This window comes from Cinclus cinclus, chromosome 1, assembly GCF_963662255.1.
Source record: "Cinclus cinclus chromosome 1, bCinCin1.1, whole genome shotgun sequence".
In the NCBI taxonomy this organism is placed as follows: Eukaryota; Metazoa; Chordata; class Aves; order Passeriformes; family Cinclidae; genus Cinclus; species Cinclus cinclus.
The window spans coordinates 27164740-27308918 of NC_085046.1; the positions used below are offsets into that span (position 1 = coordinate 27164740).

General features: G+C 40.0%; 2 protein-coding genes across 3 annotated transcripts; both read left to right on the forward strand.

Annotated features, from left to right (window-relative positions):
• Positions 1–7220: 7220 nt before the first annotated feature.
• SCIN (scinderin) lies at positions 7221–54272 on the forward strand. The gene is made up of 16 exons (XM_062495291.1): positions 7221–7419; positions 11078–11232; positions 12729–12890; positions 25268–25417; positions 40556–40648; positions 42401–42533; positions 44261–44349; positions 44549–44764; positions 45861–45982; positions 46168–46258; positions 48691–48861; positions 49356–49533; positions 50003–50124; positions 51781–51858; positions 53138–53198; positions 54139–54272. Exons 1-16 carry the CDS (start codon positions 7221–7223, stop codon positions 54270–54272), a joined length of 2154 nt encoding a protein of 717 aa, XP_062351275.1.
• A 16510-nt stretch (positions 54273–70782) lies between these two features.
• ARL4A (ADP ribosylation factor like GTPase 4A) lies at positions 70783–74061 on the forward strand. Of its 2 annotated transcripts, none has more exons than XM_062508102.1 (2): positions 70783–70912; positions 71520–74061. In XM_062508102.1, the coding sequence occupies exon 2, from the start codon at positions 71586–71588 to the stop codon at positions 72186–72188; it is 603 nt and encodes a 200-aa protein (XP_062364086.1). In that variant the 5' UTR covers positions 70783–70912; positions 71520–71585; the 3' UTR covers positions 72189–74061. The 2 variants fall into 2 exon arrangements, with proteins under 2 accessions (XP_062364086.1, XP_062364078.1); XM_062508094.1 differs by lacking the exon at positions 70783–70912 and adding an exon at positions 71069–71289.
• The last annotated feature ends 70118 nt before the right edge of the window (positions 74062–144179 follow it).

Genomic DNA, 144179 nt, shown 5'->3' on the forward strand with positions numbered 1-144179 from the left:
AATTACATTTAAAATAGATCTTTCTGTAGACCTCTTGAGCAATATCAAGGTTCCATCTTGAACGTGGGCTACCAAGAGATAATTATTTTAGAAGCTGCCTTCAGCAGGATTGCTAATGTCAGCAGCTTTTTGGCAAACTAGTATACTTTCGATACCTCAGAGAAAAGGAAGAAGTTAATTTTATAAATCTGGTGCCCCTAATGTAGAAACAGATGTATGGATGCCTTTGCTCTTCAGAGAACTTTGCTTTCAGGTCTGTTAAATTCAATGGGCTGACCTCCAATAAGTGTCGTTCATCTTAGAAACTACTCATTTAATTGGGGAAGGCTGATCAAGGAAGCTTTGCTGCCCTATTGAAACTGAAGCAGTGCTGAAACTATTAACTCTAAAATGCTGTGACAGGAATTTTGTTAGTAATCTTAGTGTTGTGTTGGCAACTTGGCTAATACATAAATGCTGACATAGAGTAACAAAGTTCATAATTCTCAAATGTGTTATTCTTGGAGAGTTTAAACCCACTTTCACTAATGAAAGTACAACAATACTCTTGTGCTTAAAAAAAATAAATGTGAGGCATAAGCACTTTCCTATATTAGCTTGGTAAGAACTAGATATTTTGAACAGTCCAGAAAATGTTTATTTTTTACAATCTGGTGTACTAAATCAATTTTTTTTTTCCCCACAAAGTCAGAAAAGAGAAAGTCTTCCTCTCTTCCTCCCCTTCTTTTCTGCTTCAGATATTTTAGTGACTTAGGTAAGTGTTCATGGTCAGTGAATTAAAAAGTGATGCAAATTTTTAGGAGTTATTTCAAATCTTATGTGAATGTCAATGAATGTTTTTAAAAAAAATAGTTTCAATATGTGGTTTCCAAATCCAGAATAAGTTTATGTGTGAGATTTGATGAAAATGAGGAGCTATTCTGTATTTAGAAGACAGCCATACCATTGCAGTGAACCATGTTATTCTGAAAATTTTAAAATGCTTAAAGAAGCTTAAATCAAATTTTTATTCATGGTTAAATAATTTTACAACTGTCTTGCCTGGAATAGAGAATCTGGCCTAGTCCATGAATATCTATCCCTGAAGTCAGCTACAATAAATCAGCTTATTCCTTCTGTGAGAATTCAGAGGGACTAGTTGCTAAATGGGGATAAAAGATGCATGTGCTGTGAGTACTCTGCTTTTCACACCCAGCACCTTTAAATGCATAAAGGCATTGACGTAGTCTTCATGCAAGAGAAAAAGCTATCTCAGAATAACTTTATATCAAAACACACCTGCAATTAGAAACTTATTTAAAATATCCCTTCCTGAGAATCTTATTTTAACATTGCACAATGATTGTCCCTTTTTATATTTATTTCAGTAACCCTCTCAGACAAGTTAGTATCAAGGAAATAATGAGGGAAACATCTACTCTTTAAGAATGCAATGAAATAAATTAAACTGAAATCTTCCATCAGTTTAGGTAGCTACCAGCAATTTTGCTTACTACCACTTTCCTATAGATTAGATTGTTACTCCTTCCCTCTTTGTGAGTAGACATCTGGAAGAGCCACTGTTCTAATACAGATGGAGAAGATTGCTTTCCCTGGGTTCTTGGCACTCTCCATACTGCCATATCCAATATTTCAGGCACTCCTCCAACAGTTATAAGGACCTCTTGTTGGAGAGTTTGACCTTAGTAGATGTTGTTATATTTAATAAATGGGTCCAGAAGATGTCTGTGCTGTTTTCAATTTGTTCCTGAATTCTTGTTTCTTAGTAAAACTCTCTTCCTTTTCTCTCTTCCTCAGTTTTACTTAGATACTTTTAACTTTAATTACTGCACCGATGGTAAATGGAATTTTGGCTGTTTTCTTGTCCCTCTTTTCCAAATATTCAAAAATAACTTAAGCCGTCATCAAAACCTGTAGCTGCAATATAGAAATAAGAAGCTCACATTATCACTTCTTAGGACACAAAATATCATTAGGAAATTATGGTCAGACCAAATTTACAGTATTTTTAAATTCAAAATGGTAAATCATACTCTTTAACAATTACAGAATATCAGTCTATGCAGACAAATTCTGTAACTACCTTATAGTTACCTTCTTTAGCCTTACCTTAGTATTGCCTTCTTTAGCCTATGTATTTGAACTTTTCTAAATAATTAAATACATAAATAAAGAAATCAGGGTTTAATTCCCATCCATCTTTGCAACATTTTTTCACAAAGCAGTGTGCACCTGAGTCCCAGCAATACTGTGGAAATTGATAATGGTGGGTGAAAGAGGTTTCGTAGCAATAATCAAAGGTATCAATTGATATAAAATAGTCTTGTTTTAATTAAACTTTTTGACTACTACCTTCTGGTCAGTACTTCTGAATATTTTTCAATAAAGAATGGTCTTTCCATTTTTCTAGTTTATATAAACATACACTAACCCACTAAAATTTGAACTTTTTGAAAAGGGATGGATATTTCCCCCATGAATCTTGAGACCACTATATCTAAATATAACAAAGCAAACTTATGGATCAGTGGGATGGTCTTGGTGAAACTTACTGAGCCACATAGAGAACAGCATGATTTATTCCTTTGGTAGACCATAGGAGCATGTAATGTGGACAGGATGATTAATCATTGATGGGAAACATGGCAACATTTCTCTATCTAGATAGTCAAGATGGGTATAATGATGAGCCTGAGAATATATTTTCCTAAATCTTATCTAATCTTATGATTATCACATGAAATGCCATGTCACCAGAACATAAAGGAGAGACCTTCTGTCATTTGGAAGATAAGTGATTTTTGAAGGAGTACTTCAATTCCCTCCTTCTGATTTCTTGAAATATAATATGTAATTCTATAAGGAATGTTATGGCCTGAGATGAATATAAAACCAGAATTTCTTGATTAAACATTTATGCTGCTCATTGAACATTTCAAGGGAAAAACATAAGAAAAATTCAGGAAGCTATAACATACTTCATAATTAACACTTCATTTCTCCCTATCCCAATGTCAAAAATGTTTACCTAGATTCTCTTACTGAAGCCAACACTCAGATAGTTTTCTCTACATCCCCTACTTAGTCCCATTGCTGAAGGAGAACTTGGAGAATCAGAGCTTCTCAGCTTCTGGGCACGTGGTGCCTTTGCCTGCACAGATGAGAGTGGTGGGGACCACTGAAGAATCCCTCATGGCCTGTCCAGGCAGCACAAGGACCACCACAGGGAGTGACAGCACTCACTAAGCAGGTAGGAGCCAGCCAGTTGCCAAGTGGTGCACACGGTATAGCAGTGATCCTACCATCTCTATGCCTTAGACACCTGCCTCAAAGCTACACACTAAGGCCCTTTATTTACTCTGGGCTTGAAGGATTTAAGCCAGATTCCTATCTTGAAGAGAAAGGAGGACTTCATACCTTTATGCCAGGTTTTTGATACCTCTCATCTGGCAGCCTCATAACTCAGACCTTGCCAATTCAGAGGAAAGTTAGGTTTCAGTCTTTCTTCAGCATATTATCTCCAGTTGAAGCTGAGTTACCACACAGGATGGAAGAATAATGAGAAAATGGAGAGAATTAGCAAGTAGTAACAAAATGCCACAGCTTGTTTTGATAACTTGGCTTTTAAAGGTGTACCATCAAATTCTGCTTCAGCTCTTACATTATCAGTAATCATTATTCTTTAGATGAATATTGAAATAAGAATTTACCTCAGATCTTGGAACTGACACTTATTTAGGCTAAATCTGAAATAATTACTGACTTGTAACTCAGCAACAGAATAGATGAGAACAGAGGTTGACTTCTGTGACTGGGCAGGATTGTGCTTTTGACACACATACTCTGCATACAGCAAACTTTGTCATGTGAAACTAGAGGCAAAACTAAACATATGTAACCCCCTTGTTTAGGTAGGGTTATAGAGGTCAGGAGGGCATTTGCCAATTGTGGTGAAGAAGGAACAAGCTTTGTAGGAGGAAACACATGAGACATTTCAAAGTATTCTCTCCCCTTTTATTCCTTTACATTCCCTCCATTGTTAGCTCCTGGAACTCTAAGTCAGGCTTTGTAGAAGAACTTAAACCTTAGACTTTGTATAAACTGAAAGTTACTTCTGCTGTTGGGACTTAACTTCTGGGAACCTTTTTAGGTTCCTTGTGTCTGTCACCTGGAAACAACACCTTGTATTTTTGTGAACCTTTCCCCTGACTGGGACAAAAATCAGAACTCAGGACATTGCATTTTGGTGTTCTAGTGTATGGACACATGCTCTGCATGTATGCAGTATGTGACAACAGTACTTTGAGGGAAAAAGATCCCTTACTTAATATAACAAAATACTTAGGAAATAAGTATTAAAAATTAAATGGCAAAGTTTTTTATACATCCTTTTTTTTGAATCATACCATAGCTTTAAATTCAATACATTTGAATCTGCTTTTTCAAGGACTAGGTGAGGGGTACAAACATCTTCTAATGCTTCTGTGTGATCTATCAGGACCTGGGACAAAGACAGGCATTTAAAGCTGGCCATACCTCAAGCAGTGCAGCTGAGCAGGCAGAAAGCTGCATCTTTAGCCCATAACTGTGTTCCTGGGCTGTGACAGCAGCCAACTGCTGCATCTGGCCAAGGAAAAAATGTGATGCCAAATTATTTCTCCTTGCTACCACAAAGCTGTGGTAAAAACAGTGCAAGGCCTTTGCCATCCTTCTGAGAAAGCCACAGTTTATCAGCAAGATATAATCTTTAGTAAATTAAAAAAAATAATCTATGAAATCTTAAAGTAGTCCAAAATTCCATTACAGTGCAGTTTCTAATGAGTGTGGTAATTACTATTTGACCAAGGACTTCTGAGTCACAAAACCAATGTTATTTTTAGTCCTCTTCAATGACTATGTCAAAGGACATGCAAAAGCACATAAAAAGTAATTATAAATATTCTTTCTGAATGTGCAACTTTTAAGGTAATCCAAAACTTCTCCAAAATTTAACTTTTGATTAACCATGTTAGAAAGTTCTTGATTATTTAAAAATCTATGAAAATCTATCATGTTAACAATGTTAATTCTTACTTTTGCTACAAAAAAAGGATGGATCAAGACAGAAGATGGTACAATTTTCCTTAGAAGTGAGATTGCAAAAGCAAGATTTGCAGACAGTCAAAAATTAAATTAAATTGAAGAGTACAAACAAGTATCCTGGCACTTAGGATACAAATTTCAATCCAAGTTTTTCTCTGCCAGCAGCCAGTAAGTGATTACATAATCCTAGTAAGACAAACTCAGGCATGAGAAAATTCTGCTGTCAGTACTAACATCCTTTGTGTTTGAGTAGTGCCACAGACACTGAGACAAAACAATTAAACTATTATTGGGACTTTAACCTTTGTCCATTGGTGTGTGATACTGAGAATGGTCAATGCTAATCAAACAGCATGCACTTCATGCCAGCAAGAGCATACTTAGAGCAGTATTTGGTCTGTAGATTTAAAATTTAAAGCTGTAATAAGGAGATATAAATTTAACCAATCTATTCTGTGCATTCTGTGCACAAACAATTTTATCTTTGCAAGACAAGTAAAACATGTAGGAGACATGAAGCTGTGTAACACTGGGCTGGTTTGAGCTCCTATGTGGGCAAAACAGCACAATTTCAAAGTGAGTTCATCTGGACAACTTCAGAAGAAATAATAAACCCATACAATTATAGAGTATGTGGTAAGTTATACCCTCACTGAAGCAAACAACAATGCAAAAAGGCATGCAATTTTGCTCAGTGTAATTAAGGGAGTAAAAGTGAACAGAAGAACAATTGGCATAAATGTGGGGACAATTTTGAGAAATCACTTTTGAATATTTCAAAATATTTCTGATACCATATTGAAACTGGAGCTGCTGGAATTTTTTGGCTACCTCTGTCTGGCAAACTGATGACAGGGTGCCCACAAAACTGGGAGATGACAGTGGATGGATACACACAGTATAAGGTCATCTTCTGCCTCAATACAGTATAAAGATAAGACAGGAAGATAGTTACACAAATAGTTACACAGATATCTTAATTGTGGTGTGTTTTTTTAACTTTTTTTTTTAAACCAGAAAAGATGCTGTCAAGCTGCTTTGTTGCTTTGAGCAGGGCCTCTCCCACTTGCTGAGGGAGCCTTGATTTGCCTGTGGGTGGATACTTGCACTCTTGTATTAACTCGACAAAGCAACCCAGTGGGGAAATTAGGAGCTTCAAAACTCATCCAAGTGGATAAGATGAAGAAGCTAAACAAAATCCCATCTGAAATGTATCTTTTGATATACTGACAGCTTGCTCTGCATCTGCTTGTATTGTACCCAGACTGATCTGCCTATCAATATTAGATGGAAAACAGCGGTGATTTGCTATAGTTTTAGCTATAGTGATTTGCTATAATTTTCATATTGCAGTGGAAACTGCAATTGTCATGTTGATGTACCAGACATTTATAAAGGAGACAGACAAGTAGGAAGTAGGTTTAAAACCTTTTGGGCTGCTGCACAATTTTGGCAAAACACCAGCAGACCTCTTGAAAGTTTTCTGAGAACGGGAAATTTATAAAAATTCTGGGCTTCATCTGGAATCCCAAATGAAAGATTTCTCCTCCTCCTTCCCCCCAGAAAGATTCCCATCGGTATTGAACAAAAGAAATGAGATTAGTGGGTGAATGAGAGCTGTGCTGTGCCATTCCAGCCGGGGGTGAAAAAGCACTCCACCGCAAGTGCGAACTGTAGAATAGAAACTCTTTCTGTGATGGTATGAGCTGTTCATACAAAGCAGATGTGGTAATTATAGAAGCAAGCTGCACAATGCTACAACATGCGCAGACACTGGATTGGCCCACTTGTACTTTTCTTTCTTGTCTTTTCTGGGTTTTTCTCCTATTATTTTAGAACAGACAAACGTTTGCAGCGAGAGTGGCTGATTTTTTTATAACACCCCTGCTACGGCGCTGGGCACAGAAGCAAAAGGGATTCCGGGCGAGTTTGTTCTACGGGCGCGTTAGAAAGGAATAACGAAAGGACAGCTCATGCGGCCCCGGGCGCCGCTGGAAGGGCCGGGACAGGAGCATCGCTGCGCTCCGCTCGGCTCCGCTCGGCTCCGCTCGGCTCCGCTCCGCCCAGGGCCGGCCCCGCCGCGCCCCGCCCGCCCCGCGCTATAAGCGGGCGGCTCCGCTGCTCCTCCACTTCCAGCCATGGCTCCCGAGCCGCCCTCGCCGGCGTTCGCCGAGGCCGGGCAGCAGAGCGGGCTGCAGGTGTGGCGCGTCGAGCGGCTGGAGCTGGTGCCGGTGCCCCCGAGCCTCCACGGCGACTTCTTCGTTGGGGACGCGTACCTGGTGCTGCGCACGGAGCGCCGCGGGGACAGCGTCGCCTACCGCCTGCACTACTGGCTCGGTAGGAGCGAGGGGGAGCCCGCAGAGCCCACCCTGCTGCTGCTCGACGCCTCGCCGGGCTCCAGGGCATCGGGGCCGGGGTTTTCCCCGCCTTTCTCAGTAAAGCTGTGGGTGCGAGGCTTCCAGAAGAGGTGCTCGAGGTGGACGTAGGAGTGGGGCTGCCGCCAGGGATCAGGGTGGTGCCGAGCGTCATCCCTTCCGATGCTGAGGGACTAAGTGGTGGGGCAGTGGGGTACGGCAGAAAGGTGGCGTTTGCTCGCTTTGTGGTGTTTGTTTGAAAAAAAAAGTGCTGAAGTGTTAAAGTCAAATCTTGGCTGCACCCGACAGAGGTTCTGGAGTGAAATCCTGCCTTCGCTCCCATGAAATGTTTTCTTGCCTTTGTTTCCATGTGGATGAAAATGTCCTCTTGGCCGTCTCCCTGTCGTGTTGTTGCCCTGGTTAGTGTCTGGGTATGTCTTTTCCAGCTACATTAATTTTGCTTTCTGATGGTACAGAGATCGCATTCGAAGACACCGGGTTTTCTTTAAAACCTCCTTAATATCAGTCTGAGAGCCTACTGGAAACTGGTCTTTTGCCTTGTACCTTGACTAGCCCACCTCATATCAGAGCTGATGCCTGGCATAAGATTGTGTTTTATATGGCTTCCTGATCCCCTGGAGGTTTCATGTGACTTCCCCGTCTGGCCGGAGTCATCCTGCCGCCGTGTTTGCTGTTCAGCTGCTTGAAACTCACTACTTTTTTTCTGGTTTCACCAACAAGTTTGCGTTTGTAGGCAATCATCTCCGTGAATGCACATAAAGATAGGTGTATAAACATTACCGTGCTTGAGTAGCTGCAGTTCTCGTTGTACTTTTGCATACATTGAAAAATAATTGCAGATAAGGCTGGGATTGTTTCTGCATAAATGTTTGAGTGTTGGATTTTCCATGTCTTTGGAGTTTTCTAGCTGGCAAGCACGATGGTGTCTGTCTCTGGTAAAAGTATAATCACAGATGGCAGTGTGAATGAATTTCTGGCAGAGACTTTTCTATCAGCAGTGCTGCTAATTAGTAGCAGGGTTTGGCTGTGTAGACCTTTGTTAATGAAGCTGGAACGACTCGTGTCTTAGCGAAGGTCTAGTAGACACATCACAGGGAGTGAGGTAAAGACTGTTTGCAGCCCTTGGGAAGGGATGGTAGAACAGTGACTGACAGTTGCAGCAATTAAAACCTCGTTGCTGGTGGCTGAAGAGCTTTAGTTGTATGCCTCGATGCACCTGTTGTGCTGACAGGGCGCTATCTAGATTGTCTAAATGGCTTCAGGTGATCTGGGCACCCACTGTTGTTGCGCAGTGGGGAGGCTCACTGCCGGTAAATCTTTTCCTGCTTGCAAGATAATTCAGCAGCGGGGTGGAAAAACAGCAAACACTGCTGCACACTTAATAGCAACAGGAGACCAGGACTGCAGGCAAGGAGTATTGGGGGGGGAGGGGGGCACTCGCACTCAGGGCAAGAACCACAGAATCATTTTGGTAGTTTTAACTGATACACGTGGCTGCTATGTACACCACACTTTTCCCTTGTAAGAAAGACTGCCTAACCTGTGGGCCAGGAAGGTCCCAATAGGTCTTGCTGAAGACTTCCCATAAGTGCCTCTGAACAGCTGCAGCAGTCACTATCACTCAGACTTAGAAAGAAAGAATTCTTGTTGTGGGGGAACCATTGCAGACTTTGGTCTTTGGTACTTGCAAGGGCCTTGCCATTTGGTAATGCAGTCCTACTTCTGCTTGTCATCTGTGGTATGTTATGGTGGCTGTGAGTGTGAAGGGATTCTGACCAGCCAAAAAAGACCCCCAACATCAGATTTTCCTGTTATATAGTGGCAAAGGTCTCTCTAATTTCTTGTTCAGGCACATGCAAGGGATTAAAAGAAAATCTAGATGATGGAAGTGTAGTCTGTGACCTCAGTGTACTGACAGTCTTCAGCTGTGACTGGCATCCTATGGGTAAAGTGACTCCACAGTTGTTCTGCCATGCTGAAACTTCCTATGGGAAAGCTGCTGTTTTACTATGTATCTCACATAGACTGATGCTGAGGTTGGATAATTTCTGAGCAAGCCAACCTGTGTGTCATCAACATTGTTGGCATGGCCAAGCAATCAGTGTGGGTCTGTTTTGCTGCAGCTGTATCCATTTTTAACCTTGCTCAGACATCCTGACTCAGTTGTCTCTACTGGCACTAGCGGGATGCCTTAGTAGCTGTACTAATCCTATGGGAGCTGTCTGGACTTGAAACTATCATTAATGGAAACACCATGCACTGTGCCAGTATGAAACTACTTGTGCAAGTGAGATTGGCTATACCCCACTTAGTATCTTTAATAAAATCATGCATGGTGTTCTTAAACTATTTTTTAACCCTTGTCCCCAGCGATGAAGCCACAAGATCTGTCCAGGGTCTGTTTGCTAAAAACTTGCTCTTTTTCCTTTATGCTCTGGCTTATGTATAGCTGTTTGTGCCTCAGACTGTAAGGTAAATCTGATTTTCACACTTAAGCTTGGACTGATGCTCACTTGATTTTTTTTTTTTTAATGGAGTTTCACTGAGTATTTTATTGCATAACAGCTGTGAGACCAGGTCTGATAGTAGCTCTTATCTCTGACTCTCTTCAAAAACCATTTTTTTTAACTTTGAACCCTGCTATGTAATTGCAAATAATAATTTAGAAGGATCTAGCCTTAAAGTATATGATTACCCCTCTTTAGAAAAAGAAACAAAACACCCCTAAAATCTTCAAAACTTTACCACCAACTTTAAGGTGGTACCTAATTCTGAGAAAGCATACTGGAACATAGCAAGTTCTATCATGGAGTGATTGGGAACCAAATGGAAGAGCTTACCTTTCCTTTTTCTTCTATAGTTACTGAGAAACCTGTTTATTTAGACTTGATTCTATTTGTGCTTTTCTTGAAACAATTAAAACTGCTGAAAATGTTCATAAAAATGTGTGGGCACACATTAAAATCTTTGATTTAATATACAACGTGTTTTCAGCATGTACAGGCATCAGCACAGTAGGTCAATAGGCCATTTGCCACAGTCTTGGGAATAGGCTCATCTCTATAAGGTATGAAACAAAGTGTGACCTCATGAAGCAAATATCTGAGCCCCAAAGATACTTTTCTTTCTCCCAGCTGTACCAGGCAAAATATCTTGCTGGCATTTTAGTGTCAAGAGGACTGCTTTTAAATTATTTTGGCTTTATGGCTTGGTGAGTTTTCTTAGAATAGATGTATGTTTTACCATCCAGACAGTCCTTTCACATGACTTTTTTTCTTTATTTGAACTTGAGCTAAAAGTCCAAAAATCCTTACAGCTAACACTTGCCATGCTCAATTAAGCTCAGTTAAATTATTCTTTTGTTCGAAGAATCGAAGAGAAGATGAACTTCACTATTTTTCCATCTTTTTTCCTTATGAATGCAGTTTGACAAGCAATCAAGAAATGGTTTGAAGATCATGTTATTTAATGGTGAACAAGGTTGTGATTCAATGCTTTGGTTCCACATAAACATGGGTTATACAGCCTGCTGAAGGCAGTGCCCAATTGTTGAAGAAAAAATTTCTCTAACAATTCAAAATTATATTAATGCTTTATTGACATATTTGCTCTTATTTCAGGGAAAGAGTGCACCCAGGATGAAAGCACAGCTGCAGCTATCTTTGCTGTTCAGATGGATGACTATTTAGGAGGGAAGCCTGTGCAGAGTAGAGAAATTCAAGGCTATGAGTCAACTGAGTTTGTGGGTTACTTCAAAGGAGGAATTAAATACAAGGTAAAGAGTCTGTTGAAATACATTTTGAAATTGTATGTAACATTTTTCCCTACATAAAAATCAAATGTTTTTCTTTGTAAATAGAGATTTTTAAAATAGTTTATTAATGCTTTGTGGGTTTAGATCTGACCTATGCATCTTGAACTGTAGGAGTCCCAGTGCTTGTACAGAAAGCAGCAGCTTGTTTGTCAGTGCCTCTTCTGATATGTGAAAATATCCCAATTTCTTTTTCCCCAAAATAAAGCTGTCCTGAAATTTCATACTTGTGTGTCTGAGAGTTCACAGTAGAGACTCTCTGTGTCTGGGAGGTGTTAAATCTCACAGAAGTAATTTTTTTTTCAGACCAAGTATTTTTGTTCAAATGCAGAGCCCTGTGTGCTCAAGTGGTTAGAAACATGAGTAGAGTGGGGAAAAAAACAGAACTAAAAGTTATGCTTTTGCAATCCTACTGCAGTTTTTTTTCTGAAGTAGATAAAACAATCTCCTTTTTTTTTTTTGAAAAATTTTAGCTTTTGGAAAGGTGTGGTGTCAGTGTCCTTGTGTCACTTCCAGCAGCAGAATTGCTGAAAAGTAACTTTTTTTTTTTTTTGGCAACATCTGTGGGTTTTTTTAACAGTAAAGTGATGTATCTCCTGAGAATATCTCCATAGTAGAAGCTCTGACAGCCATGACTCATTCTGCCTTTTTTTCCTCCATTATGAAGGTTTGTAACTTCTCTGTGTCTACACAACCAAGCTTTTAACACTGCATAGGTGGGGTTGGCAGTGATATACCCAAACTTTTACGTTTTAATTTTTTTTTTTTTGGTGATTTCAAGAGCCACTCTCTGTTCAAACACAAGGGCTAGGTCTCCTGGAGGAGTGGAGAATACTGCCTCACAGAGGCAGACATCCAAGCCAGTTTACAAGATTATGCCTATATTTACACTCACAAACTGTAAATCAACAGTTTGCTCTCACTTGGCCTAGTTTGGTTCTCTTTACCAGGTTGACTCCTATCCCAGTTGATTCTGAAATATTTTCAGCTTTAATAAAATTATAGAGCTGCTGTGGAATTATCCATCCATCTACATGTAACCAGGGACTAAAACCACCTGGACCTCTGAGATTCAAGTTTGGAAAACTTCAAATGGAGCTGCATGTTTCTCTCCTTTTCCTCAGTCCTTGACTTTTGTCCTAACAATTATGTTCAGTATTTTCATCCTCTGAAGGAGGCTGGAGAGTGCTGTAAATTCTGTGCTTTTACTTTCACTGTTTATTTGAAAACCCTTTGAAGGAGGGTGACTTCTGCTCCCTTGGCTAAAGTCCACACCTGAGAGTTCAGCAGCAGTGGTGTCTATGTTCAGCACTCTTGAATGCTACATTACTTTGGCTTGCTTCTCATTGCATAAACCAATTTTTTTCCACTGCAAGCTCCTCATCTGTAGCCAAAAACAAAAGTAACTTTGCAGAAATGAAGCTGAAATAAAGCTGGCTGCTTTGTTTTGCTTTATTCAGGCAGGTGGTGTTGCCTCTGGATTTAATCATGTTGTTACTAATGATCTGAGTGCTCAGAGGCTCCTGCATATCAAGGGCCGGAGAGTTGTAAGAGCCACAGAAGTCCCCCTGGCTTGGACCAGCTTCAACAAAGGAGACTGTTTCATTATTGACCTCGGAAATGTAAGTATTTTCTAGAGCAAAAACACTGAAAAGTAAGAGCTACATCCCTTCCAGGGTTTGAGTCATCTCCTAAAATGCAAAACTGATTTTGTCACTTGTGAACCAGCAGAAAGAAATAGCTGTAGAAAATTAATGTCACAGCACTTGGAAGGTTTCAAACTGTCTTAAATGTTTCCTGAGATGTGCACAGATTATCCCTCAAGAAACAGTTCTCTTTCCCATTTAAGGCATTGGGCTTTTTCCCTGCTGGTTTGAACAGCTTAAGCAGTTCACTGTAAGTCCATTCCAAGTTTGGCACCCTCTACCAGATGAATGGGATCAGTGCTAGTGTTCAGAGCAGAACACAGATTCAACCATTCTCTTAAGAGCATTTCTTCAGTCATCAAACTTTGATAGTGACAGTTGACCCTAAAGAAATAGCTGCAAAAGTGATTATAAAACTACTTGAATAATTCAAGATATCATTTGAGAAGCAATTCTGTGCTTCAAGACTTTCTGCTCTGAACAAGTAGAGTCAGGACAGAACAATATCAGCACAGACTATAATTCTGCTACTTCATGTGGCTTAAAATGTAGTGCTGTCACCTCAGAATACATGCTAAGACTTTCTGATACTAAGAGTAGGAGCTAGGATGTAGTCTGCACTAATTAGATGCTAGTTACCAATTTGAAATTATTCCCACGTCTGAAACGCTCACATGTATAAAATGGAAAGCATTTGAAAGGAAATAGTTTATCTGCAGTTGATTTTGACTGTAGTGTTTCACAAGTAAGTGGTCGGCTGCATCAAGATATCAGAGTCAACTGACTTATTGTAAAATGGGCTCTTCTGAATTCACGGTGTGTATTTGGCTTTTTTCTCTGAAAGAGTCCCCTAGCATGAGAGTTGAAGGTAATCAATATAGCTACTTGATACCAATATGTCTTTGATTTTTTTTTTTTTTTTATGTTTCACAGCCTTCAGATTGAACACCAAATAGTGTTTTTTTAGTATTATCCTATTCCTCTTATGTCAGTGTTGTTTAATCGTCTGGAGCAGCCTGGTCGTCAATATCCAAAGTAATCTCTCAATGTCACTTTGCATAGAAGACCCAAATTATCTATTCCTTTCCAGAGTTAACCCATGGGAGGTGGAAAGTTTGGAATTAAACATTGCTGGAAAATGCTGCTTTTGTATTAAGGCTGTAACTGGGCTTTAGTTTTCTGGAGTTCACCTCCCATGGACACGCTGTGGAACTGGTTGTACTCCATGAATTCAACTTATTCTGACCCTTACTGTGCTGCAGTTACCCTGACTACCTTGAGTAGTTACTCAGGCCACGCTGCAGGCTTGGCAATGACACTGATGAAAGGCACCATGGTTGTATTGCAGTATTACATGTATAGATTGGGGCCCATCCCTTTTGGTGAGAGTGCTGTCACTAAGCAATTTACATGTAGTATGGCTTTGGAGTCCTTACCTGATACTGAATGTACATTGGGAGATTTTTTTTTTAGTGTAATGTCACTGGTTTCTGAGTCACTGTTTGACGAGACAAACATCAAGCAGCAATGCCACATTGTGCCTTTGCAGGAAGATTAGATGTGAACAATAGCTAGATTCCATTTTTTTCTCTTTGCCATTCTATAGGAAATGTTAGTCAAATCACACGACTAAAACAGTTCTTGGTCTTGTCATGTCAGTTGTGTCAGAGAGATGGGTTTTTTTGGACATACTGACAAGGAGAAAAGTGTTTTAGCATCTAGATATTCATAGTCACAGGTTATTGCATAAACCAGAGCAGGCTTATGAGAGGTGAAAATGTGTGACATAGTTCAGGATGAAGATGCACAAGTCCAGTGAAGTACCTCTAAATAAATGGGTGTGATAGAAAATGCAATGTCACAGGAGAAACCTTGCTCAAATTTATAGGAAGTGTATTTTAAACTGAAATATGAAATAACTATACTTCAGATTGAAATTTTCCATGACTAGAGGCCCATGCTTTGAGTCTTTACAGGTGCTCTTCATTGAATTTAAGGTTCCTTTGAAAAAAAAGTATTTTGGCTAAAGTAGATTCCTTTTCTTAACAATTGAAATAAAATAACTCTTAAATAGGGTTGTTTTTGAGTCTTGGTATTTATTGTAGACCACTGCAGACTCATAGTCTAAGAATAATGAACGGTAGTTGCATAAAATAATGAGTTAATAGTCAGTACTTGTAATATCGAATTATTGTAGTGTGTCAAGTAAGATGAATTTCCAGGATTTGCTTTCCCCAGTCTCTTAGCTAACCAGAAGGATGGTCTCTATGGGACTGAAGAATTGCTTGTGCTGTCAATTTCCTGTTATATTTTATCAAGCCACTTAGTAATATAATAAAAATCATTTCAGTTTTCCTATTGAGCTCAATAACTGCAGTATTTTAAAGTCATGATTTGAACAGATAAGGGGAAGTTATGAAAGATAATAATGAATAGGAACAAAATCATTACTTATCACTAGGATTTCCTTTACAGGATAATGCTTTAAGAAAAAAAGTGTGTGAGGGCATTTCAAGCTAGGTTCACATATTTATAGTTCAAATTCTGATGCTTATCTCATACCTATATCATAAAATAGTTTTGGTTGGAAGGGAACTTTAAAGGTCATCTAGATTAATTCTTCCTGCAATAAGCAGGGACATCATCAACAAGCTGAGGTTGCTCTGAGCTCTGTTCAGCCTGACCTTGAATGAAAGTTATTCTGTCTTGATCAAGCCTTCTAAGTTACTGAAGTCAAAACTTGGCTGGAAATAAGATCAAAAAATAGTGTTGTAGCTGCCTGTGTCCTATCTTAAAAGTGGTTGGGATCCCATGGAGACATGTACCATGTGCACAGCCCACACAGCAGCTTGGCTAATTTGTTACTAAACTGCATTGACAGCACTTCAAATACCCTGCCCAGGTCTCATCTTGCTTCTTTTGAACTCTCTTGGCTGGAAAATAGCTGCAGAAGGCAGAGAGAGAGCACCTGTGCTATGAGGGGAGTTACCTGTGGAAATGTGTGAAGACCTTTCAGTCAAGCAGTCTTGTGTAACACCATGAACTGAGAGCTGTGTCTGTACTGATTTTCCAGGAGAGTGCTGGGATCAGTCAGACCCTGATTTACGTTGGGGTGTTTTTTTCTACATGGAATTTCCACGGCACCTCTTGGATGAGCCTGGGAATCTCTCTGTAAGGGAGCCTTTGGGCAGGGAAGACAAGTGCAGGGCAGTGCTGAGAAGGCCTGGAGTGGAGCACACCTTGGTGTGCTCGGTGCATCTTGTCCAGGTGTAGCTCTGCTCAAGGCCTTCCAGGAGCTGCTATTTTCTGCCACACAATCACAGAGTATGCTAAGTTGGAAAGGACCCACAAGGACTGTAAAGTCACACTCTTAGCCCTACACAGGACAGCCCCAAGAATCATACTGTGTCCCTGAGAGCACTGTCCAAATTCTTCTTAGTTCTGTCAGGCTTAGTGCTGTGGCAGTGTCCTTGAGGAGCCCATTCCAGTGCCCAACCACCATCTGGGCAAAGAATCTTTTTCTCATATCCAGCCTAAACTCCTCTGATACAACTTCAGGCCATTGCCTTGGGTGCAGTCACTACTGAGAAGAGATCAGTGCCTGCCCCTCCTCTTCCTCTCACTAGGAAGCTGTACCTGTAGTGAGGTCTCCCCTCGGTCTCCTCCAGGCAGAGCAGACCAAGTGACCTCAGCCACTCCTCACACAGCTTTCCCTCAAGGCCTTTCTAATCCTGTCCTGAGCTATTGCTGGTATCCCACTTGAGAAGCACCAGGATGGGTTTCACAGTTTTTGGTGGCCTTGCTCTATGCTTCCCCTTTATGTCCAGATGCAGCTCCCTCTGTTTCACCCCATCCTCCAACCACCTCCCCTTAGACACAATCCTTTGACTTCCTTCATCACCAAGACAATTCTCAAAACAGCAAGGAGCAGGAGGACATGGAAAATGATCACAGAAAGCAAGGGAAAAGATGAATCACTGTGCCATTTTGTGAGTAACATACAGTTTTCAAGGCTATTTTAGTATGTATCTAGATGTATCTGTAAATATACTGTATAAGTGTATATTTCTGAGAAGATGTGCTAAAGACTTTCCTATCTTTTGTGAATTTTTCTGCTTTAAAGTGGGGAGGGAACTTGTCAGTATTGTAAAATTAATCCTGTGTATATTGGTGTATGCTGGTTATTTATGAAATAGGAATGTTGAGACGTGTCAATAATTTGGGTAGTTATCAAAACATGGAGCAGAAATAATGGGAGTAACAATTAAATAAAGCAAATTAATTGATCATCTGATTTCCCAACTCAGTTTGGGAAGCCCTGCTGTATGAATGTTGTCTGAAGTTGTATCCTTAGTGACCAGCAAAAATATTCTTGGTGCCTGTGTTTGGCTAGAGCTTTATAAAATGTAAGACTTGACTGTGTGGGATTAATCTCTTGATGGGAGACAGCAGCAATGCTGTGGGCTAGGTGACTGCAAAGGGCAGGCAGGTGGAGAGCTGTGCATTGCTCAGCCTTCTTGAAGAAATTGAGGCAGTTGTTAAAGTAAGGGGATGAAGGGTGATGCTACCACTGAGGTTTGAGCTTGGGCTTGGAAAGTTTTGTCAGTACAATGGAAGTTCTGCAGGTGGAACATCACCCTTCTCCCAAAGGAGTGCAGATGGGTGAGGTGATAACTGTAGCTCAAGCTAAATGAAGATTGAAGGTAAACTGTACTCAGTTGTCCATTCTTCCTGTTCCTGTAGTGGTGCTTATAAACTGATCTGTAGACAGCCAAGCGGTTGCTGGTTTGAAATGTAAGAGCCTGCAGTAGTCTTAGAAACAACTTGTGCTGTGAAGCATTCAGTGTAGGTATTTCTCAAGGGCTTCATAAATCCAAATGAAAATTATGAAGTAAGAACCCAAAAGTATGGGATTGAACAGAGTTGGTAAAATTGTGTATCTGTGTGTTCCTACTAGAACACCTGACATAATAAGCATGTCAGAAGAAGAAAAATTGCTGCTTTGCAACAAAGATACTAGAAGTAGTACATCAGGCAAAAAGGCTGGCTTTTTATGACAGCTGCTTTTCATAACAGCTGTTAACTTAGTGTAGATGACATGTTTACAAAAAGAGAAGTAACTTCTGCTTTTTAAAGATGAAGATAACAGATACTTGCTTTATGATTATGACCACAGGGTATGATTCAGCATCACATTGCAGCCTTAAGCACAGTTGTCTTGGTGGCTTCTGTAATCTTCTTCCCTCACTATTTCTTTTAGGTGGCTTTGCTTGTCTTCCACTGGATAAAGCAGTTCCCATTAGGTATAGCAATTACTTTAATAAAGTCACTGTTAAGGTATAAACAGGGCTGGAAGAGCAGTTCTTGCATCTTGCAGTTGATCACTGTACATTTCTAGTTGCTTTCCTTGACTAACAACTGACTCATGTCCTTTTTCCATTCACATGTTCCTCCTACAACTAACCTCTTCCTCAGTTTCCCCCAGCTGAGAGTTAAACTATTGCTCATGCTGTAGCAGGGAGCTGCCAAACAAGTAGCTGAGCTTGAAGAACTAAAGTACTTAGGTTCTTTATTAACTTATTAAAAGCATTAAAATGTTGTTCTGTCTAGACAATGTGTATCTTGGTAAGCAAGCATCTCAATTTTTCTGTGATTCTGTGAACCAGTTACTCCAGCAGTGTGAATGCCAGCATTCTGGAAGTTGCTATATCAAAGTCATCAGATGGAAGAAAAAAAAAAGTCCTTTTGCAACCCCCCCCCCCCCCCCCACTTCAGTTAAAGTATTCAGAATATAGATTTTTATTCATGCTCTAGGGACTGGAAAGTTTCCCCTCACTCTCACTTGTACACAGAAAAGTATCTGAACCAGAGATCATTATTTAAGCTTCAGGTGGACTGGACACACATGTATCCACAAGGATTCAGTTAAGTTGTTTTTCTTCCTGATGTAATTGGAAATCCAGATGTTTTGCTGCTTGAGCTGCTGTTGTTTAGAATTAAGATTGTCCTGGTATTTACCCTTTTATCCACCTTAGTATAGCAAGAGCTATTCCAAGTGCATACTAGCAAAACAGGTGTAAGAGGAAAAATGAATGTACTAAATGCATGACTCTGCTATATCTGGCTTATTTTTAGTCCAAAAATTGAGTCAAATGACACACTCCAAAGAGTGGTTACAAAGACACTGTTGTAATTTTACTAGGGCCAGGCTCATGGTGGCCTCAGAGGTATTCTGGCTGAGTGAATTTGGAGTTTGTTTTGGATTATCAGAACTCCACAACTTTCAATGGTTCACTGTATTGCAGTTTCAAAAAATGTAAAAAAGGTAGATTTGATGGATATGGGAAATAAGAGGGGTTTTTTCCTTGCCTGTATCAAGAATTCAAAAGTCAAGAAAGGAAAAAAATTGAATAATTTAGGGAGAGAAATGCCTTCAGAGGTCTGTATTAATCTGGTTGAATCCTGACATTCTTCTTAATACATACATGTTGTTAGTTCCTTAAAAAAACCCTGGATGCCAGTGAACTCACAAAAAAGCACTGCATTCTAGTTGTTTTTGTTCAGTTCAGTAATTTTCCCTACAGTGTGGACTTTTTCTTGATTTACATTTTTCTGTACTTAAAAAAAAAAAAAAAACAAATGTAAAAGGCACTCCACACTCTTGCTTTGGGGGGTCTCTGTTTTATTTCCAAAAACTTGGTGTTTGAAATACAAATACCAGTGTAATGTATCACTGTTTTACAAATACTTAGAATTAAAGGCATTAGAAGTATTTCTGTTGTTTGCAGTTCATATATAGACTTCTTTCCAAATTTATTTCTATTTTGTATTGGCATTTCTTCTTTAAACATACTAAGTGTAATTACAGGACTAGCCTTTCAGTGAGCTATAGGGAAGTTGTGCCTTATCACAGCAGCTGTTCTCTAATGGCTGTGAAGAGTCTCAGCTGAGTGCTTGCCCATTATTTCAATAGTAGCATGATAAGATGTGTATAAAGCTTTGCCAATATTCATGTATGCTCCATCTGCTTCTAGAATTGCTAGGCTTTTTCTGCTTTTCTACTGTCCAGTGGTGAGTACTAGTAGGGCTGGCTATTTTGGGGACCCCTACATCACAGCTCTCTTCCTCCTGACCCACCAGTCCTTACAAATCTCATCAGCCTTTCTTCTACCTGCTGTGAAAACACCACAGTGACCTTCTGGGATGTGCTATTTGCATCTGAGCAGCAGCAGCTAAAGCAAAGGGAAGAGAACAATTAATTATAACTTTGAAAATATTACTTTCTTGCTTTTTCACCTGTTTAGTCAGAGTTGCGGGGGTTCAGAGAATGTACTATGGTGTTTCACAGGAATGGGCAGATTTAGCTGAGGAGTTTTCTCATGTTGAGTCCCTCTGTATTAGAGCTGTACCTCTGCTGCAACAAATGTTGAGGTTTAGAGGAACGGAAGACAACATCCTGACTGACATTGAGTAAGGTTAAGCTGCATCATGACAGCATGGAAAGGTCCATACTACAGATTTTAGCTGTCTCTCAGCTAAGAGTGATATAGAGTGATTTTTATTTGTTTTTTTGAGATGCTTTTACATTGAGAGTGTGTTCTGGAGTATATATGGGCAAAGGTGGACAGGTTTAAGGTGTATCAGGACCTCCAGACAATGAATAGAGGTATACCAGCTGGTGATGCTTGGCTTAAATTCTTTCCTTAATGAAAGTTTAAAGTTTATTTCAACATTTTAGGTTTAATGAGACGTAAACATTTCACTGTTATTTTCTACCTAAATTGAAGTTTCACCAAAAATATTGTTTCAAATTATAGTTTTGGAACCCATTTAATTTGTTTTGCTTTTTAATATCTCTTCATGTAAGAGAATGCAAATCAATAATTACAGTAGAGGCCTGGCAGTTAGTAGATATTTCAACAGACATATAGGTTTGACACACTAGCATTTTTAGGGCATGTTTAACTAGAGAAAAACAACTTCATGGATTTAAGCTTCTTGGCTTTTCTTGTCATTGTCCTGGTTAAGATCCACAGAAATGACCACAAAAGATCCAGAAAAGAGTATGTTTTCATTTGCCTCCAGACTAGAGAGGCTGCCAGTTGAATACAGAGGTGGCTCTGTGTTGGAATGGAAAAAATTGGTTTTTTATGTCACTTCTGAAATAAGTGATTTTTTTTGTTGTTGTTGTTGGTTTTTTCCTTCTCTTGCTCTGGGTGACACTTGGGGCTGAAGCAGGAAGCAGGAGGTGTATTTTCACAGTCCCCCTCCATACAGGGAAAAGTGCCAAGGTGCTCTTGCTCAGGGTTGCACATGAGCCATGCATAATCATACTGATGCACAACTTCTGTGTGGAAGGTGCACGCTGGGTCATTTTTAATGTGCTGTAGAAATCTCATGTGACTTGCACAAGGTCACCCTGTAGGCCAGAAGCTAAAATGAGTAAGAGCAGTGAATTCTGACACTCTATGGGTGGAAGACCAAACTATGTCCCCAAAATGTGCAGTTGAGGGGAGAGCTCATTCTAATCGCAGTTGAGGGGAGAGCTCATTCTAATCACAGTGCACATGGCACAGACCCAGCCTGCCTTCCCAACCTCACTCAGGAGCTCTAGGGTGGTCACTGTTATTCAAGATAACATTTTTCATTATAATTTTATTTATTATAATGTTTTCTCTCCCTCTGCTGTTAATTGTCCCACCATGATCCGATAACTGTATTGCTATCAACAGACATTAATATAGGGTGGCTGTCTCAGTGTTCTGTTTAAGAGTGCAAACTTCTGAAAATAAACTGGGCTTGGCACAGGAATTACTGATGAATGAAGCTCTTGTTTTGAGGATAGTGAACACTTGAAGTCTGTTTTCATTTTAATGGAAACATTTTTTGTCAACCTGCCAAATCCAAATAAAGTTAGCAAAACAAACCTAAAAATAGTGGAGGTGTAGTACAGTGAGGAAATTGTGAAAGTAGTGAGTGAGCTAAAGCTAAATATCATATTTTGCCCATAATGGAGCGTTTTATCTGTATAAAAACTAAATGCATGAATAATAAAATATGAGCTAAAAGCCCAATGATTTATTGGATATGGTTAGATAACTAATTGCCTGTATTTCAGGTAAATCCAGAACTAAATGTGGCTTTAACTTCTAAAACTCTTTTTCTGATTTTAAACTGTTAAAAAACCCGAGTCTGCCTAGAGGTTGAAATGGGCAAGTTATATCAGGAAGGCAGATTTGTAGATATTCAGCCTCTCTACTGTGAGGCCTCAAAATTAGATAAATTGAAAATGAGATTATTTTATTTCAGAAGAGAAAACTACTTAAAACCAACTCCTGAAAGCTTCTAGGATTGGATGTTTAAGATATTTTAGTGATCACAGTAAAGGCATTACAATATTATATACTTTGGGACGTTTTCATGACTTGTCGCTGCTTACATCCTTCCATTTGATTATACAATACATGAAGTTTAACTTTCAGGCTTTTAATAAAAAATATTGTCTTTATTCTTTAGTGCTAAAAAGAAGCAGATTCTTATTTTTCTAGCTTTTAAAATCAGTATTTTTCAAATAACCATATAAGATGGAGCTTGTGAATCTCCAGATCAGACACTGCTTGTTGGTTCAGATGGTAGTTTATGCAATAGAAGAAAATCTGGGTCTTGGACCCCATAAGGAAAATAATGAAACTTGCAAATTTAAAAATATGAAATCCATTACTGTAGATTTTTAAAGGTCCTTCTCCTTCCTCAGGCTTATTTGAAGCTAGAGCCTGTGGACTATAGGGGAGGGCTCAGTTGAGTCACTTAATGACTGAAGGCAGACAGGGAGAATAAACTGTGAATGTGGAGTAACTTGGGTGCAGTTGGGCCTTTAGGAGATGCTAAGAAAAGAAAATATGAATTTATTGTCCAAGAAGTAAAGGTCTTTGTAATTTGCAGTGGCAGTTTAAGTCTCACAATATCCTTTGTGGTCAGTACAGCAAAAATATTCATTTTATACATGTAATTACTTGTTTGAGGTTCCATCACCACTTACCAAAAAAGCAAGAGAAGGCCAATGTGTAAAACTGATGCTCTGATTCTAAGTTGTCTGGATGAAAAATTTCCACCACAATCTGCCACATCAACACCAAGATAAGGCAGAAGCTGCCTTACCCCTTTTCCTAGTTCTGTTATATGACTTCTTGCTCTTCCTTATTGCTTCTACAGACAATGGGAAATAAAAAAATTCCTGTTTATTGCTGTAGTATCTCTTATGACTCCTGTTTTCTCACATAATTGCAAATAAGCTCAATTAGGATGTAGGCCAGGATGCTAAGGAATGGCATTGTGGAAAGTCTCCATGAATTTGGTAGAAAGGGCTGAAGCAGTGCCTGGCAATAACAAATGTATTTAAAAATCTGCTCAGATTGGAACATTTTACTTTGTGTACACTTTCAGTTCTTTAGAAAGTTATTCCCTAAGTATGAACAGACATTTTGTTTTCCTGGGGAAATGTAGAAAGTCAGATTTAAGATAAGGTTCAGACCTGACACCAGCTATGTCTCCAGATTCTGGATACTTGGTAAATGGACAGTATTTAAATCAGAACTTAGAAGCAATTTTTTTATATAAGCCTACAGTCAAGTTATTAAAGGCAAGCCGAAAACCTCACAGCTTTAATTGCCTAACACCTGTAAGTTGAAAGGGATATAGTTCTGTGAATCTGCAGTGTAGTCCTGGCCAAAACCTTCAAAAACATTGTCTTTGAAGAGATGCTTTTGAAAGGGGGAGGGAGTTTGGAAGGGAGCAGTGAGATCACTGAGATCTCACTGTGGGGGATTTTTGTGTCCAAACTGGTGAAAAATAACTGTTGGAAGTTACTAGCACTGTTTTGTGTGCAGATGCCATGAATGTTAGCTGTCTTCTAAAAATATGTGTCTGCTAGTACTGAGAAACTGTGCTTCATCCTTCACTTGTCTCAAACCACCCTTTCAAGTACTGTTAAACACCAACAGTGGTCAGCAGCAATAACTTGATTTTTTTCTTTTATGAAACAGATTTCCATCTCAAATCTAAATTTTATACAGTTGTATATACAACATAAAACTAAGCCCAAATAATTTATTCAGTGAGGGCTCTGATTAAAATTTGCATTTCAGATGAACACAAACAAGTTAAACCTTTTTAAAGCTGAAAATGACTGTGTACCTTTGTTGCTGTACTATTTGAGCTATTTGACAGAATCATGTGAAGAATCAAATTACCTTCTTCCAGGAGAAGGTGGGGGGAAGCAACCAGTCAAGATTAGTAGTTTCCTTGAACTGGCTCCTTCCAGCCCAGCCTCTAGCATCCCTTTAGATTATATTATTAGTCATAACTTTGTTAGTTACTTTGTACCTTTTGTTTGTAATTTTAATTAAGACTGAAATCTAAATTCTTTATTCTAAAATGCTTCAAATACATGATAAATAAAAATTTTAATGGGAGTTACCATTATTTGCCAAATATGTTGCCAAAACTGGGGGTCCTTGTTCTGTGTTACTAAATCAGGTGATCTGTCTTAGGCTGGTTCTAGTATCTTCCTTTCCTTAGAGGTGCCCTGGGAACATGCTGTGTTCTGCAGGTCAGCAAATAAAAACTGGATTGAAAGGTCTAACTGTAGTTTAGTAACACATACAACCAGGTTCTTCCCTGAGATTTTGAAATTTGTTTCTTGACACAGGTGAGTACCAGCACTGCTGAAGCACCATAGAAGAGGAGCTGACATGTATAAAATGTGCAGTAGCAAATTTAGGATTTTCTGGTTCTTTAATAAGCTGAAGTTCTATATGTAATTGGGATAAAACTCAGTCAAGCTAAAACTCTGAATATTCAGGGCTCAAGTGATCTCATATGTGGAAGCAAAATTATATTATGTGAATATCCTGCATATTACAGCATCACAGAATGAAATAGGCTGGAAACAACCTCTGAGATCACCAAGTCCAACCTTTGACTGAAGACTGCCTTGTCAACCAGACCACAGCACTGAGTGCCACATCCAGTCTTTTCTTAAACGTCTCCAGGGATGTGACTCTACCACCTCCCTGGGCAGCCCATTCCAATGTTTATTCACCCTTTCCATGGAGAAATTTTTCCTAATATCCAACTTAAATCTCTCCTGATGCAGTTTGAGACTATGGCATAGATACTGCAAATATCTATGTGATTGAGCAGCTCTCTTCTAGAAAGTACTTCTGAAAGATACAGACTCACTGATATTCTGGTGGTTTAGATCCAGTAGGAGGATAATTATTAATAAAATTAATTTCATAATTTTACTATGCTGAATCCTATTGCTAATGTGTGTGTTCTTTTCATTATTTCAGGAAATCTACCAGTGGTGTGGCTCATCATGCAATAAATACGAGCGGCTGAAGGCTACACAGGTTGCTATTGGCATTCGGGACAATGAACGAAATGGAAGGTCTAAATTAATTACTGTGGAAGAAGGGAGTGAGCCAGAACGCCTCGTAGAGGTATTGTAATGTGCAAACTTGTTGCTGACATAGCTGTGAATAACAAGTTTTTTGCACCTCAGGAGCTAAATCAGGTTAGGTTGAAGCTAGGAAGACAGATAAAGGATGTAATAGGCCAGTTTATATCTTTTCCTTCCTTCCTTATCCAGGCAGTGTTAATTGGGCATTGCAGTCTGAGATAATTAATCATCTGAGAATACTTTTACAAGAACAAATATTTGCTGTTTTGAGTTATCTGTACAGTGTCTGAATTAACAGCATGGCTCACACCAAAGCACACTATCAGCTCTGTGTGGGGAAAGAGCATCCATCTGGGACAGCCCCAAACAAGGAAAGACATAGAATTACTGTGTGTAAAAAGTAAAAGAATGTAGCAAATTGCATATTGCACACCACTTTGCATATTTCTGCTTCTATTTCAAGATCATAAGCACCTAGCCTCTGGTAACCCTAGTGAGCCCCTACCTCATATGTTTAGAAAGGTTAGCCATTTATTTAAAATCCCAGATTTCAGATATAACTGAGCTGATCAAAGTAGAGTAGGAAAAAGTTCCCAATTTATGTATTCACATACTAATAAAAGCATTGGTGCTTGGCATTTGTGTCCTAAATTAAGCTTCATCCATTCATTCTCTAAAAAGAAGGAAGAGGGAGCAGGGTCACAAAGCAGTCCTTCAATAAAGTGGAATATGTACAGCTAGAATATTGCCCTGTACTCCAGATTAAATTCAGGAAGTAAAGCTAATGGTGCATGCAGGAGTGCAATTATTTTTTGTGGTGCTTTCATTCAGTGTGGTCATATGTGGCATAACTAATTACTGCCTGAGCAGCAAAATGGGTTCTGAGGCACCAGCCTGTGGCCATGCTGGCTGTGGGGACCCCTTTGGGTGGACTGTCCATATGCTGGTAAAGGCCTTTTTTCCTGTGGCTGCCAGTACAGATCTGTCTGTGTTCAGAAGTAGGGGAGGTGGTACCCAGTGTACCAGAGATTTTTGATGAGGGGAAAAAACCCAAGCAAACAGTCCTCTATCTGGATTTTTACTTCCTTGTACAGACTTTCCAAACTGGCTGTGATGTGGCACATATTTTACATGTATAACTCTCTTGAAAAGAGCACAGATTGACATTTAGAGAGCAACCTCCTGTTCATGTTTTGAATCACAGCATGGGGTTGCATCCTGCTGTGGCTGGGTGGCACTGAGACCCTGCTCCTGGCTATCCTGGGGTTACCACTGGAGGCTCTGAACAGAGCTTCTGATGCACTCATGTGACCTGGGAGCACTGAGCAGAGCAGCTCCCTTTGCTCCTCTTACCTGGTTACAGTGCAGGTGCAGATAAGTTGGACTTAAGTGCTGCCCCAGCGAGGACATGGGCCAGCTGCAGGCTGCCTCCCTGCCATCCCCCTCCATGGGCTCTGAGGGGAAGGGATATGGGATAGGCTGTCCTTGCCCCTGCATGTCTTTGCCAGATTTTTATTTTTGTGCAACTGTTGTTTTGTAGCAACCTTGACACATGATTAAGAGCAGGAAAACACCAAGGTCTAATTTTGATCCTGTAGTGCATTGTTATTGTATCAGAAAATAAAGGTTTTCTTCACTTGCGCAGCAGTGTATGAAGAAGTTTCTGCTTTTCCTTTGGGATTCTGCATATAGAGGGAACAGAAATGGGTAGTTCAATGCAATTAAATTAATTGCTTTTATTGCTGCTGCTGTCATGAGCCCAGTTTGAGTGAGTGTGTCTGCAGTCAGGGTTTATCTCCTAATCTGCATTGTGCTAGCCTTGCTTTTGTAAGTGCTACTTCCATAACAGGGTCTGCACCTCATAATAGGGAGGTCTGTGGCTCTCCCATGGCTCTCTCTGAAATGTGCTACTAATAAGTCAGGAGGGTAGTTAAAGTCACAAACATATAAAATTTATTAATCCTTATTCCTGCTCAAATTGTATCCAGTTCCTGATACTCTTCGTTTGGATTTCTCCTTGCTTCCACAAAGCTAACTGCTGTTGAGCTAACATTGTTTGTTTCTTCCCTCCACATCAGGAAGGGTGGATTTTTGGCACCTCCAGCTTTCTTAGAAAAAGGTTGATTCATTTTCTAGGGAGAAGAATTACATACTTTAAATGTTCAGTTTGTCATCTAGTATGCCACTGAAATCAGAAAGAGATTTCCTAAAATTAATCTTCTCTCACAAATGTCAGGAATTATTCCCCTTCCTGTGAGCTAGAAATTCACTTCCATATCAGTGGCCAAACTGGCTCATGCAGTGCCAGTAGAAGCTTCAGGCAGGGCTGACATACCCAGCATGAGTACCAGCAGAAAGAGCCAACACTGATCTTACTCCTGCTCCATAAGCACAGAGTTGTGACTCCCTGCTAGAAAAGCAAGACTTCTGTGCCTTCACTCCATCAACAGAGGCAAGACAAAGGCTGGCTGTACTAACCCTGCCACACTTCTGTCCTGCTGTAGGATTAGCAGGGGCAGCAGTGCTGTGACAAGGTGTGTTTCCCAGCCAGCCCACTGTCCTGCTGGGAGCTGTGGTGCTGTGGGTGAGGTGAACTTGTCTGATAAGGGCAGCTACCTGCTCCCATCTACCATTTTTAGCAATGGGAACAGGCTGCCCTGCTTGAATTTGCCCGTGGGAGAGAACTGTCTGGAGCTGCTGTAGGACTGGATGAATTGCTGTGGCAGACCAGCAAGATACAGCTCACTGGCCCTGGGAAAGGAGAATTTCTAGAAGGTAGGTGTGTCAGTAGTTTTGACAGCAACAAGCCCTTTTTCATCTGCCACCACAGGCCACTTGGGAACACGCAGTGACCATCCTGTGCTTGCTGGAAACACAACATGTCTGGAAAGCTCAGACTTGCAGCACAGAACTTCTCTTAAGATGCTTCAGGGATAACTAGAACTCTTGACTGGGAAGACAAGGCAGAAGCTTTCTGTGCAAGAACATCAAAGATATTTATATGTCTGGCTTCACCTCCATGATTGTGCTTTAGGCGAGGTAGTGACTGGCAGGTTTAAAGAAACAGTACTGTATAGGGTTGCTACCTTGAAAAATTAAAGGAGAAACAGACCAGCTTGGACAAACTGCTGCTGTTGCTGTGACTGGTGACCAGTCTCAACAGAACATTAAAAAAATCACCAGATGCCAACTCTGCTCTGATTTTCGCATGTGAACAGCTGAATAGTTACGTATTCTCCTTAATCTTATACTTGAAAGTTTGAATTGTGTTACAGGATTTTTTTTTTTAATCTTCTTGGGACTAATCCAAAAACAGATCTTAGCAATGCTTGACTCAGTTTGATAGCTGCAGAGTGACCATGTTAGAATTAGTTACCTACACTTATTTATTTATTTATTTTAAGATTGAAGACTAAATATATTATTTCAAAGATAACCTGAGACCAAAATCCTCTAGCATCTGTTGCTAGCCCTGTCTGCCCCCTTGGGCCTGCTGTGCTGACACTGCTACTCATTCTTCTCACTGCTTGCAGTGGTAAGGTGAGATGTCACAGCACTGCTTTTAGCTGCCCAAGGGATCACTGAGGACTGAGAGCAGCCAAAGTAGTAGGCAGCCATGCTCAGGAGAGGCAATTTTCTACTCTAGTTGGAATCTCTTTTCTAGTTTTGAAGAGAGGACAAAATTGGAGAAACTCTATTTTTAAAAGTTTCTCATAATCTTGTTATTTAATATTGTGGAGTAATGGCAAACATGGAAACAAGGAATCAGAAATTACTCTATTTGTGAAGATTTCTAGTCAGCCAGCAAGCTGAACATGCTTGCAGTAATGGAGGAAACATAGAAGTATGCAGTTCTGAGTCACTCAAGGGACAAAGCATCCAATTCTCCATTCATTGTGCAGCAATTCCTTGATCTGGTCTCATAATCCTAGAGATGAAGTAGAGGGGAGGAGAAAGTCTTAGTATATTTGTTTTCCTCTATTTATGTAATTTAAAATATTAGACATCCTAAAATATGTTTATATTGGTAGGACTTTCTGTCTACACAGACTCATCTCCCTGTGATACATTTCAAGTATGTTGGGCAGCTGTCAGTCTGTAGGGTATGAGAGCCAATGAAAAGGTAGGATAGACTGAGTTTTACCTAAACTAAGTATTTAGCCTGTGTCTGCCCCCTCTACTTAATAATGTCATCTTAATCATGTTCAGCTAACACTTTTCAAGATGCTTGTTTTCTCTGAGCCTGTCTGATTCGTAGAACTGCTTTATTGTTCCCCCACAAATTACTCCCTTAAAACTGCAGCTCTTGGTAATATATGATTGCTGTGGATTTTACTGCTGAGACTTTTTGTTGTGGTTTTGTAAAGATTTTTGATTTTCACGACTGAAAAAAAAATGAAACCTGAGACATGTGACAGCTGAGATCCAAAACCACAAGAAAATTAATCATCTTATTAGTATGCATCTTTGGAATCACTCCTCAGCCTTTCAACACAAAGCTCCACCACTCTTATTTGCTCAGCATTTGCAGTTGTCACGTGTCTGTTTTTGTGAGCTTTCCAGAGCCCTTACAACAGGTGGGTCCAAACCTCTCATAAAAGACTTGTGTAAAGATTCAGCTAGCTAAATATAGAGCAACAGGGGGACCTTCTTCCTCCTTGCTGATAAAGCAGCCTTTCTCTTCCCTGCTTTTTCTTTAAAGCCCCTAAAGCAATGCTTAATCATGAGAATTCCTGAGTGCCATTGTATTCAGTGATGATTGTTTTTGCCTGTGGTGTGAGTAAATACTACCCGTGAATGGTCTGATCACATTACAGCCAGTCACACCTTTCTATCTTTGTAGCGCTAAAGGGATGGGCAGCACTACACGGTGCTAACTGAGCCCTGTGGATAAAATCCCTAGAGCACAGACAATAAAGAGATTCCATTGCAAATGCAAGTTACAGAGGATCTAGACTCTAGAGACTCAAATAAAGCAAACATGTTGAAAACATGAAGCTCCAGTAATCCTTAAAATTAATTAGGTAGATGTCTGCCCGTATGGATAGAAGAGCAGGATCACTCCTTCCTTTCTTATTAAATTCAAGCCCTTAAAAATTGTTTTCTTACAAACCAAGGACAGCATGGAGCACAGTGAGATAGCTGGGAAAAAGTGAGGCTTGCTGTGACATTATAAGTGGGTGTGAGAGTGCAAGGACATGCTGCTTTGAAGGAGCTGTGCAGGTTCCTGCAGTTCCTGGCCCTGTCACATGGATCATTACATAAGGCTGGAGGAGCAGCGCGTGCCCCACTGGAGAAGGTACCAGTTTGGTACCTGCTCCTTCCCAGAGCCAGCAAGAGCAGGACCTGTCATCACAACTCAGCAAAAGCAAAAACTGCTCTTGCTACTCTTTGCATTTCTTCTTATTCCCTTGCTTTTGGTTGTATTATGAACTCAGGTTGTGCTAGGGGGAGGTTTGTTTGTTTTGTATACAGAGGAGTGGAGGAGCAGTGGGAGTGAGGGTGATGCAAGAGGAGGAAGAGGGGTAACTTCTTAGAATAATATTCTATTATTTTTGTGGACTACAAACTCCAGGCATTTTTTAGGGATTAAACAATTGTATAATCGTGAAGCTTGTACACAGTTGTACTTAAATGGTACATGTTCATGAGCTGTGAATTGCATGTAACTGTCAGGGTCCAGCCTGACCTGTTCATGACCAAAAAAAAAACGCCAATATGAAAAGTAATGAAGTCTGTCTATGGCTTTGGAAATATGGAAACCAAAGTAATGTATTTTATTATCTAAATTGAGGCAGCTGGAAAAAAAGACATTATTCTAAGGAATTTTGTGAAATAAATACTAGAAATTAATTTAAGTCCCAGGGTAGAGGCAGTATTGAACAATTGTCTACAAAGGAAAATGAATGCGCTGAAAGAGGGTTGAGGACAAGGGAAGTTGTACCAGACTCCAGTGCAAAGACTCAGTAACATAGTTGACGCCTCTGTGTGTGCCTACATTTTCATGAGAATGCAAAGATTTAAGAAGGCTAATGCGCAGAAAGTAGCAGAACTGCTAGCTGTAGTTTCTATTAGTAGTTGCATTGGCTATTCAAATGAACAAACAGCTTTCTCAGGCTGCTTTGAAGCTATGGGTCAAATTTACCTCTCAGGAAGACTAATATGTTTCTTTACTGGACAGATTTTGAGTATATGCAGGTGCCAGCAAGAATTTGGGTCCTGTCATTTTGAGCAGTAAGAGTTTGTTGGATACAACTCAAAATTGTCTAGGGGAATAAACCTACAGAGGTGAAAATCCTAGGCATGACTGTGCCTGTTCCATCTGAGGAGTGGCAGCTTACCAAACATTCCAGTGTTTAATTAAGCTTTATGAGGGGCTGTGAATGTGGGTACAAAGTGCAAACCCCTTGCCCTTCAGGGTGCCAGTTTCAAACTGTCAAAACCAGGAGTCCTGTTTTCTTTACAGTGATGAAGCCTATCTCCTTCATTAAGGACAGTCCCTTTTCTTGATGCAAATTTACTTTTAAATGCCTAAATTACACAACTCATACCCAGGCAAAACTTGCATGACCTGGATTCCAGTACAGATTAGCTGCTTTGCACCAGCTGAGCATTTGGCCCAGTGTTTTCCCCAGACCCATGCAGAGGATCAAGAGGGGTTTGGCCAGAGAATGGCAGAGGCCGGTAAGGAGAAATCTTCTTAAATGTTGGGAGTTGCCCATAATATTTTTCAAGCTGCAGTTTTCAGTCTTGGCTGCCTGAAGCTAGGTACTTAAATGACAGGGAACTGAATAGGAGCTGCAGGTGGCAAACATATCTGAAAGCCAGGCTTCTAATTAAGTCTCTAAATACAAATTTCTATGCCTCCATTAGAAATTTAATTTCAGAAAAGAAAATGTTCAGGGGTTCATACTGCATGGCATGAGCTAAATTCTTTATGAACAGCTCTACTAGCAGGTGGTTGAAAACCTAATTTCTTATGCTGGGAAAGCTGCTGCTAAACTAGGTATTCTAGGGAATTTCTAAGATCCTAATGATTTTCTGGAAGTGCTTGTGATCAGATTATAACGTGTCTCATTTGCATTCTTGTGAGTTGGAAAACCACTCATCTTTGTTATGTTTCCTTCTTTAGCAGCTGTAGTGCTTGCAGGGCTACCACATAAGTCAATTATAATCTTATAATTACATGTTAGAATATGAATAGAGTTTGTAATGGCTTTTTTCTTTTTTTGTGCTATACTATCAAGGAATGTTTTGGTGAAAAAGTACTATAATTTTCAGTTACTAAATGAGCATAATTAAGAGAAGGCCAAAGATAAGAGATGTTAGCGCTTATCTCCACATGGGGTTGTTAGCTGTTATTTCAAGGTGCTTGCAACAGGGGAATTCCATGGAGAAGATCTGAAAGGGTAGATTTTCTTTGCTGTATAAAAAGCTCTGAGATAGTCACTTCCTGGAATTCTGCATCTCCCTAACAGAAATGCATCTTGAAGTAATTTTTTTCCTTTTTTTTTTTTTTTTTTTCCTTACAGGTATGTCTCCTCCTAGCCCCTTACAGAGCAACTGGCATCTGTGTGCAAGGTTGCCATTGAATTTTCATTAGTAATAGTTCTATAATGCAGGAAGGGCTTAGGGAGGAAAAACTTTGTAGATTGTTTTGTTGGGTTTTTCTCAAAGAATTCTGCATGTGCACAGATTGCTGTTCCCTCTCCAGGCTGTGTAAAACTGGAATAAGAGTCCTCTCACATTTGGGCAAGAGTGAAACACAGCTGTATGGAAGAAAGCATCCCGTGTGTTGTGGGGGATCAGTTCAGTATTTTCACCACCACAGGGTGTGATGCTGAAGAAATCTGTAAATAGAGTTATTGCAGGTACTGCAGAGCAGGCTGTTAGGGGCAGGTCTTCTGCTTACACAGTGGCCTATGACTTTGATATTATCTGGCTTCACCTTTAAAAAAAAAAAGGTAGATAAATTAAGATGGATTTAAATACTTCAGTAATGAGTGTTGCATCATCTAACTATGAAGAACTGTAAATCATAGCTGAACATTTTGGCTCCTTTACACAAAATTTTAGGACATGTAGGAACTTAAGCATTAATCAGTCAGCGAAGGGCACCTAAACTAAAGGAGGAAATTATTCTCAAAAAGGTAAGCAGGATATATCTGCTAGACCATCAGGTGAAAGGAACATTCTTGCTCTCTCTGTGCTAATAAATATTTAATTTATTTCAAGCATCAGCAGGAGTCATTTATATATGAGAGAATATATGTCAAAATACTCTCTGAATTGCTTATTAGAGTCCAATCTGTGCTTTGTCTTGGACTGAAGAGTTGGGTGTCATACCAGAGAGGATTCCCTGGCGTATCTGGTCTGTTTGCTGTATGGGACTGGAAGTGCTGAGCTTGTCAACGTTGCACTGCAAAATATATTCCGATGCCTTGAATGGCTTTTTCCACGCCCCCCTTCTCATGGTCTAAGTGCTGAAACACCTTGCTGCAGCTCCTCTGCTCACCCTGATGCTGCTGTGTATCACATCTGCCTCTGCTGCTCTTCCAACTGCTGTGCATGCATCCCCTGGGAACACTGATTTTCTATCAGGGTCTCTTGCTGCCAATCGTGGGCTGCTGCCTCCAGCTCAAGCTTCACAGAGTGTTTACCACACTCCTCTTTTCACTCCCGTATTGATATGCTTAAGCCACAGGCTTGGCACCAGCTGCAAAACTGGAGGCACTTTAGGAATGAAAAGCCAAGAGTGTTGTGGATTTTATCAGATAAATATTCTTTATGTCTGAGGCTCCCTGTTGGCACTAGTTACTGATTTATGTCATTATTATCCAACACATAAGCATGCACTGTCACGCAGCATGTAAGATATTTTATCCACAAGGCCTTCAAACAGAGATCTGCAAAGCTGCAAAGGCTTCAGTGTGTACCACAATTTATGTTCCAATAAAGCAGAAAAAATGGGCATCTCAAGTACATGTGCAAGCCTCTGCAGGCTTTGGGTCCCATATTTAATACTACTTCTGGTATCAGATGACAATGTTAACAAAAGAGTAAGATTAAAAATGTAGGTAGAAAGAATTAGTATAAATGCAAAAAACGATGTGGAGGTGATTGATTAGTTAATTTTTAATTATGCTGTAGGTAGGCAGGTGCTGAACAGGTCAGTTCTCTCACATGCATTCAGCAGCAGTAATGGTTTGAAAAAAAATCTGCTGCATTTCATAGTTACTGTCATTCACTCTCCTGGTTTCTTTAGCACAGGAACACTGTTCATCTTGGAGGCATTCTAAAGGCCAGATATTTAAAAATCATGTGGGCTGGGGATTTCCTCATTTCATGCACACCCAGTCGCCAAATAAATAACCAGCTTAGATACTGCCAGCAGTGCAGCCCCAGCAGGACAGAAAGCTTGTTTTACCTTGGAGCCAAACTATCAAAAAAAATCAAATTTGTACTCTCAAGACTGATCTAGACACCTTTCCCTGAGCATGACCAGTTTCACAGAACAGACAATTAATGCTAGAATATTGTTATCATGTGAGTAAAGAATTTATATGCAAATTATCCCAGACAGCAATGCAAAGTTGCAAATATTTTATTAAAAGCTGCTGAAGCCTAATGCCCTATTTTTAGGCAGTTAAGCACAGAGCTTTGAAAAAATTATGATTTGCATTTGAAATTCCTGAGACAACAGAAATTTGCTAAAAATGTAGGCCATAATTTATGCATCAGAAGTGCCATGAGCAGCTGATGTGTTTTGCTGTTGTATAGCAATCTGAATTCATACAGATCAGATTTAGACCTTAATGCCAGAAAGTCCTTTTGGTAAATTACATGGTAAACACCCAGAAATTAATACCATGCCAGAACTATTCGTTAACATAAACCATCCTTTTGCCCACTTGCCAGTGCATTATGGCTATATCCATCTTATTTTCAGTCTGTGTTCAGGGGGGTGGGAGGTCAGCTGCTCAAGGTGAGCATGGAGTGAGATCTGTTGTTGCTGGAATTGCTAGTGAGAGGCCATTTCAGGCAGAAACCCTGTGAGCAGTTCAGTGAAAGGGTAAGTTTTTCCAGTTGGGAGTGTAATTTTTTGGTAAGATAATAAATGTTTGTTCAGATTGATGGGAAGAGTTCCAGGTTACAATAATCAGTAAAATAAGCATATTGGTTGTTCATAATCTGACAAATGTCAAAAGTAATTTTTGTTCAGCCCAGAATATTCTCAGCAGTGATTGTGTTCTGTCAGAGGAACAAGTAACCCCAAGCAATTAAAAGCTAAACTGTGGGTAGTTACTTTAGCAGCCAAGCCCTAAAGCCACCTTTGCCTGATGATCCTCTGTGCTGGTACCCAGGGTCAGCCAGGTGGTTACTAGCCTGCATCATGTTCATCCCTTCCTTTCTCTGATTGATTTTTTTTTTCCTGCTCAAGTACATATTTGAGAAAATATTTATTTCAGAGAGATGTTGCTTGTAATTTTCTTCTCTGCTTTGAAGGTTAGTAAAAATCTAAGCCTTTGTCTACCAATGAGTTCATAATGTGTTGTCGTTCAGACTTGTAGTCCTGCACAGTGGCTTTGTTCTGTGTCACAACCTACATGTGTACCTTGAATTTGTGGAGCAGGATATACTTGCTTGTGTCAAAGCATACAGGAAAGTAAACGATGAGCTACTGCCCTGACTGTTTTTCAAAAGTAAGCTACGTAAATTTCTTGCTCTTCTTTCTATTGCTCTCAGCATAAAAAAATGGGAGTTTGTTTGGTTTTCAAATCTCCTATTTGGGATCACAGCCACAACAAACAGTTCAATTTCAGACCCAGAAACCTAACCCAAAGTGTGTAGATGATGAAGAAAATCAAACACAATGCTAGCGTACACAAGTTAAACTGTATGAAACTGGTTTTCTCTCTTAATTAACCTTCACTTGACACGTTGTTCAAGTATTGTTTTCTTAGGTGGATTTTCAGCCTCACTGAACTCCTTAAACTTCTTGCTCCCATTAAATCAATATCAACTATTTTATGATGCAGAGCTGGCTTCTCCAGTTACGAAGAAAATATTTGTCAAGTTTCTTTTTTAAAGGTGGAGTATTTTGCACTTATCTGAGGGAGTGCAGAGATTTACAGAGAAGAGCTTGTACACATGCAAATATGAAACAGGTTTTGCAGACAGGAGAAGCTACATTGCATTTACCAGAAGAGTAACTTGGGCAATTGTAGAAGAACTGATGTTCTGTTTGTTTGTTGGTTTGCATAATGGTATTCTTGGACTAACCTAAGAGTGTCAACACAAAACACAGAACTTAAAACCCCCAAAATTTTAAGATTAATGCAGACTGATTCCTGTTATATGCCTTCAGACAAGATCTAAAGGTATGGAGTTAAGTAATACTACTGCTAAAACAATGCTAAAACCAAAGAAATAAGAAGATGGGGTATGGATGTGCTTTCAGGGCCTCTGATTACTCTTTATGTTGCTGTTACTGTAGTAGTGAATAATGATGATACGATAAACATAATAATAATGATTTTAAAAGCAGTTTCAAGGCGTGTGTGTGCACTGTGTATATATGAGATTAATTTGGAAGTTTGCCAGCATGGTTGGCCATCTGGGGAAAAGGATGGCTGGGTTGCCTTGTGTAACCAAGAGAGCATTTCTGTTTCCAGGTGTGTAGGGTGAATTTGTGGGTCTGAGCTCTCGGCATGTTTGTAAGTCAGGGTCTCACACCTCAGAGCACACAGGAGAGCCAGCCTAGGACTGCCAGCACACAGAGCCATGTGGTTTCAAGACCCAGAGGAGCAGCCTGACTGTACAGAGAGGGTTGTATGAGCACACTCCTGTGTATATAGCTTTATATAGCATAGTATATAGTTATATAGCATAGTCCTGTGTATAGGATTTGTGTGAAACTAAGAGTGTATGTAGGTAAGTATCAGAAGACCCAGTGTCCTTCAAATAGTCTGTTGGCATTAAATTATTTTATTGGGGTACCTTGCTGAAGAGCTTTGGGCATCTGTGACTGCTGTCTCAGGTGGAGTGATTTGTTTTCTTTTTGATCCATCACGTGAGAATTATCTGTGGAAAGGGAGGTGCCTGGGAGAGCTACAGCTCAGCCAGCAGGTGCTTATGTAATGATACAACCCAATTTCATCATAGCAATTAGCTGTCGTTTAAATACTATTGTAATCTTGCTGATAAAGCTACTAATTGTGATAACATGCAGACATATTCATATGGAGCCATAGCATGGGAGTCTGCCTTAGGAGGAATAAAGACAACTTCACTGGAAGGCATTTCTTTGGGAAAGAACATTATTTCAGCATTTTTTCATCCTTTGTGTTTAAGCGTGGAATTTTTCCTTCCATGATGTCTCATCCTCCAGTCTATAAGACAAACTGGCAACAAATGAATGCTGGAAACTGCACAAACTCTTCTTAGCAATACAGATATGTACTGACTAAATATATTTCATACAATATCTCTTCATATATTGAGTATGTATCTATATTTATGTATGCTACATGTCTTCATAATTGGTTCTTTCACAGACCTTAGGTCATTAAACCTTGTATCATCTTCTGGTTTTGATACCAACACATGCAGGTACTACTAGTGACTGAGCTCAAGGCATTTTCTGACAGCTGTGTTGTCTGCACAGCCCTCCTCACAAATCAGGGTTTTCTTACCTGGTGGGAGGAGAGGCACATCGTGTTCTTCTTGACAAGGGTCACCACAATGCCAGGATCTACAAGCAACTGTGACTTAAAATGCAGGAGGAGGGGATACTCTGAAGGCCCTTCTCCTTTTTTTTTTTTTTTACACTTCTGAGAAAAAGAATTACAGAAATCAGTAGTTTGTATTTTCTGTTTGCCCGTGCTGAAGCACAGGGGCAGAGAAGCTGTCTTTGGCCAGAGAAGCTAATGTGCAAGCTGCTGTTTAATGAGTTGTGGAGGGGTTTCCCTGGAACCAGAATGTCTCATATCTATAACTGCACCTGCACAAAGGGGATTCTGACCCTTCTCCCTGTGCTGGTACTCATGATCTGAGATTTCCTAAGACCAACTTTGTGAGGCAGACAATACCTCTCCAGCTGCTTCAGAAAAACATTTCTGCATTTGTTTTTAAGACAGCAACAGGTCAGGCCAGAAAACTAACCTGTGATGGGCCCAAATTTAAAGCCCAATTTTTAAATTATAGGGGCTGCTTCCTTTAATTGCTGCCAGACTGCATCACATAGACCATGCTGTAAATAGAGAGGCTGCTTCCGTCAAGATGCTTTCACTAACACCAACAGACAATATTTGGTTTGAATTATACAGAATGACACCTGCATAGTTAAAAGGGAAAAAAAAGGATTTTGTATCAATGTGCATAACTTACAAAGATGCTGCAAAATAATTGTGGTGCCACAGGTATTCTATATGTACAGCAATGGAAAACACTGACTTTAACTGTGTCAGAAGTCAAAATTTTTGTGGGGTCTTTTGGGTCATTTTTTTGTTTTGGAGGATTTTGGTTGGTGGGTTGGGGTTTTTTGTTTTAGTTTTTTGGCGTTTTGGCATTATTTTTTCTTTTACTCTAAATGCCTAATTAAGCAGAGCACTAGTGAGTACAAACTTCTGAGAGTTTTATTAACAGGACTCTTTTACCTTCTTATTGGTTACTGAAAGTCAAATGTTATAAACCCAGACTTGTTCAGTGCCCGTTCAGGTAAAGATAAATGCCTGTTACTTGGCAATTTTGTGACCTTGGCATTACAAAGACATGTATGAAGGGAAACATTTTTAGAAACCTGGTGCCAATAAACTGCATATGCCCACTGTTGTAGCCATTCAGCAGCATGGTGGCACTCTTGTGGACATGGAGCCCTGCTTGACCTATAGAGCAGTAAATCTGTAGCCATGCAGTGTAAATTCAGGAAGTGCTGACTGTTAGCTACTGAAGACCTATGGGTAACATATTTCTTAAACAGGGCATTGCTTTCTTGTCTTCAATGAGTCCCAGATAAAAATTTCTGGCTTAAACTGCACCTATTGCACTTGAAAAAGCTATTTTTATTTTATTTTATTTTACTATTTTACTGACTTCACCAGGTAAGAAAACTCCACAGATGGCATATTTCTATTAAATATTTATTCTATATTGTTTTTCTTTCCAAATTATTTGCAGGTGTATAGTTTGTTGGGCTTCCCTGCTATCAAATATTTACAAGGCTTTTGCCTGTAACTCTGCATTATATTGCACAGCATGTTACACAGATAATGCACAAATTCACAGGGAGGCTGGCACTGCCCTTGTACTTTATGTTAATATTTAGTCTCTCAGACATGTAAATTACTACCTTCACTCTGGGACATAATTTCACAGCAATACATAATATTCTGTGTGTAACCTTCGGATCCATCCACATATATGAATCATTAAGGAGAGATCATCAAGAAAGGGTAACTGGGACTTAATAGTGATTACCTGACCTAACATATTCTTGATGAACCTCTGTAAATTCATCATAGTGATAGTTGTTATAGTATTGCCCATGATGTAAAACTACCACAGTTTTAAAACTGATATTCTAGTGGTAGAGCAAGAAAATGTTTTTCTCACACCATAAATTATTTTCAAGACCCCAGCTAAATTTTCCCCCTAAAATGAGATTAAGAATCTGTAACTTTTAAGATTATGAGCTCATAATCTGATATTTTATATTTTTAATTTAATTACTTTATATTTTCAACTATTACATTTCATTCTGTCAGTTTTAAATTTAGCATTGTTAAACATTTTAATAGTAATGTAATTCCAAAAAATTTAAGTGTGCTTGACAGCAGTTCAGAAGTTACTGGGAAGAAAAAAGGAAGACAGACACGTAGGTAAACACACATATAGAGTAGGATCACATACACCTTTGTGTGTGTGTTTTGTGGCATATAGACAACCAGCAAATTGATCTGTGGAAAAGACATCAGGTAGGTATAAAGTTGCTGGAGATCTGACACAGATTTTAAAAAGTATCTGTATGTTTGTGTCAGCTATGAGTTTGGGTTTAGACTGTCTTACATATAAAGATGATCCCAATTATTTGATTACTGCAACAATGCATTAGTATACAGATATTTATGCAGCAGCACCTACTCTCTCTCTGCATAGAATTTATTATTCTCTTATACAGGTTTTAGGGAACAAGCCAGAGCTTCCTGAGTGTGATGATGATGATGACGAACTAGCTGATATCACAAACAGGAGAAGTGCTAAGCTATATATGGTAAGTTATTTATTTATTTATGTACTTATAATTAGGTATGCTCGACAGTAGTCATGCTTTTATTAATTCCTTCCTCATATATGGAGTTCTGGCTTCATTTACAGAACTGCTCTTATTTTAGTTTATTTGCAGCCAATGGACAAGTTTCTCAAAGGTTTCTCAAGATAGTACAGGTAATTTGAGGGAAGAAAAATGGTTTACATTTCTGTTTACTCAGGAAATAAGCATAGCCTATGAACCACGCAGTGCAAGTCAAAGCAGAATTAACTGCTCTTAAATCATCCTGTCTTCTTAATTTTAACAGGGAGACTTTTAGTAGTCATATATGACTTAGTTATTCTTAGCAGAGTTCAAAAGACGGACAGTTACATTGTATTTTATATACCTATAACTTTATTCCTTTCCTCATCATCACTTAAGAAGGAGGGTTTGGCTAACAAGTGGAACACTGACATGACTCAACACAGGGGGTGCTACTGGATCCCCATGTGTGTGACCCTGTGGGTGCCATCTACAGTATTTTGAAGCTGCTGTGAAATGTGAGAGGGGATGAATCACTCCCTCTGCAGCTCCTGCCCCACACAGACCATGGGACAGACACACCTCTGTCCCTGCCTCTTACAGGATTTTTCCACTACCCATAGGTTTATGTGGAGTTTACAAGAAGCCTGTATGAGGTGATCACTGTTACAAAGCCACATGTAGTCATGCAATACACACTATGTATTGTGCTTAGTTCACATTAATCACTCCTTTCATGCCAAAAAGTCTGGTGCATATTTCTCTTCATAGCACAGGCTTAAGGGAACAAAAATGGAAAACAAAAGAAGAAGGCCTGCATATATGATCAGGACCATTGAAGTAAAACATAACTATAGAGAAAATGAATTTTTGAATCCTAAAAACTCTGAAATTTCTGTGGATATCTGATAAGTTAGTGTTAGTACACAGGTCGTGCTAGCAGAGCTCTTTTTGCTAGATTTAAATGTGTTGCAGCATAACAGTGATTGTCAAAGGCAAGAGGCAGGTTTATGGTGAGCCCTCAAAGTAGGTATAATGGTTGATTTTTGCTTGCTGTTTGCAGTGGTAATTTCCTCTTTGTACTTCCATAATATAAAATACAAGATATAATGGTGTGTCTAATATTTAATTATGAAAGGAAATAAAGAATGGTAGAAAAGTAATTGCAATAGTAATAATCTATTTTCACTAGTAATAACTGATCTTTTCAGCTACACAGGAGTGATTCTTAAAAGGTTTTAAATGTCTACATGAAGTTCCAGTGGTGGTAGAGGGTACAAAGCAGATTCTGCAACAGGTCTTACATTAGCGTTTCCAATTAAATACCAGCAGGTTATAAATGTAGGCATTTCACCTGTTAGTGTCAGTGTAGGACTATTTTATTATGGTTCCAAATGCTGTTGTTCAGCATGTACATGTGCCTTTGGCTTCAGTGTGAGTTGCTTCACAGCAAGGACAATACCAGTGGAAGAGAAACATATTTATTTTAAGAAGCTGTGAGAGAAGGATCCAACAAACTCCCTAAAATTAACACTACATCTCCCTCTATTGGACGCAAAATGAAGTGAAACAAACAAAAAAATCATTAGCCTACTTTAATACCCAGCAGCACACAAATCTCATATAGCCAGTTATATCGGAATGGCAGCTGATTTTTATACTAATTTCAGATAAAATAATTTGTCTATCAAATCCAGAGTTGATCTATATTTGAAATTACTGTTTTCTTAGGTGTCAGATGCAAGTGGATCCATGAAGGTGTCCTTGGTAGCAGAGGAAAACCCCTTCTCTATGGCTATGCTTTTGTCTGAGGAGTGCTTCATTTTGGACAACGGTGCTGCCAGGAAGATCTTCGTGTGGAAAGGTAAGAGATCACTTGTATTGCACATGCAGAAGCTATGCAGAGATAACTAAGGACTTGACACAACAGCCTTGGGACACTAGCAAGGATTTAATACTGGCTGGACACTGTACCCTGCACACTGCTCTTCCCTGGTATGGACAAGGGTTACTCACTTGTGTAAGGACCTCAAGAATGAGTCTTGTCTAAGGACCCTATTTTTGAGATATCTGTAAGCTTTGGTGATGAAATGCTTATCTAAATGGCAAGCACAAAGAAAACATAAATAATTCTATGAGTTCTCTGTATTGTCATCAAATCCCTATATTCTGGGAAAAAATCTGGACACTGAACATTCCATTTGGGTAGACATCTTCACAGAGGTGTGAAATTGAAAGGTGCATGTCCAGGACATAAACTAAAAGCATAAGCTTGCAAATACTTCGATGACTTTTTTTTTCTTGCAAATATTTCTCTGAGGTATCATCACTTGTCAATTGCTTTGTCTGAATGTTTCCCTGGAGAAGAATACTACTACTATGGAATTAGGTCTTGACACATTGCAGCTGTATTGCTGTAGTGCTGCCATTAAATCCAGTGCTGAGTATCTCTGAGGCAGCTTATTAATTATTCTTTGGCATTTTTATTTTGTTTTATCGTGTGCAATACCAAATAATTACTTGATGCATTTGTCAAGTCTCTCAAGTCAGCCTAGGAAGCATTGCAAGCATGTTGCTTGAAAACTTTATTTGTGGTTAGGGAAACATTCTTTAAAAGAAATTTGGGGAGCATTGTGCTCAGATGGCTTATGGTCTGTCTAACCACCTGATTGCCAGCTGTCACTCTATATGACAGCTTCTAGAAGAACCAAGCGAACAGGGTCAGGCATAAAATAAATAAAATATTATTTAGGTTCTTTGACTGTGGCTCTGTGTGCTCCTTTGTGTATCCTCAGTTTGCTACTGCCAATAAAAAAAAATGTGTGGAAAACCCCCATTATACTGTGAGTCTCACCCTTGCAGCTATCATCTCTGCTGGAAATCTTCAGGCCACTAAGCTGAGAAGTGTGAATTACTTCAGTAGGCATCATTCTGAATGGAAATACCTTTTCAGAGCACGTGATTAGACTGTGAGGTCTTTGGAATGTAGTCATTGCTGGGACACAGACCCTCTAGACAGGGTCAGTCCCACAGAGATTTCCAGAGATACTTAACACTGAGCAAGGCTGAACAAGGAGCAGTGGATAGGGAAATGGATAAATTGCAAAGCCCAGCCAGACAAAACAGGAGTTTATTTTACTCTTTTGCACTGCCTGAAGAAGTGGAGGCAGTTCAGCTTTACTGTCCATCTTGCAGCCCAGCAAAGGAAGGGTCAGAGAAAAGACCCAGGGTACCTTGAGCCAAGTAAGTATTATTAACCAGTTTTTATTTTTATAGAAACATGAAGTAAAACAAAATTCCCTACTTTTCTCTCTTTCTTCTTCTTTCTTTCTTTTTTTTTGTTTTGTTTTGTTTTGTTTTTCTTTTTCCCCTTTAAATTAACTGTTTTCAAGGCTACTGCAGAAACGTTTTGGCCATTCAACTTCACATGAATCTTTTTGCTCCTGCAAAGTACAGCATTTGATTTGTGTTGGTTCTAGACTGAGGGAAGAGCAATGTCAAAGAGAAGCTGACTCGAGGACTTTTTGTTTTTTAAGGTTCTGTGGGCTTATTGCCCTTTCCCATGTACAGTTATCCTTTTGTTTTAATCAGGCAAAGATGCCAACCCTCAAGAGAGAAAAGCTGCCATGAAGAATGCTGAACAATTCATTCAGCAGATGAATTATCCTGCCAACACACAGGTGCGATCTGTTTATGGAGGTGATACCAGGAGAGATTGAGCTCTGCTAAAGACATTATTTTTAAGTCAGCAGAAAAAATATTTTAAGGGCTTATAAGACATAAGGGCAATATTTCACATATAACTAGAAAAGTTTCTGTTTGAGTAACTGTGTCAGTTTTCTGTTTTCCTTCTGTTTCATGTGTCTTCCTTCATTTCAGATTCAAGTCCTTCCTGAAGGAGGTGAAACACCAATGTTCAAACAGTTTTTCAAATACTGGAAGGATAAAGATCAAAGTGATGGCTTTGGCAAAGTACATGTCACAGAGAGAGTGGCTAAAATTGAGCAGGTTGAATTTGATGCTACCAAGTTACATGAGTCTCCACAAATGGCTGCCCAGCATAACATGGTAGATGATGGTTCAGGGAAAGTAGAGGTAATTTTCATGTTGTGATAAATTTTATCTTATCTATCTAATGTATTCTGCAACTTGTAATGGGCTAAACTGCTACTCTGTGTTTTATTTTTTATACTGTTGTTTAGATTAGCACTGTATTAGTAGAAGTGTTACTTCTAGCACCACAAAAGATACTTTGAAGTAGAAGGTGAATATCTGCTGTATGCTAGGTTGTGTTCTTTTGGTGTTTGTGAAAGTGTACCAGTCATCAAGAGAAATCGAACACCAGAAATATTACCTCTTCTACACAATACCTTGTAAATATTTACTTTAAATATGACTCCTACTCCAAAGAAAAACTTCAAGCTCATATCAGTTTGAAATCTGGAATGGGAAGACTTGCACTTGGAATCAGAATCCATTCTGTGTCTTTATCTAGGCATCCTGCTTTCTAGAGGAGCCTTCTTAGTCCCTATTGTGTCTCTCAGGTAGCCTGGATTTGGAGAGGAAAAAGATGATTGTACAGTCTTACTAGAACTTTCTATATCCCACTTCAGGACTATCTTTGGGCTACACAGGGCTGGCATGGCATTGTATCAACATGGCCTGTTGAATGCAAATTGCATGTTGGGCTTCTGGAAGAAAAAGAAGGGATGAATACCTATAGTCTCATTGGTGTATTTTCTGTGTTTCTGACCTCACGCTTGGGATGGTCCATAGGCTTGAGCAGCCATTTGTTAGCTGAACTGGGCTACAATGAACGAAATAGGAAGAAATCTGCCTAACACCACATTATCTGACTGCAGTGTGCCTCTCCTAAATGATATGTTAGTTTTATGATGTTGTGCCATACTGTCACCTTAAGGTGTTAAGAAAGTTCAGCATAGCGTTGTGAAGTGATTGTGTAGCAACAAACCATCAAGACAAAGTGAAGTGTACTGCAGTCCCTTGTTGATGGTTGTCATTAATTCAGTGGGCACTGGGTGCATTTACCTACTTCATGAAGAATCCTCCCTGTTTCTATTCAATAACACTTGGGAACAGAAAGGACACTCAAGGGATAAGATAATAAAATACTTCGGGAGAAGTCTCAGGATGAAGTTCAGCAATCTCCAGTGATTTCCCTGTTTCCCAGATCTGGCGTGTGGAAAGCAGTGGCCGAGTTCCTGTGGGACCTGAGACATATGGACAGTTCTATGGGGGTGACTGTTACATTATCCTCTACACTTACCCTAAAGGGCAGATCATCTATACATGGTATGTTTGGTTGCCTTTGCACAGACCTGCAGTGTGTGGATACTATTTTTTATGTTGACTTTATGTCCTTTTGAGTAGAACGTACATAAATGTGAGATCATTCACTGTGAGTTTGTCATACAGCACAAGCTCTGAGTTACTTTGAAGCTAAATTTAACCATTGTCTTTCTCCTTGTCTTCCTCAGGCAAGGAGCCCATGCTACAAAAGATGAACTGACTGCATCTGCATTTCTGACTGTTCAGCTGGATCGGTCATTAAATGATCAGGCTGTGCAGGTTAGTGTTTTTTGGATAAAATCCAACAGATCATGTGATAAATACAAATTTGGAAGAGAATTGAAAGGAGGAGCTAGCATTTAAAGACTGGAAATGCCAATTGCTCAGGTCTGTGTCAGGCCAAGCACCATGGGATCCTGTTGAAGTTGCCAGAAATTGCCCATTTTAATCGTCCTTTCTGTATGCAGTTGTCCAAAATAACAGAGATATGCCAGAACCTAAAACTATCTTTTCTTTCCTTTGATTTCCACTGTTTTAAAATTAGGTTTCAGTCCTGCCAATACTCAGAGACTCTATGCATAGCCAGTGGAGACTGAATGATAAGACTGTCCCAGGGCACCTTGTTCCAAAAAGGAGTGTGACAAGTTAATAGCTCTGTGGGAGCTGCTCTGTCTCCTTTTGATTATGGAGGAAGTTGTGATACTTAGCCCAGACAAGACATTTGACTTTTAGAGGGCCAAAACTGGGAGAACTGAAAGCCACATGAAAGACAGAAGAGGAAAGCCTGCTGGAATTGTGCAACAGAGTCTGATTATTTCCTTGCTTCAGTGAGGAACATGACTTGGGTTTTCCCATTCCATAGTGGAGCTTGCAGCTCCATGAAAGCAGGATACACATCCTTACATGCAGAAATAGAGTGTGCAAAGCAAGGCACAGGACATTGGCAACTAAAGGGTGTGAGTAGTCCTTTGCTTGACAGGATGTGCTCTCCTTATATCACTACAGAGAAGTGGTGGGTAGGTGAAGACCTGCGAGGTCTTTTTTCACAGAAAAGCTCAAGCTGTAAGATGACAAGGGACAAGCAGAAATTTTCTAGGCAGCAGGAGATAATTCTGTGATTCCCATTTCTTAATTATGAAAGAAAAAGGCTTCCCCAACCCACCAAGGTACAGTTAATTCAGATGGCAGCCCATGCTTTTAGCCACTAATCAGTTATGATTTCTGATTGAAATTATATTAAGGGAGGATTAGAACACGTTTAGATAATTACTGCTTGAAATATTCCTAACGTGCTCAATATTTGGACCATGTCCAGCACAATGTAGTCCTGCCTCATACCTAAGGCTAATATTAATCTTAAAGTAATAACAATGTTATTACTGTTGTTAACAGTATTACTACTGCAATTGTAAGGTGCTTAAAAAGTCTTTTTATTAAAGCTGAAGGAGATCCATTTCACTGCAGTAGATGTGATATTTAAAAGTACTTTCAGCCTGCAATGAGTTTAAGAATATGTATGTGTACATATCTATATGTGTATGTATATATGTACATATGTATGTTTGTGTGCATTTTTATGCCACCAGAATATATTACCTGTGCCTAACATCTCTTATCAGCATTATTTGAAAGCTTTAAGTGTGCTATTTTGTGTGGTCACTAGATGGCATGACAGTACAAATGACTACTAAAACGTTGGGCTTGCAAGAATGTTTCTTTCTGCCGTTTGGGTGATTTGGATGCTTTGAGTTTATTTGGGTTTTTGTTTTCTGGAATTTTTGGGGGTTTTGAGGTTCGCCCCCCTCCCCATTTGTAAAATCCTGCTGCAGTTTGTCCATTACAAGTGTATGTGTCTTAGGTTATCCTATGTCTACCTGTGAAATAAGTAAAAGCACTTGCTTCTGCCCAGCTGTGGCTGCCCCTCTGGGCACCCTGGCTCTCAGCTGCCCCAGCCCTCACTGAGGGCTCTCCATTTCTCCTACACTGCTGGCTACACAGCAGGTCTCATTCCCTTTTCCCCCTTTCTTTCTGGGAATGAAAGGCAGGGACTTGCAGACCTCTATGTTGGCCAATGGTACTGTTATAAAGGAAAATTAAATGGTTGCATACAAATAACTTTTATCATACATTAACCTAAAAATAGTCATTCTTCATAGTGCAATGTGTTTTTTTTAGATGGCAGTAGCATCTTCTGCATATGTAATAGAAGTTCATTTTCATCATCCATGTTATACTCTGGATAAAAAATGTATGCTACTCTTTTTTACCCTCTTGCAGATAAAACACATATAGAAATAATGAATGAAATGAACAACCATTCTCTTCAACTTAAATAGAGAGCACCTAAACTTGCAAGACAGTTTTTCAGGAGAATTAAGCCATTCTATAAAACACTATGAAATGACAGTTCTTTTGAAAATGAGTGGGGTTTTTTTATGACAGTAGATAGCAGCCATTTTAATCAGCTAAATATGGTGTTAGAAGTTTTGAGTATTTTCTTTGTGTCACCATGATTGACAAAAAAATCTCACAAATGCTGTAACTCTGTATGTCGTCTGGAACTATATTTTTAGACCTTTTCAGTTTGCCATTTCTTGTTTTTGCTAACATACTTAGCATTGTTGGGTAAGATCACCTAAGCTATTTGAAGACGGAAAATAGCCACTTGTATCCTTTTGTTTCTTTTACTGCCTTTCTTTACATATGTACAGATCCGAGTCAGTCAAGGCAAAGAGCCTGCACATTTACTGAGCTTGTTCAAAAACAAACCACTTATAGTCTACAAGGATGGGACGTCCAAGAAGGAAGGTCAGAAACCTGCTCCAGCGACACGACTCTTCCAAATCCGCAGGAACCTAGCAGCCATTACTAGGATTGCAGAGGTAAGGTCACCTGTTAGGTAAACCACCCATTCCCAGTTGGAAATGATAGAGCTGCCATGAGCTTTTCTAATTTTGTTGGGTACCAGTCATATGTGGTAGGAACACAGAACTCCAAATCTAACCCACTGCTCTATTTGACTCTGTTGAACCCGTCCAATAAACCAGAGAGTATATGCTGTAGCTGGCTGGAATCAGTCTACATCATTCAGAGGAACTGTAAGAATACAGTGAACAGTCAGTTGACAAAGAATAGACGGGAAGTCAGCAACTCCTATGAGATGGTCTTTCCTACTGCAAACAGCCCAAAGTTTTGTCCTGCAAGTCAGTTCCCTGTCTTAAATCCTTCTCTAATTTGTATCAATATAAAACTAGGGAAGAACTGAAGACCAAAAGCGTAGCAGATTAACATGTCTACACATTTTATATAAACATGCAAAATAGTAATTATATTATTTGAAGATCTGAAGAATAAAACAATATATTTTTTAATCTAGGTTGATGTTGATGCAGTGTCACTAAACTCTAATGACGTCTTTGTTCTGAAACTGCCAAACAACTCTGGCTACATGTGGGTAGGAAAAGGAGCAAGTAAAGAAGAGGAACAAGGAGCTCAATACATTGCCAATGTTCTCAAATGCCAGACCACTAAGATTAATGAAGGCCAGGAACCAGGTTCGTATGAGTCCACATGGCTGCTAATAGACAGCTGAGAACACACAGCACTGCATGGGGACAGTAGGTTTAGACTAGATATTAGGAAAAAATTATTTACTGTGAGGGTGGTGAGGCACTGGAACAGGTTGTTCAGAGAAGTGGTGGACGCTTCAGCCCTGGAAGTGTTTAAGGAGTGGTTGGATGGGGCTCTGTGCAGCCTGGTGTACTGAAAGGTGTCCCAAAGGGCATTGGAACTAGATGATCTTTAAGGTCCTTTCCAATCCAGGCCATTCTATAATTCTATGATTGTTTCTGAGCATGCAGCTGATATTGGTATTTTGACAAACTGCAGGAAGTACTGTAAGGAAACACATTCATTTTTGAGACAGCAAAGAGATTGTTTGGGGATTTTTGAGACTCTATCTAACAAGCTGAAACATCAAATGTTTAATCAGCTGGTGAATAAATTATATATCATGTATTTTAGAGGAATTCTGGAAAGCACTTGGAGGCAAAAAACAATACCAGACTTCATCACATCTCTTGACAAATGCTGAAGATCATCCCCCTCGCTTGTATGGTTGTTCTAATAAGACAGGCAGATTTATTGTGAGTATATGGTAGATACTTTCTGTTTAATTATATGGTTTCTGGTATATTTTGCCTTGGAAATCTGTGGTCATTAAATGAATTTGGGGATCTGGCTTAGTTAGACAGGACATTTGATGCTTTAAACTATCCAAATGCGATGGATGAACAGAATAATTAATACTGCAGAAGTCTGCATCCAGAGCCTGCTCCAGCCTGGAAATAGAGGCTTGCAGATGCAAAAAGATAAGGCATTTGCCCAGTCAAAAGCAATTTAATTCTTGCAGAGCATCACCAGATTGCTATCAATTTGTTGAGGAAGAGCAGGTCAGTGCCTTGCACCTTGTGTTTGTATTTGACAGTGGTGGCAAGGAAAAGAAATGCTGCTTGCCAAAAATCCCTAGCAGTCTGAAATTTTCCATAGAGATTTAAAGTGTATAATTATGCCTTTAAGGTATTGGCCTGTGCTCGAGGAGGTAGGAAAACCTACTTCCATGGCAGAAGTACCCAGAGCTATGCACTGGGTATTAAGTCTGTGATTCAGGCTTAATTGCTTACTGTATTCTAGGAGGGCAATGCTATGTCACCAGTTGGCAAGGACACACTCATTTTTAGGTAGGGGACATAGCTGTCAGTCTCCTTTAGGCACAGCACAGTCATCTGGAGAGGGATAAAACAAATAGGATCCTTTAATAAGGACTTTAAAATCTCATGAGAGTAGGAAAATGTATTCTTCTAACAAGCTTCTAAAATAGTCCTGGGAAATAGAGTAATAGGAACCAACCTCTCTGCAGTAGTCTGCTGGGAGCTATGGACTTAGCTTTTATTTAAAATTCCCTTCAAATTATATGAAATCCCCTCTCTCCTGTAGCCTTTCTCTAGTAACTGAGTCACCACCATTAGAGGTCTCAGAAGAGGCAGGTGAGACCACTCTGATCTTCTGGGCACTGTAACACAGGATGGGGAAAAGGAATGTCTTTTTCAACATCTGCTTGGCTTCCCTTTAGCACTCCTACATGACCACACATAGCCAAACCCTTGACAATCCTTTAAAAGTAGGAACCATTAGCTACATTATCCTCTCTTCTCATACAGAATAATATTAAACTGCCTTTCTATCTTCCTGCACATCCCTGGAAGAAGCAAGCAGTCTGCCTTTTCTTTGGGGACTAATCCTCAATGGCTTAGTCAACGGTAGTGTCCCATTGTCAAGTGACTGGAAAGTGTGGTTGGGTGTGTATGTCATCTCTGAGCTCACTACTGCAAACCAAAGCAGTTTCTTTTCCTAATTAATGAATGTAAGCTTCATGAATGTATCAGCTGGTATCAGCTTGGTTGGTTTAAATTTCCCTGTCTCCTTCTTTTGGCAGACATCAGTCCCAACTTCACAGTAGTCAACAATTATAATGTGGATCTTTGCCTCTTCTGAGGATATATTACCAATTCTGAAAAACTGAGAGCTGATTTTATAGGACATGCCATTATGTGATTTGTTTAATTGCAGAGAAACACCCTTAACATATTCGTCAAATCAGTTTAGGGTTTGATCTTTAGGAGCCAAAGGAATCTATCTCTGCCCTTAACATTATAAAAATAGGTTAGGTCTTTGAAAAATTGTATGTCTTGATAAATCGTTAAAAACAAAGGAACACCCTCAAAACATATTACCCTTTCTAGATTGAAGAGGTCCCAGGAGAATTCACTCAGGAGGATTTGGCTGAAGATGATGTCATGTTGCTGGATGCTTGGGAGCAGGTGAGATGTGTACTTGACCACTGCTTTTTGTGATAACAAGGATAGTCCATTCTTAATCACGTAGTTTGTAGGATGGGAGGAACAGTCACCTTGACAGAATGGAAGCAGTTTTGTTTTCTTTAAATTATACCAGAAGGAGCTATACTTTTTGAGCTATATGTTGTGCTGGTTTTCACACATGCAATTGAAGTTCCAAGCATAATATGAGACCATGGCATGCACTTCCTATTTAAACCAATGGAGGCTGCAAGAGAAAAGCCTCAGCAGGGTTCTGGAAAGGGTCCTCAATAGTGTTCTTGAATTTATCACAAAAAAATATTAATATTTTTTAAGTTTTTGTATTAAATGTATTTAGAATCCACTAAATCCTTGTAGCAAGAGCCACCTACAAAAAGTCCTAGCAGAGAAAGGGAGCAATACTAGATAGACTCTTATAAAAACTTCTTCATACTAGAAAGTGAATGAAGGGTGAGAGAAATAATCTCCATAATTTCCAAGTTCACTGAAAATGTGGAGAGTTTTTTGAATGACAAACTCAGTGCAGATGTAGAGAAAACATCTGTTTCCCACAGTATATTCTCTCTATCCTTCCTCTCCTCTTGGAGGGAAAGAGAAGGCCCACACCCTATTTGTCTTCTTCAGCCTAACCCTTAAAGAACAAAAGACTGAGGTTTTTGGAAATAAGAAGGAATGTCCATGGTTCATGTGAAAAGGAGTGATGGGGGGGGTGGTGGGGAAGAGCTGGGTGGAAAGCAGTTGGGACATACCAACCCAGATAAGAAGTCCTGGGACATGTAGCTGGTTTCCAAGCAAATCCTGGAGAGAAAAAAAGGGGTGTAGGGAATTGCAGATCAAAGCTCTTGTTGCTGGGTTTTTCAGTTGGCTACCTAGCAGTTACCTAGGGTAGCACATACCACAAGGCACAAATGTTGATGTGCTCACAGAGCTCAAACCTGAGACTACCTGCACCCAAAGAGCAATTTCCTTGTAAAAGTGTAAAAGATACTTACGGAAAAGATAATTAGAGATCATTTCATCAGAATGAATAAAGGTCTGGCCTTCCAGTGGCACAGAGAGCAGTGAAATTTCGGAGGGCAAAACTACACTTTCTCACAAGGGAGAAAATAACATCAGTTGTGATTTGTGAGAGTTCTGTATCTCTGCAGTCTTTTTATAGCATGTATTCTTTCTCCTAGAGGAATCAACTATTTTGTACTTTACCAGCTGTACACAACGTTCTTATAACACCAGGGGAGTTAAGTCTTTCCTCTGTTTTCAGGTTTTCATCTGGATTGGGAAGGACGCTAATGAAACGGAGCGACAGGAATCTGTTAAATCGGGTAAATCAAATCAATTTGGCAGATTTCTGAGTGAAGTAGCATCAATATTACTTAACAAAGGGGAAAATATGATGTAGAAGAAATCTAGTTATGTTTAAAGTGTTACTGAGCTTATTAGGATTTAATACAGGAGATGATTATTTTCACCTTTAAATGTGCTTTAGAACTCTGTAAGTTTATGAAGGATAAAATTAATCAAGATAGCATTACTGGGCTGCAGAGCTTTTTAAATAATGTATAGGAGAGCCCTATGAAAAGTAACTGCACTGAAAAGAGAAGGAATTTAAAAGATGGTCCCTACTGACCTGCACCCTCAATAACGTATATGGAGAAAGGATTGCCAGCAAGTCCTTATAGTGCCACCCTTCACTAAGTTAAATCTGCAGGAGGAAATTCCAATTACAGAACAAACAGAACAAATCAAGACAACTTACATGGCACGTACCTCCTTGAAAAATCGTGTGTCATCCCTGGTGTGACTTATTACAGCTGAGCTATTCTGACAAAGTTCATGCTGAAAACCCTTGCATGTGCTTCCCTGGAGCAGCTAGGTTACCTGGCTGTGTTTCCATATGTATTAATGTCATGTTGAGATGTCAAGGAAAACTACTCTCACTGGCTTTTACATGGACAAAATGAGAGTGAAGCTTGTGCATCCTCACAGCATCAGCAAATGCTTTCTCCTGATTAAGAGTGAAAACCCAACTGTACGGCAACAGACTACTCAGAAGCAATCCCTCTGTTTTAACTTCATGGAAAATTCCTTCTCTGCTAGCTGGGAAAAATCAGCCTTTACCTGATCATCTCATTGCCTTTGAAATAATTAATTGACTACTGTATTATAGCAGCACTGTGTTCTTTCACTATGGCTTTTAATGTATTTTTTATACCAAAGGAACGAACTAATATATTCCATCTTTTATTTCCTGTCTGTTTTTAGCCAAACGCTATATTGAAACAGATCCTTCTGGCAGAGATAAGGGAACCCCCATTGTAATTGTGAAGCAAGGGTATGAACCCCCCACATTCACTGGCTGGTTCCTGGCTTGGGACTCAAACAAATGGAAGAACTGATCTCTCCAAGGAGACTCCAGCTTCAAACCAAAGAATGATCAGAGCCCAGCTACTTTCTAGTATTTTTAAGCATAAGCTTATGCAGCAATACAATGCGTCTGTTGTTACACTTTCCTGAGCTTTGATGTATTTCTGTGAATAACCTAAAAATCCTTAGCACTGGAAAGGATAAATGGTAATTTTAAACTGGCCAAATGGGGTGAATGGGGCTTTTCTAGTAGTAAATACAGAAAGTGTTACCAATCTTTAATCTTAAAAGAAAGAAATACATTTTCTTTAATCTACTGATTCTTTAAAGAGAAGCTGTGGATCAGTTTCTTTAAATGTGCTAAAATGGACCAAATTCTCTCTTCCCTTAAAAATCCAAATTAATGCCACAGAAATTCCTTCAGATTAAGGTCAAGATAATACTGTGCAGAATTTGGCCTGATAGAGGAATAAAACTATCCATTGCAAGGAAAGGACTGCACATGATTTAATTACTAGCCCCACATATTGCTACACTCATTAAAAATTTCAGAATACGTCTGATCCACAGTGGGAGTTGTGGCTCACAGGGAGCAAATAATGGATGGATGAGTGGATGGATATTTGGAGAAAGCTGTGCTTGACACATGTTTGTCCTGTTAATGCATATGTGTGTGGAGCATTAGACTGAATACTGTCAGAATATGAAATTGACAAAGGTTTTTTTGAGGCACTGTCTAGCGTATTGTGATGAATTCTGTTAGATTTATCTCTGAACCAGCTCCAGCTCCACCAGGTCTTTTTAACTAAAGCTCTTAAACGCATTGTAGTGCACTAGTGCTTTGAAGTGGAAGCAAAAGTAACAGCTTTGAAAACACATACTCTGCCTTAACCAGACTGCTCTCAAGCCATACTTCACCTCAGTTGCCTTACTCAGCAGTACTCACTTATTCTTCAGCATGCAGACTGTTCACCTTGTCAGGTGCAGGATGTCCTTCTAATTTTCTGTGCAGGTGTTAGACAAATATCAAGCACATCAAAAGCAAGGAAACCCCTACTTTTGTTAGCATTTCTGGGAATTAGGAATGTGAGTATGCACCATAGAATATGGCCTTCTCCTTTTCCTCAGGCACACTTACTTGAGCTTTTTATAATTCTTGTGAATTTAAAAGTATGTTTTCAAAGTGGCTTTTATTGTAACTCAGCCAGAAAGAGTATACTTAAGGGCAGTGGGAAAACTTCTTTCAAACCTTTATCACTTCTTTGATCACTTATCCAGTAATGCTTGTACAATTTGAACAGCCGTAAATCATACCAATGTGGCTTTTTAATGACAGCATTTCAGCATTTTTATTCTTCTTGTAAGTAAGGTTGGCAAGTGAAATTTTAGACATTTTTGTATTTTTTAACATGATTGGGATTTTAAATCAGGGTAATGCAAAAGAGTGAATTTAGTCTGAACTTATAATACCAATGACAAAAGAATAATGGAGCTAAGAGACTAATTATAGGAGTTAGCTTTAAACATTTGTTGTAATGTCTGCTAATATAGCTGGGCTGTATGTGAATGTAATTTCATTTAAAATAAAGTTACAAACACCTGTATTCTATATGCCAAGCTGATCTTCCTCTCTCTGACATATTGTAGGGCAGTGCTTCCACTGGCATCTGGCAAGACTTCCTGAAAACCTAAGTAGGTACCTTCCTTTTAAAAGGGCAGTGCAGTGAGAAGTTACTTGTTTTGAGTTTGGTGCCATTTTACCCAATGGAAGCTTAACTCTTCTCAACAACTTGACAATTACAAACCTAAGTGAAAAATCTAAGAACTGGTGCTTATTAGGTTATTTTCATCTTTAAGAAAAAACACCATTGTTATTACTCAAACTCTCTGGCTTTATAACTTTTCACTTGCAAAAACAATTGAGTACAGAAATAACTGCTTTATAAAATAGGAGGAAATAGATTTATGTTTGTTTTTAAATGATACATCTTGCTTTTTATTTGTGAGAGTAGATAAGATGTCCTTCTCCTGCTGGAAGGAGCACAAAGACCTTTTCAATGCCTCAGCCACTGAGCAGCCTGTAATTATCTGATTGTCATCTTCAACACATACATATGATTCTTCTCATTTTTAAAAAATAACAGTCATAGTAGCTTCTGAGCCAAGGATTAGACAAGATTTGTCCTTCTTGTACATAAACATCTTCCGGGACACTGAGGGCTCTGAACTGGCACAGTCTGCCAGTATATTCTCCAGCACTATGAAAGCCTCTTTTCTGTTCCCTCACACAAGACAGAGGAGCTTTTGTGATCTCCTGGCCTGGACTTTTGAGTTTGTAATACATTGTTCTGGCATGTTGATTACTGATGTTGAGAAGAGCATTGAGAGCTCATAAGGGAACAGTGTTCTCCACTGGGCTTTAAGCACAACAGCTGCTAGCAACATTGTTCTTGGGTTTACTTGCCAGTGAGGAAGTTTATTTTTCATATGTATATGCACAATACACACAAAGATGTATTTCTTTCTCTCAATAAGAAGAAGAGAAGGAGGGAGGACAGACAGGATGGACTATGAGTGCTTGGAAATGTCAAAGATTAAGCTGTTTTCAAGAAAATATTTAAACACCTAACTTTATGAATATACATTTCAAACCTATCTGCCTGGTTTTCATAATAGAAAAAAGTATTGCAGATGTGTATACAGTCAAGTTCAGTCAAGAATAAGCTATGTCTTGCAGTATTATCACACAGTAATAGTATGTTCACTCTACTTGTGGCAGAATTAGACCCTGATTTAGGAGTTTCATTATGCTACTACCAAACAGAAAGCATTCATGTTCTGTCGGCTGTAAACACAGCATAATTTTTCATCTCTATTTCATTGCAGTAGAAAGATGTTAGGAATCCTTAGAACTAAGATGACATCATAGTACTATGTAGTATTTATATTACATAAAATACCATAATTTTAGAAGAATAACTACAGATTATGCACAGCACAGAAGTCAGCTTCTGGAATCACTGCTCTAAATACCCATTTTGACCATAGCACATAGTGCTACATAGAATTAGATCTGCTGTAAATGTTTACATTAAATGCAGCTAAATTCAATTGAATGGTTTGATTTCTTGCCAGTGCAGACTCACAGAGGCTTCAACTATAGCAAGAAAATGCTGGTGATGGGAGATGGTAGACAGTAGGAATATAGTGCTCTCTCCCACAGGAGAACTGAGGAATCATACAGAAAATGTTTTGCTCACTAGACTGCAGCAGGAGATACTATGCTCTCAGACATCTTTAGACATCTTTACAGGCTAGAGGAACACTTCTTGTTATGAACTTTGTAATCTTCTTGTAGTCTTCATTTTTACTGAATGTAAAAGAATTAAAAAGAAAAATTGTCCCAAACAAGGCTATTCTTTTTCATGGACTGAAATTCTTCCTCAGAGTTGACTTCTCTATAGCAAGGTTCTGAAAAAACCTTCAAACTTTGCTTTACAATACAAATGTTTCAGCAGCATCTCACTGAAGTTCTGCCTTTATGGCTTAATTGAGCCAAATGCAAGTGTATAAGCCAAAAAATTATTATCTAATAAACCCATAACTAGATAATACTTTCCTGTGCTGACTCTACAAGTCCTTGCATTTTCTTTTTTAAAGACAATAATTTTGTCTTTAGACAAAGAAATAGTACACTTTTGCCTTCTTACGGCATCAGGAGTTCTGATGCTAAAATCAAAGGAACTTCTGAAAACACAATCAGATCTTTAATCTACTACAGGTCCTTAATGTTGAATTACATCCCCTCTTGACCAGCCTAAAGTTACTTTGACCTTCTCTGCCTATTGCCCATTACCTTACGCTAAAAATGAAAATACTATACTAACTTCAATTAAAGCTTCCAAGGTGCAAGGAGGTGAAGAGCTGACCAATGGGAACTGCAAGGCCCACCACGGCATAAAATTAATGGATTATTACTTTGGCTCTTCTCCCTCTGTTTGTCATTTTCCTTTCCACATTAAAGCATATTTGCATTGCAGGGAGGAAAAAATTGCTCCTACAGAACAGAATATGTAAGCTGATTTTTTTTTAAATAATAATAGCAGACAGAGTTATTCCAGGGGAGCAAGCAGAAGGTGAAACAGTCTATATCAGGCTTCTTCCTAAACACATCCACACTTCCACCCTGTGAGTGTTCTCTCCTCAAAGGGTTGCTATGAGTGTACTGAGAACCACAGCACTGTACATTTTACCACCACATTTAATCAGTCAACAGTGAAATTTGGGCCTCTGTGCACATGACATGAAAGCATTGATTTTTATTGTTTGTTAAACTGCAGATCACTGCCTCAAAAATTAGATGCTTGGAGGCAAATGGGGGAGACTGCAACAATCTGAACAGCATCCCACTGAAAGAAAGGCCCAGAGACACACTTTTGCTTTTGCAGTAACAATGATTTGATTATTTTAAAAAAGGCCTCTTGATCGGTGCTAGAAGAGCACAGCTCTCTTTGCTGCTCTCCAACAGATACCACAGAGATGACTCAGAATGATTTATCAGAATTTGGCAATACTAACATCAAGGCTGGATGCAATCAGGTAATTTTTGCATTGTCTGCCCAACAGTTCACCATGCTTTGTGTTGTCTGATACCCTTCCTACAGAACAAGCAGCTACAGAAACAGCTGTCGTGACAATAGACCACTGATAGGAAAATTACAAATTTCCTTCAGGCTTAGATTTTCACAGAGGTGTCTCAGAAAGGTCCCAGGTTTCCTGTAGTGGGCGTTGCAGCACATCAGAGTCCCCATTCAACCAGCTGAGTGGGCTATAGATACCTCTGATTGCTATCCTTCCCAACACTAACCAGCTACTCTCCCACTGTACTTGGGCAAGAACTGGCAGTGAATGTCCTACCAGCAAGAAGAGGCAAGAAGCCCACTCTAACAATCCCATTCTCTCTTTCTAGATAGGCCCAGGCAGCCTTCTGCTGCCAGACTGTCCCATCCTAACATTTGCAGATGCACTTCAGCATCCAGGTAATACTATGTGTGAATTCCCAAAACTCAAAGTGATCTTTTTTTTAAAGATTGTGTGAGGAAAGGTGATGAAAAGTCGTCTGATATTCAAAGCAGCAAACTGGGATTCTGAGACCTCTATTTCCTGTTGTCTGCATGAAGTGAATCACTGAATTTCAGTCCTATTCTCTACCTATTGAGGATTTCCTCAATCCTTTCCCCATTTATTTAAGTTGCTCTGTCTCTTACCATGTGTTTGTAGAGTGCTTGACCTAGTCAAGTCACTTCTCAACACTGTCATCTTGTAAGTACTGCTCATAATCCAGACAGTTGCCCAGGTTATTGGTGCCAGGCTGCATAGACTTGCTCAGAGCAGGATTAGACGAGTGTGATGCCTCAGAGACCTGCTGAAGAATGTGTGCAGTTCCACCAGCCATGGCATTAGGGCAGAAGAGGAAGGACAGAGGCCCACTCAACTGAGGAGTAAATTTTTTGTGTTATAACACAATATAAGCTAAAATAGATCTCTCGCTCTCACCTGTTCAGCCTTAACACTCAATGAAAGCTGTAACTATGGGTGTATCTGCATCAGGTCCATAAAATTCCTCTCCAGATTGGGAGCAACTGCTCTGGGGATTATAAGTATGAAGCAAAGATAAGGGTCTGCTGAGTTTACAAAGAAATAGCAAAATCTTCAGGTGCTTCTTCAACTTGGTTAATGAAAAGATTTGCTTTTGAAAAGGGTGGCATCTGTTGTTAAAGACACAGGGCCTCTCTGCAGTACAGCTAATTTTGTTTCTGGCAAGTGTTGTTTTGTGGTTCACTTAAGGACTGTGACTGTTGATAATGTATTGGATCTTTCTTTCATTATTACTGAATTATGCTGGGTAGCAGACATCCACGGACATGGTTTCAGTCCAGAGACTGAGCATGAGCCGTCCTGTCCACAGTCAAGGGTATGAATGGAGAGAAACAAGAAGTGCTCACTGACTGCAGATGGAAGGATGAAGATTACTAAATTTCTTGTTCATTTTGAAGCTTGCATTTAAATTTTTTTTAAAAAAAACATTTTTTTGCATTTAAATGTTTTTGCATTTAAATGTTGTCTCCATTCTTCAACAGATATTTGCTAGCTGCTGCTATTGGTTTCACACAATTTCATCACTCTGGCCCAGTGAAAGCTTGGAGTTAGGGCCTCTGTGGTGACTGCTAATGGTTATCGTTTTATCTCAACTCTGACTTATCACAGGTCTGAAAAACACAGGAACACATATATGCTTTATGTGCCAGACTGCTGTGCCTTCAATCAATCCTCAGCAAGGACTCAAAGATGAATGATTTGCAGGGAGTGCTGTGATGCTAACTTAAAAATCCCTGTATCTACAGTTGTTCTGTGATGAAAGACTGCAGATATCAGTGTCCCTAAGCAGAAGGGCAGAGCTCTTTAAGTGACCCTCAGCACGCAAAATCTCTCAGATTTAGTAACAGGCTTTCACAGAATGACCTATGGCTTCAGAGGCCTTCTATCAGTAAACCAGGAGGAAGGGATATAACCATTTGTCCTCTTTAAAGCCTCTTCATGCTTCCTCTGAAGATTCTGTTTGGGATTGCATCTAATCATGTGCTGAATGTATCATATATTTATTGTATACCATCTGAAATACAAAATCTTCAAAGCATAAAGACTTCCTTAAACAGATTTCTTTCTGTTTGCGGTATGTCCATACTTATTTTTTCCTTACATAAGGAGGTATTATTTATTTGATTTTTCCAGCAGTAGACAGGCCTTAAACAAAATAATTCATTGAGAAAAAAAAATATTATGTTCATAGTATCCCACTGCTGCTTCAGCTCCCTAGAGTCCTGTCTGGACTCTTGATCTTCTGTGATCAGTCCAGGTAGAGGTGAAGAGGAAGGCCTTCAGAGAGATGAAAACTGCAGAACTTATCCTTGCAGCATTTCAACTACTGGCTTCTTGAAGTATTGCCTCCCTTCATTGGAGTTCAGTAACGCAATTAAAATCTCAGCTAAACAATCTGTTCCTCCACAGGTTTGTTTATTTGCATTTCCTACCTTGTTTAAAGCCTGCTAAGTAGCGTGGTGTGGCTATGAGAGCCAGAGAAGGGGAAACCTATATTCTGATAAAATACTGTGATGTCAACAAAGGGCTTAAAAAATTATGCATTTAAAAACTGGTATTTTGGCAGGGTTTTATGTGAGTTTACAATCGTAGTGGTAGAAGCTGTGCCAAATTCTCTGAAAGGCTTCTCTTTTTCAGTATTATGGAATTGGAACGTATGATGTGGCTTGTTTGAATCATATTCCCTGGGAGAGGAAATCAAAAGCTACTTTGCAGGGACAGGTTTTATAAGGTCTTCAAAGTGAGTTTACTGTTGTTTCCCTCCAAGAATTGAAACCTAGGATGTGAAAGAAAGCTTTCTGCCTAGCACCCCCATGATTAGCTTTCAAATAAATTTTCAAGTTACTTAGCTTTTAACATTTAGCAAGCAGTAGGCCAAATCTTGCATTCACTGAAGTAATTTTGAGATTTACTGTTAACTTAAAAAGAACACATGGTGAGCTGATAAGATTTTAAAAATCTGGACTACAGTTGAGCAAGATGAAATTATTCCTCCCCACCCCCACAGTGTTTGTCTTACTTGAAACATTCTTTCATCGACCTCTCTTTGGTTCTTCTTCCCTTTTTCATCTCATCATAAATACAAACCTGGGAACTCCATATGATAAGGGCTGGCTTTCCTCTTCCTTTTCCACACTGTAATAGGCTCAGATTTCACACTGAACCTGTTAAGTATTGTAACTGAAAAGAATTCTCTCTTTTTTTTCCTTTAATTTGGCTTGAATTTTAGAAACTGCAACAAATATCCAGTATTTAAGTATACAATGCCCAACATTTCTCAATGGAAGAGACTGAAACCTTCTTGCCACAGTTCAGGCTAGTGAAACTGTCCTCAGCCCTGGGGGGAAAGAGCTCCTTTGGAGGCACTGAAACTCTGTAGTTCTTATCACTGGCAACCAAACAACTCTGTTTGGGCTTGAGAAAAATCCAATCTAGAATGCTTAGCTCTCATTCATATTCTGCTGACTGAAGTTTACTTTTCATACCAGAAATCAAAGCAAAGGAGCATTTGCTCTTTCCATTCCCTCCTGGTAAGCTGATTTTTAACACCCTCTTGCTTCAAAACAAAATTCAATATATTGCTCAAAATCCAAATATGCACAGGGACTGAATGCAATTGCCACACAGCTGGCAAAGCTGTAGGACCTGCTACATCAGGGTTTGCATGTACTACACTTGGGAGTGCTGTTATTTTGGAATAGGGGCAAACACAGGTAAGTCCTAGCTCAAAATTCCTAGTGCCTGGGAAGCCTCCAAATGAGAAGCCACCCAGAACTATGACCTTCTTTGCAAGCAAAGAATTGGGTCATATGTAATTCTGAATTATATAAATTTAAATTAAATTAAAATTTATGTTTTATTTTTCTGGGCCATATTAAGTACTTCACTGTGTACTTCAGATGCCTGTTGACTGCAAAGGTTAAAGATCCAGCAAGTGACACACAGTTTTTGAAAACTCACAATTGCCTCACAACAATAGAGCTAAAATGAAATGCCTGGGATAGACTTCTGGTAGGAAGCGAAGCAAGCACTGCAGAGAATGAGACCACTGATGCTCAGTAGGCTTTACCGGTCTTCTGATTTAAAAAGACTAAGTTAATTTATCTGTTAAAGCATGTATTTGTTGTTTTTCTTCAGGAACATTGTTAATCTATTAATTACCTCATTAAAAGTATTACAACTACATTTGAGCTCAGTTATCTGGCTACAATTAATAATAAATTGTTTCTTTGTTTAAAAAATAAAAATAAACCCCTTCCCTCTATCTAAGGAGCCAGCAGGTCTCTCTTTTCACTCATCTTAGACAGAGATGCTTTTAGAAAGCCAGAGAGTAGTTCCATACTACTTTGTTCTGTATGTGACGAAGAGTTATAAGGAGCACTCACAAGCTCCTATTATTAGGAGCACTGATAAATTACCGAACAGTGGTTGGAAAACATCAAACAAATTGTTTGTGGTCTATTTCATTGCCTCAGTGGGGACTTCTCTTAGCTGTTGCCTCTGAGCACCAGGCTTAAGGAGCTGTGACATTATCACTGTACTACATACATTATTATACACTGAAGCAGAGACTTTAGATTTTTCACAGCCCTCCTGGGAGCTTAGGCATATCTCCCATAAAATTTTATTTCCATACAGTGCAATCTCTGTGAAATCTGTTTCTATTGCTGCTGTGCCTTTTTAGGAGAGATGAGCAACTGAATTTCCTCTTCAAGGTATGCACTTGACTTGATTTACACTAAGTTATTACAGATCAACAGCCTGCTCATTCTTACTTTCATTAAAGTGAACCCTTTATATTGAATGGGCATTACCTCTCAGTTGTTGCCAAAATGGTGGGAACACATCCAAGAGCCAGCTGTGCACACCACACAGGCAGTGGCTCCCTGCTCCAGCCAGCCACAGTCCCTGCATATTAGTGGAGCTTCAGTGCTTTGTCTTTTGTGACTGTCTTTGAAAGGCTCTCATGGCAGGTTTCAGTGTACTACGTTTATCATTTAACTATTTCATTAACCATATGCTAACTCAAACACTGTGAACTGAGTGCTGTGTGCTTCCTCCTGTCCTGCCACTTCCTTTTGGATATATGCAGCACCTGAAGAATAAAGCATAGCTTTTAAGTAAGTAACTGTTGCAAGCAGATGGATTGTTAGGAAAAAAATGGCTTAATGTTTCATCCCATAAACACTTAGTCAGAAGCTTCCGTCAGAACTTGTAACTTTTTTTCCACTACAGTAAATCAACTGATTTACAAACTGGTAAATCAACTGAGATACAAATTTATCAAATAAAAGACTTCTTTGTTCTGATGTCCAAGGTCTGTTTGTTTTTTCCTATTACAATTCCAGCAAATGTCAACACCTTTATACGTGTTAAATAGTTATACAATATTTATAAAGTTCTTTAGAAAATAAAAATATTTAATGGGAGTTTTTTCTTTTCTTCTTTGTTACTCTGTGCTAGCAATATCTCAAACAGCAGTTGTTATACTACCAACATTTCCATTATTATTCTGAAACTGGGAAAATGCCTTCACATATTAAGTCAATCTATACAGGGGCAAAATAAAACATGCTGCTCTTATATTCGTAATTGTAATACTTTTAATCTTCTTGCAAACTGCTCTCATCATATTAAAGTGATAAATTTAAAAACTCTGCATCCCTTTTCAAAGGAAGCAATGTCAGAAGATGGCAGCTGACACTGAAATCTCAGCTTGACAGAATTTTAAACTGTTTGGAATTACTCTGTCATACAAAAAAAACAAAACAAAACAATAAACAAAACAAAACAAAAAACCTCTAAAGTGCCCATGGTTTTTCTGGGGGGAAAAAAACAAATACTGCGGGGGGGGGTGTGGGATATATTGGAAGCCATTCTCTTAACTGGCAAGATTTCCAAACAGTAGCACTGAGTAGCACTGAATTCTCAGCAAAAGAGTGTGATGACTCAAGTCAGTTAGTTCCAGAGGGGAAAAAACCCTATAAAAGCAAAACTGCTGTCACAAACCTGGGGTAGAAGGTAGGGAACCTGTTGCTGAGGTGAATGTAAGTCTTTGATCAGTATAAAACCATTAAAGAAAATGTGCAAGACAAGGCTTGCTCATTTGTAGTATCACACATTGAACACTGGAATTGCTCATGGTGGAGAAGTCTTCCCTCATGTAATGAAGGATTAAAGTAGGAGGTATTTGGTCCATTTGTTAAATAAACATATTTGCTGGGGTTTTTTTTAGCATCAGCTTCTTAGTGAAGTTGGGGTTGCTAAAAAAAAAAAAAAAAGAAGATTTGGATTTTGTGACTATAAACTTTGTATCATATGAAGAGGGAATCTATGCTAAACCTTTATTAATTACACTGCTATTAAATGAACACTCTGTGGCTGAGAGTTAACACAGAGATGCTGTTGGGGATAACCTTTCTGCTGTCCCACCCTATCACAGAAGGTGCGACCCTGTGTACACAAAGTGGTCAGACTATTCCCTGTGTTCCACAAACATGGAGTCATCACCATTACAGCCATCCCATCAGAGGATGACACAACCAAAATTCACAGAGCTTGGAAGATGGAGGTTACAATTTCAGTTACCCTGAGCTGACACTTGCTCAATGTGACTAAGAACATTTATGAGTTAGTACAGCTTGCTTTCAGCTAACACACCTGAATAGACTTGAAGATGCAACAAAGTCTGACTGTCAGTATCAAAGAAGAGACTTTTTGTTTGTTAGCCTGCTATGTGACATTGTGTTCATTTATGAAGATGAAAGTAGCAACACATAGATGTTAGATCTCATATGAAGGTACATATGAAATGACAGTAAATTTAATTAACTGGTCTAATCAGAGTGGTAACTTAAATTGTAACACAGCAACTCCATCTCCTACTGCTCTAAGCTTATTTACCGTGAGGAAATAAATTAGATTTTCTCCCACCAACTACTTTTTAATAATCAAAGCAAAGTAATTCATGGAGCATGTAATTTATCATAAAAGAATTCAGCAGATATAGCAAAGATGATGGAAGGCTTCTTTGTGCAAACCATTTTGTACATCAGTTTAAGAGATAGACTTAAGAGCAAAACCTCACATGTTGCAATTCGTCAGCTATTTCATTCTTACTGCTCACATTCAAGGGGATTCTCAAAATTCATGGTGAAACTGCTGTAATATTTTATGTACCATGTAACAACTCAAAGCAATAATTTCAGAACCATATAACAATTCAAAGCAGTACTTTTTTAGCTCTAAGATCTAGGGTATAGTTGAAGAGATGTAACTTCAGTTTTTGAATGTACAGTCGAGCTACAGTTGGTTACTGTAATAATAAACATTATTGCTATTACACAAACGTTAATACATATTACCCCAGCCTAGGTCTGCCATGTCACTGTACTGAAATGCAACAAATGCAACTAATACACATTGAGAAATCTGCTCAATTTCCCCATGGAGAAGCAATAATTGGTGGTGTGAGACTGCTAACACATCTCTCTCATGAAGATGGGGTGTTGGGATCCCATTGCTATAGGCCAGCTACCTGTAGCTGGCAGTGTACAGTCCTTGCAATAATTCCATTCTTCTTATGACTTCATTCCTTTGTGTCTGACAACAATTCAGCTCTGTGATGCAGCTGGTTCCTTCCTATCCCTCCTTCAGCATTTGCTTATATTTGCTTCTGTCTTTTACTGTTCTTTAGTTCTGGCCATAGACCTCTGCATCTGCAGTATACAGCCTCAAGAAAATTTGTCTGATGCTTAATTTTTCATTTGATTTGAATCAAATTTGCTACATACAACACGTGGTGCTATTAAAAAATAACTCTAAGGTGATTAGCTATTGAACTGAATAATAAATGCCATTATCCTGTTCTTCAGAATGATGATATTTAATGAAAACAAAAGGAATATCGTGCTTATCTGACCATGGAAATTCAAGCCCACTACCTTTGCTTTGGAAGGAATTTCTCATCTGCTGCATCACTAGATGTGGCTGTAGAACAACAGGTATACCTACTTGAGTGGAATTTAACTTTAAAATGACCAGTACTAATGAAAACTCCGACTTAATGTCCTGCTACAATGAACCTCTCATGAACTTATAGATTTAATTTTCATGAATTGCTATTTCCATATGAAAGATGATTTCTTGTGAAGAATACATGCAGCCTTGCAAGTAGATGTTTGATGATCCTTTGCATTTTTGTTATCTGGGCACTGTAAGATGGCCCCTGCAGTGAAGAAAGTGATATGTATTAAAACGTAACCTAAGTCTCTGTTGGGTAATAATATTAAAATTTCCAAGAACCTTATCTTTCTACTGTATGCCAATTCTTTCTTGGCAACACTTCAACCAATTTCATGGTCCATATCCCTAATAGGGACTATCTAAGTTTCTCAGAGGCAGTTAATAATTGAAGTATTGGAAGCCTGGCCCTCTAAAACCTGCCCTGAACCAAAATTATCCCTGGGCTATTAAGGAATTAAAAAAAAAAAGAAAAAAGACCACAAAAAACCCCCACCACCTACTTTACCATAGTGAAGAAGCTGCATGTTATGCAGGTACTGCTTCTTTTTCTTGAAACACAATTATTTGTCCCAGACCCTGCCCTCTTCTGTGTGGGAAATATTTATAGCATATATGTGAGAAACTTATGTAGAAAATAATATATTACTATTTACACTGCTAAACCACTGGCAAACTGGTATTCAGGCAGGGAGAGAAGGTTTTCAGCCCAGAGAAGCTGAAGTTGCAGTTGTTTTCATGAACTAAGGAATGCTGAGACAGAAAGTACTCAGATCTGTAGAGATTAGATAGGAAATGAGCAAAGTTATCAGTATGTAAAATTATCCCAACACAAAAATTAGGCACCTCCTTATTTTGCATTAAAAATTCTGCACATGGCTCAAGCCTTTCACCATTGCTTCCTCTTACGTGTATCTTGCAGTTATTTTCAGCAGTCATCTAAGAACAGCCCACTCCCCACATTTAGCTACACACTTCAAAAGTACACTTCTTTCTGTACACCTCCTTCATTCAAGACTTCTACAGGATAATCAAAGCCTTGCTTTACCCTTACCTTCAATTATCAGAGGTTGAATGTGTCAACTCTTCTACACTCCCCCTAATTTAGATACCATTACTCCATAACACCTGCCCAGTCTGCACGTTTCATTCTAAAGTAGCATGAAGTGTATGGGAGGAGTTGATCCACTGGGATTGTTATTTAATAGCTGTTTTGCAGAAGTGCCTACAGGCATTAATTAAGATCAAGGTGCAAAGAAGACTTACAGTGAAAAATAGTCTCAGCCCCAGAGAGATCATAATTGACTTCATAGCAAGTTACAACAGGTCAATGTAATAAATTAACTGTAGGGAGTGTCCAAGCATTTTCTGGAGAGCATGGATTATTTCCATGTATATATTTACAAATACAGGTATGCTCATGTTGTCAAAGATGTTAATTTCTGTCTAATCTTAAAATGACCTCCCTGATGACATAAAACTCTTTTTCTAAAGAAATGCATAATTTATGAGATTCCTTCTCCACCTACTGTGTTGGATATGCTATACCTTAGAAAAACACATCAGTTCTTTATCCCTTCCTTTTCAATAAAATATTATGTATTGACTGCTTTTCAGCAGAACAAGAGATAAAAACAAGCCTTATGCATTTTATGTTAAAAATCAAAATACTTTCCGTGAGTGTAGGATCTAGCCAATATCCATTGTCATGGAATTAACTGTGCAATGTATTATTGGGAAGCTGTGTTAAAGTTTGAACAGACCTTGGTAACAATCAGACATGAAGGTTTAGTAGACCATAATATCTAATAGGTTTATTTTTCCATTAAAAATAGGGGATAGTTAATTTTGTAGGTGGAGATAAAGGTCAATTTGATTTATTTCAGCTTGTCAAGCTTTATGAATAAATCTATTATCTGCAGTAATATTCCTTAACAGGGTATTTCTAGCTGGTTTCCTCCCATTTTCAATTACTGGAAACCATCCGTTGCATAATTAAGGCCCACTTTTCCTGTCACTATAGATGCTTTTTCTGCTTTTACATACTATAGATGTATGCTATGCAGTTCTTTATGTTATGCAAAAGTATTGTAAAATACTGCCAAATCAGAAGCCTTACAAGCTGGCCTTAGGGGTAGTAACTTACCCCTCCTTTCCATGGATGTAAAATCACCTTCCTATACCAACAGGCCACTTCCTCCAAAGAGAATCAGTTGCAAGATCAGGTTGTAAATAACTAACAAAGATTAAAGCAGTGAAATATTAATCTCAGATGTAAGCAATTTAGAATTTTGCTATTTTTAGTAGAACTAGAATGGGTGTCTTAATACCTAAATAACATGAAACATTGTCTACTGCACACAGAAGATTTTTTTTTTTGCTATTATATGTCCCTTTACTATTAAATTACTTACTTCTCTTTTACATAAAATTCTGTGATTTAAAATATGGATTACAATGCTTTCAAAGGGGAAAAAAAAGAAATATGATTGTCTGAATATTGTTGTGAATTATCCCTTTTCAGGAGTCACATCAAGACTTAAAGTCCTCTAGACAAAAAAGCATGACTAATATTGAAAATACCATTCCACTTTCACTAAAGCCCAGCTGGTCAAAGATTTGGGTGGTTGCCCAGAGAAGCTGCGGATCCCCATCCCTGGAAGTGTTCAAGGCCAGGGTGGATGGAGCTCTGAGCCACCGGGTCTAATGAAATGTGTCCCTGCCTATGGCAGTGGAGTTGCAACTAGATGATCTTTAAAGCCCCTTCTAGCCCAAACCATTCTATGATTCTGTGATTGTGATACTGAGTACAGAAAAACATACACTTGAACTGGTAGACTAGAGTTGCACAACAGCTTTAGCTAACAGTTAAATATATGCTTTTATCATAAAGTGAGATTTATTGAATTTTATCTAAGGGCTATAGATGAAGATTTTTGTAGCACGCTGTGCTCTGATCCTTCTGTGTGCCACTTTGCAATGGTCCGGGGTACCTCCTGCACAGGCAGCAGTACCCATCTGCACTGCCACAGCTCTGTAAACCGCAGCCGCAAAGGTGGGCACTGAGAAGAGCAGTGGGAAGGTACACAACCATGGCACGACAGCAAGAAGAGCTGAGACAGATACTCCTGCAGGCCTCCTCTAACACCTGTATGCAGTGGAAGCAGGAAATGTAGTAAATGTGTTATCAGACACTCGTAATTAGTTCTGGTAAACACTTCACTGCTCAAATCAGCTGAGATATGAAAATGCAGGATTACTTAACATATCTCTGTGCTGTGGGAAACCTTTCTTGCAACCTAGCCAGGTGCCACGGCGTGTTCACTCAGACCCGAGCACTGCTGCCATCCCTGCGCGCCAGGCGCCCAGCAGAACGGTGTCATCCACTACGTTATTCCCGGCCCCTCCCGGTCTGTGTCTCCGGTGTCGCCGGGACAGGTCAAGGGCGGATACAAGAGGTACGGTAAGAGCACAGAGCCGAGCCCTGGGCGCTTTTATTTACGAAGCACCCCCGAGACCGTCCGTGCCGAGGGCGCGCCCGGGGCCCTCAGCGGTGCAGGCCGGCGCGCGCACGGCGCCGCTCCCGCGCCGACCGTGCCGCGCGCTCCCGGCAGCAGTGCAGGTGCGCGAGGCGGTACCGCCCGGGGCCCTCAGGCGGCGCGCTAGAGTGACAGCGCCCCCGTCCAATGAGCGCACGCTATCCCGGAGAGGGGGCGGGGCAGCGAAGAGCCAGACCCAGGTCGGGCGGGGCCATGATGGAGTGACAGCACCCGCGCCCAATAAGAGCCCGCTCTCCCGAGAAAGGGCGGGGCGCTGCCTCAGGCGGAGGGCGCGGCCGCGCTGGCTTCCCCCGAGCGGCCCCCGTGAGGCAGCGGCTCCGCCTCCCGGGAGAGGAGGAGGAGCGGGAGCCGTTCAAGGCAGGGCTTGGGCGTGGGCTGGGAGCGGCCCCTTCCCCCGGCCGCGCTCGGCCCGAAGCGTTCGGCTGCGGACGGTACGACTCGGGTTCTCCGTGAGTGGCCGGCACCGCAGGCCAATGGGCGCAGGCGGAGCGCGCCTCGCTCCCCGCCCGCCACGCGAGCGAGGCCAATGGGAGAGCGCGGGGCGGGGCGCGCGGGGCTAGGCGCGCGCTGGGAGGCGCCCCCACCACCAGATGCAGGGGAGAGTCGCGCGGGCGGTGGCGCTAGAGCCGGGAGCCGCGGCGGCAGCAGCAGCAGTAGCAGCAGCAGTAGTAGCAGCAGCAGTAGCAGTAGTAGTAATAGCAGCAGCGGCGGCAGCGGGAGCAGCAGTAGCGGCAGCGGGAGCAGCAGCGGCGGCGAGTGGGCATGGGGTCGCGGGCAGTTCGCGCCTCCCCGCGCTGAGGGACCAGCGGTAGGCTCGGGGTGCGGCGAGGGGCGGCGGGGCGCAGGTGCCGGGCGAGCCGCAGTGCCGGGAGCGGCCGCGGCCGCCGGGCGGGCGGGGCGGGGGACGTGTGGCGTTCCGCGTCGCGCTGCCCGCGGTCGCCCCCGCAGTCGGGGCGGCGGCGCCGTGGCGGGCTCGTTGCGGCCGCGCAGCCCCGGTGCCGGCGGAGCGGGCGGTAACGCCGCTTGTGTCGTTGGCAGGATCCGAGCGCAGCCGCGGGAGCCGCCTCTGCTCGTGGCAGCCTGCTGTCACCTTCCCTTCTGGCAATGGGGAATGGACTCTCGGACCAGACGCCGATCCTCTCCAGCCTGCCTTCCTTCCAGAGCTTTCACATCGTCATCCTGGGGCTCGACTGCGCTGGGAAGACGACGGTGCTCTACAGACTGCAGTTCAATGAGTTCGTCAACACTGTCCCCACTAAAGGATTTAATACGGAGAAAATCAAAGTGACGCTGGGCAACTCGAAGACGGTCACTTTCCACTTCTGGGATGTGGGCGGCCAGGAGAAGCTGAGGCCGCTGTGGAAGTCGTACACAAGGTGCACCGATGGCATCGTGTTTGTGGTGGACTCCGTCGACGTTGAGAGGATGGAGGAGGCCAAAACAGAACTTCACAAGATTACTAGGATATCTGAGAATCAAGGAGTGCCTGTCCTTATCATTGCTAACAAGCAGGACCTGAGGAACTCTCTCTCCCTTTCTGAAATCGAGAAAATGTTAGCGATGAGTGAGCTGAGTTCTTCAACACCCTGGCATTTGCAGCCTACCTGTGCAATCATTGGAGACGGACTTAAAGAGGGACTGGAGAAACTACATGATATGATAATTAAGCGAAGGAAAATGTTGAGGCAGCAGAAAAAGAAGAGATGAGTTCTTTTTTGACCTTTCTATTTTAGAGTAGTTACATGGTCAAAATTTGACGTAAGACAGCTTCCAAACCCAGGCCTGCCTGTTTGGATGCCGTTAAGCTTAGTTACATTAAACAATCAGTTGCACAATCTTGCTGTGTGCGGGAAGGCTGTGCAGTTGTGGATTTTTTTTTTTTAACTAGTCTGAGTTTTTTGGCTCTGTATTATTTCAGAAGCCCTAATAGGTGATGTAATGCTATCAGGAAATGGATGGGTGGGTATATGTGACATGGATGTCTAAATAGCCAAATAAAATGAGGGTTTTCTGCTTAGTGTTGTACTCATATGTTTGAGGGTGCCCCTGCAAGCAATTTGCGTTGAAGGTGTTCTGTGTTTTTAAATTTCTGATGCTCATAAGTGGAGTGCTTAGGTGAACATTATACAGCTTTAAAAACATGTATGAAGCTAGTAACCCATAATTTCTTTGAGGCTGGTTTTTTACCTTGTTTAAGGATTTCTATGAAAGCTTTGCTACATGTGTAGGCTTTTGTTTTTAATTTGGCACTTTCTGAAATTGACTCATGTTCAGTTCAAACACTTGAAATTTTAATTACTGTGGATTCTTCAACTGGTGAAAGAAAGACTTTGACAAGTAAAAAAACTGTAAACAACACGATGGAGCATGAAAAAGTGTTTTCCCAACATATAGCATGTTTTTTGGTATGTAAGGTTTTTATTTTTTAGATGTAGCCATTCATCATTATACAGTGCTAATCAGGTTTAAACTGTTACTCAAAATTAGTCGTTTATTTCTGAATGGTGAGTATTATGTCCTCCTAGTATCAAAAATCAATGAATTGCAGTAAAGGAACTATAAAGAACAACTATGGCTGCTGTGGTTCTAACCAATGCAGCATTCTTTGTCCTATTGGTGACTTTCCTGGCAATATAACATACATATAATGAAGTAAAGATGAAGTTAAAATTAGCAGAGCACATCTTGTATTTCCCCAAAATACCCCATTTTATTAAAGTGGTATTGCTATGTCACTTTCAACGTATGCTTTTTTGTTGTGACTCTTACAGTATTTTGTGGTTAGGAATGTAATAATGCTTTATACACTCAAAACATTAGACACTACCGGGGACGGGGGCGGGAGGGAGAGGGGGAAGAAGATTTTCAAGATGGGCCTGTGTTCTGCTTTAATTATGCTTTAAGCTGTTCTTGTTTACAGAGTGTGCAAACAGTGTTAACTGGGCAGGATAGTGCTTGACAGAAAAGGGAGGGTAGTTTTTCTTACTGGTACAGAGCTTCAAGTGACTCTTTATTGGTTAGCAATTAAAAGGGCTAAAGCAGAGCCTGGATTTTTAAGACTAACTTCAGTGGTGCTGTAGAAATCCATCAGAATGTTAGTTTATCATTAAACTTTTGTTGGAAATACCAGATTTTAAAATCAAAAGTTAAAAATAGCAAAATCAATTTCCTCCTCTCAACCAGCAAAGTTCTTTTTCTTACCTGCATTTTTCTAATCTGCTGCCATGTATCAGGAGGATGACAGCTACAAACCTGAATGTCAATCGATGTAATTTAGCGACGTTGGAAAAAAAAAAAAATCAAACTTTTTAACCAGCAGCTGTTCGACCAGGAGGTAACCAAAAATGCACTTTAGTGTCTTCAATAACTGAAAGTGACAGCTGTTTGTTTTTTTTTTTTTTTAATAACATCTTGGTCCTTTTTGAATAAACTGAAGTAGCTTCCAGTGGAGCTTTTGTATGTTGGTTATATATGTACCTGCACTGGTGACATTGTAAGTCACTTACTCAAGTAATGTCTATATTTATAGAAATGTGGATGACTTCTTAAACCTCAATAAACAATTGAAAATAAGCCTGCAGAGAGAAGGTGTCTGACTTCTTGTGCTGCAGTGATACATTCTTATGTAGTTCTGCTGTTACTCAAATCAGTATTTCTGTTGAATAACCAGGGTCTTAAAATATGGTGAGCCTTATAAATGTCACTGTGTTAGAAATTGCACGTATCTCATTGAAAACTTTGTATCAATGGTATGTCTTTATATTCACAGAAAAAATACCTGCTGCCATGACTCTTTTCCTAAGTGATGGCTCTTGCATAATTTGAAGCATCTTGTGTATATCTGAGCCTATTTTGTGTTATGTGCAACACTTAATAGGCGATGTTGGACATATATCCCATCAGGTGGTATTTGATTTAGTGTCTTTAGCCTTGTGTATCTGAAGCTGTCTGAGGAATTCATCTGCAGTTAAGCCTTAGATGAGTTTTCTGCTGGGATGTTACAGCAACAAGTATAATGTGTTCATATGGCAAGCTTCTAATTAGTTTCAGGACCCATGCATAGACAAGAAAGTTTATTTAGCCTGCAACTGCAAATGGCTTAAGTTTGAACAAGAATGCCAAATCCTCTCTCAAAACCCAGATATTTTCATTTTTGTTTAAGTGATGGCACATCAAAATGTAGGTTACTCTTAGTCCTGAGGAGAAAGCTGTATTAGTGTTGCTGAGTCCTATGAATTTGGCGCATAACTGTTATCATCTGGCTAATATTTTCCTTCCTATTAGATGCACTATATTCCTAAAGTAAGGAAGGTGAGATGGCAGGCTGACTCTTTGTAGCTGGTAAACAAACTGTTACCAAATACTAATTGCTTCATTTTCTGTACTCATTAGGCTTCTGTTGGGAATAGATGAAAAGGCAGACTGCTTGGAAAAAAACAACTGTGTTTTGTTCTGCATATTAAGCATGCTAGTGTTTTATCTGGTGGCAGTCTCCCTAAACTCTTCTATGCATAAAAACAGCAGTATTTTTATTACAAAGTCTTGACAGATCTGTACTCTAGCACTCTGGAGGAAAAAGTGAGAGAAGGTGGAAAGTACTGTTTCTAAAATGTCATCGTTCTTATTTTGTTAATACTGACTTGGAAGTAGAAGACTCTAGGGGATGAATTTTATATTCAAGAAGTCTATCTGTACTAGAACTGTTTTGCTGAATTTTACAGTGGCAGTTCTGAGAGTACAGTATACAAATATAGCTGTACCTCTGAAACTGTCTTTTGTATTACTATGACAAAGTCTTCCAACTACAAACAAAATAAGGTTGCAGGAGAGCATTCAGTATCTGAACTCTGAGTTCCTGCTAGCACAGTCCTGCCTTATGTGGATCACTTTTTTCCATGTGATGAATTGTCAGTTCTACCCTAAATATTGGTATGTGTAAGAAAATCTTTAGGGTAGCTGAGTAACCAGGTGTCATTTTGTTACAATGCTGGAGTTACAAATCTTAAACTGAAAATATTTTTTGCTAAAGTGAAGGGGCTACTCGTGAATGATGTGTTCTTCAAGATTTCAGGTGACTGTCTTAACCTGCTTCTTTAAGGAAGTAAGGAATTGCATCTGAATTAGTGCTATTGAACAGACTACAAGGCCTTGTCACCTTATCACTTGTTTTAGTTTACAAAAGTTTGCATAGCATTGCCTCAGCTATTTATGCACATGCAATCAGTCAGCCAGGCTTCAGGTTCTGGTCTGTTTTCTAGCTGCATAGCTGTGTGTTAGCATCGGACTGATTCAGCTGGGAAAAATACTGCAGGATGATGAGGCTCCTTCAGGTTCTCCCATCACTTTTAAGTTGCATTGCACTGAATGTGCATTTATATCTGACAAAGTGAAACATTTTGCCTTCAAATTTTCATGTTTTAGTGAGACAATTGATCTTTTGTGTGGAAAGCAATGCTCACAGCCAGTCCCTGCTTCCCAGCCTGACTTGGGTGCTTCTGTAGCCTTTGACATAGCACTCTGGTCCTGCAGGAGTTCATTGCCCAGGACTTCGTGGTCACAGACCAGCAAGGAGCTGGAAGCAGTCAGCTGGGGGCCAGCTAAGCCCTTCTGGACATCAACAGGTCTGGGCGAAGGCAGTTTTGTCTTCTTGGGGGGACGTTATCTTTATCTTGGATCATTTGTTTACTAATAGCAGAGTGTTAATTAGTGCCTGGCTGGAACTTATTGAGAGGTGAGTGTCATTCTTGACATGGAAAGAGGATTTAGATACTACAAATTGATGCTACAAAGGAGTTGGTAAGGTGTTGGTATGATTGTGGAGAACATAGTCAACTTGCATCCACTATATATGGGGCACTAGTCCTAACATAAGTCAGCTGTCAGACTGCAGTGCATGAAAGCTCGCAAATGTGCGCTCATAATGCTGCCTAACTTCTGAGAGTGCAATCTAGGCATGAATCAGTGCTTTTAGGATCAGTGTTTTCACTTTACTGGTAGTGACTCATCTTTTGAGAGGGTCACAGTTTACAGCTCTGATAGATTTGTGTCCTCAAGCCAAAACAACCCTTGTTGCTTCTGGGAGGGATGTGTAGGGAGCTGTTTGTTTAGTCTGAGGGTTGAGGAAAGCTTTTTTTCTTGTTTTAGTCCTGACTGACAGAGGTATGTGAAGGCCTGCCCCTCATGCTGCTCTGCAGGCTGTGATTATTTTTAGGAGCAGTATGATACTGCAGAGCTGTGTGAATAAACTGAAGGGAAACACACAGCCTGGCTTTACAGCAGGATGATGCTGGGGGTTGTCATGTGGGCTCCCACAGCCATCCTGCCTATCTGAGAACAAAATTAAGGGCCAACACATAGCTGGCACCTTGCCCTTCTTTAAAGCATTAGTCAGTCTTCTTAAACCACATGTAAAGAAGCAAAATTGCAGTTTTGTAGGCCTGGCTGATAAAAGACCCACACAGCAAATGAAGGACTCAAGTTTCTTCCCTGCCAGTGTCCTGTTCTATTGGTGCTGGCTGGGAATGAGCCCAGGGCCTCCGGGTGAGTGGGTGATGCTGCCTGCCTGCTCACCATGGGACTGAGTAGTCACACACTGATTTTATTCAAAGGCAAACCCAAAATGTAAGGCTAAAAAGTAGGCAGGGAGGCTTGACAGCACTTCCAGGCTAAATACCTGCTTGCAAACGGCTCAGGAAAGTAAGAAAGAATAATCCCTGAGCTTTGAAGATTATGGTTTCTTAGTTCCAGCTATATTTACACAGCTGCTTCACTAGAATTAAGAGCTGAAGATGACAGAATAGTTAGAAAGGAGAAGGTCAAGTACAGTTGTTTGCTGTGGGGTGTGTGGAGGGAGAGAGGGTTTGGAACTGTTGGATTTCAACTCACATTGAGCCCTAGGGAAATAGATATGATTTTAGACTGCTTAATTGGTTCAAAATCTTTATTATTTTATACACTGTAGCTTTCCTATTGCTGAAATGAAACAATACCTCATTTAAGAAAGTCACCTAATCGCTGCATTAATCTCAGTTGACAAAAAAGAAAGTTAGCAAGGCTGTTGAGCCTTGTTAAATGTGCTGAGGGCTCCTGGCTGGCTCACAAGCTGCTGCATTTCAAGGTTCTTTCTAAAAATACCAGAATGGTAGAATTTAGGTCAGACAAAGTAAAGGTGTGAAACCTGATACCTCAGACACTACACATAGTCCAGAGGTACCACCAACCCTGTATCGTCTTATCTTCTGTTGCCAGTTTATGAATGATAATTTAGGGTGATTTCCTTTGGAACATAACATTTTGATCCCTTTCCTGTTCTAGTGTAATTTTCCTTGAAAGCTTTAACAGGTTGTTTTGATATTAGAACTTCAATGAATTGGCTATCAAAAGGATGAGTTTGTGAATGGAGAGGATCAGGAAAGAGTGTTCACCTGTGCTTTAGTGACTTGATTAGGTAAAACCAGTCTTTTTGTGAAGCAGGCTTAACAGGATGAAAATGACCTTAAAGAGGGAAATTTTCTAAAAATATTCTCTTACTCCTAATATTAGCTGAATCACACTGGTCTTAGAGTTATTGTATGCTGTTGAAGCATGGGCTGCTGTTCTTTTGACACCAGTTGCATTATGACTTCTAAGTTGCCTTCAGCAGTTTGCAGACAACAGGTGAAAAGTCTCCTCAGTATTTCTGAATATATATATATATATATATATATATATATATATATATGATGTATGTTTTCAGTTTTCTTGAGGTGTTTCTGTGGGTCAATTTAGTTTCTAATAGAACATTGATTCTTTGGGAAATGTATGACTATCTCTGCAAACACAGTTTATGCCTGTTTGGTTCCTGTTATAAGGGATGCAGTCAAATGGCAATCTGTGGATTATTAGTAGCACCGTTTCCCTTGAACTCCAGCCAATGAATTTCTATTTAAATCAGATATATATATATTCCATTGTTCTTGATTATGCTGTATTTTGTATAGGAGCTGAATTTTGCTAACTGTGGAAGTACTAGTCCCCCTGATTTTAATTAGGTTAGAAAATTGACTTGTACATTTAAAGTCACTGTAATTTAGCTGTAATCAGTCATGTTACACTGGAGACAAATGGGATTCATGGACTGCACCCACACTGATGCTTTCTGACAGCTCTCCTATTGCCACATCAATACACATCCCTCGCTGTTTGCTGTGGTAGCACTGGTACCAGCAAACTGTGTTTCTTCATGGTTCAGAAATTGTGAATTGTGTTTCTGCCACTCTGTCATAGAACTGGCTTATATGCAGAGCTTGCTTATGTCCTGCTATTGCTGTAATCATGAGAGAAGACAGAAAAATTCTGTACAATGACTCAGGTGTACATTGCAACTAAAACAAATACATCAAAGAACGTAATTTAAAGTTAAATTACAGTTTAATTTTACAGAGTTAAAGCAGGAAACTGGAATTTTAAGACAGAAGTTTAGTACATCCAGCCCAGCCACTGTTTGTTGGTAATTTTATCTCTGAAGTTTCTTAACCTATGTATAAAACAAGAATCTTGTAGTTGCTCTTACATTTAAATTCATGCTTGAAACTGCTGTGAGATATTAGGATATTTAGAAATACAGTGAAATGGAAAGTAGCAAACTGTGACACTAATTCAGATTTTTCAATTGACTTGCAACGTACTTGTATTCAATAGTTATGAATCAGGAAATCATACTGTTTCTGAAGTCATGCATTTTAGAGTTTAAAAATGCAAGTTCAACACACTGTATTATCTTGGACTACATGCACTTATGCTTCACAGAAAGCAAAAATATTGCCATAGTTGAAAATAATAATATACTTCATATATGTCAATGAATAAATATTCATAAACTGTATCAGTTTATGTTTACCTGGTTTTTATTTGAGTTTGACCATAACTATTAAGCAAAAGTGGTCAAAATTATTTCGTTTTATGTCTAAATTAAATTGGGATGAACATATGGTCTTCCAAATCAGTCATATGAGTGTTTTCAAGTAATGGTGATTTGCAAAGATCTTGAGTTAAAATAGCATATTGTCTTTCAATAAGCTTTTATTTGGAATAATTGCAAAAAAATGAGTGGAAATGGCTTTTAAAAAGTAGCTTTATTTTATATAGTGCACTGAGAGAAGTATGTTAGTGTGATTTCAGACCTCAGGGTTCAGAGGGTCTCCTGTTCTGGAAGCCTTTCTTGGCTGTAATGAATCAGTCTGCACAGGATGTGGCTGCTAACAGATGATAATGCAAAGTGAAGGGCTGGGCCATGAAAAGCCCCAGGGTGGCTCAGCATGGTGCTGAGTTCTCACGAAGAGCTGATTGCTTTCCAAAAATAAGAACAGGAACTAGGGCAGATAATCCATGTAAAATGCACTTTCCACCCTCACCTCTTCACAACAATTCATTATTTTCAGTATTACAGAGTTTTACATGTTGATTACATACATAATCCATCCAGGCACCCACATCTACCTACACACGCTTCTGCTGTATTCTTGCAAACCCTGTTTGTGAAAATTTCTCTGGGATCCTGTTTTGTGGGTGTAACTTGAGAATATATAAATAGATTCGTGTTTTCCCATCTTTTAACCCAAATGTGACTGCAAACATGACAGCAGAAATATGATTCTTTGAAATTATTTCCTCTGTTTTAAATTTTTCATTTTATTAGGCTAAGGTAATCTGGGCTGTTCTCATTTCATGGAACCATGGTCTTGCTGGTAGCATTACCACAGCTCAGAGTTCAGGTTGTGTCAGCACTCCTTTTATAAATATAAATTCTTCTTTCAGAAGCTTAATAACATAATAAACCCTGAAATTTCATACATGTCTGAAACTTGGCACAGAGTATTCATTTTACCACATTAATTAAAAATATATATATTAGAGGAGAATGTAAATAAACAAAAAATAAGTTTGTGTTTTGCTGCTTCTTCTATCTCAAAGTTAGTTTTGTTTATGAAATTAAATGGTTTGAACTTGCAGCTCCAAATAGAAACCTTTGACATTTTTTTCTTAAGTCACAATATTTAACATTTGCAAATCAGGCCTACACACATCATACAAACTTACAGAGCTCACTCACAGTGAGTGAAACTCTCTCATCACTGTCAGTAGAGCTATTTCTGTGCAGTACCAGTTGTAAATTGAACATGCACAGAGAACAGAAAGATGAACATGCTTTTCATTTGTTTTTCTAATTAATAATTTAAAATCCTCTCCTTAACAAAGTCAATTTTTTAAAAGTGGTGATGCTGAAGTAAATGAAATGCAGGTTTTTCTCCATCTTGTGGGAAAAAAAAAAACGAAACCCCAGGCTGTTTTCTAAACCATTAAAAAAATGGAACAGGCTCTAGTCTCAATAGAAGTATTGAATCTTTTCATGTTTGTTCACCCCTTCTAGATAGTCCTGAAGTTATCCTGAGGGTTACTAAGGGCATAGCTTGCCTGGGTATAATACCTTCTTGCATAGATGTATATTTTTTCTTAAAGGCAGAAGGAGTACAGAGATCCTGTATTAATGATAGCTTTAGTCTGACCTAAATCACTTCCGGCTTTTCCCTTAGGGATTCACTTAAGCCTCTGCACAGGGGGTAAAGAATCCAGCTGTTTGAATCTGCAATACTTTATTCTTCCTTTGCCTTCATTTCATCTGCACGTACATGCCTGCACAAAGCACTCTCCCTCACCAAGGAGCACTGATCTGCTCAGAAGACTAGACATACTCTTCAGTCTTTCTTTGCTCAGCCAATTTTATTAAGGGTAAAAAACCTCTGGAGCTGGGAAAAAAATAAAATCACTTTTTTTCCTCCTTCCATTCAAATCCCACTTTCAGTGGGATGGCCATAATTATCTCCTTTGTGTTGGAAAATCCTTATTCACTTCAAGCACTTAGGGTCAAGTTGAGAGTATTCTTCCACTCAACCTGATTTCTTCCTCTTATTTACCTATGGGCAGCTTACCACATCTATAATATCCTTGCAGAGGAAATGCTGTGTGTTTTTAGTGTAACACAGGTGCAGCAGTCAGGATTCAACTTACTTAATATTAGAAGTGTAAAAATTAGACATTATTTTTAAATTTAGTCACCTCTAGGTCTTTTCACAATTCATGGAAAGAAACATGTTTGTCTAGGGTGTGATTCATATTAGTTCAGGAGTGCTATCTAAGGGAGGTCGGATAAATCACCCTGTGCTGTGGCTTCTCTCTCTGCTCTACAGAAAGCATAAACTGATTAACACAAATATAGACACCTGCCTTTTACACCAACTGTCTATATTTATATCTGGAATGATAGCCCCAAATCTGTGCCAGCTCCTCTGCTGGAAAATTCAGGTATCTGCCATCTGAAATCTGTGTCAACCTATGACACCTGAGAGCCTCATGCAGTGCTTTGCCTTAGCAAACACACCCCAGTGCTTCTGCGTGTTGGTCAATGACAAGGCTCTTTGCAGAAGGAAAATACAAGGACCAGTATATTAAATAACATCTATTTTACAAAGTGCAATGAAACGTTTTATTTACCATGAAGACTACATTTCACAGTCCAGATATTCTTGTTAGAGAAATTGTAAACCAAATTACTTCCTCTTACAGTGTCTCAGTAAAACTACTTGTGCATGCAAAGGTAGATTTTCGATCAAATTCAGTGGGTGGGAGATAAGGCTTTATACTTGTGAAAAAAAACCTGTTGTCTAGAAAAACATCTAGGAAAGCTTTTAAGCAATAAACTTTGGTGTTTTTTGTTTGTTTTTTTTTTTGTTGTTGTCGTTGTTTTGGTTTTTTAGATGCAAGTAGATCCCCACCTACTCATTGATAGTGTAATTGAGTCTAGCACCATCTGCACCTGCTTCTGCACGTGTTGGGTGGGAGTTGCAATTGCTCTGGTGTGACCACACAAAGGCTACTGGCAATCAACATGAAATTGTTAAAGGTTGAGAGGGAGGTACTGAAAGAAATTTGCTAGCTGGTCTTTAGGGCTGACCCGAGCATAGAAACAGGCTGTGAGTACAGCGCTCCGTAAGCAGAGGACGTTATAACCTGCTATGAGGTCTCCAGGTTTCCTTCTGTCTAATAAGGTATGAGTAACTGAAAGCCTTCCTGATGAGGAGCCCCTCACTTCAGAGGGGGTGTGAACAATGGGCTTCTTTGTCCCTGTGTTGTGGTAATTGTGATAGTTTAATGTTTTCTAAAGTATCTATAATGGTCAAACTTCTTGTTGTCTAAAAGGTTCAAAATCCCCTCCAGAATTACATATAGCTCATTTCTTTAGGAAACGCAGCTGAAATTCTGGAAGTTGGGGTAGACGGGGGAAGATACCTTGAAAGTAGGGATTTTAGGGTATGTTATGAGACTTGGGTTCTAGCAAGTGACTAAACGGAGCACATTGTTTATTCCTGTAGGCTTGGGGAAAGCGTGAGACTTTGTTTTGTTGAAGCAATTGCTTGATCTTAAAAGAAAGCCGTTGTGCAGGCTTATGGGGATTTCTGCATCCCCTAAATCATCCTATAAAGCACAGTGAGGGTGTACCTCCTGGGGGCTTATCTCTGATGTGAGACCAAGTTCTATGACATCCTATCAGTGATCTCTACTGAGAAAATAACTGTACATAGTCTTCAAAGCAGATATTATCTGCTTCCTTAAACATCCTGTTCACTCTGTTTATTGTGTGGATAAAACTGGGTTGGGAAGACATCGAAACTGGAACTCAGGCTCCTGCTGAAAACCTGAATTGTTCCTGTTAGCTCACCTTCTCTCTTGCACTGCAGATCTGCTTAGAAAGCCTTTACCTATTACTTCTCAGGCCTGGGGCAGTGAGTTAATAATGCATAACATGGCAAATTCAGCACTAGTAAGTGGTTGCACTGGCATTCAAAGAGTTTTCAGCTCTGAAGAAGAGGTGAGTGGTGCAGGGGTTATACTTCTGCACAGGACTAGAGGACCAACAAGTCTTCACTTGGGTGTTGTGGGTAGAGTGGTTAGGAGTTTTCCTGTTCTTAGGACTGGAACCCAGTAAGCATTCATCTCATTTCTGATATGGTGATTGTTTGGCCATTGATTTTTTTTTTTTTTAGTAGCATGTTTTAATTATTACAAAATGAAAAGTAGATATGTGGGAACAAAGACATACACCAGTTCAAAAAAATAAAGTCTGCAAAAAGATGTGGCAATGTTGGGGAGCTATTGTTAAAACAGAATAACATCAACTCTTCCCCCAAAAAAGAAAGAAACTGAATCCAATCAAACAATGCTAAAAAATAAATAATAAAACCCCTTCAGCTAACAAGTTTTGTTTGGTAATAGTAAAATTTTTTAGAGTGAGGCATGTGGGTTTTGCTGGGGCATTTTTGGTAAGTTTCATTTTGTTGGTTGGTTTTCTTTTAGGAGTTTGTTGGATGTTCAAAGTGAACTACAGTTGTAGTCTTTCTCTCAAGCTATTTAGTTCAGCAGTAAAATTCCATGGATGTAGTGTGGAACAGGGCTGGCGATGAGTTTGGTGGCAAGCGCAGGAGAGCTGCTTTTTTCAGCATGCTGAACTGATGGAGGTGTTTGGTCACTTTTGTTGCAGAGCCAGAACTTGTTGCTGGCAGACAGAAACCCTCCTTTTAACAAACTCTAGTGTGGCTTCAGTTCTGTGAGTCTGCCTTACCCAGCTCTGTGGTGGGGCTCCCCCAGGCAGTGTGTTCTGAGCAATTCAAAGCTCTTTCAGTGCCAACAGCAGGTCACCTGTGAGTGAGGATCTAATTTTGTATTCCCCCTTATGTCTCAGACTCCTGTCCCTTCCCCTGCAGTGATGGTTTTGGAGTCTAATGCATTTCCATCCATGTATGGTACTGTGACAAGCTCGATTTATACTCTGATGCAGGTCAAATAATCCCATATCCAAGCAGACAGCTGAATTTTCTCCCTCTTTCTTGCCTTTTAAAGCTCAAAGATAATGCTGAGAGTATTGCAGTGACCTTGCTGCTCTTCCATAAGGAGTTGAAAATCCTACCAGGGTAGGATCTCCTGAGATCTTGATTTTAATGGGGAGTATAGTGACTAATTTGTTGTTATTGTGTTTAAAGAGCCTTTTGCTGCACTTCTTTGGTCAGCTGTCAGGGTGCCTAAAGCTAGAGACTGTCAATGTGGGTGTCTCTGGCCTGCAGAGAAACGCTACCCTCTGACTGACCAGCCAGATGCTTCATCCAACCTGTGAGCGCCAAAATGTGCAATGCTGCTCATAATCTCTCCTGGAGAAAGGGATTAGAGCCACTTTGATGTGAACTATTGGTAGGGTGGCATCACTGCTGGTGGTTTGGGCTGATTATGACATATCTGGGCACCATGTTTCCCTCAGTTTGTGCTGGTTTGGTGAAATGATCTTTTGCTGAAGTTAATATGAAAAAAAAAGGCAGTGACTATTCCTTATGATTCCTTTTTGAATGCTTTCACTGGTGACTCTTTGGCTGGTAGGTGTTTGGACAGCCTTTGGTTACAAATGGATGTATGCTTTCCTCCAGGGAAAATGGGGTGAGTAAGGCCCCTCAGGAAGTCCCTCGGGGTGACAGAGCTGCAGGTGCTACCCTTTCCCAGGCTGTATCTCAGGTAACACCAGCAGCACCAGGCTGTCCTGCCTTTGCCCAGGTCTCCTGGCAGTCCCGTGTGTACCTGGAGTGCAGCCGCAGCCTGCGGAGGAAGCCCTGCGGTCCAATGGAACCAATATCTATCTGCTCCCATGGAGCAGCCACGCATTGGGAGGGGTGGGAGAGCCCAGCCCGTGGATTTGAGAGCCTGAGGTGTTCGAGGTGCTACAACAAGCTGGGATGAGGAGTCTGGTGTGATGCTTCTGCCCAGCTCCTCAGTCAGCAGGGCTGGAGACCAGCTCCGCGCAGGTCTTGCTCTGTTGTACGTGGGATATTTGCAACTGACAATAAATTGTTCTCACTTGTTCAGATAGAGATATCTGGCAGTGGCAAGCCACCCTTCCCTTCCTCTTCCCTTCCCTTTGCCCTTCTGATAATCAGCGGGGAGCAAAGCACTTCCTTTGGAAATGCAGTGTCAAGCCCTGCCCTGGACAGTGGGTCCTATTGCAGCTTCTGATTGAAACATTTACACATCTTACAGAGAGCTCTACACTCTCTGTAAAACAGCAGGAGATGGATCTGTTCTTGCTCACTGCCTATCCAAGGCACGTGGAGAGATCCAAGGCGTGTGGAGAGGTCCGGTCTAGGCAGTGTGTACTTGTGTACCTTTTCCTAATGTTTCAACACAACACAGTGCCATTTCTGTGGTTTGTCTTGTATGCATGGTCTTTTTGAGGCAAGCTACTTCAGTGTGTCTTCTTACAAACTTGTCTGTGGCCTCCAGTCTCTAAACGTCTTCACTGTGATGAAGCAAAAGTGATATAATCCAATGGAGTGCTGCTTCTCCCAGGGAATATTGTCTGGATAAAGGCCTTCCTGTAGCCAAAGTTTGCTGTCTTTTAAGAATGTAATTTCCAGTACCAACATTTTCTTATCAATGGTTTTAACAATCTTTAAAAGTAACTTGAGAGGTTTATTCGGTCTCTGGATTATGGTGTATTTATTTCTTAAGATCAGTATTAAGGTTAGATGTTATTTTATTTTGCAAATGGAATCTCTGACTTGTGAATATGCCTAGGATGAGGCAGAAGAGTTTAAAAGTTTTTCAGAAATGTAAGCAACTAGATTCTTTGGCTCTTTGGTATGAAGCATTCAATAAGAATGTTGATTCGCATGCTGTAGCTGTGCTGGCACAGTTACCTGTGCAGCTGTATTGTGGCCCTCACAGTGAGCTGATCTGGCTTCAGTGAAATTCCTGGGTTATCTTCCACTTTATCAATTCAGACTGCAGCTGGCTGGACTCCATGCCAGCACAACTGGAGAGAGTCATGAAGAGAAGATAGGGCTGAATGGTGGGAGTACCTAAACTAGTGCTGCTGCTGAAGAATTTTGGATCATGAAATCAGGGCCTTGATGTTTGCAAAGTAGTAACAATGTGCACAAAACATAATTCAATTAAATGTTACTTCCTTTGTTTGTTAAAGCTGAAAAAAAGTGTTAATGACTTGAAAACCTTCTTAGAGGGGTATCATTGGTCTCACTGGCTGTCATCATGGAAGTAATGAGCTGGAATTGTTTTAAGCAGAAGTAAGATGAAGTGAACCTTAGTTCATAACTGTGTCTGTCTTAATCTAAAAAAGTTTCTTATTATTGTCTTAGTGTTTTCTTCTATCACTGTATAGTGTACCGGTGGCATTTTTTTCAGTGTCAAAGCAAGGAGTCTACGTTTCTGAAAACTGCAAATGTACAATTGCTACACTTATTTCTGGTGATTTGCTCTCTGATTCATTGATCAGAATACGAGCTTGTTTCTGCAAAACAGAAGGAGTTTTGTAGGCTAGTGTAAGTCATTTTTAAGCTTCTAAATAGCTGCCTGGTAAGGAAAGAAAGGGTAAAAGCAGAGGTTGAAAGCTCTTCCTGCATTTTAAAATTTCTGAGGTACCAGGAAGTTTGTGAGGTCAACTAAAAGATGTAATGACTGTCCAATAATTGGAAAATATTTTTGGTGATACTTAAGGAATTTTTTAGATTTTGGTGTGGAGGTTTAGTTTTGGAGTTTTGTTTGGTTTTTTGGGTTGGTTGTTTTGGGGATTTTTTTCCTAACCTTCAAGAACAGAAGGATTTGAGAACCTGATTATCTTCTGAAGGCTGGCAAATAAAGCCTGGAGATACCATGGTGGTTCAGGACAAGGAACTGTCTGTTCTGAGGGTCATACTGTGGTACCTCAGCCTGAATGACTGTTTCTTGATGGTGCATGGGATAGGCAGACCTTGATCTTAATTGTACCTATGCTTCTTCCTTTCCCTCTTCTTATTTCCCCACCAACTCTGTTAGGAAAAAATGATACCTTAGAAATGTCATGCTTTCTTAACTCATTGGTAGGTACCTTCTCTTTTATCTTCAGTTAATGTGGGGTTGTTCAACATACACAATACCTGACTTCAGTATTAAGTAATATTACAGCTTAAATTCTGATGTGAAATTATTTTTCTTCAAATTTCACATTCAGTTTTGGAAGTGATATTTGTAGAATTGAATAGATACTGTATAATGACAGCTTCAACTCAGTTCTTGGCTGGAGAATTTTAGACATGTATGAAAACTTACGGTGATAACAAAGCAAAATGTCATTTTTACTTCTAGTTTCCTTAAGTTTTTTAATTGAATGTTTGAAGTGAGTCATTATTTGTTTGGCTCAGATGATGTTTATTTTCCTTTCAGATGGAGGTGAGCTGTAGCTTCTTCTGGGATGGATATAAATAACTCTTTAAAAGATGCAGTAATGACAGTGTTGGCTACTGTTACTCTGCTGAATTCTTTGATTAGAATTTAGGTTACTGTAATCCAGGATAAGAGGGTGCAATTGATCTCCCCTGGGACCAGAGCTTTGCCATTCTCTTCCTTCCCCAGCTGGAGGGGCAGCCCATGAGGCAAGAGGCAGCAGGAAAAGAGCCGTGTACCACAAGGCTGCTGCCTCTGAGCTTCTGGACAAGTCAAATAGCTGCCTGTGAGGTGCCACTTCCAGCTGGTTTGGGTGCTCTCACTCCAGCATGAGGAGGTGCTCTGACAGAGAGAGCATCTGTCTGTCTTGCTGGTCACATCTGGCCCATGGGAACTGATGACTCACTGCTGAGGTCTGTCTCTCTCTGGTGACTGCATAAACTGGAACTTTCACAGAGGAACTCCCTCTCTGCTGGTAAACCACGGTCTCACTTCCTGCATGTGGATTTATTAGGGTTTAAAGATGTGTGGGTGTGTACCTAAGGAAGTTTCAGCTTCTTCATTCTCTTTGAAATTAACAACTTGTGACGCACTGGGAGCTTGGGCTGTCCCCATTGGATGCTGCATGTTCCTTAGGCTCCCTGTCAGTGCTGCTGGCTGAGGGAATTGTCTGCCACCCATAGCATCCCTCTACCCCTGCCCAGTCAGCCTGGGGCTCACCCACTTGCTTTCTGTGGTGCTGCCTCTATCAGACCAGATACCTGGGCTAATAAAAGAAAATAGTAGTAAGGTATTCATTCTTTTATAAACACAACCACAACTCTTATTTGGTCCCTCATACACTCTCACCCAGTCTTGCCTCTTCTAAATTTATTTAGACAAAAAAGATCCAGTGATGTGTTCTGCTGTATTATCTAAAGTGAAAACGGACTTAGCTGAGGAATGTGGTTTGCCTTTAAATCTGGCTGCCTTCATTATGATTTCTGTGTATGTTTGGGTAATGGAATGACAAAAGGTCTTTAAATTTCTGAAAAAAACCTGCTGAGATATATAGTAATAATAAAAAAGGACTGGCATGATTCTCCTTACCTTAATTGTGTGTCTTGTGCTGTATGGGTAAATATCTGTTATGATCTGCTTAGTCTGTTTTGTATGAGGTAATTGTTTTTTCTGTCACACTTCAGAAGTCAGGAATTTATCCTCAATGGAATTGACTAATAGATGCCATAATCCTGTTACACGAGTAACATGTCTTAAGCACTTCAATAGGAGGCTTCACTGTTCTTATCTATAAACCATCTCTATTAAGAATTAAACTTATGGTGGTATAACACCATCTGTTAATTGTTTGGTATAAATAGATATTCATCTATACTTTGTAAGGCATGTTAATTTCTTTAATATGCTCAACCTCCTAAAACAGAACTTATTAATGGTAAACAATATATATATATACACATGGTGTTTCTAGGGGCATGCTGGTTGTCAATTGAATTCAGGTTTATTATGATTTGCTACCCTTGGTGCCTACTCAGAACACACCTGGACATTAAAAAGATGGAGTACCTGCTTTAAGGTTTGCAGACTACTGGGCTAGACTTGAAATTAGTGGGAGGACATTGAGGAAAAACAGGGATAGCTGGAGGAAAGAACAAAGGCTGTGCTTGCATGGTTGTGTGGCTTACGTCACTTTGTTAAGCAAACAGGGTGGTTCTGCTAAGCCCTCCAACTTTGTAGTTGTGAGGATACGTGCCTCTTGTACCATGCCAAACCATCCCACTGATAGAGAAGTTAAATTGTTCTCCATCTACCTGTCATCTTGCCAAAAAATAATGCGTAGATAGTGATGTGGGGGATAAGATCAAATGTAAGGGATCAGTAGTGCCTTTGGGAATATCTCCCTCACTCCTTCTCGTGGGAGACTTGTTTGCTTGCTGTCCCCAGCTGTTAGCCTTGTTGCACTGTTAGTATTTAATACACCTGTTCTTTTTTTTTTTTTTTTTTTTTTCTGCAATCATTCTCTGATGGGGGGGTAGTGGGTATTAAAAAGGAAGATCCAACAAGGATGTAGTTATATCTCTTGCATGCTGGACTTTGTGCTTCCGTCTTTGTAATTTCAGCTGGCAAAGCATTGATGCAGAATGACACTTTGGCATTGCTTTTATATGTACTGGTGTTGCAGTTGTGATCACAACAGACAAAAATGCTTGTGCTGGGTATAATCTTGCTGGGTAGGTAAGTGAAGTCGAAGCATTATACCACAATATAAAAACCTTTACTCATAACATGAAGTTGCAGATAAGGAAGGATCTTCCAGTTTTACTAGTCTATCTTGGGTATGTCTGTGATCTTAGTGGGTCTTTCTCATCCTACCTAATCTGAATCTGATCATATAAACTAATGGGGATAATCAGTTAGAAAAGATTAATTTCAAAGGGAAGATTGTCCCTTTTGCTTGAAACAAGATGCTTATCTGAAAGTCTCTTTCCTTCCAAGGCCTGTGAAGGCATATGGAACCAATGCTGGTTCATTTGCTAATGCTGCTATAGCCTCTTGCATGTATGAAGAAGTCTCTGCCAGAGCCGAAAAAGTTCTCTCTTTCCTTCCAGCATCCTTAACCTGTCATCTGCCATGGTGACTACAAAGACTTGCTCCTTCAATGTGTTACTGTCTTGATGTTACTGCTCTACACCACCACACACAGTTCCTGTGGGGAACAAGCTTTGGGGGCTTGTCTCCAAGACTCCTTTGTTGACCAAGTCTGTTATCACCCTCTGGAATGTGCTTGGGGTGACTGGCACGCCTGGGAGGAAGTGATGGCCACTTTGCCCCCATACTGTATACATTATGGCACATGCCAGGGACTAGGTCAGGCAGCTCCGATAGCCCAGGTCTGCTCTACATAACCAAGCACTGGATGTTTCAAAGGCAAATGGGGCCTGTAAGGAGCCTAAGCAAAGCCAAATAATGAAGCTGGACTTTCAGGAAAATTGTGGGTTTTGTGTTCTTCCTCAGTCAGTGTACTTAGTCCTGGGTAGTTTGCTTCAGACAGACAGATAATATATATAGCCTTTGTTTCCAAAATTAAATTGAATTCTGAGGAAATCAGTCTTTATATCTGGAAGTGCTCTGGACTCCTTGTAGTAGGAGCCTTGGACTCCTACTTACTCTGTCTGATGCAAATGGTGCCCAGCACGTGTGCAGGGACAGCTCTAGGTCGAGGAAACAATTCTGAAATAGCTTAGCTGGCTAAACCTGGCAGCTGAATTATGCTAATCAGCATTCCTTGCTTAATGAAAACCAAAATGAGTTATTGAAATATCAGTCACACTTCTTGATGCCACCTCAGCTGATGTGACCACTTCTTGGATGTGATCCGAGATCTTTGCTTCAGCACTTGCCTGACAGTTATCCATCTCTTATTTTTCCATAGCTGTGAGGAGGTGCAAGTATGTGTGACTGTTACTACAGTAACACTGTGATTGAATGTTCTAGTAGGAATGTGTTTATCTTAAAACCTATATTTATCTTTTTTGTGAACAGTCTCAATTTAGCTAAGATCCTTTCAAAGTGAAAGTTTAAATTTATTCCACTGGAAGATGCTTTCTTGTGACAAACTTAGAAATATATTATGAACAAATTGTGTGTGCAGAGGGGGTGTTGTCTGAAATTTTCTTTTTAAAAATGAGCTAGATGCCTGAAATAGCTACCTACAGCAAGCGATAGGAACTATTAAACTGATTTTCCCAACTAGAGCAATATGATAACAGATTGAACTAAACTGAAGAAGCTAAAACTGAATTTCTGTGTCTGATTTAATGTAAGTGGCCAAAAATATGCATTTTATTTACTTGCATATGCTTTCATCGGGCCTTGAATTAGAAATGGAGACAAGGAGAAAAAACAGTGGGCAGAAAATGATGGGAGCCTTTCCACAAATTTCAGCAGATGTTGACTCAGATCCTTATTCTATGCCCTCTTAGCAGAAAGACTCTCTTGTGTAAGCTGAGGAGAACCACATCCTATCTCCTTCCTTCCATCTGTATTAAGTCTGGGCCTGCTACAGCATGAACAGAAATAAGCAATCCACTGAAGTATGTGGGCTATCTCCTTGCTAAGTAAATACTGCCTATCACAGATGGAGCTTTAGGCTATTAACCAAACTTGTGGAGCACTGGCAATACTCATGAGCAACTGTGGTTGTCACTGATGGAGATAGGACTCTCAGGCTCTTGAAGGCTAGGATTAGTTTCCTTGGGAGGGGTTTTTGACTGAAATCTTTTGTCCTTGGTTGGCCAATACTGACTGTATTTGGTTTCATTTTTTGAAGCCAGACTGATTGCCTTTTTTTGAAAGAGTTCAGGTGCAGAGTGTGGGAATATGATTTTATTGCAATTCATGTAGTCACTGGTGTTTTTGTTCTTATAATTGAGACAGCAGTTATATTGGAACTTGTAACAGGACCAGTGGTCTCCCAGTTAGTTGATGTAACTGGTCTAATTTGTATGAACATTGTACTTAGGAGCTACTTATGGACCTGCACATCATTGTGCAAAGGGCTATGGAAAAACAGACCGAAATATCAATACTCAGCCTTGTAATTTCAATAAGATGACTAGGAATTAGAGGAATAGAGAATATGGAGAATGGGAAGAAGAGAGCAGTGAGCAGATGCTGGTGTACTATATGGACTCACATAAACCAACCATCCTTCAGAACTGGAATGGAGCTACACCGTACTGGTAACAAAACAAAACATGGGGGCTACTCTGCCTTCTGAGGTTTCCTACTGCTGACATCTAAATGAGACCTATTCTAATAGGAATGAAGTGATTTGAATATTATATTGGGGTTTTGGGGTTGTTTTTCCACTACAAAATTAAAATGCCTTAGACAACCATGCTGAAGCCTTTTTACTCACGGGTTTTGTCTTGGAGACTGGACTGCATAAGAAAATTCCAGACAATGTACAGAAGAAAATGGGACAATTTTTTTCACTTCTGTTGATGTTCATTTCCAAGCTAATGCTTCTGACTTTGGAAAGAGGTGTTAGTAGTCTGTGAGAATTCATGCAGGTGCAGTGTCTGCAGTCCCTCCCCTGGGAAATGATTTATCAGCAGCCTAAAGCAATAACTAAAACAACCACCTGCCTTATGCCACTGCAGTTGGCAGTAATGTTATTGTGTGGAGGTTGCCATATGTGTAGACAGGCCATGGTCTCTTTCAGCCCTGATCAGGAAAGAGAACTGTGCTGAAAGCAGAAATTCTCTTCCATGATACTTGAAATTTCAAGTTAAGGATTTGTTTGACTGACTGGTTTGCATGTTAAGTGCATCTTATTGGAATGAAAGGGTCAGGATCTCAGCATTCATGATCCTTGACTCAAACTCTTGCAGGATGCACAGTCCAGCTTCCAAAAGCACAGCCAGCTCTGAGGTTTGGTATAGCTGCTCAGAGCCTTGCCCAATCAAGTTGTGAATCTCTCTAAAATACGGAACAAATAAAACACAAGAAGTTCCACCTTAATATGAGAAAGAACTACTTTACATTGAGGATGGCAGAGCACTGGAAAAGGCTGCCCAGCAAGGTTGTGGAGTCTCCCTTTCAGGAGATATTCGTAACTCACCTGGATGCATTCCCTTGTAACCTGCTTTAGGCAAACCTACCATGGCAGGAGGTTTGGACAAAATTATCTCCAGAGATCCCTTCTAATCCCAGCTACTCTGTAATCTCAAAGGATTGAGATAATGCAGAGGGTAGGCTGGGCTAGTATTTGATCATCTTTATTTTGACCCCTTCCCATGAGGCTTCTGATGACTGACTCTTTCAACCCAATTAATGATCCTGCAGTTCTCTACTTTCCTTATATGCCAACCATCCATCACATACCTCTGACTTGGCTAGTGTAGATACTGAGGGAGACTATTGGGAAAGCTTTGGGAGGGCCAAGCTAAAGGATCTCTACTGTTTTTTTGTTCAAAGTCCCCTTTTCCTTCATGGAAGGAGATCATATCAGTTTAGCACTATTTCCTTTTGGTAACTCCCCAGCTGTCAGTTCTCCATGATCTTCTATTTTTTACTGTGCTTAGAAAGGGCTTTGAAGACTTGCTTCAGTCTTTCCATGGACTGTGATTAAGTCTGTGGTTTCCCAAGATAACCCTTCTTGAAGAGGAATCTGACCTTTTTGTATTTCTAAAGCAATTTGGCACTCCCAAAAGTGCCATGATATTTTAAAGACAATTGAGGATGGCATCTCAGTGGTGCTGGCCAGCAGTCTTACTGGTCTCATTTGTCACGTGAGCCCATAGGACCAGACATTCAGTCTGCTCTCCCAGGTACTTCCATTGGGCAGAGGAACCAGAAAGGCCTGAGATCAAACCTTACCAGTAAAGGCCTTTTCTACTCCTTTTAGCACTAAGATCCCCCAGCCCATTCAGCAGCAGAGCCTATAAAATTTCTTTTTATTACTTTGTACCTTGTTGCTTCCTCTTACACATTTTTAGTAATTTTGACTCTGAGGCAGCTTCAGCTTTTCTAGGATCCTCCCTGTACCACTGGCATTGTTCATGTTTCCTTAAACCTTCTGCTTTTGATATGCTTTTGTGGCATCTCAACTCATTCAGGGATGAGTTTAGTTTTTTTCAAAACTAACAAAGTACCTGCTTGGGCCTTGGCTTGAGTAAAAGCAGTATTTTTAAGATTAAAACTCAGAACTAGTACCCTGACAGCATATATGAATATCCAGGGCTAAGGTAACTTGCAGTGCTTGAGGCAGAAATGTGTGGGCTGATAAAGTGTTTGCAGGTATGTAAAGGGACTGTTAAAGGTGATCTTATTTTTGATGGGAACTTATGAATATTCACTTGCTTCCTTTTCAGTTTTAGTAGCTATTTCCTATTGCAGCCTGTTGTGTATTGAATTGTTGGGGGTGTATTCTACACCCACTCTTCAGGTGTTACCAACCCTCACAAGCATTCCCTGTGATGAATGGAATTGCCAACCTATATTATATGAATTCTTTTGGCCTCATTCGTGTTAGCCTGAAGGAGGAGGGAAGAAAAAGCATAATTTTAAGGGTTTCAAAAGCCACAGCATAGGCAGCTCCTACTGGTGTGGTACAGGATCAAGGTAGGTGTTACAGCCAAGATTCTGATGACTGGTAAAAAGTCTGGGAAGCAGTTACTGCAGTGTTGATGCTTCTCCCATCACTCAGGAGGAGGGGTTTAGCCTGTGCATTCCTCAAGTCCCTAACTTAGTTTTGGTCTCTGTACAGCCTGCTGAAGTACTTCTGGCTGCAGAATCTTCTGCAAGTAGAGCATGAAGGAAAAATCTAAAATTTCTCTGAGCTAGAATGAGTATCAAACTCGCACTCAAATGTGTTGCTTGACAGATAACTCTGTTGGAAATGAATGGCTGAATGAGAGCTTGGAGCTGTAATGTGGCTCTTAGTGCTTGCGCATGTTTCACTGGCACTGAGTTTAGCTTTATTTAGCTTGGGAAAACAGACAACACTGTGATGTCCATTTTATAAATCTATTACTAAAACTGACTTCTTTACAGCTTCTGCTGCTTTAAGGCTAGTAGAAATCCCCCAGGATGAAGCCAGAAAGCATAATCCGTTGAACTGTGATGCTGAAGCAGATCTGCAAGCATCAATAGTGAATAAAATATTCTGCTTAAAAACATAAATCACTACAATTGCTGAAATAGCTGACTATGATAAAAAAGCAATGAATTTTTCATGAAGTACAGCAATAGCACCAGATGGCCATTGGGCTTGTGGGAGAATCTTTCCATTTCACATTAATTCTGAAAAAAAAAAGTGAACTAAAAACAGCATGCAGTAATGAACTGATCACACACAAGGTTAGTTTGGCGTTAAATTAAGGGGATGGAGTCAGGTTTGCTCTAAACTTGGTTATTGTCCTGGACTTCTACTTGAGATCTGGCTCCATGAGCTCTTGTCTACACAGGTTTCTCTGCAGTGTCTAGGTGGGTGATGTTTGGTTTAAACTGTTTTATGCTCCAAGTTTTCTTCTGTCCTTTTTTTTCATCTTGTCAAATCCTGCTATAATTAAGCTGCTTTTAAAGAGATGTTACTTCAGCACAGAGTGAGTAGAACCACTGTAAAAGCTCATGTGAACTTTACCCATGTCATATGAGCTATGGTGGTAGTGTCTGAAGTGCATGGCTTTGTTATTTGAAAGTCATGTTAGTTTAATGTTGTACTTTCCAATGTTGATGCAACATTTTTATTAAACATTGGTGTGTGCCTGTTACTTAAATTTATGGCAGTTTCTAGCCAGGAGTGTATTATGTCTAGCATGTGCTGCCCTTAGTCATGCCTGCTGATCTGCTTTGTCATGCCTAGTAACAAACTAGAAATATTACAGTAAGAGTACAAAGTGCTGTTGTTGCACTGGTTAGTGAAGGAGTAATTTGGGGCTAACTCTGACCTGTCAAAACCAAAGAAAAATGCTTTAGAAAGAAAATTTATTGTCCAAAGCTTTTATTCAATTTTTTTTTTTTCTCAAAACCTAGGTCATATTCTGGATCTCCATTTGGAAGCCTAAATTAAATTTCAGCCACCAACTGTGATTTTTGATTATTATTTTTCCTGCCTTTTTATTTTCATGGTGGCATCTCAGCCAGTTTAACAAAAGCAAAACATGTTTTTTTATCTATTGTATTTCTGACCACTATATTTCTGAGTCTTGGGGAATGGATTTGAATATGTGGAATATGTACAAGCAATGACTGCGTTAAACTGCTCCAGGGTAAAATTTAATGAGCGTTAATCTATATGAAGTTAAAGATGTTTTTTTCAGTTATGTGACATTATTTTACTTTTATCAAGTGCTCTTCACAGTTTACACCTCCAGCAGGAGAGCCTTTTTATGGAGAATTTATCTGTGTACTTTCCCCTCATCAGCCTGTCAACACATGGGTGTGTCCAGTCTTGGAAGCGAAGCTCGGAGTTCTTGTTCAGCTATGTAGGGGCTGATGTCCACACGGTACAGTGCAGGTCAGGTTAGCCCTGGGGAGAAACAGTGTAGCTACATTAACCTGATGCTATTCCTCAGCTAATGTGCCCTGTCTTCCTGCAGAGTTAACCAGTGAGGCTGGCTGGCACAGCTTTCTAACTAGAGGCACTCTAACTAGTCAGGGTATATATTCCTGAACATACATTTCGAGAGCTACACACACTGATGAGTGAGTACACACATATCAAGGCAAGGTATAGCTTATGTTCCTTATGTTGTATAAAATGGATTAAGATAATTGAGTCTAAATATTTAAATTATAAGATTGCTTTAGATTAGACCCTAAATTATGTTAGTCCAATGCCTCTGTACTCTGCTCGTGTAACAGATTAACATGTGTGGCTTGGCTGGTGGAGGGGGTAGAGGGCACCTGATCTCCAAGCCTGGATCCACAGTGTGTGCTCTAGGATTGGGCTGGGAAGCAGGAGGCTTGCACAGCCCCTCTGGGGCAGGTAAGGCACTGCACCAGAGAGCAGGTGCTGTTTTCTAGCACCAGCAGTTTAGGGGCAAATTACTGAAAGGTATTTGTTATGGGCTGTTTATTGCCATAAACAGACTTCTGGTTTGGTTGGTGGCATTTTTTGCCTTCTCTAGAGTATTGTACTGCAGTATTATATAATCATTCTTTACAGGCCTTAGGCATGCTGCAGAGCTGGCCAGCTTGGATCTCCAGGCTGGGACTATGGCAAGGAGTGCTGCAGCTGCAGGGACAGTACTGTGTGTCCCCTTCCTTTCAGGAAGCAGGCATAGTTTATATGGTGAAGTGTGCTGTTATCTGAGCTGCAACTCCTTGTTTCTGAGTTCTTGAGTCTTACCTAAAAACAACTGAGCTGTAACTCCTGTGTTTTCTTTTGTTTAGTTTAAACCACCTCAGATATGACCCTGAAACAAAATGAACAGGAAGATTTAGAGATTTAGGAGAAGACTTGACAAAGCCTATTATTTAAAAAAAAAAGGGGGGGGGGGGGGAGGGAGGAGAACTGAAACTGTGCCAAGCAGTAATGGAGGGGTGAATGGATTAGAATAAGAGTGATCTGAAGTAGAGGAAGCTGGGCATTATGTATAAGCAGACTTACAAAGCAGGTAAGGTAATGTTATGTTACTCCAGTGTAAATGTGTGCAACGTGCTAATCCAACCCAGCTCTGCAAGATTCTTGTATGAACACAAGATTCAGAGCATTACTATTCAGTGGTGTGCCCCAGCAGAACCAAGCAAATAAAAGAAGCGCCCTGTCAGTGTTAGTCACTGTGACTCTAGCTACATGTGTATGTTGATGATTGGATATACAAGCTGTATTTCAGAGATGTATTTAAGTCTGTGTTGTAACTCTTGAAATGCACTCTGAAGATTTTATTGTCGTATTTAACTGTATAAAATTAGTAACAATGCAACTGTTCACTGCCAAAGTCATTCCACCTTAAACAAAACAAACCATTATCTTTCTCTGTCTACATTCTCTGGGTATAAACACAGGACTGCTTTTGCTGGCTGGAGAACTGCTCTGGCTATTTATAGCATTGCAAATATCTTTCCAGATTCTTGTTACCTATTAACAGGCAGTTCTTTTTTATGTGGGACAAAATAAAAAGTCACAATGATCTCAAAGTGGACAGATAGGGAAAAGCTAGAGAATCCTGAGAGATACAGCATTTATTTGTCCTTTTTGCTTTTTGGCAGCTGCTCCCAAATCACACTGCTGATCTACAAGATACTCGGGAACAATTCTCTTGTCTTGTGAAAATACTCTCTGAAAAGCTTCATGATTCAGAGAAGAGGAAGATAAACACCTCTAGGGCTCTCACTGCTCCCTGATATCTTGCTTTACTGATGAATGCTGATTAACTGGACCTGAGAAGTGGTGTTCTCCATAAAACAAACGCAGGCAGCAGGAAATGTATGCTTATATTGCTCTCATTTAAAGTTTCTATTATGTTTTGGATTTTTTTATTGCTCTCAAAGTCACATCTCTGTGTCTGCCTGTATAACATATGTAAAAAAATACTGTATTTTAGTGACTTTAGGGTAAAGAAAACATAGCTGAACATCTGAAAACCCGTCTAAAAGTGAAATGAGATTTTATGTAATAACATAGGAGAACTTCGTATTTCAACTTCATATTCCTGACCTCTGGCAGCTGTTTAAAGGAACGAACTCGTGGTGTCGGTGGCTCAGAGGTTTTCAGAAGCCATCTTCAAGTAATGGTGTGTGTATCTGCATACGCAAACATGCACACGTGTGTTTGGGGGAACGTGCGTGCACTGTGGCTGCCCCTGTCCTGCCCTCGAACCTCTGCAGCTGCAGCAGCCCGAAGCAGGGAGGCCGGGCGGCTCCGGGGCTGCCTGCGCTCCTGCTGCGGAGGGAAGGTGTGCGGCTCCCTTCGCTCCTCCTCAATTGTGCAAGGCGAGCGTCAGCATGAGGTCAAAGAAAGAGTAAAGTGCATTGAAGTTATATAATGATTTATTTTCTTTCAAGAGTGTGGGTTTTTTTTTTTTTTTTTTTGTTGTTTTATTCTTTTTCTTCCTCCTCCCTGACCTTCTCTATTTTTTTTTTTAATTTTTTTTTTTTTTCATCCTGGCAGTGCCGCTTTCCTCTGAAGCATGAAGCAGGGGTAGCGTGGCCTCGGCGGGGTTTCGAAGCGGGAGCGCGTTTCCTTTCCCAGAGCTGAGTCAGAGCGGCCGAGGGCTGATCCCGGCCGGGCTCGGGGCCGCGCCCGCCGAAGAACAGAACGCTCTGTCTGCTTGAGAGCTCTGTACTTCGGCCAGCCCCTGGCATTCTTTCAAAGCTGTTCCATTGTCGCTTTTCTTTTGATGTGCAAAGCCGAGCAGGAGCGTGAGTGCCTGTTTCTGCAGTGAAGAGCTCGGGAGATAACAATGTTATCGGAGCATGAGATGAATATCCATGTACTGCTGTTAATATTCAGATAGCACCGGCTTTCAAGAGATAATGGAAGACTTTGAGACTTTCAGCCAGTAACGTGTTGGCTGGACTGACCTCCTGAGAAAAAGGAACGTGCGTGAAATTTCTAACCTTGATTTATTGTAGTACTTAAGACAACCAGCACCGACCCAAACTCAGCTGTACAGATGCTTCTGTATGTAATTAGGCAGGTAATTAGAGGAAGTTCCACATCAAACAGATGTGTATCACTGCCCACAGCTAAGCAAAGCACACACAAAGAGCAGGACTCCTTCCCCCCTCTTCCCCATGAACAGGGGAGCTGAGGACAATGGTAGTGGGCTAGAAAAGCCTTGGAAGAGTAAACAGCTGTGCTGTTGGTTTTCTTACAGGGGAAAGGTTATTTCTGAGCTTTTTTCATCAATAGAATTAGGGTGAAATGTGTGGATACGATGTCAGGTGGGAGTAGGATCAGTACATTAAAAATTTAGGATAAACTACACATACTTACTTCTGCTCTTTGGGTGGATGCAGCCCTTGAGAAGGACATCTTTTAAGCAGATGGGAGGTCAGTGGGAAGATCAGAGGATATATTCAGTGCTTATTGTTCATGCAAAGAAAATGAACCTCCAGCACAGTCTGCTGTCTTTGGAAACAGCCCATGACTCTGGTGGCAATCTTCAGACAGTGTATTTTTTTTTTTTTTTTTGTACCTAGCTAAAGTAGGTCCAGTAGCCTTCCTTATTGTCTATTAATGTTACGTCTCCATTCTATGTACAATTTGAGAGATAGGCAAACATATTTTTCTAGATGGTGAATAGGTACATGGCCTACATTTTTTTTCTGCAACTGCAGGACTAGCTGAAGCAACAAACAGATCCAAGATCTGTATTACATGATATAGTAGACCACTGGTGTCTTTGTAGTTCCCTTCTCCTTTGTTTCATAGAGCAAGGGAGTGAATTGGGAACCTGAAGTACACCCTCCTGTACAGACACAAGGTAAGTGCTGAGACACTGCAACACCAAACACAGACTTACAGTATATCGTTGCATTATATGTGCACAATACTGTGGTTAGATTTCTGAGAGGAAAACAAGGCATTAGGACTATGCAGTCTCTAAGAGCAATTATCATTAATAATGTATTAAAAAACAGGTTTATAGCCCCGAGGCTATTATCTCAATGCATAATTTCAGAAATGTCAAGGTGACTCAGGATGATGTGATGGACCATGGCATCTCTGAACTGCTCTGAAACATGTCGTTCCAAATAGCACACGTGGCAAAATGCAGAGGGTGCTCAGACGAAAAGGTTTTGTTGCCCTCCAAACCATAAACACTCTTCTCCTTGGCAAGGATACATAGCAGCAATGATGCATATTGTCTTTGCCTTCTGAAAATGTGGGCTTGTTTTTATGGTCTGCAGCTAATTTGGGATATGAAAGATTCTGTCAGCAAATAATAATCTAATTCCCCCCTTTGTTGGGATAGAAGTACTTTTTGCTCATGTTCGTAGTGGGGGAAGTTAAATATAATTCAAAAGTATTTGGGCCAATAGGGACATATTTGCCACACTGTTGCAGTCTAGCTGAAAGTTCATACAATTAACAATGTCTGTCTGTGTTAGTTTTTGGCTGTGTCACCATACCTCTCTCAGATAACATTATTCTTGTGAGGACAGCAGCCTCTGTTCACACAGTGGGTTAACCAGCACTGTGCTCTTGTTTGTAATTAGAGTAGCTTTGATCTCTTTCCTGTGGTCAGTGCAAATCAAAGTTGAGCACTGATGCCAAAATTTTGCATCTATTCTTTGACCAATGGTGGTGGGCTTTTTAATTGGATTTTTTGGCGACAAAATTCTGTGTAACAAAAAAAAAAAAAATTAAGTTGATGATATGAAGGGAGTTGCAGGAAGAAATTAATTGCAATTATCCAGACTGTAACAGAAGGTTATCTATAAAGGGTAGTTCATCTGAGTGTCTCGTTTTCAGTATATAGTTGCAAATTCTTAGGAAATAACATTCCTAGTAGGGACCAGGTGGTTGAGCCAGTCCTCCCACCCTGTGACCTGATGCTTTCATTTTATTTTTATACAGAGAATTTTAACAATAGCCTTTTATTATGTTTAGTGGGCTTTTTTTTTTTCCTTCTTTATAATGGGCTCAGCTTCCTGAGCAGCAGAACATCGACCTCCCTTGATAATTACACAGGAGTTTGTCTTAGAAAGCTTTTCTTTTATAGCACATTGTTTACTCAATAAATTTGATCTGCCTTTTGCATTCTAAGTGAATTAGTCCATTTTAGCACCCGTTGACTTCCTAAATTTAAAAAGCCTTGCTAGTATAACAGTGCAGGTGCATATTTGTTGAGTCTGGAACAAAAATGAGATGGACCCTTGCCACTTCCAATTTTTTATGCTAGAGGACTAACACCTAAGTTATTCTTGGGCTCTGGTGTGACTGAGGATGTGCAATGGGAAATTTGTCTCTGCCCATTGTGTGTTACAGCACAAAGTGACTTTAGGTAGTGTTAATGTGAATCACAGCTCTGTGGTAAACATCTGGCTTTTACTGAGTTAGTAGCCAAGCTCTCATTAATTTCTAATTTCTGTAGAGTCAGGCTTGTAAATTTTTTTTTTTCCTCCACCAACATCTGACACAAAAGCACATATGAGAACACACCTGCCTATACTTTGTGATACTTTGTGTTTTAAAGCCAGGTGACCATGTTAGCTGAGGTAAGGCCATGCCTGAGGCTACAAAGTCATGGTGAAAGGCTTTCTCTGCTAGGCTGGGCTTGGTGCTGTCCTAACATGCTCATGCAGACACTTCTTTTCCAGCATGGCACATGAACTGAAAAAACACTCATCTACTTGGCAGAAGCCTGCAGTATGCAATGCAAACAGATCCTTGTATGCCATCCAAGTGTGTTATACACCAAGTCTTCATTCCTCACTGCTCAGTTCTTCTCTGTAAAATGATGGTAATTCTTTCATCCCTTTGTAAGATGATTTGGATGAAAGGTGTTTAATTGATGTAAAATGTAACTGTTAGGAATGTGCCTCGTTGTTTCCAGCTGCTCATGCTGCTGACATACGACCCAATTCTTTTCCTCTCAGGCATTAGTCCAGTGAGAAAAAAAGAGATTTGACTGCTCTTCAAGCAGTCATATCCCAAGTTCATGACACTGCTGCTGTTTTACCACCCTAATGACTGACCTTGATTTTACTAATGCTATTCCTAAGCCTGACAAGAAAAGTAACTTTTGCTTCTAACAGTTGACTCTGAATATGTTTGGTTGATTTCCAGTCTTTAGTTAAGAGGTTTTCTTAGCGAGGAGAAGAGCTGCTTGTATATGAAACAATCAGGTTTCTTTTCCTGCTGGCTTTGTCTCATTGAGACTGTGCTTACTGAGTGTCGGGGCTAGCAACTCGTTCTACAGGCTATTGATCCATCAGTCGTGTCTCTGTAACCAAATTGCCTCTAATGCTCCTTTTAAAAAATTGTGGTTTTTATGTTTTTGGGGTTTTTTTTGTTTGTTTTTTTTTGGCCAGGAAAGTTTGTTGCAAGTGCAACACGTAAAATCCTATCAGGCAGTGTGTTTAGAGCAGTTCTATGTGTCTGTAGGGTTTAGTTAACTGGTTTTAGTCCACAGCACAGATGGCTCTAGGACTTTTAATTTCCTATGCATTCCTTTCTCTGGAAGGCGTGGATGGCAAGGTCATAGGTCTTAGGAGTGGCAAAGAGATGGTGCCACCTTTTGAAAAAAAACCAAAAACACCACCACCACCAAACCAAAAATCCAAACATAAGAACTTCGCATGCAGTCCTAGCTCTTTTCTTGTCTCTCCTGGGCCCCTCCTGCTCTTGTGAGAGACCTGTTTGGATTACAAAGTAGCAGTTTGCTCCTGGCACGTCTTCCAAGAGCTTGATGAGAGAGACGAGTCATTATCTAGAATCTGCCAGCAGCTCTGGGAAGAGAGAAATGGAATTTCGGTCTCCCTGAAGGTGTCTGAATTAAGAGAAATGCAGCCTTCAGGTGCTTATTATGTATAATCATATAACCAAGGGTTAATTAGGAAAGCCCCTGTGGTATTTCAAATGTTTGAGGGATCTCCTAAGGCTGAGAGAACCAGGATTTGGGATGGAGACTGAAATCTTAAGAGGTACTCCCGTGGGACTTTGGCAACCCCACATGGCTCTCGCTTTCACTGGCTCAGCTTGCTCTTTTCTAGGCTGTGATGCAGGTGTTAAAGCAAGAATAGGGAAGTATTAATGCCTGATAAGCAGCATTTTGCGAAGTCGCTAAGCAATTGAATTTGAAGCAGATTACCCTATTCACAGTCTGAATGCCAGCACGTATTCTAGCACATACCCTAGCACAAATACAGTCTTGTATAAACAGTCACGATATTAACTAATTTAGTACGTGTTTGTCATAGGGTGTGTATTATTTTCTCACCAATGCCAAACTGCAGGCTTGCTCTAGCAGTATAGGAAGTATTTTAAAAATGGCTGAGGCTATGGGAACTGGCAAGGTAAAACCTTTAGGTACCAATAATTCACCATGAGGAGTCCATATGTACTCTAGTGTATCCTCTGCATCTGGTACGCATCAGACTTTTGAGCACTGGCTTGATAAACCTTGAAATCCTGACTACATCCTTGAAAGCAGCTGTGCAAGAATAATCTGTGTAAAAGGAAATAGTCCCTTTTTTAGGAATACACTTCAGACAGCTGTGGAACTTCTACAGGAATAAGGCTCTGTTGTGGATGTTTTTCCCTCATCAGATAATCTTGACAGAAAGTCCTCAATTCATTTGCCTAATGACATAAGGTAATTCAAACACCATAAGGCACTCAGGTGACTTCTGCTTTGTCTCTATCTGCTGTTATAGGAGGGTACAAGTCCCATAATGTCTGATTAAATACACAACCTTAGACCTTGGATATGCCAACAAAAATATAAAGCATAAGGGAACTAATTTCCTCTTTTAGTACAGTACTGTAACAAACTATAGAGTAAAAATTTTTCAATTTCCTAAAATGCAAGTTTCTCTAGCATCTTATCTGCTTGAGGAGAGGAAAAGCCTCTTCAGCAATGATAGGGCTTTGAAGGTGGAAAACACGTTGTTTGTTTTCTCAATGCTTTGACTCATCTCTGACCAAGATTTTCTTACTGTCTAGGATGTGATATTAGGTTTTGTGGGGCTTTATTTTTTAATAACTTACTTTGATCTCTTAATTTGTTTCCTAAGTTTTAATCAGTAGCGAGTTAGTCCTGTGTCGCTCAATTCTCAGTAGAGATCTGTAGCTAATAAAAATCAACATCAAGCTGCAGCACGTATTCCCTCCCAGAAGCATATTATGCAAGACAGCAGCAGTAAGCTGTGCTCAGGAAAGTCTGTCTGACAGCATGTAGCTGAGAGCACGGGGGGGCCATAGACCATGGGGCTGCACGGACCATAGCAGGGCTCCAGCATCACAGAACTGCAAATCTAGCCAGATGTTCTTTAACAATGGTTTTGATGTGTGGTGTTTATAATAAGTAAACTTATTTAAACTTGTGTTCAAAATCAGTTGAACTTAGATCCTATAATTGAATGTTCCCTTGCTGTACTCTGCTTTGTCTCCATACTGTCTTCAGGGTAGGAACTATTTATAAAATTATTGATGTGAGCAGGGCACTTTCCATGACTTTAACAGAGGTTGGACCAGATAACTACTGTTTTTATATGTTCGGATTTTTTAAACTATTTTTCCCTGATAGAGTTTATGCAGTCATCACTATCTTCAGAACTACATCAATGACAGCCAACAAAGGATCTTACTGTTGTCTTTTAAAGTTGAATAGAATAAGAACACACCAAACTTGCAATGATAGCAAAATGTGTCTGTGGAAAGTTAAGTATTTCTCTCTGATTTGGCTCTTTGGTCAAAAATATACTCTGCTCTTGAACCCATTCCTGCCAGCTGTTATTCAAGGAAGTTGCAAAGACAGATTCTCAAACCTATCACTGCCTGGGGGGTAGATGTGGAGGGTTAAGGTGGAGAGGAAAGACTGAGTTCAAACTTGACAAAATTTTGTGTCTTTGAAAGCTGAAAATGTGAAGATTTACTCTATGAATTAGACAGCTGTCAATTTTTCATTAAAACCAATATCTACAGACAGCTACTTGCAGTCAATTTTCTGTGAGCAGGATTTAGTTTGAGAAGGATGGTTCCTAGTCAATGTAGCTCTGCTGTTCTGCAGCTGTTAGGATGTTTACTAGGTTACTTATCCTTAGAAGGTTGAAGCTGGAGCTAATTATACTGTTATAAATTCAACATGAACTTCTTGCATACTGTGCCTTACTGTACAGTACTGTAATGTACCTTATCATGCTATTTTATACTTTGAGCGAGAAAAGCAACAAGAGTATGCTATCCATTTTTTTGTTGTTGTTGTTGTTTTAATCATTCCAGTAAGTGGATAAAAAGGATATGTCAAACTCGGTATTTGTCTGCTGTCTGTAGGTGTTCAGAGATGGGGCATCTGGCCAAACAGGCAAAAGAAGTTTTCTACAGAGTTATGGATATCATAAAAGTGACTTCAGTTCTATGGGAGTGGAGAGTAGAGGTAAGGCTAGAACCCAAGAAAATGGTGGATCTATTTCCACGAAGCAGGCAGTGGGTGTTTCTATGGAAAGTGATCCGTGTTTTCCTCCCAGAACTGTGCTGTACAGCCCAATGCCACAGGCTGGGGGTGGTAATCAGGCACAGCATTCCAGATGCGGGTTCTTGCCATATAGCGTTTTTGTTTTGTTAATTGCTTGCAGGGAGGGAAGGGGCTCCAGGCTTCTACATCCCTGCACAAGTGCCTGATCAGCTCTCATGTCTATTGCCTTGGGGCAGCACTTCTCACTTTGGGAGAGGTGCCTCAGAAGCTGTTACCTGCTGTTTAGTGCTGCTGAATAACGATCAGGTATTTTCTTTATTCTTTCTACTTTCTTTTTTTCTTCTGTGACCTTCAGCCTTTCGACCCCACATACAATCTCTTATTATCTGTGTTTGAACCTTGTTCCCAAGGTCTCTTTCTGGTTTTGGTGAGGACTTACTAAGACATATCTATTTGCTTCTCTCCTACGAATTTTTTGGATGGAGAGCAGCCAATGTTAGATACCACAAGGAAAATATAAAAACCTCTTCTAATACTGCTTGTAGTTCTGGAAGAAATTAATTGCTTTAGTGTAAACCTCTGCTCATGAGTTCACTTTTCACTTTTCCCCTGTTGCACTATTTGCTTTCCTAAGGGCACTGCCTCCCACCTAACGCAGGTGTGAGGCAGGTGTTCCTTATGACTGAAGATGGTCTATTTAGGGCAAGCATGTGTCAGCCAAAGTCCCCACCTGCTTTCAGAATGTATTCTTCAATGTCAAATTCAAAGGATGACTTGAAGGTCAAAGGGGATTTTGTGGCTGTTTATTTTCAGTTACATGTCTGCATCCTTGTTATAGTAACTAGAAAAGTAAAACTGAGGGAAGTACAGATAGCTGAACCCTTGACAGGTGATAGAGGTTGAATGCATTTATATATGCGAAGAAGGAGACAGTTTAATGAAAAGTGTAAAAATGAGTCTGAGGCAAGAGAGACTTAGTTGTTAATATTGGATAGCTGGTGCTGCTTTTGGCTGGAGTTAATTTTCCTCATAGTAGTTAGCATGGAGCTATTTGTATGTAATAAGTTAGTATGGAGTGATTATTCAGGGATCTTTCAGTCCCTGCTGAGCAGTGCCTACACTGAGCCAAGGCTGCTTCTGCTTCCCATCCCAACACTGAGCATCTGGGTGTGCACAGAGATTTGGGAGGGGGCAGAGGCAGGACAGATGACCCCAAATGAGCAGGAGCATCCCATACCATATGGCATCATGCTTGGCAATAAAACTGGGGGAAAGTTGATTGAGGAGCTCCTGGCTCCTCGCTGGCTGGGTATTGGTGTGTTAGTATTGAGTGACTTTTTTTTTTTACTTGCATCTCTTATTTCTTGGGCTTTGTCTCTTTTTCATGTTTTCATTTTATTATAATTGGTTGTTTCTATTTTATTTCAGTTATTAATCTGTTCTCATGCAAACCCATGAGTTTTCTCACTTTTACCCTTCTAGTTCTCTTTGCTCCATCCCACTGATGGTATGAGTGAGCAGCTGTAGGGTGCTTAGTTGCCAGCTGTGGTTAAACCATGGCATAGCTATATGATGACTGATGACTTCACTTTCTCTTATACTGGAAACCTTTTATTTATCTTGCTCTGGATTTTCCTAGAGAAGGAGTTGTGTTGTTGTTTTTTTTTTCCCCCTTCCCTATCTATTTTTTTTTTGTGGTATGGAGACTGTTCCCTTAATTTTTTTTTTTTTCATGGTTGTCAGTGTACCCTGGGTACACATGGTTGCTTGTACCCTCTGAAAAATTAAATTAGGGGAAATTTTGATGAGCAAAATGAACAAACACACCAATTTAGTGGGCATATAAAATTGTATTGTAGTAAATTTTTTAGCCTTCGTTCTGTCTCAAACTGACTGTAACAAACAGAAACATGACCATTTCCAAGCTGGTTGGTTGCAGGATCTTGGTTATTAATGCATTATTTCGCATGTGCAAACATGCCACCAGGTGTCTGAGTACATATTATATTTTGGCTAATCTTCTGTGGAAAGACAATGTCTATGAAGAGAATTTACTATTAGAGCTGAATGGAATTAGAAACTGAAATATAGCAGTGCTACAATGAGGACAAATTTATACCAAGGGCAGCTCCAAAATGGTTTGCATAGCTTCAGTTGTTTTCCACTACCTGGAAACCTCAAGAGGCTGAATATATTCTTTTATATTATTTTTATATTAACAATTTATTAGGGCTATAGCTGCCTGTAATCCAGTTTTCTCTTCCTAGAGCTATGTTTTCTATTCCTGAGTCTGGCCTCCTGCTATATTTGTGTAGATAAGTAAGGGGTTTTTTTCTGCAATATCTTTGGGTGTGCCTGAAAAATGTTTTCTTTTGATAAAGAGTTAATTTTTTTTTTTTTTCAGAGCAGCCCTCACCACAGAAAAATGTTTTTTATTTAATACTGATAAGAAGCTGTTTATTTCTTAAGAAGTTGCAAAAAAAAAAAAAAGAAAACCCACCTTTTTTTTCCTTTCATAGTCATCTCAAGATGATAATTTGTTAACTCACCTGTGTAGGATCACAGGGTCAGGATGACAGTACTGGGAATTTAGAGGTCAGCGTGCTCCCTGTGAGAGGCCACTGCTGATTGTGCCATTCCAGCAGGGCTTTGCTGAAAGGTTTTGCCTCTGTTCCAGCCAAGCAAAATCGTGGAGAAATCGTGGCTGTCAGAAGTGCTGGTGTGAATGAAGAGAGTTCTGTGTACGGCGCTTTTGGACAGTGCAGCTGTGTGAAATTTCTGATGGAGCCCCAGTAGCTCATGCCCTTTCCACACTGTGCTGGAGCTGCCTGATGGCACACTACCTCTTGTAGCCATCCATGCAGTCAGGAGAGTCAGCATAATCTTCCTGTCCCTTTCTTACACAGGGAGGCAGAAGAGGGAGTGGGGAGGAATACACAGATGTAAAATCCTGTGCAGGGCTGTGCTTCAACACTGTGATTCAACTTCTGTGTCTCTTTCTCACCTGCCCCTTAAAACTGCTCCATTTGGGGGTCTGGTCCCAGACAGCAGTAATCACTGCCATGAGAGTCCTTTTGATGTCACTGGTTCTGAACTGCTGCTGGCTGTGTGGAGCCCAGGCTGCAAGCCTTAAAGTATGGGACTCTTCCTTTGGGGTAGCTCCTGAGCTGCTTTCCAGAGAAAGATTGCTAGTTTATTCCCAAAGGCATTTCCTCTGACTTTATAGAAAAGGCCTTGGTCTGCTGCTGCTTTCCTAAGAATGATTTGAAAACCTTTGGTATTTGGAAGCTGAGCTGCTATGATCAGACAGATAAATCACATGGGCAGCTGGGCAGGAGTGTTCAATGTTAGATAATACTCCGGAAAACACTTCACTTCCTTTCACTGTCCCTTTCAACAGGCTGTTCATGCAGTCTGTGACTTCAGTTTTGGATAAAGGAACTATGGAAAGTCCTATACATATTGGGAACACTCCATCAAAATTTGCTTTTTCTAAATGATCTTCAATGTTTGCTTTTAATGCACTCTCAGTGTCCACCTTAGCAAACTTACTCAGCCAACTATTTATAAAATATGCTTGTAAACAAGCAAACCCCTGAGGCTCAAAATGAAAAGTTTTTGCAGACTTAATTAGTGTGTTTGTTTTCTATTTGCCTTATATTGGCTTATTCCCTTTTATTAAGGTGCTGAGGTGGTAGCTTGGACCATTTTATTTTATTTTTTCCCTGCTTTCTTCTCTGCATCTCAGAAACACAGGGAAGAATATATAGCAAATGTGGCTGAAGACATAGTTTTTCTTTGCTTTGTTCATTTTGAGTTATGAACTTCATGGAAATGTGAAGTCTGAGCTGCACTGTGCTTTCTCCTATTCCAAACGTTGATGTGGGATCCTTGGACTGTGTACCCAGCCATACTTTTCAGGGTGCTACCATTAGGTACTTGAGTAAGAATTAATGAATCAAGACCTCATGAACTTTGTTTCATGAAAAGAATATCAAGACAGGTGTAATGAGAAGACAAGTTGCAAACAAATAACCTCGCATCTGAATCCTGAAGATTGAATAATTCTGTATGCATTAGCAAAATAAATTACAAAGCAAATGAGCTCAGGCATCGCATCTGGAGGGACTTAATTTTGCAGCTAATTTATTACTTGTTTTCGTGTCAGTTGGCCTGTCAGCAGATCTACGTATCTCCAGTATGAAGAATTGTCATTCTTGCTAGATGCTGTTCTCCGCTAACAGGAATCTTGTTTTCTAAGTCAAAGAATAAGATCCTGTAAAACCCATGACTGAACAGCCTAGCACTAGGCAAATACCATCTACCTAGCAAACAAATGTGCCTTTTCAACTGTATGTGATTGGCTTAGGTTAAACTTTTCCCTGATGGTTCATGAGCAGAACATCTCAGCATTGAAGGTGGAGGGACAGGGCCATTTAAAGCACAGGGTGCTATGACAAACCGGCTCCTGTGTGCTGGGCAGGAGGCAGATGCTTGTCCTGCTGTGAGTCATTGGTTGTTTGGGTTTTGTCCTTAAAGCTTCAACTTCCTGAGTCAGGGAACATGTAATTAGCACCGTTTGTCTTTTGTCTCCTAATTGTACTGTTGGAAACCCAAGAGCTTTGCACCTTTTCAGTGCACTTCCCTAACCTGAATGATGCAGTAAACCTGAAATACTCTGTCACAGGGTTGATGGGTTTTTTTCCCCCATCACATATAGTAGCTGGTACTTAAAAGAAAACATTGTATGTTCCTCAGCTTGCTGCAGAATTATCAGAGCTGGGATGCTGGGTGCAGATAATCCTGCACAAAGTGTATCAGGGTGTGCTTGATGCTCCTGCTCAACTTCATGGCATCACCCTGCTGGGGCTGAAGGAGAAGCCCACAGCCTGTGCCCCATGCTGGAAATGCAACAGAGCTTCACTTCTCAGTCGGGGTTTAAGTCTTGTTCTTGGTGGCAGCTCTGTTAAAGCATTTTCTGTTAAATGAGCAGGAGCAATGGTGTGGACATATTAGCTTGTTCAAACATCGGGGTCACTGCTACAAGTGTCAAGCATGAGGGAGCATGAGGCTTAAGTCTCCCATAAGACTTACACATGAAATTGAGTTTAGTGTGCATAGCAAAACTCTTAAACTCTGCCTAGGTGAAACTGATGATTAGTTCAAAACGTAGTATCTGGCAGCAGTTCAGACTCAGAAGGCCATCCAAATGTAATTCTGTTGTGTGTGTGTGTTGTTTTTTTTCTTTTTTTCTTTATTTGTATTCATTGCTGCCACAGTAAAGGAATGTGAATTTTTTCTTTTATTTTTCTAGAAAGCCTTGCAAGCCTCTTTGCCCAAAGAGGTTTTGTTGGTTTCAAGAGAAGCAGCATCCTTTAAGTGATAATATCTTATTTTCTTCCAGAGAGATGTATATGTAAATAAAATAGTCCTGAATTACTGTTGGCAACCCTCTGTTCAAGTTCAGGCATGCTCCTGGCACTCATACCTGCATGCCAAAGAGTTCTTGGCTAATACCTGTCAACAGAAACCCTCACTCAATGCAGGCATCGTGAGTTACCCGTTCTTAGACTGGCTCAGATGGATAGCCTTTCACCTCTTTTCCCTATTAATTACAGGGCCAGGTGTATTGAATTATCCAGAGCCCTGTGAGGAGAGGTGGCCGCTCCCCTAGGGATGGAATGCTGTTTACCCATCATTCTGAAAGCATCCCTTGCCATCCTAGGCTTATGGTTAAAAATAAAAACCTTCTACATCCGGTGTATTGATAACAGATATATTGAGAGATATATACCTAGAGACAGGTATGCAGAAAAAAAGCAGTTCTTTCCTGTTTCCAAAGGATAAATTTTAGTACCTCTCCCTCTGTATTTTTTGACCTTCAAAATTTTTGAGGATACTCATGAGAGATGTGAAATGCATCATGCTAAATCTTGCCTTTATTGAAGGGAACTTGCCATTAAGATGTTGCATGCTCCCCTTCACATGGGAACTGGATAATTTGAGTGTGTACTTGGCATCCTTCACTCCCCAGCTGTAAATTTCTTGATTGATTAATTATTAATGACATTTGTTTTAGCGTTCTTTCTACCAGGTCACTGACCTCTCCACTTCTTGAGGCTGGAACAGATTGATGCCATTTGGATCAGAGTAGAGTTGTTTCTGTCAGAGTAATGACTTCCCTGGTGCTTACTAAACTGAAAACAAACCACAGAGTGAATCTTCTCTCTAGCAGGGTCATGTTTACAGCAGTGTAGAAGCCTAGTTTGGCACCGAAGATGTTTTACCATATAAACCTATGAAACAAATGGTTTATTATTATGATGTGCTTAGGTGATTTGACTCACATGTGAAAAATCTCCAATGTTAATAAATTTCTGAAACCACAAAGACTGGAAGTTAGGAATCTTGGAAGTAGGTGGATTATTTAGTGTGTGTGGTTTTCTTTCTCATTGCAGAGAAGATTCTAAAAAAATATTAATTTCCCTAAAACTTTTTAAATTGCTAGAAACTAAGAAAAATTAGTTAAATTATAATTTTGCCTCTGTAATATACTTAAAGCTCATATTTAATATGTAGATGTAGGTGCGAATGTGTTGCTGTGGTTTTTGTATTGAACATGTTTGGTATGCTTTGTGCCAGTGGTGGGAAAGATGTACAATTGAAATGAAGGTGTAGTAGGACATGGAAGGCAGGAGGAGCAAGGACTTTTGGAAGGCTGACTCCTAACATAAGGAAAGGAGTTGGCACAGAGCTGAAACTCCAAAAGAAATGCACATCAGCTGTGAGTGACAGGGCAGGAGGGAAAGTGCAGTGGAAAGGGAAAACAGCAGGAAAAGGCATGAAATCAACAGGTAACACTTGTTATTCAGGAAAGTTCTGGGAACTCTGCTTGCAGCAACCATACAAAAAGGCAAAGCAAATGTTCTTGGTAACCCTGATATATGCAGCAAGGAATGTGCAAGTTTTCCTGAATAAATTCAGGCATGTTTGATCCTAAGTCCTGTTGGAAGAATAACTTGAAAAGTCTGGTTTGGATGAGATAGAAAATGAGTTTTGTAATGAAGAAGTGATTTGGGATACTATGCACATACAAAGAGGTCCACAGGCTGCCTCTCTACACAAACCAAAGGGTGTGTGTAACTTCAAAGTGTACAAAAGAGACAGAAAGGGACTGACTTAGATCTGTTTTTATGCTTACAAATAATGAGCTTAGAATAGAGCTGTTTATCTTCACTATGGGCCTGAACACTTCCCTCCCAAATACAGTTAGTCAAGATAGTATAAGCTATTTCTGTTCCTCCTTCCTTGCAGGACAAACAGTGTTATTGTTGTTGATTTTAATAAGCTGTAGGTTTGTGATTAGCTTTGTGAAAGAAAGCTAAAATTACTTAATATTTTGTGTGCATGGTCCTTTCCCCACTAAGTTTAGCTTTCATATCTGTCTCAGAGAAGCTCCAGTCCCTGGGGCAGCTGCGGTTTCTTTTGCGCCAGTGCTAGTATACAATGGAGCAAAACTGAAATGTAGTGATTCTTTTCTCATTACTTCTTTTTGCTCAACTTGCAAAAGAGACACACATTTTTGAAGACTAACTATTTGATGGTTTCACAAGGTTTCTCTGCAAAGTTTGCAGAAAGGAGTTGAAATGTGTGGTATGGGTGTTCACTGAAGCTCTTTGTTGATTAATGAGGAGGAGCACGTGGTAGAAAATTACTTCAAATCACAGCAGAAATTTCCGTTCCCTTCTTCAGCAACAATGTTGAAAGCAGCCGTAGTTTGCTGACTGCCTTAAAAGATAACCTGATAGTAGAGGCTGGCGTACTGTGTTCCTTGAAGAAAAAGGAAGAACAGAAACTTACTTTGTTCTTTAGATAACACAGTTCCTGTTCTGTCTTTTCTACAAAGTCTGGAGCTATGTGCCGGAGGCAATGCCAGGGACCAATTAATCTGTACCTCTGTGCTAGTGTGAGGTCAAGTGTACCCAGCCCTCCTTACAACGTGTTCTGCTAGTGTCTGCTCTTGAAAACCTTCAGGAATGATTTTCCAGTCTCCCTAGCTAGTCTTTGTGTTTCATCCGTTTCTTAGTGCCTTCAGAATTCACTCTAGTGTTTAATTTGAGTGCTACTTATGGGAAATTAAGTTAATGCTCTTGTTTTCCTTTTCCTAGTGGCTATGAAAAATAATTGCTTTCTGTCTTATTTTCTTTGTAAACTGATATTTTTATCTGCCTCTGGCATATTTGTGTGGTTTTTTTTTTCCCTCCCTCCTAAATCAAGTATGTTGGTTGTTTGGTGGTTTTTGCTGCTTTAATTTGCTTCTGAATTTTCTATATGAAGTTTTGTTGCAGAAGAAATGGGATCTTACAGATCAGGTCAACTTTGCTGAGGTTTAATTAGAATTGTAAACATGAAGATATAACTTGTAGTTATAGTATACTTATGGCTTCCATATTTGGATTTCCATTCTAGATATCCAAATTCTATTTCATTTTTCTCCATCCTTTCCAGAGCCCTCTTGTATGCTCTCACTTGGTTTTCCTATACCCCTCCCAAGGGTGAATTTTATTGTGGTGTTCCTCCGATTTAACATGAACAACTGCTCTATTAAGAGGGCAGAGGGACAGCTTACTAAATGCTCAAGGGAAACAAATTCCTTAGCAGCCTTTTGACTCCTGAATAAGCATAAACAAAAAAAAGTACACCAGGTTTTCTGTGGGGTTGAGAGGGTCTCAGAAATGTGAACAACAGTCAGAACCATTATGATAATCTTTAGAACTTCACCCTGCATTTCCTACGGGCATCCTGGTCCTCATGGCTGAGGTAGGGCAGGAATATTTAACTTAATGCCAGATGTCTCTCTCTAAATGCTTCAAATTATTGATTATATCATATTACCTGTGTAGATTTCTTGATTAAGTATGACTGTGGAAAAACAGTGTAAATGTTATTTCTAGTTTGGGATTCCTCATCAGTCCTTGCCTTTGTTCAGCTACTTTGCACTCCCTTTCAATCCAAAGTCCTGTGCTGCTTATTAGCATTTGGCAGCAGTCATTTGCTTTTTACCACCACAGGTATTTATTAAATCAGCCAAAAGTCCAGGAAATCCCCCACCATATCTGTGGTCAAGGTTTGTAATAAAGGCTTAACATTTGTAGATGATACACCTCAAGACATTGCAAGGGATGTGTGTTGTAAGGAGAGAAAACTTACTAAAATGTTCTTCAAAGTATTGCCCTGTTCAAAACAGAATCCCTTGCTTGTTTATCTCTGTTACGCTGTAGCTGTAGCAAGAGTGGCTGTAGCAAGAGCAGAACAATTTAACCATGTTGGTCGCACTTGTAAGCGTTGAACAGAAGAAAATATTTCCCTTATGCTGTGTGAGTGGAACAGCCAGTTTCTCTCCCAAGGAGAATAAGCACGAAGCTGAACTGAAATTAGTCATTGTTAGTTGCATTTGCATTCAGCAGGAGTGCTGTGCATAGAGGGCCTGTGTTGCTGAATCACTGGCTGTGGTTTGCTTTCCTACAATAGTGAGAAGTGATGGGTATGAATAATGCCAAGGTCTAAACGCATATAATTCTTATGCTGTCTTTATTCTCATGGATATGTGGGACCTTGCCATGTCAACAGCAATTCCTCTCTCCCCTGCTTCAACTCCATCAGTCATTTCTAAGGCTATTTGCATGTGAATCCCTATGGATACCTCTGGCAACACTAGGGCTGACCTGCTAGAAGTAGGTCTCCTAGGCTTTCCTCATCTTGCCTGCATATAATAGCTACATAATCCTGTCTGCCTGCAAGAAAATTACTGTACACTGAAGGAAACGGGAGATCAAGGTTCTTATTTCAACTATATGGATAATCCATGCTGGTGGTGAGCAACAGACCACACAGAAGCTATGAAGATCAACTTCCTGATGAGCTGATACCAACCACCAAATTGCACTCATTAAGTTAAGCAAGGGTCCATATTCCCCTGTCCATACCCCCAGGGACTCCTCTGCATTACTCTGGTTTTAAACTTGTATCTCTGCTGACACAACTGCTTAGTGCAATCCATTCTTCCCCTTAAGGTGGATGTGTTATTAGGTCTTGGACGTTTGATAAGATCACCTGACAGCTAAGCTAAAGTTTGGCTGCAGAAACCTTGTCTGAGGGTCGGTTGATAGCACAGCATATTGCAGTGGGGAAGGTGCAGGTTTCAGAAGGGATAACATCAGAGAATGTCATGCTGGACACCGTTGAGGATTTGGAGCTCTTATTTCTGCAGAAGTGGAGTTTCACCCACAGTGTGTTTTAAGTATTTCACCAGAGATAGCAATGAGAAAGCAGATTTGTGGCATTTGTAAAGCTGTTTTCATGTAGAGGTGGATGCTGTGAGTGCAGCTGTTGCTGGCAACAAGAACAGTTTGGAATTAGGTTAGGCAAAGTGGCATTTAAATAAGGAGTGTGTGTGGGGAAAGACTTGTGAAAAGCAATTGTAGGAAATGCTGTTTGGGAAAGTGTCTCCAGATTCATTAACAGGCAGCATAATTAATACTCTGCCTGTGCTGAAGCACTTGTGGTTATATAATAAATAGAGGCTTAATGAGACAGTATGTAGTTCTATCTCATCAGGATAATTCCGTATCATGGAGCAAAGAAGCTATCTATGAGCTGATAGTTTTATATACTGCCCTTGTCAAACTTTTGAGGCATTGCACAGTGCAACACAGTGCGTAGAGTAAGAATTTAGGAGCAGTGGGGTTTTTTTATTTTTTCCACTTTTAATTATAGGGTAACTGAGCTCTTGGAAGTTTTACTGGGTGCAATGCACTCCTGGTCATTTTCCAGTTGGGTAGTGGAAGTCAACAAAGCTTATTTTTCAATGTGTTCACTTGGTATTGCTTGAAAGATCATGAGAGGATTCTACAGAACGTCGTTTGGGTGCAAAGGATAATAGGATGAATAGATAAAGCGAGGAAATAAAATGTTCAGTTTTACTTTTTCTAGAAGCATTCATTCTTGGTCTTCTCATGGAGTATTTACAATTATGGAACTGTGGGGAGAAAAAAGCCAAAAATGTAAACTTTGAGGTCATGAAGCTGCTACCACTACACCTTCTAATACTAAGCTTTTCCATGTTCTGGCTGTTGATGACTTTCTTCTGACCCCTCTTTTTCTGATAGGATTTCTAGAGATGTCTTTTTTTCATAACACAATTTTGGTCAGATCTATCTATGGATATAATTGGGAATTTGTTTTTTCCTCTTCTCTTAGCTCACCTATTAAAAAACAATTGAGGGAACTTTGTTAGGAACCAAACTGACTTCTCTAGAGTTCTTGTGCTGGTTGTAGAGAAGCATTTTTCTTCTGTGACCTGGGAGTTGTTTGATAAATTGCTTATTTATTGTCAGCTTAGGCTCTGAAAGTAAGAGCTTAACTGATGCCTTTCAGCATGGAAAACCTTGTAATTTTCTTGTAAAAGAATATTCTTTTCCTGAAACAACTTCCTCAGTATTGTTGAGTGGGTTTCCTGTAGGTTTTTTTCATCATCTCTGGGATGTGAGGCTAGCTGTTCTACTCTTCTAAAAGTAGGACTTGTGAAAAATAAAGTGAAATAATTGAAATATGTTAAATTAGTAATAAAATTGCTGATTTTTAAGCATTTTTTTCTAAAATAAATTGCAACACTTACTTGTAAGGTTTTTTTTCCTATGGTCTAAATAAATAATCTGGAATGCTGATTTTTTGTTTTACCTGCTCGGACCATAGCTTGGGAAAATAGAGACTGTTGTCTTAAGGATGCTTCAACTTTTGCATGCAAATATTCTCATTTACTTGAAAGATAGTGACAACCTGTGAAAGTTATAGTTCTGCTTAAGTCTTTGCAGAAGCATGGTTAATGTTTCTGGTTTTTTTCAAGCTTTGGAGGGTACAAGTTCCACATCCTCCTTGAACAAACTCTTCTAAAGCTGTTCTGTACTTGCAGGTAGATGTTCAAATCTTATGTTGTTTGCAGCGATGCAACTCCCTATTGCTGTTCATGTCAGAAATAACAAACAGACTGCAATAACCATTGTATATCAAGAACAATGCAGTTTTTCAAGTTCGCACTTCTATTCTGTGTTTCCTGCTCTCAGCCTCGGAGTCTTTTTGAAAATTAAGAAATTGAGTGCCTGTCAGGCTGCTTGGGACAGGAAGGCATACTGGGTGTTAGCTTGTGTCAGTTATCATCCTTTTCCCTGAAAGGGCAACTTCATGTCTCAAATACACCTGTGAAATTTTGTTTGTAGGCTTAGAAACAATTTTGTTAACCAATAGGAAGCATTGACTTTTATAACTGCTAATTCTAGAAGTAGATCATAAAAATTAGAATGAATTTGCAATGCATTCCAACAGCTAAGACTCAGTCCCTAGAAAACCTTATTGAAATTCTTCTTAAGACTTAAATTTATGGAGGAAAATAATGGGAGAGTAGATGAGTTCTCTATAATTTTTTAAACAAGAAAATAATTTCTATATTGTAAAGTTTGTGGGGGAAAAAAAAAACCCAAACACCAAACTAGATGAAGAGAGAGGATAAGCAATGAATGGTAAAACCTGATATTCTTTAACAGTCAGCAAATCATCTTCCTTCTGGTCGTCTTTAAAGACAATATTGTTCTAAAAATACTGGAAATGCACCTTACTGTTGTTTGTCTTGTTAAAGGATTATATTGAAAGAGAACAACTAAAAGAAGAGGTTTTTCTATTTTGTGCATATTCTACTACTTACCACATAATGCCAATCTTGAAGACAGTGCCTAGATGGTATAAAAAGACAATTGGAAATCATGACAGACCTTTTTGCTTTCTGCTTCGAGAATGTTCTTTCCTGAACCTTAACAAAAGAAGGTAAAACCTAATACTTTGGGATTTTCTTTAAATTTCCCTGTGGGAAAAAGGGTATTTATAGTACCAAAGACTTGCACTAAAAAAAATCTGCTGGTTCAGTCATACAGTCCAAAGGAACTAAATTGAATGTTGAGTATTTTGTGGGCTGCAGGTAGTACCTGATATCTCTTTTACAGAAGATTTCAATTCCTCATGTTGTATGGTAGAAGCAGTGCATCCATTTTACAGTCCAAGGCCAAATGTGTGTTTTTGCAAATATGGTATAAATACACAGGGGTTTTTTATTACCTAACTTATCAAAATCTACCTAAATTACTGAATAAAGTTAATTGTACTCAGAACTTTCAGGCTTTGTATTTCTCAAGTGAATAACCAGTTTTCTTTCACTGGGAAAACCTGGTTTGTGGAAGTGTCCTGTAGGGACTCTGTACCTTCTCCCAGAAGAGAAGGGTCTGACTGTGCCATGCAGGATTTCTTCTGGGACAAAGCAAAGCCTTCCTTTGTGAGTAGAGGAAGTGATTCCTGTTTCCGTGTTATTTTACATGTTGTGATGACGGATAAATGCATTAATATGTATACTTTGTACTAGACTAAAGAGAGAGAATAGTGTTAACAACCAGGCTGTGTTTTCTGAAAGTCCAATAAAAAAATTCTCAACCTTTAAAACAAATTAAAAAATTAAAGGCTGTGTGTTGGAACTCTTGGAATGCTTTTGTTCCTCTGGAAAATCTACCTTAGCCAGTAAATGTTTTAATTTATTAAGAATTATCTGACTATTTCTCTTTGAGAGCTAGTTGGTGTTTTTTCTCTTCGTTATTGAGTTTCTTAAGTTCTGCTTCATTGGTGCTGAATATTATATCCTTTAAAGTAACAGTAACTTGCAGAAATAGTTGAACCATTACTTTCTCAATGGAGTGTCAATTACACAGACCCTCCTTGAGCAAGCATCACAAAAAATGTATTTTTTTCTCTTTACCTATAAATTTGAGAAGTCTTAGATATTTTCAAACTTTTCTTCACAACCGTTAAGTCATAGAGAGAGAACTAATTATTTTCAAATCAAACTAAATGAAAGCTGAAGTGTTCTTGCAGATACTCTGAAAACAAAAATTTTACTCCCCAGCAAACACAAGTCATAGGGTTTGTAAAATGTTAGCAAGAAGACATTTAAGGGTGATTTCAAGGAGTCATCATAAGTTGGCATCCAAGCTATGAGTTACCCTAAGGAACTCCTCCAACAGATTCCTGTAATAAATACTCTGCAATACAGTAGATAAACCTAACTTATTTGAAGATAATGCTTGTTCTGTCTATATGGGCACACATTGACCTAGTCCTACATTTTAAATAAGGGGTAGCATCATTTGTTACATTTAATTGTTTTCCCTAAATATTGCTGGCAGTAGTTTTTCAGCAGCTCTTGTCTGGTTCCCTTCTAAACCTCTGGCGCCTTGTGTCGATATATAACAGAACAGCAGACTCTGGCTGTGTTCTGAAGGACTGTTTTCTCTTGGGATTGCTTTGGAGCTGTAATGAAGCTGGACTCTTTTTGAAGAGCAACCTCAGAAAGGGAAATGCATAATGTACACCCTATGGTTAGCATATATTTCCAGTGATGAATAGTCTGAGAAGGTGGTAGATTGTACTCAAAAGCTGGATGCTGCAGGACCATGCTGTGCTGGTTTTCTTTTCAGTGGGGTAGTTTTCTTCTCAGGGGCTAGGATGGGGCTATGTTTTGGATGTGTGCTGAACCTGGGGTTGGTACTATAGAGATGGTTTTGTTATTTCTGAGCAGAGCTTACACAGAGCTAAGGCCACCTCTGCTTTTTCTGTGGCCAGGCTAGCAAGGATGTTGGGGGTGGATGAGAGACTGGGAGGGGAGACAGCTGGGAGAGCTGACCCAAACTGACCAAAGGGATTTTCCAGGTCATATGACAGTGAGGGGAAGGAGCAAGGTGGGGGGGTGGGGGTAGGGGAATGTTTGAAATGATGACATTTGTCTTCCTAACTACTCACTGCATGTGATGGCACCCAGCTCTCCTGAAGGTGGCTGAACCCCTGCTTGCCCATAGAAAGCAGTGAATTAATTCCTTGTTTTACATTGTTTGTATGTGGCTTTTGATTTCCCTATTTAAGTATCTTTATCTCAACCCATGATTGCGTTTTTTTGCCTTTCAAATCTTTTACCTTTCCAATTCTCTTTTTGGGGGAGTGAATGAGTGAGTAGCTGCATGGGGTTTGGTAGCTGGCTGGGGTTAAACCCTGACTTATTTATATTTAAAAGTAAGTAACTGATCTAGTCCTCAGAAGGAGAATAAGTAGGAGAAGGATCTACTACTGCTCTTGAAAATTCTTTTTTTCCAAGGCTATGATTCTAATAATTCAAAGAAAAAACAGCTGCTGCTTCTCTTGAATATCCTCTGGCATCTAAAGCCTGACTCCAGGTTGGCATGTCCTTTCCCAAGACTGCTGAGGGACAGGAACTTTTGTTTTGAAATATAACAATAATCTTGCCCTGGCTTTAGGAATAGCTTTTATTCAGCTTCATCTACCAAAGTTATGTGCCATTTTTATGCACTTTATACAATATCATCTTATCAGTCTCCTGATGCAGAAAAATCAAAGATCAGGCTAGATATCTCTCTTCCTTGGTGTTCAGTCATCTGATTAATACAGACTGGTTATTAAATTGTTTTATGAAAGAAAGGTGGGGAGGAAATAAATGCAATGCAATATATTATCCTAAAGATGTGCGTGTGTGCATTTCTCTTCTCCCCTTGTAGTGCAATGTGGAAGTATGCCTGGAAACCACAGTTGTAGGACACAACAAAAAAACCCCAACAACTTGGGGTAATATAGAAACTGGTTCTCTTCCTTCAAAGGAAAAAAAGCAGGGGAAAGTCTGCTAAAGCAAACATCTTGGGTTGTGGAGCAGAACTTGAAAGACTGGACCTGCCTAATGACAGTCTGCAAGTCCTTGCTGAATGAATTTGTACAAAGCAGTAATGAAGACAAACAGTCTATTTAGGGGTGCTGGAAGGCTCCCATTCAGCCAGCAGCTGGCATCAATGTTGACAGTCAGAAGACACAAGCAGATGACAAATAACTGAATATGTGGAAAAAATGAGATGACAATGAGCTGGTTTCTCATCAACGCTTCTTTTCTTCTTCTTTAGATATTATAAACACATTATTCAGGGTTGGTTGTAATGGCCTCCTAAATGCCAGTAAGTCACACTGAAGCAGAGTGCAGATGGGAGGCTGCTGGTGGATGGGAGGACAGTCCCTCTCCACTGGAGCTGCTGGGCACGTTGCATACCAAGATGTTCACAACTCTCTGTGCTCACAAAATAAAATCCTATGTAAGCAGGGTTGCTGTGAAGTACTCACTGACTTTTCTTGCTCTGATTACATAAGAAGCACCATTTTTATGAAAATTAGGGGTAGGTTTCCTATCAAGAGTAGAGCTGGCAGAATACTTTAAAGGGCATTATCCAAGTAGAACAGCATTCTGTATTTTTTCCTCAGTCTTCACAGACTTTTGCATGTATTTTTTTCTTAGAAAAATGGAAACCATCAAATAACTGAAAATTAAAAGAAATTAAAATTGTTGAGGAATTGCCTGGAGAGGCTTTCTGCCATATAGCAGCAGTATAAATGGCCCTGGCCTACAATGCTTTGGATTCAGCCTGACATCCAGTGTGACAAACAGGACTCTTGGGCACAATGGTTAATTACACCTTCTAGAAACTGAAGATTTCATGTTTGGTTCCAGTATCTTGCCTTTCTTCTTCCCCTTGACTGCCACATCTGTCAGACTTGCCTTGCACAGTCACAGTTCCTTTTACAATTTGGTCCTTGATACAAGTTCAGGAGGGTACCAAGCAGATGAGCTCCCCACTGATCCATTGAGCTGCTTGTGGCTTTCCTAACTTCTCCAGTTAAGGCAAGAAATTGGGCTACACTTGTCCATGATATGATGTTTGACTTAATGGAAAATTTAAAACTTAAAGCAGAGCACAAGAGTTTCTGCTTCCTAAACTCAAGTGGTCAGTCCAGCTCAACGTGACAGTTTACTCAATATTTGCAAATAAAGTGTTTATGTTGTATGTGGGACTTCTTTTTGGTTCTTTTGCTCCTCCTTTATCCCCCAAATCACTGGACAACTGCTCTCAAAATGTTTTCCTTATTATATTGTAGGTTCCCCAGTTTAACAGGATTGAGATGTGTCTGTATTTCTGTTCATACACGTAGATAGATACCTACATGGTCAAAATGTTACTTATGCTTCCCTGCAGAGAGGATTGTGGTGGTCAGCTGATAGATCCAGTCCTTGCACCTGCTTCAAATCTACAACAACTGACTGAAATTATTAGTTATTCAGGATTCAGAGTACTATTTTCTCTCCTTTCTCTTTCTGTGTAGTCCTCAGAAGTCTGAGGTACTTACAGGCATTTGAAAATCCCACTCGATGCTAATTTACTCTTTTGAACTCATGTTGAAAATAAAGCCCTTAGCCATTTTACATCTATGAAGGACAATGACGCTTCCTTTAATGGAGGAATTTTTCACAGCTGGGGGAATTTGGTCTGACCCAGTAATACCCAGCATGAGGTTAAAAAACAACCAAAAGATCAATTTACTGGGCCTCCCTTTTAGTGTACTCTGCTGTGCTTGAGTGTTGAGTCTCTTTCCCTGTGTGGTGGGAGGCACCTACCTTGGCTGCACAGTCATGCTGTGGAGGTGTTTATATTTTTCTGATCCTGGGAAGTTCAAATTTTACAGTGCCCTAGAGATAATGTAACTTCAGACTGCTGCCAAAGGGCTCCTTTTTGTGTGTCTCTTTTCCCCCTTTCCACGTAGGTTTTCTGAGTACTGAGCCAGCTGTGCTCTGGCTGGAGTTTGGGGGTTCAGGCTTCAAAAAGGTGCTTTCCTTCTGCCCCTCCCTGCACTCACTGCTGCTTATAGTATTCCCACATGCCTGCACAGAGGCTATCGACAGGAGAGAGGGACTCAGGCACACTTATTTGCAGTACCTCATCAGCAAGTTCCTCTGCCAGGTTCCACTTCCATTTGGATGGGTGATGATGTGGCCAGACCTGGTCTTTGAAACTTCCCTTTCCCCTTTTCAGGTTAAATTTTTGATGTGTTGAGGTCTTATAAATACCCTGGATGATAAATATAAAATAGAGCAAAAATAACAAATAAATAGGAAAAAAACCCACTCAACCCCCCCTCCCCCCCCCCCCAAATCCTTAGACATGTGCTTTCCTCCTAACATGCCCAGTGTTCCTGAGAGATGCTAACTGGTGCTCTATCTATTATGTGGGGATTTAGATCTCTGCATATTTTAACAGTATCTTTATCTGTGAATGCACGCTGAATCTGCCCCTTGTTCCTCTGTGTCAAAATACATGGTGACAGCTCGTGAAAATAACATCTGCCAACAAGACGTACACCAGGCAGTGACACGAGAGCCACACTGCAGGCACTGAACTGGGCCTGGTTCAGTCTTTTACAGGGTGACATATATTTTTGCACAGTGAATGCATAACATATCTTCATAACAAGTAATGGTATGAAGCTGTTGCGGTGTTACCATTTTTAAAGGTTTTTGGGGTTGGGGCTGTGTAATTTGTAACAAAGCAGATGCAGGTCTTCGCCATCTTTGTTTTTAAAACACCTCCCTTTGCCTTTTTTATTAATCATAAAAAGAGTTTAATTGTTGTTCAATATTTCTGTACCTTGAAATCCAAGACATATTTGCACTGCAAAAAATAAGCTTAAAGTGATATCCGATCCTCAGATAACTTGCACCCCATTGCGCAAAGACTGTAGTTAATTTTATTTCTAAGTGCTCTTTCTCATAGATTTTAGTGTTATGCTCTGAATAGCAATTACATGGTTAAATAAGTATATTGAAATTATATTAATCAAGAAAATAAGCAAATGACAGAAATAATGACCAAAGAGGGATTAAGATAGAGGAGGATGCATACAGGGTTATATCCCTGCCTAGGATGAGCTTTCTTTGCTTCCTGTTTCTACCATTAACTGCCTGTGTGTCTACCTTTTAAGCAAAAAAATGTAAAATTGACTTTTTTTTTTTTTAGTTGGCTGGAGTTTTATCTGATTGCAAGATCTTCAGCTATAGTATCTTACTGTTTAAGTGTATGCCAGGGATTACATCCTAGGGTCCTAATTTTGTTATATAGTCAAAATAGTGCAATAATAGTGTTTAATGATGATCATGATGGGAAGATATAAGTTTAACACTACACATAGCAGGTAAATTTTGGGAAGGCTCTTGCTTTTCTGATATGGCTGATATTGATGGCATTCCATCATTCTGGCTTTCCACAGCCACTTTTTTTTTTCTCATTTTGTTTAGAGGCATGTTTTTTGTAATAATTTTTTTTCCCAAAGGAAAAATGGTTGTGCAGTCCAAGAGAATTACACTAAGGGGAAATTAGCTGAAGCTGGTCTCATCTAAAACATGCCTAGAGCATCATAAATTCTGTGGGCTGTGTCAGTGTGTGCTTTGGACTATCAGGAATTTCCCAGGTTAGACTTGTAATTTGCAAGCAGTTTGAGTGATGATCCTGTAGATTTAAATATCTCTAGGGTACTAGCACTGGAATAGTATAAAATTATTGCTTTGAGTGTGAGGACATAGATGAAACAAAGAGAAATTCTGTTAAGTGGCTGATTTTGGTGGTAAAAGAATAGACAAACAGGCATGTAAGCCTTTTGTTGCAAATAAAACAGAAACAGAAAACTTGAAGTTTTAAGATATAAGCTCACTGTAGCCTTTCAACATGAATAATGCCATGAGGAATTAAAAAAATAAAATCTTCTGTTAGCAGAACTTTTTCTGTCTGTCTGCAGTGCATGTGATGTGTTTTCTCTGTGTGGTCCCATTTGATTACAATGCTAGGAGAGCCTGGCTGCATTCCATATATAATTAATTGCAGCTTTAGTTTTAGATTGCAGTGGGGCCAGGCTGCCTCTGCCCCTTGTGCTTGTTCACATCTTTAGATATCTTTCCACCGTGCCAGCTGGTGAATGAATGGAGCCTTTCACAGCAAGCCTAATAGGCATGAATGGTTGAGTCATTGTCCTTGCCGGCTCTCCAGTTAATCTGGTGACAAATAAGGTTGGAGCTGCTGCAGTTGACATTCTCTTTATTGCCTGCGTTTTCAGCGTAAACACTATGTGTAAAGGGATTTCATATTTTTGCCAACTCGTTTTTGTTTCTTGCTGGTTTTGGAAGGAATGTATGCTTTATGAAGAGGTAGCTGTAAAAACCAGTATGTGTTAGGTTCATTTGTTTACTCCTAGTTTCCAGCAAAGCAGACAGTTGAATGCCTCAGGTTATGTGTTTAGGTTCTAAGTTTTACAATTATTTTTTATTCCTTCAATTCTTTCAGCATTGTATGTGAAGTTAAGTTGCACCATGCTATCACTTATGTTCTTGCCTGATTGTTGGGATGTGCTTCTGAACTGCTGTTTGTTTTTGCAGTACTCAAGCCTAAATTAAAATTTAAAAGTAGGTTTATTTTCCTACAGATAAATGTTTTAGATGTGGGGAAAAAAAAAAAACCAACCCTTTTTGATAGATGCAAAAAGCAGAAAATGTAATCTGACTAGGAAACTATAACGATAGAAAATGTCCTTTCTATGAGTATTTTCAGTTAATTGAAAAAAAAACACTTTTTTTTTCCTGAAATACTTCTGATACTCATTAAATACTAAAAGTTAAACTAACTTCAGATAACATTTAGTAAAAAGACTTGTCAGAAAGTCAAATTCCATGTAGTGTTTGAAAACCATGGGTGTTTTTATAAATTGTTTTGCTTGACCATGATATCTAAAAAACTGGGGGCTTTTTTAAGTCGAGAAGGAAAGGGAACACACGCCAATTTCTCATTTCCCTGTTTTCTAGTTCTGTCAAAATCAAAGAAGTGAAAGTGAGTCAAAAGGGCAAAACCAACATCCAGCAAAAACTGTTCACTGAGGGTCTTGTCATTTACAGAGCCAGGAAACAAAAATGCAATTCCGGCAGTTGCTTCTCTTCTATAATGAATTGTGTGCAGTATGAAACCAACCAAACAAAGAAAACAACTCAATGACCTTTTCCTAGCTGTCCTACAGGAGAAAACTTTTGCAATGAGGAATGTTGTCACTGTAATGTCCTTCTGTGTATCCCGGGTGTGACAGGGACATGCAAGGAGTGGCCTTGGCACTGTCAGGGGACTTGAATGTGCCTGGGCTCATCAGTACCACCACCACCAACATTGCTGGGGGTCGTTCTGTGCTCTGCTCTCCCTTATCCTGGAGAAGCCTGGAGGGTGGGAAGTGTCCTGAGCAGCAGCATGGGGTGTCTGGGCTGCCGGGGAGAAGCAGGATGTGTTCTTCCAGAGCGCCTTGGACAGAGGAGCCATGCTCTGTGTCTGTCTGTGCTTTACAAAATTATCTTCAATTGCAGTTCTTGTACACTTGATTTCTTGTTTTAACAATACGCTTCCAACTTTCTGGAACTTCCCTGGGCCTCTACCTATCTGTGCAGTTTTAAATGAGCAATGTGTGTGTGTGTGTGTCAGAGTCCTTAGCAGGCCCAGTCTTGATTCACACAAGCACACTGCAAGGTGAAGGGTTTGTCTGGAGCAGGTGCTGTCAGAACTGTACTGGTGAGGAACCAAGAGCAAAACTCTCATTATTGCTAAAGGAGAAGTTTGCCTAATTCCCTGCTAACCATGCTGAAAACCTCCCCCAAGAGACATAGTTTAGTAGTAATAATTTAATTTCATTTGCATTAGTCCTCTTTGCCTAATTAAAAATGTATATAAAAAAGCAGAAGGCACAAAGAACTGCTAAACTCTTCAGTATTTGGGATTTCTTTGATGTTTCACCAATGCAGTATGAGCAAGAAGAAAACAGACCATGTTAACTTAGCTGAACATTAATTTGAGCATTAATCCACCTTCCAAAACATATATTTGAAATGTGGTGTTCCAGAGTAAAATGGGAGGTTGGGGTGCAAGGGGGCATGGAGAAGGATTCATTCCTTTCTTCTTTTTGTGGGGGAGCTTCCTCAGGCTGCACACGTGATGTAGGCTGTGTCCTTCAGTCTTGCTGTGCACCACTGATACTAGGCTGTCTGTTCCAGGAGTCTCTGTGACTAAAGGTCACAGGCTAAATATTACTTTGTTCTGTATTGGGAAAGCACAATTTGAAACCTGACTAAAAGAAAAATTCTGAAATCCGAAGTTGAATTATACTCATAGAGATTGCTAAAAAAGTCTCAGTGTATGAAAGAAGCAGTTTTTTAAAAAAAATCTGCCTTTTCTGCAACAAATAGCTACTTGAGTAGGCACTACATTCTGCAGAGGAGTTTCCTGCAGAGGGTTCAGTGCAGATTTGTTAGCATTAAGGAATACCTTGGAAGGATTAGGATAAGACTCTTAGCAGACTAAGTCTCTAGAGGACATTCTTGATGACATGTGACTGACTTCTGACTCTTGACCTTCCCCTTTAAAGTGTTGGCATCACGATAATTATCACAAAGCTCCACAGAATACAAAAAGATAAAACATTCCCTCCAATTACGATTTTGTTAACATGGAAATTAAATATGACATATGCAGACATCCTTATTAGTAATGATATTTCATGATGACATAAAAATAATGCTTTTTCAAACCTTGTATCGTGATCCAAAGAATAACCTTAACTTAATTGAAATATTTTTAATCAAAAAAGATTACAATGAAAGCAGAAAAGAGCAGAATTCTGGATCTGACTGTTCCCAGTCCTCTTCTAATTTCCCTATCTTATCCATCACTCTTTGATTCACACTAAGAAGGGGATCTGAAAGGTGGTTGTCTTGCATTCATGCTGCAGGACACCCCTTTTTCTTCACTGTCAGCACTGATGCATCTCCACTAGTGCAAGCACAATCCACTCTGAGGCACTTTATTGTCACCTTTGTGGAGACGAGCCAGAAATGTTAGCATGAGGCTTAGAATTAAAGTCAAGCAGGCACCTGACATGCTCCCACTTGTTTCAGTCAGAGGTGTTCCTGAGGTAGCAGCAGGTGACATTTTTCAGGAAAAAGAAAATACTGGTCACACCCCAATTACCCTTGGAAATAGACCTTCAGTAGCAAATACAGAGCAATTGTGCATTTACTACTCCTATGCTGTTTTAAACAGAACTAGCAAGTTTTTGCAGGACTTGATTTTTCCTTCTTTTTTTCCTCTCTCTCCAGCAAATGGTTCCTGATCTCTGTTTATATTTCCAAATCTTTCTTCCTTCCCAGCAGAATCACTATGGCTGCAGGCTGCTTCCCAGACATGTCAGAGAAACCTGGCGAATTTCTTGGGTTCACTGTGAGTGCTGCTGAGATTACGTGACAAGCACAAAAGCCAATCAGTTGAAAATAGCAGTATTTGAATGAGGATTTCACAGTCCCTTGTTCTGTCCCTGGCAGGACCACTTGTGTTTTCTCATCCATGTAAGTCTCATGCTTGTTCCTGGGAGGATGGAAAGGAAACAGTGGGGCAAAAGCCTCCTTAATTTGCTTCTGAAGACAAAGGTCTCATCATGCTTCTTGTACTGGAGCACTGGCACAAATCGAAACAGCAGCCCCCTAAGGGGGTTCAAATGGGGTTTTATGGAATTGTGTCTCATTAGTTTTCTCACAGGAGGGTCAGAAGGGCTCAGGGAAATCAGTAGCAGTGGATCAGTCCTGTCAATGCTGCAAGACTCAGCTGCTTTTTTAATTGTGTCAGTGGTCAGCACCCCCAGCACAGCAGCTATTGCTCTTCAGCCAGTCCTCCTGGGTGCAGAGCAACTTTCAGAGACAGATCCTCTTGGAGGTTGTGTTATTGCCATCAGGAAAACACTTCTACAGCTTAGGCACGTTCTGCTTACTTCGATCTCTCAGATTGATTTCCAAGGTCTGTTTTAGGGTCATTCTTCCAAATTGCAACTGAGAGATGCTGGGATGCTGCACCTGATCTTGGATTACATACTCTTGCAGGCTGAGGGTTGGGGGAATGTGATAATACTTTTGAAACACCTACCCCTCAGAGCTGTGTATCCATGAGGAGTACCCTTGTATCTGGCTTTTGTGGCATGCTCAGAAGTATTCAGCTCTGCAGTGTGGATGAATCCTTAGCCTCCAGCTGTGTCAGCTGTTACTTGTGGTGAAGACACCAAGTCAAGAGAATGATGTAGCACCTTTTCTCACAAGTGTGTGTGCTTTGTTTTTGGGATATCCAATGGAGAATGTAGGTGTTTCTCCATTTCTGTACACCAGGCATTGATGTATGCCTGTGTTTTAATTACTCAATGTACATTACAGGCCACTCTGTTGATTCCCTATGAAATGGCTGAATTTGGAGCCAAAGCTACCTCCATTAAATGCTTTAGAATTACTCTCCAGAGGTATCCATTTCTTTCTACTGACTGTAGTGGAAACATAAATTCCTAGTATAAGTTCACTGAGTCACCCTGCTGGTCTGTATACCTTTGCAGTGCTGCAGTAAGTCATCTGAATTCAGCCCGTAGTCTTTGAAGTGCCTAATTTAGAGGCTTTTGTTGCATTGCTCATTTATTGCCTGCCATTTTTCTCCCTTTTGCAGAGATAGCAACAAAGAAACCCTTATTTCAGTGCAATTCCATCAGTTGTGTATAGAAATAGAACAAATACTCGGGAAATCAGAACAGATCCCAGAAGAGCCTTGTGGCAATTTTTATTCCAACATCAAAATGTACCATTTACATAATGCAATATCTCCACTGAAAGGAATAAACTGTAATTTAATGCAAGACCTTTTGTCTTTTATACCTTGCATTTAAATAATAGACACATAAAATAAAAATATTTAGAAGAATTATGTTTAACCAAACACTTCACTTTAATGAAGCTGTGAAATTGAAGCCTGTTTCTGATGCACAGTATCAAAAGTTTTCGCTCTTGTTTTAGCAAGCAGTAAGGGGCAGGTTCGTATTAGCTGATCTAATCCAGTCCAACTTTATATTTTTGTAATTCTGGCTGCTCCCCCTGCTCAGATTCAATTTATGTAGTACTGGCCTCCCCCTGGTCTCCTTTCCTCCTTCTGTTTAAGACAGTAGACATCTCAGGAAGGGTCACTATCTTCTAAGACAAGCATGGACAGGAAAGATAAGTATCTGTTTGTACTTTTCTTGCCTTAGACTCATGCCCCTAATTTGTAAGAACCTCTCTAGGATCTCTAGTTATTATAAGAAAACAGTACTTTTTTCCATTAAAAATGTTTTTATTATTTTTATTATTATTATTAATATTATTTTACCATGATTAGGTATTTCTCTGGAAGTGTGGAGGGGTCTCCCTTTGTTCTAACACCAAGGGGTTTAGCCTCACTACAAAAGTTTCCCTGTATAGGAGTTTTACCTGTAAGTAAAGGAGTTTAGCCTGTAAGCACCTATGGGTTTCTTTCTTTATACAGATTTTCCAAGGAGTTATTCTGCTTTCATTGGCTGTGGCATTGTTGGGGCTTCCCCCCTAAAGCTTTGCAGCAAACTATCTGCATTCGCTTCTACCTCTGTCTCCTTCATTCTCAATTTCCTCCTAATCCTTCCTCACTGGGAGAGTGTTTTCTTTATAAGCAAGGAGCAGCTCAGAAACGCAGCCCTGCAGCTTTTACACATTACAGCTGTCACATGTACCTCCCTGAAGAGCCAGATTAAAGGAAGCCAGTTTCCAAAATGTTAAATGTTAGTAAAGATCACCCGGCACATGCTTGATGTGCCATCTGTTACAAACAGGAATGAGGCTTCAATGGAGGAAGAAAGAGAATAAATCCTGTTTCTTCCTCTGTGCTCTGTGTATCTTGCCATAACATGATTTTTCAGACAACTTCAGGTTTCCTTTGCAGATTTGATTTTCAGTCTTTACCTAATACATGCAAACAGACTTTGCAACTGCTTCTATACCTCATCTCAGGCACTGATCACCTCTACTGTCCTTCTAGCTAAAAGTGTGGAGCTGGGAAGTCTCTAAATGACCTTAGAATAGATAAACTTAAGACTCTGGGAAGAAGCAAAAGTCTTTTCTACCTTCTCAGGGCTCATTGTATGTTGGGCTTCAGTTGTATCTCTGCAATTCTGAACTAGTCCTCTTGTTATTTCCTTTTGGTCTTATTGTTCTTAATCAGATGATGGAGGACAGACCCATTAGTGCCACTACTAGTTCTATTTACAATGCCTTATATGCCCCAGTTGCAATAAATCTCTGACTATGCTGTTCTTTGGCATCAAAGCATATTGCATTGTTGCTATGAGGAAGGCCAAAAAAACCTGCAGTGAACCTAAGTTTGTTCTTCACAGAGGGAGACTTCTTTGGCCCTTGCAGTTGCTGTCAAATGGGTAACTGCAGCCTGACTTCCTATTTTCAGCCCCTCCCCGCCCCTCCCCCGCCTTTTGTGTGTGTATTTTTTTTTTTTTAACTGGGTATATTCTTAACATTAGAGTACATGGCTGTCTTTCACATGGAAAACAGAAGTTCAGATTCTGGGTGCTGTTTTACATCCCCTAGGACTAGTGATTTTTCGTTTTTACCTGCACATCCTGCAGGTGTCGAGATGAGGATTTTCAACAGGTTCCCCCTTTCTCTTACAGAATATTTTATGTTCTTCTAAGGCAAGCATTGTTCTAGAGGGTGAGCATGTCACAAGAAACGCCCTTTCAGTAAAGGACTTTTCTATCTTCCTGTGCCCCCCTGCTCTCTAAGCCTGAGGGATGGTGCTTAAAAGAACAGGGTTCTGTAAAGTAGAAAGTGTGAAACCATGTGTAACTGCATAAATGTTTTTGACAAATCTGAAGAAAAATGCTTGGAAACACAGAAAGATTGACTGATCTTTGCATGGTCTCACTGAATCCTGATAGTACAGGACCCTTTTGGACATCAGAAGTAACTCAGAAACTTCGGCTAAGGGTTTTGAGAGAGGCTAAACAAACTTTTTCAAAGTTGTTAATCATGAAGTCAAGTTTTTTCGTGGGGTCTGTGTAATATTTTTTGTCTTTTCTTTTGTTGTTGTTTTGGTTTGGTTTTCCTTTTTTTGTTAAGGTCAGTTAGTTAGGATGCATGCCAGAAACCAAGAGACTAGTGGAGCATGTTTAGCAGTGTTTATGACTGTTGATTATGACCCTGATAGTAGGCAGCTTTCAGACCAGTTCTACTGTTAGGAATACCATGTATACGACTGGTATATAAGTACTTGTGAATACAACACAACTCCTTGCTTTTTCCATATTTATAGAAAAAGAGATTTGTAGTTCTTCACAGTGAAGCTGCCTTTCTTTGGATACAGACTTTTACTTTGGTGCGGTATGAGGGACCTCCAGACGTGCTCTTACAAAAACATTATCCTACATTACCACAGGCTTTGTCACAGTGAGTGGATATGTGAGACGTAGATGAGAGCAGAACCCAGGATGTGCTAAGTACTGCACCTTACTGCCAGAGTAAAGGAAATTACAGTGCCTTCCTATCTGGTTACGGTAAGACTTGTACGTCAGTAGGAGTTTTGCCAGGGGAAATCCGTATGTCTGACACTTCTAAGAGATCTGAGCTACTTTAGAACCTCTTCAGTTGCAAAAATGCTGTCAAATTTTACTGATGCAGACACAGGGAGTAAAGATTTTGGTAGAATAACAGAATTTACTTCTGAAGGTTAGAAATGTGCAGCACTGCAGTTAATGCACCTGCAGAATTCGTGGAGTCTGCAATGCTTCAGAGGTTTCTGTAAGAAATAAATTACAGGGCAGCTCCAAATAAAGGGGAACTGAAAGTTTCCTTTTCCTGCATTTGGAACAGAGTCAAAGCAGACTGCAAAAGTGAAGAATTGTTCATATCTCTTCTGAATGCACAGCTCTCTTCTTTCTTTCTAGCGTAACGTAAGCTGACAGATTAATTTGTTTTTAAGTGGTTTATTGTTTTTTTAATGTTTCTTTTAGATGTGGATTGCATATCCTGGAAGGGATTACTGCAGAACTGGAGAATAAGTCCCATAGGATAAGAAATCAGCAAGGGAAAAGTATCTTTCATCAGGATACTACAACGTTAGATTAAATTAATTGCTCATTTACACAGCAGGCAAAAGACTAGAATGCAAGAGGTGCTGCGTCAGCAAAAGGAGAAAAGAATGATGGGAAGGAAAACTTTATCAGTTTGATTCTTTTCTGCATGATTGCTGCTCCCAAGTGGATTAGAAGAGTCCTACTAGAAGAAGAGAGATTGGGTGACCAGGAGGGAATTTCCAGTTAGAGATATCCCCAATCTTGTTTATAAACAGGATTAATATCAAAGTAATTCTGATCTGACTGAACAAAAAACCCCTCTTTGGCATTTCACCCGACTTATCTCCTTAGGTGTTCTTCATAAAATCAAATAATTAACTTCAAAATGTAGAATAAAACTTATTTCATAATTTCCTTGGAACATCAAACTGATACTGGGAAGGACCAGTGAAAATAAATTGCATTTGAATCTCTCATATGGATCACACAATGCAGCCAAAGTACTGTCATTATTTCAATATTAAATGACTACCAAGGTTTTGTCCCTGGAACTGCATGCTTATGTCCCTGGTGTTAGTGTGGCTGGTTGTGTGATAATAAAGAATAATGAAAATCCTGAAGAAGGTGTCACATTTTTAGACAACACTTGAAACTAGTGTAGGGAGCAATTGTTGTTGTGTTAATATTTGGTTTTGATAAAAATGACAGCCATATCTAGACAGATGTGTTAAGTGAGCCACAAAACAGCAGGTTCTGGTATAACACTTCTGACAGGGAGCGATTTGTGAGTGCCCAAGGTGAATGTGCTTGGTGTTGCTACTTGTTGTGCTGCTTGACTTCTTATACAATATCCAGTCCCTTCTAGAGATGGAAAATCTTTAAGGAGGAAAAGCCATTCACCTATTGCTAAGTCAAATAGTTCCATGAGACAAAGGGTCTAGTTGTTATGTCATGGCTCCTTAAGGTTTGTGTCTCTTAATGAATTTTCTGATTAAAGTGGTTTGAGTTTGAGGGAATCTTTTTCTGGTTTTGAGGCATTTGTCTTCCTCCAATATGGATTTCTGGATTGTAATGAGGTTTTCTTTTATGTTCTCTGAAATGTGTAGAACTTTTCACCTTCTGGTACATTTGGTTGAAACTGGTCAACATGTCCTGGAATGTGAATACATGTGAAAAACCAGACAGCTTGGAAAGAGGTAAATGTTCCAGGCCAGTAACAAGAACAGAAACACTTGCATTACATTCCATTTTGCCAGGCTTGAAAAAAAATCATTGTCAAGACTGACTGGTAGCTTTACCCTCATTGAAGGGGCTGAGCCTCTTTGTCTGAACCAATTACTATGGTTTTAGTGGGACTGGGCAAAAAGGCAGCTCAATTCAAACTGCTTTATTGGCATGACTAGTGTAGCAAGCTTTGCCAAAAGGCATGGTGCCACTAGGGATTTGAGAGATTCAACATGTCAAAATTATTTTGTTCTTAAAATAAGTGCTGTTTGATACTTGAATCTGCCATGATTAGAACTGGAGAAGTTTCAGATTTCTGCTTCTGATCTCAGGGGTTTGGAGAAATGGTCTTAGTAAATATTAAAAAACAATAAAAACAATAAACAAAACAATAAGTCTTGGTCCATTGTCTAGAGAGAGACTAGAAAACAGAACTGGATTGGGGACACAAGGCACAAATCCCCTAAAGATCAAATCCTTACAAATAGTCTGTTAATTTGCAAGTAACTGCTGTAATAGTTAAATGCTCAATTAGCTGTGATATTTGGGCACTATTTAGAATGACAGGACAAAGAGTTAAATGCTAGTTACTTTCAATCCAATACTAAAGCGACATTAAACAATACCCCAGAACATGTATGTCAGTTTTGTCCAGGCTGGTTTGTACTTCTGGGAGTCTAGTGGTGTGTAGTGGAAAATGTTAAGCTGATAAAGAGCTGCACTATTTTAGGCTCTCTTATCCAGTTAGCTGACTAAAACTGTTTTATAGCTAGAACAGAGCATCTGGGCTGGTACACATAGCATTCATCAGAGGCTCTAAGTCTGTGAAAAAGAGCAGGGAAACAACAAGCTTGGAATAGATTCTGTCAAGCCCACAACATCTGAACAATTTGTAGTTAGAAAACCTCGCTGCTGCTCAGAAGTCACAAGTATCTGCCAGTCCCTTGAGATTTTTTTTCTCTGCGAGCATGTGCTGTTTTTCTGAAGCTCCTATGTGCCTTCTAAAAAAAAACCAAAAAAAACCGTGGAAGATGGAACATGCTGTACTGAGCAGCAAGGAAATGAAGCCAGCATTCAAAGAAGAAAAACAATTCAGACTGGGATGCTTTTGCTATCTCCCAATTTACCATAGTTTGCATATAAAAAGGATGATAATTTAGGTTGGTTTTTTTGTTCCCTTTCAAGTTTTAATGTTAATGCCAGGGGACTGTCTACAGGTCAAGGAGTTTATAAAGGATTGTCAGCCTGGGGCACATCATCACTAACTGTAGTAGTGATGTAGGCCTTAATCTTGTCTGTAGTTTTTAACATGTCTTTACAGGGACTGCCTTCCAGTCCCTGTAAAAGGCTCAGTAGTTAGATAACATGTCTATTCTATTCATGTGTTTCCAGATTCTTAATAAAGCAAAAATCCAGAAATTTATCACTTCAATATCCTTTCCTGCAAGGAACCTATGTGGAGCACTTAAATTTTTTGGTCTTAGCAGAAAATGTTTGACTGCATTGATGTTTACTAGAATGAATTGAGGAATCCTGACACTAACTCTGCATTTGTCAAGTTAAAACAGACCTAATTTTAACTAAAAATGCTTCATTAATTAACCCCACAAGTGCAACATAACAAAATATTGTCCTCCTTTTCAACATCTAAATATGTAATGAACTGCTTAGTTACACTCATAAGGGAAGTGTAAAGAAAGTAATATGAATTTTACTTTGGGGTGGCTGTGTAATTTTGGGTCCTTGCTGATATGGGTTTTATTTTTGGATTCCAAATTCTTTTGCAGCTGAATTTGGACATAGCACTCTTGAGGCAGTAAAACAGATTTTCAGAGAAAGAGAAAAGGGTTTTCAGAGACAGAGAGTGGAAGATGTTGAAATGCAAAGGCACTGTAAGTGATAATACAGTGGTCTGATGGCACTGTGACATTTCTGCTTTTGGTCTTGAAAGAAGCCAGGACTATGCGGAGGAGAAACATGGTGTTGGATAGAAAGTACAAAAGTCACTTTCGGTGTCTTTTAAATCATAACTTCTTTATAGATTTTCAGTGCAGACATTTGTTTTGACCTTTGCTTTCTGAACACTCCAGTGTACCAAACTTATAGGAAAACTCTTGATTTAAGAAAATATTATTGCTCTGCTCTTCAGCCACTTAGATGGGGAGAGGCTGCCATGCTTCAGTTTTGCATGACCCCGAGGTCATGGGTAGCCTTGGTGGCCTTGACTATCAATTGGTTGAGCATTGCCACTGCTGTAGGCTGAGGCTGTGTCATAGTTTAACTCCAGTCAGCCACCAAACCCCACAGGACAACTCAGTCACTTCCCTAAAAACAGAATTGGGGAGAGAATTGGAAGGGTAAAGATGGAGCACTCATGGGTTGAGATAATGATACTTTAATAGGGAAATCAGAAGCTGCACACACTAGCAAAACAAAACAAGGAATTCATTCACTGCCTCACTGCAGGTGTTCAGCCATCTCCAGGAGAGCAGGGCACCATCACACACAGTAGCTACTTGGGAAGACAAATGCCACCACATCAAACATTCCCCCTTGCTCCCTCTTCCCCTTACTTTAGATGCTGAGCATGATGTCATTGGTGTGGAATATCCCTTCTGTCAGTTTGGGTTAGCTCTCCTGGCTGTCTCCTCCCAACTTCTCATGCATCCCCAGTCCCATTCCTAGAGTGGCAGTTGGAAAAGCAGAAGAGACCTTGACTCAGCAATAACAAAACCATCTCTCTATTACCAGCCCCGTGCTCAGCACAAGTCCAAAACTTACCCCCATAACAGACACTGCAAAGGAAACCAGTTCTGCCCTAGCCCAACCAGCACAGTGGTGACGATCCAGCTCCCAAAGCAGCCTGGGGTCTAGGAGGTGCCTGAAACTCTGTCTCCCCAGGAAGCCTTTCCATCTGAGGGCTTCTCCTCTGGAGGTTTGCCACCTCTGTTTCCCCATCTCTCTGCAGGCAGAGCTGATCTCTGAGTGGTTCCTCATGCATGTGTACATATTGACATGTTGAGTTTTCCCCACTCCAAGTCCTCCATGTGCTGTGCAGATTAGGCAGCAAAATGCTGGTAAAGAGTGACTGCTTTATTTTATATATATATATATATATATATATACACACACACACACACCATGTAGCACTGTGAGCTCACAGATTGGCCTTCATTTGTGAGAACACCACCAACAGTGGCATAAGTCTGTGGAAAGTAATTTTCCTCTCTGTAGAAAAGGGTGAAAAAAGCCTGTCACTTCAGATGCTGAGCCTGCCAGGGGTGGTAGTAAATGTTTTGCTTGGGCGTGGCAGTGGTGGTTTTACCTCAGCCTAATGAACTGTCCGTATCAGGAAGTATCGCCAAGTTTGACATTTTTTCCTGGATCAATTAATCTCTGACACTTTTCCTTGTGTGGGCTGGTACCAAGTGACCCATCCAGGCTCTGCTTCCTCTCCAATTCCAACAGTGAGGTCGCTGTCAGATGGGTGCCCTGCTGCTCTCCCACTTTTACCAGGTGTGGAAGGACAACACTTGGGGGACAATGTCTTGCATGTGAGAACATGAGCTGTAAGGTTGGGTGCTTCCCCGAATGGCTCAGCAGCATCCTTGCATGGCATGAACTGCCAGGCTATCAGTGAGTGTAGGATGGCTTTTCAGCCTGCTGTGGGAGAAGAAAGGCATTGCAACAGAACTTCTGTGAGTCTTGAGAGCTCAGCCTGAGCCAGGGGCTTTCCTCTCTCTTGTTGTCAGCATGTGTTCTCTGGACCTGGCAAGATATTAGCTCTTTCCTGGGCAATTTTTTTTCTGACCTAAGTGCTGTGATAAGGAGTTACAGTCAATGCCATTCATAACAATGTGATGGATATTGCTAAGGAACACAAGGTTGTTTTAGCCAGGCGTAGCTGGAAGCTGTCCATCTGTACAGCCAGCACCTCACTGCCAGTGAGAGAGGGAGGTCAGGGTGGCCATGGCACTGCAGGCAAATGGATCTGGCTGGGAGGAACAGGCTCTCCTGGGAATGAAATCAGGAACAATGTAAAACTGAAAGAGGCTCCTTGTCTGTGTGCTCACCCTGGGGGGTTTGCTTTTAAAGCTGGCATGCAGTGAGCCATTCTATTTTCACCACCCTCTTGTAGTAGATGTTGCCAACCTCATTGAAGGGTACCTCCTGACTTTGGCCTGCTGCAGAATGGGAGGGAGGACTGGCTACCACTGTGTCTGATCTGATTAGTTATTAATCCTGAATCTTGCCTGATCCCTGCTTGGTACAGAAATAGCATAGGCATTGAGATCACTTATCAAAACTGCTTTTTATTATTTTTTTAATGCAGAACTAAGCATTCCAAGTAAAGCAACAGCAGGTGCATGGGAGAGATAGAGGATGAAGTTTTAGAGGAGAATGAAACTATTTATGGAGTTATGTATTCAAGAGCTTGTTCTTATGGTTGAAACAGACAGGTGATGCTACCCCACTCTTAGGGACCTCTTCTTGCTATTTTGCTATTTGCCCATGATCCTGCACAGATTTTTTACCTGCCCTGTTGTGAACTCCTAAAAGCATTCTTTGCTTACCTACAAACTCACAGTCTTGTTCAATGTTGGAGGTGGGAAGATTTTCTGCTTTCTGTAGCTCTCCAGGAGCTTTTCTTAAACAACCATCCCCAACCACGTATTATCTGAAGTGGGATAGAAGGTTAAATTTGGGAACTGTGATTGAAGGTAAACTTCAAATTGGATTGATGAGGCTTGGAGGATCTCTTTCATTAGGGTTTCAAACTAAGACCATGGTATGGTTCTTATCATGATTATCAGATGCAAAACACAATGAGGTGTTACATTTGTCTTTTCTTGTGTTGAATAGGAACTTCTTGACTAAGAACAAGACAAGGAAATTATAAGACTGAACTATCTGACGGTTACTTGGTCAAGGGATGTATTTAGATTTTGTTATTTTCTGCTCTATCACATGCATTGCAGCATGCTGTCCAGAATAACTCACTGCAGAAGGAAATTAACTTGTCTTTGCTATATGATTTCTATTGCATTTGAAGAAAGGGGAATGCAGTTGCTTGTGACTCCGCTATTAAATTTTCTTTTTTTGCCATTTGTGCCCTTTTGTTATGAGCTATTTGTACCTGGCATCAACACAGTGCAGTAAGGGTTGTAGAAAGTTGAGTTTTGTTAATTGGAAATAACTAAAGCTGTTTTACTAAAGCAGTCTTTGCCAGCCAAACTCCATGAGGTACATGACTTTGTCTAGTTTTGCTCTTGAATAGTCAAGACCTTGGAGTCAATGTAATTCATTGTGCTCCATGTAAATGAGGCTGTACTAAATGACTAAGGGGTGTTAACCACACATGTCTGAGATGAGGAGTCTGGGGGAAAATGATAGTGTCTGACTGATAATGGCTACCCACCAGGGAAGCCCCAGGCCTTCATTTCTGTAAAAATATGAGTATAAATGTATTATTACACTACTAAAAAGCCAGAGGAAGGAATTCTTCTCCCTGCCCTTTTTTGAGGGCACTTGGGTCTTTATCCTTCAGCCAAGAGCAATCTTTGCAACAATCTGTCTTCTTGAGGAATTAAGTCAGTGTCAAAGAAAGGAGAGGCAGAACTGTTAATTGCAGGCAAATCAGTTGGGGTAAAAATGCAATTAGAAGAGACATTGTGGGAATTGCAAATAGCAGGCACTCTTTCTTTATACCAAGATTTTCAATATTCTGATTCATGTGTTCAGACATGCCAGACTACCCACTTGGCAAAGCCTGTAGCAAAAATGGGAATTTATCAGCAATTAATGGTGAAGACAAGGTAAACCTCTCAGGCATCTTATGTCAAATTTCACCTGATAATGGACTTATTTAAGGTTGTGCAGACCTATCTGTAACTTTATTTTTAAAGATACACATTTTCAAGTGGTTGAAAAGAACTATTCTGTGAAAATGACTGTATAAAACAAAGCTTTCAGCTAAGAATACTTCATGGTGGAAAGATAGATCACTGAATGGAACTAATCACTTGTTGACCTAAAACAAAATATGGTACCTCAATGGGTAAGGTCTGTTATTAGAATAAATGTTTTGTATGTGCTATTATTTTATAAAGAACTTTCAAAGAGGTGCCTGTGCAGCTCCATTCAAATCAGGTTTTGTGCAGTAACAATCTTGACTCAGATTTGGATGTGCACATCATCACAACTATCTTTTAGAATTCATCTAATACTAAATTTAAAAATAAGAAACCAAAAAATTAAAATTCATAGAGGGAGAACTCTGAAATGAAATGCATATAAGGAAACATCTCTTAGCATAAGCAAACATTAGCTCATGCAGCTGAATTAGTGAAGCTCCTACATGCCTAGAATTGTCCCCTTCCTTTCCAGCATTCAAAAGTTTTTTATTTGTTTTTGTTGGTTTTTTTAGTTTTTTGTTGTTGTTGTGTTTGTTTGTTTGTGTGGTCTTTTTAGGGGTAGAAGAGAGGATTTTTGTTGTGGAGAAAATAATGAAAAAATTTTGCCTGTACAAAGACTCCTTTTCAAGCTCTTCAGACTCTGGCTCCCTCAAATACAAATACCTTGTAATTCAGGTTGGGATATACAAAATTTTGATATTGAGTTCAGTATCTATGTGACTAGAGTTCTAGATCTAGTCTGAGGCAATACTAAAGTGTTCACAGGCTGTTCATAACTTACTAATGTTTCTTCTGACAGAAAGGGTAAATGCCAAGGCATTTGCAATCTATCTCTTGTCTCCAGGCACACTCTTTAGGATTGTTAAAAAAACCAAACCAACAAAGAAATCTGGGAAGGTAAGAGTACTTGAGAGTTGACCCATGACTGAAGGTAAAAAATGTAAGTTGCATGAAACGTACTTAACATCATGTTATGTGGAACAGATTTACCAAAGGGGAGTGTCAGTTCTGATCTTCAGTCCTGATCTTCAGTCCTTGCCTGATTCTTGGTTAAAAACTGATTGGGACACTGACAAAATATCTCCATGTCATTTTGTATGAAATGCCAGAGTATAATGAAGAGATTTGTGAAGAAGCTGAGCTACTCTGAACAAAAAGAACAAAACCAATGTTTGCGAATGAAAAATACTGCTGTACCTGTCCTGAACTCTACAAGAAGGATTGTTTTTCAGGGGTTTGTTTTTGGTGGTTGGTTGTTTTTGGTGGTTGTTTTTTTTTTTTTCTTTTTTGGTGGTTCTGTTTCTTGTTCTTTTTGTTTACTTTAAAATATACAATAGGTGTCTCTAACTTGGGCTGTGTCATTTGAACTCCATCTAGTCTAGTCTTTTTTCACACTGTAGTCAGAAAAGGGCTGCAGCTTGTCCAGGCACACCTGAGCTAGGCAAGCTAGTTAAGAAATACAGATTTTGCAACATAAAGCATCTTTAGCTCCGGAAGGCTTTTTATGTTTCCACATGAAAGCTGCTGTAGCTGAAGCATGGCTGTTGCTTGTTGGTGTGATTTCCTCCCAAAATCCAGAGGTCCATTGACTCACCAAGAAAGGTTTAGGCTAGTCCTATCCTTTTTCTTGAGCCAGCAGTACAGTTGCACAAATGCCTGCTGAGTTGAATTGCTTGCTGACAAGGAGTTTGGATTGAAAGCAGGGAGGGTGGCTTGCCCCTTCTCACAGCAGCATTTTCTTAAAGCATCAGAACAATAGCGTCCTAGCTGGTTTCAAGTTGACTCAGACAAGCCTGTGCAGGGTGTAGTTACAACTTTGCTGTTTGTGTGTGCAAACCTGAAATGTTAATGGTGTCATGGAGTGGTAAGAAAAAAATTCACACTCAAGCAGTATTAACGATGCTGGATTCTGGTCTGTGCTGCTTCTACAATCAATTTGAAAAGAAGCAATCAATTTCTCTGCTGCTATAGCAACTGAAATTTAAATGTGTCTTCTCCTGAATGTAATCTGAAGCATCATGTACCATGTGCCTAGGATTGACGTATAGGAGATGTGTCACAGATGACTTTGAAGAATGTGCTGTGGCAGTTTAAGAAGTTAGGACCTGCAGTTGTGTCTTCTGGTCTTCTGCAGGAATTTCTGGTGTCCACATTTCTGGTGGTGGAGTTGGCCAAGGCAAAATATAACCACACCAAAACTACCTCAAATCATAATCTGGAATATCAGTTTAAATTCATAATGGCTGTGGCTCCTGATGCCCAACAGGGTCTGTCCTGGTTGGGAAGGAGAGCTGGACATGAGCTTTGTTGGAGCTGAACTGTCACACTTGACACGGAACATTTACAAATTCTGGCAGCTGAGGTGTGGATTCCCATCCTCTGTGGCTGCACCTGTTACAAAGCACAGCCATTGTAGAGGGTAGTGTGGGACACTGGGAGATGGTCCCAGTAGCTGGCCCAGCTACACCTGTCCAAAGAAGGAAACTGGAGACGTGCTCTGTCAGACCATGTGGCAATGTGCCTGTGGTGCAGGCACATGTTCATGTCTGCCCATGCTGCTTGGGGAAGGTAACCTTTCTGCAGAGATGTAGAATAAATAGTGTTTGCAAGAGCCATATAATTTAACTATGATGGCAAGGGCCAGATAGTGTTTGTTTGTGGCATCTCTGGATGTCTCAGAAGGCCACAAATGCTGGGGGTGTGGAGCAGGCAGTTGTCTTGAG

Coding starts and splice junctions, on each gene's coding strand:
- ARL4A (XM_062508102.1), top strand. CDS start 71,586: ATGGGGAATGGACTCTCGGACCAGACGCCGATCCTCTCCAGCCTGCCT.
- SCIN (XM_062495291.1), top strand. CDS start 7,221: ATGGCTCCCGAGCCGCCCTCGCCGGCGTTCGCCGAGGCCGGGCAGCAG. Junction 48,862..49,355: donor CCATTACTAGGATTGCAGAG/GTAAGGTCACCT, acceptor TTTTTAATCTAG/GTTGATGTTGATGCAGTGTC. Junction 49,534..50,002: donor TAATGAAGGCCAGGAACCAG/GTTCGTATGAGT, acceptor CATGTATTTTAG/AGGAATTCTGGAAAGCACTT.